This window comes from Cydia amplana, chromosome 2 (assembly GCF_948474715.1).
Source record: "Cydia amplana chromosome 2, ilCydAmpl1.1, whole genome shotgun sequence".
Lineage (NCBI taxonomy): Eukaryota > Metazoa > Arthropoda > Insecta > Lepidoptera > Tortricidae > Cydia > Cydia amplana.
The window spans coordinates 589,832-734,010 of NC_086070.1; the positions used below are offsets into that span (position 1 = coordinate 589,832).

The 144,179-nt window shown below is 38.3% G+C and overlaps 6 protein-coding genes and 3 non-coding genes across 12 annotated transcripts; 6 read left to right on the forward strand and 3 right to left on the reverse strand.

The window, feature by feature from the left end:
• Positions 1–3,682: 3,682 nt before the first annotated feature.
• On the reverse strand, positions 3,683–19,519 carry LOC134655707 (ras GTPase-activating protein-binding protein 2). The gene is made up of 10 exons (XM_063511171.1): positions 19,416–19,519; positions 9,842–9,983; positions 9,299–9,457; positions 9,118–9,234; positions 8,591–8,735; positions 7,898–8,044; positions 7,386–7,544; positions 6,735–6,982; positions 4,994–5,160; positions 3,683–3,801 (listed from the first exon to the last, which is right to left on the reverse strand). The coding sequence occupies exons 1-9, from the start codon at positions 19,517–19,519 to the stop codon at positions 4,996–4,998; spliced, it is 1,386 nt and encodes a 461-aa protein (XP_063367241.1). The 3' UTR covers positions 3,683–3,801; positions 4,994–4,995.
• Positions 19,520–28,182: 8,663 nt separating this feature from the next.
• On the forward strand, positions 28,183–33,463 carry LOC134656731 (RNA-binding protein squid). Of its 2 annotated transcripts, XM_063512247.1 has the most exons (8): positions 28,183–28,420; positions 29,443–29,483; positions 29,667–29,941; positions 30,176–30,307; positions 30,535–30,802; positions 31,902–31,964; positions 32,508–32,626; positions 32,887–33,463. In XM_063512247.1, exons 1-7 carry the CDS (start codon positions 28,293–28,295, stop codon positions 32,576–32,578), a joined length of 978 nt encoding a protein of 325 aa, XP_063368317.1. In that variant the 5' UTR covers positions 28,183–28,292; the 3' UTR covers positions 32,579–32,626; positions 32,887–33,463. The 2 variants fall into 2 exon arrangements, with proteins under 2 accessions (XP_063368317.1, XP_063368325.1); XM_063512255.1 differs by lacking the exon at positions 31,902–31,964.
• LOC134662257 (small nucleolar RNA snR61/Z1/Z11) lies at positions 29,524–29,596 on the forward strand. The gene has a single exon (XR_010098059.1). It is a non-coding gene; the product is annotated as a small nucleolar RNA snR61/Z1/Z11 (small nucleolar RNA).
• On the forward strand, positions 30,393–30,465 carry LOC134662258 (small nucleolar RNA snR61/Z1/Z11). The gene has a single exon (XR_010098060.1). It is a non-coding gene; the product is annotated as a small nucleolar RNA snR61/Z1/Z11 (small nucleolar RNA).
• A 420-nt stretch (positions 33,464–33,883) lies between the features above and the next one.
• On the forward strand, positions 33,884–37,330 carry LOC134662061 (peritrophin-1-like). Its single transcript, XM_063518335.1, has 2 exons — positions 33,884–33,993; positions 37,082–37,330. Exons 1-2 carry the CDS (start codon positions 33,932–33,934, stop codon positions 37,299–37,301), a joined length of 282 nt encoding a protein of 93 aa, XP_063374405.1. The 5' UTR covers positions 33,884–33,931; the 3' UTR covers positions 37,302–37,330.
• A 587-nt stretch (positions 37,331–37,917) lies between these two features.
• LOC134656746 (uncharacterized) lies at positions 37,918–52,188 on the reverse strand. Its single transcript, XM_063512265.1, has 13 exons — positions 52,011–52,188; positions 50,913–51,036; positions 50,395–50,541; positions 47,067–47,242; positions 45,084–45,278; positions 44,540–44,755; positions 43,531–43,711; positions 43,185–43,398; positions 42,584–42,857; positions 42,190–42,338; positions 39,216–39,456; positions 38,695–38,841; positions 37,918–38,031 (listed from the first exon to the last, which is right to left on the reverse strand). The coding sequence occupies exons 1-13, from the start codon at positions 52,020–52,022 to the stop codon at positions 37,963–37,965; spliced, it is 2,145 nt and encodes a 714-aa protein (XP_063368335.1). The 5' UTR covers positions 52,023–52,188; the 3' UTR covers positions 37,918–37,962.
• Positions 52,189–52,928: 740 nt separating this feature from the next.
• Positions 52,929–94,671, forward strand: LOC134662002 (high-affinity choline transporter 1). The gene is made up of 10 exons (XM_063518239.1): positions 52,929–53,616; positions 54,177–54,362; positions 60,995–61,102; positions 61,717–61,872; positions 72,814–73,112; positions 73,474–73,603; positions 74,616–74,814; positions 75,048–75,182; positions 89,116–89,388; positions 94,296–94,671. The coding sequence occupies exons 2-10, from the start codon at positions 54,197–54,199 to the stop codon at positions 94,609–94,611; spliced, it is 1,782 nt and encodes a 593-aa protein (XP_063374309.1). The 5' UTR covers positions 52,929–53,616; positions 54,177–54,196; the 3' UTR covers positions 94,612–94,671.
• A 4,934-nt stretch (positions 94,672–99,605) lies between these two features.
• LOC134656754 (pro-resilin) lies at positions 99,606–135,026 on the reverse strand. 3 transcript variants are annotated; one of them, XM_063512284.1, is made up of 4 exons: positions 134,939–135,026; positions 129,664–129,703; positions 102,053–102,116; positions 99,606–100,907 (listed from the first exon to the last, which is right to left on the reverse strand). In XM_063512284.1, exons 2-4 carry the CDS (start codon positions 129,682–129,684, stop codon positions 99,727–99,729), a joined length of 1,266 nt encoding a protein of 421 aa, XP_063368354.1. In that variant the 5' UTR covers positions 129,685–129,703; positions 134,939–135,026; the 3' UTR covers positions 99,606–99,726. The 3 variants fall into 3 exon arrangements, with proteins under 3 accessions (XP_063368354.1, XP_063368345.1, XP_063368361.1); XM_063512275.1 differs by having other exon boundaries at positions 99,606–100,928; XM_063512291.1 differs by lacking the exons at positions 129,664–129,703; positions 134,939–135,026 and adding an exon at positions 132,680–132,683 and having other exon boundaries at positions 102,053–102,115.
• On the forward strand, positions 121,676–121,742 carry Trnaa-ggc (transfer RNA alanine (anticodon GGC)). Its single transcript has one exon. It is a non-coding gene; the product is annotated as a tRNA-Ala (tRNA).
• Positions 135,027–144,179: the final 9,153 nt, after the last annotated feature.

The window sequence follows — 144,179 nt, forward strand, 5'->3', positions numbered from 1 at the left end:
CGACGGGGTTAAAAACTGACAATTTCTCACCGTAGAGGGCGCTTTAAAACTTCCATCGATAGTTTGATATTTGTAGTCAATGGTTTTTGTGTTCCGCCAAAGAGAATTGATTGTAAATACATATTGTAATGTAATAGAGAGGTAGTCTAAGAAAAAAAAGTTCCACTTAGTTTGACATCCAAAACAGACAGCGCCATATGTTTTGCGGTCACTGAATTGTCAAACGTCAACTTTTGACAGTCGGAGTTACAGCAAAATGTATGGAGCTGTACAGCGCCATCTCTTTTACCTGTCAAATTCGAGCCACGAAACTGTCTTAGATTTTACGCATCTTACATAATCAATGTATCTTTGGTACCGCTATCGGGAGACCTACAGTGAATTTTTAAAAATCTAAATTAGGTTAGTGTATTTACCAACGTGTAGCATTTGAACTCACAAAATCTTATTGGAACCGTTAGACTGTAGCGCCCTCTGCGTTGAGCATTTTTAACCCCACAGTAACGATAAAGCGCGACAGTATGACCGTGCTAAATTAAAACACTACACGTTTTAAGAATCTTTTTAATTTAGCACGTTTATGAAAGTGGAACATTGGTAAAAGCGTCACAAGGCCGGATATAGGCGATATAGCCCGTTTGGAGCCCTCGCTTCGCTCTAGATTCGGCCGATGAGACGCACAAGGAATACAGACATTCTCCGTGACATACATGCTGCGCTGGCCCGGACTTGCCCCTATGCCGACAAGACTACTTCCATTCAGTTTGCTTGACACATCTTAGAATCTTCAAACGTGTATTTAAATTTGTATTGACGAGTACACATTTTGGGCTAACGTAGGCCAATCTAAAGGACGCAGCTATACGGTGGAATGAGAGCAATATCGCTTGCTCCCTCTAACGCACAACTGCGTCCCTTAGATTGGCCTATGTTAACCTAATATGTCCAGACCTGGCGAATACGCCATTCGCACAGTATAGTATGTAATGCACGCAAGACGCACGTAAACAGGCCCATTTTCCAGGTAAGTATGTACTCATCTTTAGAATCTATGCTGTTATTTGAATTTTTTCATCATACGTTTACTAATATGCAGCTTTTGACTAATATGCAAAATATAACTGAGGTGGGGTTTCGTCACAGTACAAGAACAGTAGTGAATCTTCATAGAAATGTGCCGCTGCCGGCTTGAATGTGTGCGTGCGCGCCGGGCGCCGTGTACGCACGCGCTGTCACGCACACATTCGCATAAAATACGGGGGAATACGGTGGCGGCAGTGTGGGCCGTACAGCGACTGTGATCGCGCGCATTCGAATACGCTCGCATTTGCCTGCTCTTACCGGCCTTAATTTATACCTCATTTATGAATTGATAGAACATTTCATTATATTATATAAATAGAAACCTTGTGCTACTCATAATACGCAAATAATATTTAACTAAAAATAAAAGTGACAACCCTAAGCGCCAACGCAAGAGTAGGTAAATAACTTGCCGAGCGGCCTTAGATTCACTACTGTTCTTAGTGTACTGTGGTTTCGTCAACTAAGCACATTGTGGAATACACAAGCTAGATTAACAATGCAGCTGATAAAATGTCGTGGGTATCCTTAAAAAACTGTCCCGCAGTGAACTTCGTTCTAAATGTAGTCCGAGGAACGTTAGGGGCCGGGCCGAGCGAGCGCCTCAATCAAATCGAGCATAAATATGCATTTTACGACAAATCCGGTGATTAAAGTTAACGCGGGCGAGCCCGCCGAAATTATTATTAATTTACTATCTAACTACTTAAAGAAAATAATAAGAGAAGCGATATGCGAAGCGTGTTAATGTTGCCCGCGCGGGGACCGTCACCTTACACCCACCGTCACTTCTAATGCTATAAACTAAAATGTGCAATTGAATTTGACTGTGAGAGAAATTGAATTGCATTTACGGACTTTATCCTGTTGAACGCCATCTGACTAAGGGCTCATTTAGACGGCGCGCGAACTCGTATACGATTTTAGTTACATTGCGGACCATTGAGGTTACATAAATTCAGCCGACCAATCAAATGACTCAATGTAATGAAACTCGCATGCGAGTTTTCGCAGTCTAAATTACCCCTAACCCAAGAACGTCATGCACACGCCAACATCTCTGGCATACGCTAGCAAATACATACAAATCGTATTGGAAATGTTGAAGGTTACTTTGACAACGTACGCCACAGCTTCTTAGGGCCACTAGCACTTCTCACGACGCCTTAATGGTTCTTGGCGTTCAAAGGATTCATATTATAATGACATAAATGCGCATACAAATAATGCTACAGCACTTAACTCAGATGGTTGGTGATATAGAGCGCGTTCGTTTTTATGGCTTAATTTGGAAGAAAATCTAGTTAAAGTATTATTTTTTAATGAGATGATCTTACTAAAAATAAATCTCACAACGTTAAACACACATTAAACCATAGCAACTCACTAACCGTCTGAGTTAATAACACCTATAGAAGCTTTGTGCTCCTTTATTTAGCGTTGTTAGTCTTTATATTTATCGTTTTTATAAACGCGTAAGATATTAGCAGTTCACATATTACAAGGGCAGTTTTATCGTAAGGCTATGGTATAAGTTCATTTTAAATCACCATATGTATTTCCACTTTATATTTAGAAGGGGAAATTATATCTCGAAAATAATTTTATTTTACAAGGTTGATATTTTCTTCACACATAACTTATTACTATTATTGCTAATAAGAGTTTAAAGTGGGAATATACATGGTAATATTAATTAGATTTGAATTTACAGCGAATTAACTAATCACTAAGTACATATATGCTCTCAAATATGAACCGTACGCAACTGACATAACGTCTACTTTCGCCCGTAAACTCTGCATAGTGCCGTATTGTACTCAAATTAAATTTGAAGTATGGTCAAATGTTTGAGAACAGCTGAGTACTGTATATACAGTTTGGGTAGCTTCATGCCTTCCGACTTAACTTAGACGGCTCGTGTCTTTCTCAGTGGTTTTATAACCTTGTTGATTTTTTTATTATGGTGCTATTTCACTGGCGATTATATACCTAACATCGGGTGAGGCTGTCCAACATGATAGTATTGTTAAGATCGGTTTTCCTAGGATAGCGGTGCCGTCATATAGCGGCCGTCTCCATACTAAATAATACGGCTAAATATGGATATCGCAGTATTTGTATGGAGACGGCCGCTATATGACGGCACCGCTATCGGAGGAAACCAAAGCTTTAGTGTTTTATTATGTTATCCCTATCACACAATTATAACGTTATGTAACACCCAGTCTGATTTTTAATAATCAAAGATCCATTGATTGAAGACCTGTCTAAGATAAATTCGTACTTCGAATTTGACAGCAGATGTAGATTGTGCTATTATTATTATATTAGAGAAATGTCAGCCTCTAGAGCCCTTGCCAGTCAGTTAGAGGAAGATAATATCTACAAAATAAATTATATTAGCTAGAATAAACGATGTACTCCCCACCAAAAGATGATGATAAGGATTCTGGTTGTCAAGTTGACGTTTGACATTTTAGTGACAACAGAACATGACTACAACACCATCTGTTTCAGCTGTCAAACTAGGAGACACGAATAGTTCTAAAACTTTACGCAACAATCAATAAGCCAATAGTTAATGAAACTTAAGCATATAGTTGTCACGGACCGTCCGAGTTAAGTGTGGAGTGATACGGTTAGCAGGTGACAGGAGTGTGTGGGGCCTCGTGGGTCCCGCCGCGGTCACATGGAGGAAGGAGCGCCGAGGTGCGTCTGTAAAACGAATATTAGCTTAGATACGTAACTAACACAATGTATGTATTTTGAGGTGAAATTCGAAGTTTAGGTACAGTCACTTAATAATATCTTACTCTTCGAAGGCCGCAAACATATGTGACACGCTCTACAAATAAAATCGTGTCAGATATTTTTGCAGCCTTTATTGTGTAATATATTATTGCAGATGACTACTCAAGTTGAAGAAATGCATTCAAATGTAGCGGCATATGTGTGCCGCTTATTAAAGGTAATTAAAAGTGCCCTCTGGGGCATGAAAGAACTGATTTTTAGGGTTACCCAGGAAGCACTGTGCGACACAAGCGGGAGGAAGGCCGCCGCAACGCGACTGCTGCGCGCTGCCACATACGGGCTCATGTTAGCGACACCACACATGCGTCATTACCCTCACGCCTCGCATCCGTGACGCCGTGTGTATGCACATTGCGGCCGTGTAATGTTCGCATTATGCGTTGTTTAGCAAGTTGTCAGGAATTAAGTGGGTGCGTGATGCTAGAGGCGTGCGTTTTGGGGCCGCGTATGACCACGTCCCGTACGAATAACTTCCGAGACGTCTCGCAGCCGTGTCAAGCCTTATTCGAGAGCTACAGACCCACAATACTTGTTTTGACACGTCGGAGTCGACTGTGTGCGCGCTCGAAGCGTGCTTGTGACTCGACCATGCCACAAAATAGATACAGTACAGAAGTCAATCACATGTATGTACTTCACTTTTCATACCTACGCTCGGCGGTCGCTTTAGGGTTGTCAACTATGATTTATGCACAAAAAACTATCGTGATAGTGGCACTCGTATCTAGTAGTGGCCGGGGCGGGGTGCATAGCTACCTACCTAACTGTTCTGTTTAACGTTAAAACGAACCATCGAAATACAAGCAGATACCTACTTACCTCTCTGAAACCACTGGTAGCTTAAAAAACGACAATTCACCGTTTAATGTTGAATTTAAACAACCGTCCACTGAACAGTTATAATAACTTTTTTTTGTTTCTCCATTATTGCACACAAAAGTTCACAGAAGCGTGTCTCAAGCGGATGGCACTCGCGCTCGCACTGGTCCCAACCGGTCCGAGATATCGTGTCCGTGAGCAGTGTCTATGTGTGCGTTGCTCGAGCGCACTTTGTATGTAGATTGATTTCTGTACTGTATTTATTTTGTGACCATACCGTTAGCGGCGGTAGGGCTGGCGCGGCGGGGCGGGGAAGGCGCGGTGCGAGGAGGAGGGGCGGCGGCGCGGGGGGTCGCGGCCGTCGCGCGGCGCCGAGCCGCGCGCCTTCTTCTCCTCCACGTTCAGCTTCACGCCGTCCGGGCTGTCCGCCGGGAAGTACAGCGGCTAAGGGGATAACATACTGTTATAGTTTGTAGCTTTCTAATAGAGCCCGAAGGCTAATCCTATTGTCTATTGTTAAGTAAAACCGCTCGTGCCACGTGCCACGACCGCCTGCATAAAAAATCGGTACTTCGGTTACTGAGTGCCGGCGAGTCGAACGCTACAGAACCAGTCTAAAATGTGTCATCGAGATGCGTAACGAAGGCGCTTTATCGGAGAGCGCACCTACACTGGTTTTTTGAGCGTTGGACTAGCCCGCGCTCAGGTGCCAAATAGAATAATTAGGACCCTTTTTTGCAGGTAAGTAGCACGTGCGGTTTTACTGAACAATAGACAATAGGATAAGCCTTCGGGCTCTACTAGAAAGCTACAAACTATAATACCATTTCACACACAAAAAAAAAACTATAGAACCGTAACCAGGCGTGGCTCACTCCGCGATTTCGTCGCGTCGCAACGAGTACCTAAAAGTACATCCGTCCCACACCAATTTTGGTGGCTGGCCATAAGCCGCGCGTGGCGCTTGCGCCACCTAGCGGTCATATCTGTCCTAATCATTACAGACGCGTTTTGTTAGAGAGTGAATCTTCTGTACCTAGTACTATTATTTATTCTGTGCCGTAACGTACGTGTGGAGCGTGTGCCAACATTAAGATTAGCTCGCTCACTTGTCAGTTCGCTCCGCGTGTATGTCGTGTAACTAACCCATTTAAAATTACAAACTAGAGTTTTGCTTGGTGCGTGGGGCCTATGTTGTTGTTGTGTAGTTGTTTGTGCTATAGTTGTTAAAGCTGTTGTTTTTGTTCAGAGGTATGTTTTCCCAAAGGGAAAAGTAATGCAGTTTATGCAGTTGTACTCTTGCAAAAAATGATCCGCATGCGAGCACTAACCTCCCGCAGCTCGGCCTTCGGGCTCGCATGTTTGGGAACACCTATAGCCCTATAGGACGCACTTTAGGCCTTCGTTAAATTTCAAACTTAGACACTTTTACTATTGTTCTGTGTGGGAGCACTGCACACCCACAGCTCGGCTTTCGGCCTCGCGTGCTTGGGCGAACCTGTAGCATGCTCCGAGCTTTCGGGTCTACACGGAGACCGGCCTTCAGCCTTCACAATGTAGTTACTTTGGGGGTCTGAGGGAAGTTGAATCTTCCCCGCCAGCGACCAGCGAGCCTCTCTGGTGACGATTAGGGCCTTCGGTCCTACGCGGAGCTCGGGCTTCACAAGCCTTGACGGTTCACTTATCAAAACAGTTAATTTGCTGGAACGCCTGGAAGTGCTGCACTTCCGCAACTCTGCCTTCGGCCTCGCGTGTACTGCACTCCCGCAACTCTGCCTTCGGCCTCGCGTGCTCGGGTCAACCTCCGGGCCTTCGGCCCCACGCGGAGCTCGACCTTCGGCCTTCGCTAGGTTTCTAAACTTATAAACACTTACTATTATTTTTATTTTTGTTAGTATAAAGAATATTGGATCTCTAAAGGGTAAAGATATTGCGGTCGTACTTCAGCTTAGCATCGCACTCTCTCGCACGTCGGGGCCCGGGGGCGCTCGTTCGCTAGGGTCACTCGGGGCTCGTACCTGCGCGCCGAGGCAGTCCTGCGCGTGCTTGGCGCTCTCGTAGGTGAGGAAGCCGTAGTGCGGGTGCGGCGCGCGGCCCAGCACGCGCAGCTCGGCGACGGGCCCGAAGCGCGAGAACAGCGCGCGCAGCTCCTCCTCGGTGGCGGAGGGCGGCACGTTGCCGAGGAACAGCTGCTGCGAGTCCGAGTAGCGGCGCGAGTCGCCGCCGCGGTCGCCGTCGCGAGGCCCGCGCTCGGCCCGCCCGCCTTCTGGAATTATTACTCGAGATTAGTAAGATCAAACGGTAACCTCCGATCGTTTCATGTCCCTGTAAAATTCACACCGAGTGACCGGAATTAGGGTAGGCGTAAATTAGGGCGTTTTCGCTCCGCGTATCCATACAAATGGAGTCATCTCGTGTGGGTATTTATGGCGGAAAAAAGTTCATTACGTGGAGACGTACCTAACCTGACCATTTGTCGGAAGATGCGTTTAGCCGGCTCCCATTTCTTAATCTACCAAAGTAGTACCAACACGGCGACAGCTGACCTTCGCAAGGTTTCATTACACTTACATTTCCCCCGACCATATGTAAAATTAGTTTAGGGGCGTTGCACGTATACGGCCACTAGGGGGGCGGTTGGCCGGGCTGGGCCTCGTGGTGCAGGTTACCGTTGGGCGGCAGGTCGCGGGGCGGGCGCGGCACTCGGGGGCGGGGCTCGAGCGGCGCGGGGGCGGGGCCGGCGGCGGGGGCGGGGGCGGGGCCGGGCGCAGACACCGGCGCAGACGACTTCAGCAGGTTGGCGTACGTCTTCGGCTCCGGGGGGACTACTGCGGAAATACATATATACATTAGAAACACTCGAAGTCTTGTTTCCTTTTCCGATTGTACTGTCCCGTATCTCTGCATAAACTCCGGGCGGGCCGAGGGGCACGCCCGACCTAGCAAACGTACAAACTCATAGTAAACCCTGATCAATATATAAACGGGCCCAAGACAAATATATACTCTCGTCGGAGAGTTAGTAAACAAAAATAAATTACTGATTATCTTCAAAATGGAGTTAATTAGAATACCGGGGTCTGAGAAAGCGACTTAATTTAAGCTCAGAAATGCATCCATGAAATTGCCGAAGTTCAAAAAACCACGGTGTATAATTAGTAGTGTTATAAGGTAAAGTTACCGGGCTGGGGCTGGTGCGCGGGCGGCGGCGTGGGCTCGCGCGGCTCGGGCTCCGGCGCGGGCGCGGGCTCGGGCGAGGGCGCCGCCACCGCCGCCGGGGGCGCCACCGGCTCGGGCTCCGGCTCAGCAGGCGCTGCGGGAGCCGCCGCTGGAATAATACACTTGATTTTATTACGGTTACAAAATCTGAACCTAGAGTCGGCTAGATTAGTTCACGCTACGCCACTACCTAGAGTTCCAATCCCTAGAAAAAAACCGGCCAAGTGCGAGTCGGACTCGCGCACGGAGGGTTCCGCACCATCAACAAAAAATAGAGCAAAACAAGCAAAAAAACGGTCACCCATCCAAGTACTGACCCCGCCCGACGTTGCTTAACTTCGGTCAAAAATCACGTTTGTTGTATGGGAGCCCCACTTAAATCTTTATTTTATTCTGTTTTTAGTATTTGTTGTTATAGCGGCAACAGAAATACATCATTGTCATCAACAACCCTAAAAACAAATGAAAACCTCTCCGTCATACAGCACCCCTCGGGCGTCGTGTATAGGTGAACCAGGATCTATTGAGGGTGCGCCATGTTGCGGAATTTCACTGGAACTAATTTTTTCATACTACACTGAATTGTCACCCTATACATGAGAATAACAGCGCCCTCTTGACAATTATCATATATTACTGGTCAGGCTGTACTGACCGTGGAGCCGCTCGGGCTGGTGGCCGTTGAGCTGCGGCTCGTCCAGCGCGGGCGGCGCGGGGAAGGCGGGCGGGAAGGGCGGCGGGGGGAAGTAGCCGGCCGGCTCCGCGGGCGAGCCCGGCTCCTCGTCCTCGGCCACCAGGTCCTGCGCACACACAGACAAGTTAGTCACTCCTACACACGCGACAGACTGCGACGTCCAAGTTTACTATTGTCCAGGAAAACAAGTGTGGGAATGCCGCCGGGACAGTAACCTGCAGCTCCAACTCCAGGGAACAGGGCTGAATGAAGGCGACACGCGATCGACAGCCTGCCTTCTTCCGGCCGGGCGTCCCTACACTACATCTACAAGTTTACTATTACACACATCCATATTATCGTTCTTTGTAATGCCATAAAAAGGCTATGCTTAAAAATTCTTCGCAACGATTGGGGCGCCACCGTTGGCCAGCTCGCCCATTACCTGCACCACCACGCCGCATGGGGGCGCCGCCCTCTGTCTACAACTTGCATCACTACAGACTCGCCTGGTAGCGGAAGATGTCGTTGTGCACGTAGTACTTCTTGGGCGACTGGGCCGCGAGCACGAAGGTCTGCGTGAACCGCCGCATGGGGGCGCCTCCGTTGGACAGCTCGCCCGTCACCTGCACCACCACGCCGCATGGGGGCGCCGCCCTCTATCTACAACTTGCGTCACTACAGACTCGCCTGGTAGCGGAAGATGTCGTTGTGCACGTAGTACTTCTTGGGCGACTGGGCCGCGAGCACGAAGGTCTGCGTGAACCGCCGCATGGGGGCGCCACCGTTGGACAGCTCGCCCGTCACCTGCACCACCACGCCGTTGCCGAGCGTCGCCTGCGAGTCCACCTGCCGATTACAAAACTTATATTAGACCAACTTCTTTCTTAATTCTTCGGGATCATTTTATTTTTTGTGATTTCGTGAAGGCAGGACCGCTTCAAATAGAATTTTACTTCACAGTTAATTGTAATCACATCAGGATCTTATTATGATGGGATCCTACAGCAATCCAGCGAACTCTGCAAATATTAAAGGCACACCTACGCCTACACATATTGATTTGCCCATTATTTAGTAACTCAAGCATTTCCTTTCGAAAAGTGAATTTTTGACGAACCGCTGATGAAGGCTGTAAAATAACGGCACGTTGGATTCTTTTGTAAATTCGTTTTTTTAGAGTCTCTAATGCCCCTGTACTGCTAGGGAGGATTGTAATCTGTACATTATTACCTGACTGATCTTGGCATGGCAGTCGCGGAAGTTGAGCTGCTGGATGCGGTTGTGGATCTGCTTCTGTCCGACCACGGGAAGGGTCTCCCGGTGCGGCGCGTCCAGACCGCCGTGCACGAATGACGAGTAGTTGTTATAGAACCTGCGGAAACGATAACATTCTATAATAGGAACGTGAAAAAATATTAGGTCTCATATGTTTGACATTTGGTTTTGATGTAAGTGGTCCAAAATAGTTAAAATAGAAGCAGCGCTGTCATCGACCAATGACAAGCAAGATCATGCTATGTAAGAAAGATCACTGAGCTTCATTCAGGTTTATAAGACGGCCTTAGTTTTATATGAGCCTGTGTAAGTTCAAGACGTGAACTGTTGATGGTGTATAATGAGTAACAGTCATGTTTGATGAGTAACAACCATATCCCCAAGGATTAAAAACAAATACTAATAATAATAAACTCTAACTTTTCTATTGAATTTCCTGTTTAATGTCGGTGGTTAAAATGGTCTGTATCACCATAGAACGACACATCATTTATCAAGATTTCAGAAGTTCCTAAACTAGTATGCCATTTAGTAATAATAAGAATAACAAGAAACATATTATACACGGTTGAAATCATAACCCTTTTTAAACATCATAGTCGGGTAAAAAACTAAATTTTATATTGATTGCTGATACTAGAGATAAACAGGTCTTCGTCATAAAAACTGGTCTAAAACGCGGAACTTGTAGACGATGTTTTTTCCGTTTCGTTTTCACTGGGTAGGTAAATTTTTTGCTGTATAAACTTAGGATGAAATCCGGGTCAATGATCCCTTTAGTTCACTTTGCTATCAATAGTGCAAAGAACTATACATAGGCATATTGATCACCAAGTCAAAACAGCGATATTGCATGTTGTCAATTAGATTAGATAAATATTAGGGCAACATTAATTACACAATAAGTTTTTGTCAAAAATTTCATTTTTGGTACAAGCTTTTATCGCTGACTGTACTTTTCTTACGACAGACAACTAATACTCATCGAGACAATTCTAAAAACCCCTAACACAATTAGGTTGCGTTATTTCATCACAGAGTTCCTATGGTCACCTCCTGTCTCCATCATCAGATCAGCTCGATGGTACCATAATATTGCATTGTCACCCGACTTACATGTGTGAGCGTCAGGATGACAGGACCATGATGGCTATTTATAACGAGTGTTACTCCAAGATTTAGTACCTATTTAGTACTATTTGGTACCTGACATCATATATTTAGTACCTCAATATAAATCGAGAAATATTGAAAATAAAGTGGCCAGCCATTCTGACGTCAGGTTGACAGGACCAAGTCGAATTCCCCTATTTGTAGGCGTTATATCGAATCCATCTTTTGACAAAGATTTAGTACCTAATTAGTACTTTTCATAATTATTCTTCTTATTTAATTTCGACTTACCGTAAAAAAGTTACAGCTAGAATAAACTTTGTATGTGCACAGTGGTGCAGCCAGTCAATGTGAACCGGGCCTAAAAGTTTGTTTAAAAGTTATTATTTTTGACTACAACATTTACTTTACGTTGTTTGGCCAATCCAAAATGAACCACGAGCGTAGTGAGTGGTTTGAAAGTAGAATCTTGAGCATTGCAAGGATAAGGCATGAGGTTTAAATAATTTTTCTACCGAGGGACACACAACCTTTTTGACCACACCAACTTGAGGGAAATACTCACTTAAAATTGAAAATCATCACTTAAAGTCAATTTGTAACGTTCCACGGGAAAAGGTACCTTATGAGGGTTTCTAGTTTCGGAGATATTAAATGTTTTGTAAAAAGTTGAAGTAATGCTATTTTTTTATTATTATGTGATCTAAAACCTTAATGCTTAACGTTGGTTTACATATTTTTATTTTTGTTGTAAGTAAGTTATAAGCCTACTAAGCCTAGTAATGTCTTCTCGAAGTTTAGTAGAAAAGGTAGCTTATGGAGGAGTGACTGAAAATTCCAAAAATACCTAGGCAATACGCGAAAAGAAGTTTAGTAAAGAACTGTATTAGCATTCTGAAAAACTAATTTGATAATTTCAGTTCTGGTCGGGGGGCCTAGCCAATATTATAACCGTACATCGACCTACATTACAAATCCAAGTAGCCTGCTATTATACCAAAGTTACTCTCGTCAAGTCTTTCTTGACTAGAATAATCTTCATTTGGTGCAATAAATCTGCCATTGCTTTGCTGAAAAATGCCAACATCCGACGCATTGCTATAGGTCATCCAACCTCAAAGCCGCTTGTCTTCAATGGCAACCAAAATATATTATTGATAAGAAATAGACGATATATACATACTATCTTAACCCCAAAATAAGATTAGTTTATCTTAACTGTTCCATCATCATCATGCCTCATCATGTAACTTAACCACAAAGTACCTTTTCTTTACATATAAATTATTGGTACTTTTAAGATTATTATGACGAGGAACTAATTAAATTTGAAGCAGTTTAGTGTAAATTAATATTTTAAATTCATAAAAAATAAACTTCAATGTAATTGATGTTTTGTAGTGATGTATTATTAAATTTATTTTCATAAGGTACCTTTTCTTAAATGTATGTGTTCCTTTTCGCAAATACCGTTATTATTATGTAAGTTTAAAGTGGCATAAGAGGTTTTTTAAATATAGTATTTAGTTGCGGTTTTAGGATTTATTTCATTTGTATGACATAATTTCTTTCATATGTGCTCAGAAAAATTTATTGTGGGTAAAATTTTAGTAAAACATATTCAATTTTGTGATTTTTCATGAAAGTGAGTGAGAGAGTGCACAGCACCGCGACCGTTTAATGGAAATCCGTGGTCTCTGCCCACCCCTCCGGGAAATAGGCGTGATTATATGTAATAAATTCTGTAATAAATTCGAGTTATTTCCTCTTTTAAGCGCTGGTGGCCTAGCGGTAAGAGCGTGTGACTTGCAATCCGGAGGTTGCGGGTTCGAACCCCGGCTCGTACCAATGAGTTTTTCGGAACTTATGTACGAAATATCATTTGATATTTACCAGTCGCTTTTCGGTGAAGGAAAACATCGTGAGGAAACCGGACTAATCCCAATACTGGCCAAGTTTAAACTGGTTGGAAGGTCAGATGGCAGTCGCTTTCGTAAAAACTAGTGCCCACGCCAATAATTAGTTGCCAAGTAATATATATAATCCCAGTAATTAGTTGCCAAGCGGACCCCAGCGGAGCCTTGGCAAAATGCCGGGACAACGCGAGGAAGATGATTATTTCCTCATGTTGGCTGGTAAAATTGACTAAGTGATGATTTTCAATTTTAAGTGAGTATTTTCCTCAAGCTGGTGTGGTCAAAAATGTTGTGTCACTCGGTAGAAAAATTGTTTAAACCGCAATGGCTTGAAACCCTCGCAATGCTCAAGATTCCACTTTCAAACCACTCACTACGCTCGTGCTTCATTTTGGATTGGCCAAACAACGTAAAGTAAATGTTGTAATCAAAAATAATAACTTTTGAACAAACTTTTAGGCCCGGTTCACATTGACTGGCTGCACCACTGTGCACATACAAAGTTTATTCTAGCTGTAACTTTTTTACGGTAAGTCGAAATTAAATAAGAAGAATAATTATGAAAAGTACTAATTAGGTACTAAATCTTTGTCAAAAGATGGATTCGATATAACGCCTACAAATAGGGGAATTCGACTTGGTCCTGTCAACCTGACGTCAGAATGGCTGGCCACTTTATTTTCAATATTTCTCGATTTCTATTGAGGTACTAAATATTTGATGTCAGGTACCAAATAGTACTAAATAGGTACTAAATCTTGGAGTAACACTCGTTATAAATAGCCATCATGGTCCTGTCATCCTGACGCTCACCTTACATGTGTATGCAAAATTTCAGCTCAATCGGAAACCGGGAAGTGGATCAAATTTAACTTGCAAGATTCCATTACATAGTTACATACAGGTCGACCTAATAAAAGCTTGTTAAAAACAGGAGCAATAACTTTGAGTCACCTCACCACTAAGAGATAGCGACTGACGCGGGCAATGAGTAATAGGCGGATTAGACTCTCGCGCGAGCCACGAGACGAGCCGCGAGCCGCGCCACGAGACGCGAGTGTAAGCGGTGGGCTCGCGGCTCGTCTCGTGGCTCGCAAGCTCGTCGAACTAATATAATTTAAACACTAACGGCACGGCATAAGGTTTATAACCGAATGACAAGCCGAACGCGAGTGTAAGCGGTGGACTCTCGTGGCGCGGCTCGCGGCTCGTCTCGTGGCTCGCGCGAGAGTCTAATCCGCCTATTACTCATTGCCCGCGAGAGTCTAATCCGCGTATTACGCGAAACGCCGAAGTTCGGTGCTGATAACATCTTCGGGGATTCCCGAAAATTACCACGCGGTTTTACACTGCATAACTTTACTATAGTTCGTTTTTTTTATCATTAGAAATAAGGTAAACAATCTCCAGTGGCGTGCACAGAGATTTGAGACTGGGTAGGCAAAAAAAAACCGGCCAAGTGCGAGTTGGACTCGCGCACGAAGCGTTCCGCACCATTACGCAAACAACTGCAAAAAAATCACGTTTGTTGTATGTGAACACCACTTAAATATTTATTATATTCTATTTTTAGTATTTGTTGTTATAGCGGCAACAGAAATACATCATCTGTGAAAATTTCAACTGCCTAGCTATCACGGTTCATGAGATAAAGCCTAGTGACAGACAGATGGACGGACGGACAGCGGAGTCTTAGTAATAGGGTCCCGTTTTTACCCTTTGGGTACGGAACCCTTAAAGTAAGAGCTACTAACAGTCTTACTAGCTTACCAACAAAAATCCGTGATGGTTTCACATCCTTGTCAAGTCGGTTAATAATGACGTACGTAATTAAGTATGTAATTAACCACGGCAAATATACGAAAACTGATTGATTTTACTTTACCACTTGTTTGTGTTAACTGCAATTCCGATGTTCACCGGCCCTTTTCAATCACTTTTTTTTGCTAAAAGAAAGCTTTGAGTATGCATAATTTTTAATAGTCGGTACACACACACACACACACACCGTAGCACCGTACAACGTTCACAATTTAAAATATCCATATTTTCACTAATCACAATTATTCTAATTGCCGGTAACTGTTATCGTTATCTCACCAAAACAAAATAAAAAAAATGTAAATAAATAAGTAAACTAAACGAATAAAAAAGTAGTCTCGTCTTTATACTAAGTTACCATAACAAATGCTACTTTTTAAAATAGTCACGTAATCATGCATCGCATCGGAACTATTCGGAAACCTTCGGCCTTCATCGTTAAGGATTCGAACGATAGGCGCTGCTTATCAGCGTCTAAATGTGTGCATTACTTGTATCATTGTGTGCTCGTATTTATAGGAAGGCCCACTACACTGTTACCGCGTAACTACGACTCACGGACATGCACACATAGAAAGGTTTAGGCCGAAATGTTTTCTGTCTTTGCCGTGCAAGGCGGCAGGCGCGCAGCGGCGCTAGTGCCGCGTGGCCCGCGTGGTGTAAACTTCGTTGCGTAGAATTATAGATGACGACCACGGACACCGGTAGATGAAGCGCTTATTAATTTTTTAGAATGTTTTATAGATTACAGATACGATCAAGTATAAATTAAAGTAGTTTAAAAGGATAGATATCGGAATTATAGTAGGGTAGGCAGCGCCTTTTTGCCTTTATGAAGTGCACGCCACTGACAATCTTGATGTGTCTTTTAATTGAAAAACACATTTTAAAAATAGGTTACGGTAAATATGTAACAATTATGAATCTAATACGATCTTTTATAGTCTTCTGCTTTCATAAGTAATAGTGTAGTAAAAAGTGTTTTTCAATTAAAAGACATGTCAAAATCGCTTACCTTCTTTAAAGTTCTTTCTAATGCTAAAAAAAGCGGCCAAGTGCGAGTCGGACTCGCCCATGAAGGGTTCCGTATTTAGGCGATTTAAGACGTATAAAAAAAAACTACTTACTAGATCTCGTTCAAACTAATTTTCGGTGGAAGTTTACATGGTAATGTACATCATATATTTTTTTTAGTTTTATCATTCTCTTATTTTAGAAGTTACAGGGGGGGGGGGGGGGGGACACACATTTTACCACTTTGGAAGTGTCTCTCGCGCAAACTATTCAGTTTAGAAAAAAATTATATTAGAAACCTCAATATCATTTTTGAAGACCTATCCATAGATACCCCACACGTATGGGTTTGATGAAAAAAAAATTTTTGAGTTTCAGTTCGAAGTATGGGGAACCCCAAAAATTATTTGTTTTTTTTCTATTTTTGTGTGAAAATCTTAATGCGGTTCACAGAATACATCTACTTACCAAGTTTCAACAGTATAGTTCTTATAGTTTCGGAGAAAAGTGGCTGTGACATACGGACGGACAGACAGACGGACAGACGGACAGACAGACAGACATGACGAATCTATAAGGGTTCCGTTTTTTGCCATTTGGCTACGGAACCCTAAAAAACGAACTATAAATAACACCTACGTAATTTGATAAATATTAGGGACTGTCGCGGTTAGTGTCTTATTCTGGAGCGTCGAATATTCGGTTGAATAGTTGGAGTCAGTTCTACATGCATCGCGACCTCTCATAACGAAATAATTGAATGGCCAAATTATAACGCCACTCTATAACAGGAAAATAACATACATACATACATATATAAGGATTAAGATTAAACTTTAATCAAAAATCAGTAAAAAATTACAATGTATCATAATAATGAAAACAAATTAGTTATTTAACCATAGGAAAAGTACACAGGTACCTACATAGTATGATAATGATAATTAACTAAGTAAGATTTAACTATTACAACGTTAATCAAAATCTGTCAAATTTTACAAATGTATCATTAGAATAAAAACAAATTAGTTGATTATAATCACCGTGTGGATTTAAATATGACTGATGATAGTAATGATTTAGGGATAAACTTGGTTCTCAGTAATGAAAACAATAGAATGAATTTCACAAAGACAAGGGGTTTTAGACTTCGAATAAAACAAAGAATTAACCGTTATAGCATAGAGAAATATAGTAAGACAAGAGTGCTCACTCCATACATCAGTTCAGACTATTAATTTCAGTGTCTACATCTAGCATCGAGTAGCGGAACTATCAGTACTGCTACTTGACAATAGATGTCGCACCGACCGGAAAGTCTTATCTCAACAGCATAAGACTTTCCGGTCGGTGCTACATCTATTGTCAAGTAGCAGTACTGATAGTTCCGCTACTCGATGCTAGATGCTAATAGTCTTTTTGATGTCTTGTCTTTGCCGTGCAAGGCGGCAGGCGCGCAGCGGCGCTAGTGCCGCGTGGCCCGCGTGGTGTAAACTTCGTTGCGTAGAATTATAGATGACGACCACGGACACCGGTAGATGAAGCGCTTATTAATTTTTTAGAATGTTTTATAGATTACAGATACGATCAAGTATAAATTAAAGTAGTTTAAAAGGATAGATATCGGAATTATAGTAGGGTAGGCAGCGCCTTTTTGCCTTTATGAAGTGCACGCCACTGACAATCTTGATGTGTCTTTTAATTGAAAAACACATTTTAAAAATAGGTTACGGTAAATATGTAACAATTATGAATCTAATACGATCTTTTATAGTCTTCTGCTTTCATAAGTAATAGTGTAGTAAAAAGTGTTTTTCAATTAAAAGACATGTCAAAATCGCTTACCTTCTTTAAAGTTCTTTCTAATGCTAAAAAAAGCGGCCAAGTGCGAGTCGGACTCGCCCATGAAGGGTTCCGTATTTAGGCGATTTAAGACGTATAAAAAAAAACTACTTACTAGATCTCGTTCAAACTAATTTTCGGTGGAAGTTTACATGGTAATGTACATCATATATTTTTTTTAGTTTTATCATTCTCTTATTTTAGAAGTTACAGGGGGGGGGGGACACACATTTTACCACTTTGGAAGTGTCTCTCGCGCAAACTATTCAGTTTAGAAAAAAATGATATTAGAAACCTCAATATCATTTTTGAAGACCTATCCATAGATACCCCACACGTATGGGTTTGATGAAAAAAAAATTTTTGAGTTTCAGTTCGAAGTATGGGGAACCCCAAAAATTATTTGTTTTTTTTCTATTTTTGTGTGAAAATCTTAATGCGGTTCACAGAATACATCTACTTACCAAGTTTCAACAGTATAGTTCTTATAGTTTCGGAGAAAAGTGGCTGTGACATACGGACGGACAGACAGACGGACAGACGGACAGACAGACAGACATGACGAATCTATAAGGGTTCCGTTTTTTGCCATTTGGCTACGGAACCCTAAAAAACGAACTATAAATAACACCTACGTAATTTGATAAATATTAGGGACTGTCGCGGTTAGTGTCTTATTCTGGAGCGTCGAATATTCGGTTGAATAGTTGGAGTCAGTTCTACATGCATCGCGACCTCTCATAACGAAATAATTGAATGGCCAAATTATAACGCCACTCTATAACAGGAAAATAACATACATACATACATATATAAGGATTAAGATTAAACTTTAATCAAAAATCAGTAAAAAATTACAATGTATCATAATAATGAAAACAAATTAGTTATTTAACCATAGGAAAAGTACACAGGTACCTACATAGTATGATAATGATAATTAACTAAGTAAGATTTAACTATTACAACGTTAATCAAAATCTGTCAAATTTTACAAATGTATCATTAGAATAAAAACAAATTAGTTGATTATAATCACCGTGTGGATTTAAATATGACTGATGATAGTAATGATTTAGGGATAAACTTGGTTCTCAGTAATGAAAACAATAGAATGAATTTCACAAAGACAAGGGGTTTTAGACTTCGAATAAAACAAAGAATTAACCGTTATAGCATAGAGAAATATAGTAAGACAAGAGTGCTCACTCCATACATCAGTTCAGACTATTAATTTCAGTGTCTACATCTAGCATCGAGTAGCGGAACTATCAGTACTGCTACTTGACAATAGATGTCGCACCGACCGGAAAGTCTTATCTCAACAGCATAAGACTTTCCGGTCGGTGCTACATCTATTGTCAAGTAGCAGTACTGATAGTTCCGCTACTCGATGCTAGATGCTAATAGTCTTTTTGATACTAAAACTGATGTATGGAGTGAGCACTCTATGTATTTTTTTCTCTATGGTTATAGTCATAAAAGATCTTCCAGGTAGATCTATTGAAAGGAACAGGTCATTTAAAACAAAACCGTAGCTCATGGTGTTTTTACAAGCATTTATTTAACTTGTAAATGTAATGTTTCTACGGGTTAAATCTTGCAGGCTAAATTAGACCTATTTCCCATTATTCGATTGAGTTGAAATTTCACATAAATAATATGTAAGTTGGGTGACAGTGCAATGCATATAATGGTACCATCGAACTGATCTGCTTATGGACACAAGAGGTTGCGATAGGAACTCTGTGTGTCAAGTGCTACGTCTCTGCGGGGAGGGGGACGGGGTCGGCTCCATCACCATCGCTGTAGACCCTAGTTACCTGTGGAGGTGTGTGGGCGCCTTGTTTAGCAGCGTGTAGTACTGTCGGACGAACTCGCGGCCGACGCTCTGCGGGGAGGGGGACGGGGTGGCCTCCATCACCATCGCTGTAGACCCTAGTTACCTGTGGAGGTGTGTGGGCGCCTTGTTCAGCAGCGTGTAGTACTGTCGGACGAACTCGCGGCCGACGCTCTGCGGGGAGGGAGACGGGGTCGCCTCCATCACCATCGCTGTAGACCCTAGTTACCTGTGGAGGTGTGTGGGCGCCTTGTTCAGCAGCGTGTAGTACTGTCGGACGAACTCGCGGCCGACGCTCTGCGGGGAGGGGGACGGGGTCGCCTCCATCACCATCGCTGTAGACCCTAGTTACCTGTGGAGGTGTGTGGGCGCCTTGTTCAGCAGCGTGTAGTACTGTCGGACGAACTCGCGGCCGACGCTCTGCGGGGAGGGGGACGGGGACGCCTCCATTACCATCGCTCTTGTTCACGAGACCCGACACTGCCCTCTGCTGTAAGCCTGAAAAGGACAACATGTATGGAGCATATAAGACAAGTTGAGATTACTAGATTACCACGGATTTGCACTCCCAGTCAGCAAAATAGCTAAGCGGATGAGGTGTTCAAATTGCAGTCACACGCTCTTATTCTTTATTAATAAAGCGTCTTATTAGTTTTGAACACCAAAACTGTTTTATTTTTAAAAAAGTAATATATTTTTTTATTTATTTAAACTTTATTGCACAAACATAACAGAGACATGTAAAAATGGCGCAAGGAGAACAAACTACAATTTATTTTTGTGTATAGTACTTAAAAAAATAAAATGTTGTTGTTGATATTTCTTTTAAGTAGTACTGAATTTGTATGACTCTTCATGGTTCTCTAACCATTAATTAATTAGAATTCGGAAACCTGTTAATTTAAAATTCGAATCATAACTTCAAAGCCTGTTGCATGTTGGTTCACTTGGTCCTATAGGGCTAAGATGGCCGGCTCTTTATCATTTGTCACCATGGCTGTTCTAACAAATATGTAAGTGCGAAAGTGACGCCATGATAGCTGGTCTGAAAGATTAACTGGGCATCATTTTCTGCAAAAACATGTCATTTAACTTGGCATATCTCCACAAATATTCAGCTTATTCAACCAGTTTTTAAAATGATATGCAAACTGAATAACTTTAACACTGAAGACTGTTTAAGTGTTACTAGGTACATGCTGCCATCTTCAAACTAAAAGGTGCTAGTCTTCCAGCTAGTAGACTTGGATGGCAGCATGATGTCACTACGAGAGATGAAGGTTTAATGTTAGTGAATCCATCATATTCGTAAAATATTATTAAAGTATATTAAACACAAAAAAGTGTTTTATTTAAAAACTTTATTGAACATAAAAAAAGTGCGAGTCGGACTCGCCCATGAAGGGTTCCGTATTTAGGCGATTTATGACGTATTAAAAAAAAAACTACTTGCTAGATCTCGTTCAAACCAATTTTCGGTGGAAGTTTACATGGTAATGTACATCATATATTTTTTTTAGTTTTATCATTCTCTTATTTTAGAAGTTAGGGGGGGGGGGGGGACACATTTTACCACTTTGGAAGTGTCTCTCGCGCAAACTATTCAGTTTAGAAAAAAATGATATTAGAAACCTCAATATCATTTTTGAAGACCTATCCATAGATACCCCACACGTATGGGTTTGATTAAAAAAAAAATTTGAGTTTCAGTTCGAAGTATGGGGAACCCCAAAAATTTATTGTTTTTTTTTCTATTTTTGTGTGAAAATCTTAATGCGGTTCACAGAATACATCTACTTACCAAGTTTCAACAGTATAGTTCTTATAGTTTCGGAGAAAAGTGGCTGTGACATACGGACGGACAGACAGACAGACATGACGAATCTATAAGGGTTCCGTTTTTTGCCATTTGGCTACGGAACCCTAAAAAGGTAGTAAGGGTGGATTCATTTCCTCATAATAGTTGCAACAACTGTTGTTCAATATTCCACGTTAGTAAAACTTTGCCAACCTTTGAGTGTGTCTAACAATTAATTTATTTATTTATTTAAACTTTATTGCATAAGATAAGATAAGAATAGCCTTTATTGACCAAAAAAATAAATTCATTACATATTACATTTAAATTGATACACATTTCATTTATTATTTTTCTTAATTAATTTTAATAAATATATTTTTAATGTCACTGTTTTTTATTAATTATTTAGTCTGCCTTCTTCGCATAGGCCTCCTCCAGCTCTCTCCATAGCTCTCTATTCTGTGCTGTCTCAATCCAGTTTACTCCCGCATGCTTCTTGATGTCATCCGACCACCTATTTATTGGTCTCCCTCTTCTCCTCTTTCCATCTCTAGGATACCATTCCACTACCTCTCTGTCCCACTTATTTTTATCTTCTCTTGCCATATGTCCAGCCCATTTCCATTTTAACATTTTTACAGTCGCTGATATATCCTTAATTTTAGTTTTCTTTCTAATATCTGTGAGTCTTACTTTGTCTTTCCTTTTTACAGATAAGATTGATCTTTCCATGTTGTGTTGGCAAACTTTTAACTTTTGGAGATCTTTCTTAGTTACTGCCCAGGTTTGGCATCCGTATGTCATACATGGTAGAACACACGTATCAAATACCTTTGATTTGCAAGACAATGGTAAATCTTGGTTTTTTAGAATGTCTCTCAATGACAGTAGGCTTTCCATCCGTTGACAGTTCTTTTTTCAATTTCTTTACTCGTCATGTTTGAACCTGTTATAATTTGTCATAGATATGGGTATTCTTTGACATATTCAATCTCTTTTCCATGGACGATTATAAGATTTTTGGTGTGGTTTGACATAACCTTGGTCTTCTCTGTGTTCATTGTTAGTCCTACGAGGGGTATTCAAAATATTCTCGGTATGAGAATGAAAACAAACAAGTACGAAAAGTTTGATATTTTTATTTTTCAATATACTCCCCCCCTATGTTCATACACTTAAAAGATCGATCAATTATTTTTTTTAATCCCTCGTAAAAATATTTTTTATCTTTCGTGTAAAAATGCTCCTCCACTGCCGCCTTCAATGCTTCATCGTCAGAAAATTTATTTCCACGCAGATCCTTTTTAAGATTGGGGAGCAAAAAGAAGTCGCTGGGGGCTAAGTCCGGACTATACGGTGGGTGAGTAACAGTTTTAAACCCACGTTCAACAATAGCTGCCTTGGCAATATGAGCAGTATGGACGGGGGCGTTGTCATGCAGAAGCAGAATACCTTTGGTTAACTTTCCTCGCCTCTTTTCTTTAATTACATCCTTTAATTGACGTAGAATGTTAGCGTAGTACTGTCCTGTGATATTTACACCTTTTTCTTTATAATCGATTAGTAATACTCCTTCACAATCCCAAAATATCGTGGCCATGACCTTGCCAGCTGAAGGGATGACCTTCAACTTCTTGGGATGAGCTGAACCCTTAATGTGCCACTGCATGGACTCTTGTTTACTCTCTGGGTCATAATGATGAACCCAGGTTTCATCTCCAGTAACTATTCTTTGCAGCACCTCATCAGGATTTTCACCGCACAGGTCAATAAAATCGGAACAACAAGCTACACGCATGTCTTTTTGAAGCCGAGTCAGCATTCGCGGAACCCATCTTGCACTTACTTTTGACATATTAAGATGGTCATGTATAATATCATGTACGGTACCAATAGAGAGATTGGTTACTTGTGCTATAGATTTTACCTTCACTCGACCATCTTCCAATATAAGTTTTTCCACTTTATCAATATTTTCTTGTGAAGTAGCTACTACAGGCCGGCCAGGTCTAGGGTCATCTTCAATACTCTCCCTTCCGCGTTTAAACTCGCTTGACCACTTTTGAATGGTAGATAAAGAAGGAGCAGACTCACGGTAAACACAATCCATTTCCTCTTTTATGGTTTTTTGATTTTTACCCTGTTTTGTCAAGAATTTTATCACGCATCGATGTTCTAATTTAGTTAACATTGTCAATTCGCACAGGATGTTCATGTTTGTTCAGCAATTGCAGAAAAACAAAAGACTATCTCGGTTCGAATTATACTTTTTTTTAATGTCAATGAATAAACCTTAGCGGCCAGTAACGAAAGAAATTTTAGAAGAGGTCGTAAGATATCAATACCGAGAATATTTTGAACGCCCCTCGTACTTCGGCGCTTTGCTCAGCGAGTTGCTCTAGCATTTCTTGTAATGATTGGGCACTTTCCGCAAATAGCACTAGATCGTCCGCAAATCTCAGGTGGCTAAGTTTTTTACCATTTATGTTTATGCCTTGATAATCCCAGTTAAGGTTCCGAAATAGGTGCTCTACCAGGGCTGAGAATAATTTTGGTGAGAGTGGGTCGCCCTGTCACACCCCTTTACTGATAGAAAATTCTGTTCCCATGGCTTCTAGTTGGATTGCCGAAGTACTAAGTATTGCATAAACAAAAAAAAAATGTACAAATGGCAGACTTAATGCCAAAAGGCATTCTCGACCAGTTTAGTAATTTCAACCCCTTTTTAATACATTTTTACCCTAAACACATTCATAATATACTGCAAATATGATTGTCCTGGCTTTTTGCTCTCTCTCTCTCTCTCTCTTTAGCCCTTTTCTACCCTTCGGGTGTAGGCCTCCTTCATTCTTTTCCATTCGTCACGGTTCTGTGCAACAAATGTCGTCTTCCCAACGCATATTGGGTCTACTTGGAGGACGTTCTTCCCCCCATGGTCGCCACTCGAGTATTCTTTTACTCCATGAGTCGGTCTTTCGTGCCATATGACCAGCCCATTCCCACTTCAAACTGGCTACGCGTTTTACAACATCCGTGACCTTGCTCTGCTGTCTCAGCCACTCATTAGTTTTACGGTCTCTCAATGTGAGCCCCACCAGTTTTCTCTCTAGTGCCCGCTGGACAACGCTTAGTTTACGTAATATGCCTTTGGTGAAAACCCATGTTTCAGCTCCATAAGTGAGAACAGGCAGGATACATTGATCAAATATGCGTGCTTTTTGTTCGGCCTTAAGTTTCATTTTGAAGGCAAACTCGATATTGGAATAGGCTGCCCAGGCTAGCCGTACGTAGGCTTTTTGCTATGGTTCACTAAGTCTAGAATATGAAATATAACCAATTTAACCCGTGGAGCGCCCCAGAATTACCGTAGTATGGAACTCCTATACTAGTTATACTAGCACACGTGTGATAGTAGGGCGCTCCACGGGTTAATTAATAAGCTCTCTCTCTCTCTCTCTTAAAGAAGCATGTTAAAGTGTTTATTTGTCATTATTCAATAAACAAACCAAATCCTTATTGTTTCTAATTCTAATTTCTAAGTAATCAAGATTTTTAAAACAGACAACCAACAAAAACTTCCAAGAGTCAGCTTTTAATGTTGCATATTTGATTATTTCTCATGTATACGAGTCCAATTGTCAGTTTTCGCTTCGTTTGAAATATTCATAAACTATAATTGGTAACTTGATGAGAACAAACTACAACTGTCACAGTTAGGCCTGTTGAAACCACCTGCAAATCTGCAAGTGCAGCAATTAAGTCATAAACATAATGTAACAGACCTAAACCTGACATCTGTTACATTATCAGTAAAATTGCATTACATTTGTAAACAAATCGTCAGAATCCTTGACTTATAGCACAATGACATATGTTGTGCAGACAAAAAGGTTGCAAGTGTCAGGGACACAAATATACAAGAAAATCGGAGCAGTGGGCGAGCGCAGCGGTCAGGTCTGCGGGCGCTCGCAGCGCTCCCGGCCTGCTGCCATGCCAATGCCAACTGACTGCTCCATGTATTGTCAAGCACGCATGGCGACCACTAACACTGCTCAACGTTCGCAATAGCCCCAATTTCCTTTGAAGTTTGTACTAACCAGGAAAAAAAGGCAAGAATACAACCTTAGAAAGCTTTTTCTTCGGCAGGAGCTGATGAATCGCTCAAATACCATGAAAGATTAACCTTCATGGATCTGCCGACAATCAAAATATCCCTTTCATATGCGCCATGCCTGGACTTATCATATACAAAAACTTACCTCAGCAAATTTTAGGCATTAAACTGTTGTGTACTGCGGCGGAATATCACGAAATTCGAGTAATTTTCACGATAAATAAGGACTGAAAACAGAAAAAGAGCCTACCTCACCGTTCGGTGTCAATTTAACCGATGTTGCTATAGTAAAAATGTTTTTTATTTTGTTACTATAGCTGGTCCACCAAATCCTGTCAGTAAAAAAAGGCGCGAAATTCAAATTTTCTATGGGACGATATCCCTTCGCGCCTACATTTTTCAAATTTGCCGCCTTTTTCTACTGTCAAGATCTGGTTGACCAAGATATAAAATACTATAGCTGGTCAACCAAATCTTGGCAGTAGAAAAAGGCGGCAAATTTGAACTATGTAGGCGCGAAGGGATATCGTCCCATAGAAAATTTGAATATCGCGCCTTTTTTTACTGACAAGATTTGGTTGACCAGCTATAGCTTGATTTTCAGAGGAGGTTTGATAAAATTTTTGTTCTTCATTTTTTGTTAAATTTTCATTACATTACACTTATCACACTTATTTATCTTCTTTCTAATTTTTAATTTGATTTTAGTAGTTTATTTGGATAAAAAATTGCGGCCATTGCGGCAAATTTAAACCTTGTTTCATATCCAAGAAAATAAAATTGTTTTATTTTAGTTTAGTTAGGTAGTATTATTTTATTGATTAGGTAGTAACATGTCCAATCGAGCTGTTATTCTAGTATTTGAGACAAACTGGAATATAAAGACAACTTCGCCCCTATTCGCACGGCAGCTTTTTCAACGCGCGTTAAAAAAGCGCTTGAATCTGTCCGCTCTAAATTCGATTTAACGACCAAGGCTTCAAGTCGAAAATCCAACAACGCTTGATAAAAAGCGCCACCGCTGTCGTGTGAATACAGCTTGGAGGATATAATCAAACGGAGACGCCATGTCTGTAATTTTCTGTACAAAACAGTCTGCCGATTTTTGCGGGGGAGGGGAACGTCAAATGTATGCGTAACGTAAAAATAGCCATGTCAGATAAACGTCAGTCCATACATTGTGTATGACCGTTGGCCGCCTATTTTCGACAGAGGGGAAAGCCTGTTAATGGCTACTCCGTTTAGTTGTATCCTCCAAGGAATACAGTGTCATTCAAACGCTTTTTTAACGCGCGTTGAAAAAGCTGCCATGCGAATGGGGGCTTAGGATATAATTTTATTAGATTTTACTGTCATGTACGTTGTAGGTCTGTGCGGAAAAAGAAGAGTCGTAAAATGTATTGGATCCCATACATTTCATGACTCTTCTCTTTCCGCACAGTCTCTACGTGTAATTACACCTAGGTGATGGTGATGCGGTCCGTAAATCCTAAATTTCGACCTAGGGCTGTAGGTAATGTATTTGTTCATCACATTTGCTTGGCGATGCGGGCCGTAAATCCTAAATATCGACTTAACGTTGTAATGTACGGCTGAAACTAGGCAGAAGTTGTATTTTCGCATTACACGTGTTAATTAAGCCCTTGCCTTCAGCTTCAGGCTTCAATTCACACTCGTTCATAAATTCTTATTCACCACCCAATGTACTATGGAAAACGACTGCAATAGTAAATTAGGTCCCCCGTGATGGGGTACAACGATACGTAGACATCGTTCATAGACATGTAGAATAAGAATACAAGAACGGAAATTTTCTTTAGAAGTCAGACCGAGAAAAGTCTGCAGCGATTTTGATAGCCCACGCAGTGCAAGTGTCATTTTAAACGTCAAACTTCTATGAATTTATGACGTGTAAATAACACTTGCACTGCGGGGGCTATCAAAATCACTGCAGACTTTTCTTGGTCTAACTTCTAAATAAGTTTACTGTTATGCTGTACACACCTTACTTATAACTTGGTCAACCAGATCTTGACAGTAGAAAAAGGCGGCAAATTTGAAAAATGTAGGCGCGAAGGGATACCGTTTCTATGGGACGATATCCCTTTGCGCTTACATTTTTCAAATTTGCCGCCATTTTCTACTGACAAGATCTGCTTGACCATCTATAATTCAGTGACTGACGACGGACGCAGCAATACGAAGAAGTGTTCAACGTATAGCTGCGTCCCTGTCGCCAGGGACGCCAGGTATAAGTACAAAAGCAATATAGCACTAGTGTAATGCTCGCTTAATATAAATTTAATTGTATTTGTCTGTAGTAAATTATCAATTTTATAAAACAGGTCATTTTACACTGAAATTAGTTATGTCTTACCGAGAACAAGTATGTTTATACTTACTTTTAATTTTATAAAACTTGTTAAATTAGAAATACGATAGATGTAATCATTTTCTGAACAGAGGGCCTACCGCGAACCACGTTCGACGTGTTGCCTCCCTGTCATACTTACGTACGAATTCACAAGTGCGACAGAGAGGCAACACGTCGAACGTGGTTCGCGGTAGGCCCTCTGAACTTCCGCACAAACGCGGTAAATATTTTGTTATGTTGGTAAGATTATTGATCGCACAGCGCTTGCTTGTATCTCTTTTGTACATGCATAATTTATTATTCTATCTCTGTCTTTAGTGGCCAAGATGCCATTGACCTGCCAACAACAGTTATTTATTCTCGCCTCTGATTGGTTGTTCAAGTGGTAGGGATGAATCATTGCAAAAAAAAGCGCGTCTCTTTGGTCATTACCAACATAACAAACCGTTTCGCGCCGACTCATCACGCATTTCCCTTCTTCCTTCTGCATTTAGCATTCAGTGTTGAAGGTCGTGTACGGACCTTAGTTTTTAGTTTATCATTAATTTAGCAATTAGCTAAAACTTAAGTCATGGCAAATAACGACAATTTTGCACAAGACGTGACCGATAATCAATTAAACGGAAATGCAGAGAACGGTGGAGGTGATAATGGACAACAAGATAATGGTAGCGAAGCCCCGGGACGCGATGACGACAGGTATATTGATTTTTACTTTACACCGGCTTAATTTGTAATTTTACTGTGTTTTTTTTGTACATTACTATATATTTTTAGTAGCAGCGGTTTAAAGTATAAATTAGCTTTATAATATTCCTTTCAGTATACGATCTTTGCCCGCCGCAATGGCGGCGATCCCGGCTTCATTCGAATCCATTGTAATCCTCTTTACGTTTTCAAAATTTTGCGTTTTTATCCTTACAGTTCGATCTTCGCAATGTAAATTTATTCCTAGATGTCATAGTTTTCATTGGAAGTAAGTTTCAGACTACTTTTGTCAGAATGTCCATTATCTCGGAAGGCGCGTGAGTAAAATGGCGTCGCATTTGCGCGTCGCTTGCACCCGGCACCGGTTTCTTGTTATCGATTTGTCCGTCGGCTATGAAAATGGTAATTGTATTTGCGGTTGGTCGTGTAATTGTGTCGAGCTATTGTGTTACTAATAGTCGCGGAACGGTCGGGTACTTGCAAGATTTTAAATCGGTGCTAGGTCGGGCGTCGCCGGCGGACAGGCCCGGGCCGGCGGCGCCCGCGGTCAGTTTGGGGCGCGACTAACGCTCTGTCTCTCTGCAGGTGTGAGCCTGCGTCGCCGCCGCAGCTGTCGCCGAGGAAACGATGGTATTTACATTGCTGCTGGGCTCACACTAAAGTAAAACACGACCAAACTGACTAGATTGATCTGGCCACTTAACTTTGGGCCTCGTTCTCTCTTGCCAATTTCAAATCTTGCGATATCACTGTAACATCTTGTTTCATTTTTTTGTTGTCATAATGTTAAATTTCCAGATTCCTAATTTTAACTTACAGGTTCACAATTTGTTTTGCTGCAGTGCTTGGAGTTTGTTTTTTGAACAAAAATAGTAGCTGTAAAGTACTGTAAACAAGTACTGCAATAGTTTTAATTGTAAACTTTAATGTTTAATAATAAGTCAGTTTCTGAATCGAGACAACATCTCTTGATGTCAGTTTCGTGTTTTTAATGCTCATAATAATGTTCACAGAAAACTGTTTGTCGGAGGATTGAGCTGGGAAACCACAGACAGTAAGCATCTTTCTTTTTCATTCATATGATTATTCTAAATTTAAAATGATGATCTCATTCAGTTCTGCTTCTGATATGTCATTGAAGAAAACTTTTACCCACATTCCTGAGTTATATAAATACTCCAGCTTCCCAGCTACTGAAGTTTGAATGAATGATTTATATTTTATTTTATCTTTTCAGAGGAATTACGTGATCACTTCAGTGCGTATGGTGAGATCGATAGCATCAATGTCAAGACAGACCCCAACACCGGCCGATCACGAGGCTTTGCCTTCATCGTTTTCAAGGCACCTGACTCCATCGACAAGGTTATGGCTGCCGGAGACCACACAATCAACAACAAGAAAGTAGACCCAAAGAAGGCCAAAGCGAGACACGGAAAGATCTTTGTGGGAGGTCTCAGCAGTGAAATCTCAGATGATGAAATCAAGAACTTCTTCAGCAACTTCGGAACCGTAAGTTCATTGCTAATTTGTTTAATTTCAACACCAGCCACTCTGAGCGTAAATATGGTAGCTGATATTTAAAGACTGATCCTACTTTACTATGATGAAAACTCCGGAATTGGTGAGATTGAAATTTTTCTAGACAACTACTGAAGATAAAACCGGGCCACTGAGTATAACAACAAAACATATATTGGGGAAACTGATAAATATGCAGATGTAAAATGTGATTTTCTTTTTCAGATCATTGAAGTTGAAATGCCTTTTGACAAGACAAAGAACCAAAGAAAAGGATTCTGTTTCATCACCTTCGAGTCGGAGCAGGTTGTCAATGAACTTCTCAAGACTCCCAAACAGACCATCGCCGGAAAGGAGGTAAGAACGGAACACTTTTTTGTTTAGAACATTCAGTTTCAGCTCGTCTCGATGGTTGTTTTTAAATATACATACGTAATTTATATTCAAATGATGATTTTATTCAGTTCTGCTTCTGAAATTTCATTGAAGCAAGCTTTTACCCACGTTCCTGAGTCGCTACCCAACAAGTGTTTATTGATGTGTGCCAGTGAGCGTTTTCCTTATCTAAATGTTGTTGTTCTCAGGTGGATGTGAAGAGGGCGACGCCCAAGCCCGACGGCCCCGGGGGCATGACCGGGCGCGGCGGGCGCGGAGGCCGGGGCTCGCGCGGCGGCCGCGGCGGCCGCGGCGGCTACGGCGGCCAGGGCGCCTGGGGCAACCAGGGCTACGGCGGCTATGGCTACGGCCAGGGCGGCTATGGCGGCGGATACGACGGCTACGGCTACGGAGGTTACGGCTACGACGGCTACGGGGGCTACGGCGGTTACGATTACTCCGGATACCCCAATTACGGTAAACGCGGCAAGCAGAACTAGATTATTAGCGACCCACCGCTAGCCTGCTCACCGACACATTACCTCGACTGATGTTACCTGATCCTTAGGATGTAAATGTAGAGTAAGGCTGCCTCCGGGCGCGCTAGGTTAACGTTGCACGCGGGGCGACTCCGTCCTTGAGATGCCTATTTACCTTGTAATGTATATCTTACATTTGATTCGAAGCGATCGACATCACGTGAACTTTAGCTATATTATGTTAGTGTGTAGAAAATATTTATTTTTCTATTATAACTATTTACTTTTAATATTCTATCGAGATAATGTGTAGTTGAATGTGTTGGGGTGACAGTATATATCTGAATATAACCATGGGTTGATCTAATCTTTTTGAGTATTTAGGAATTCATCATTTCATATAACTTGTTTGCGATTCATTTTAATTTTGCATATCTGTTTAGTTGGAGGATAATATTAGCATCACTGTTGGCACACTGTCTCGGCGCCGTGTATACTGTCCGCGTGCTTGAGGTGTATGTGAGGTGTAGGCTTGTAGCGAACCCGAGGACCATTGTCATCGTCTCGTTCACCGGGTTACAATCTGTACATATGTTACCCGCCTTATGTTTTATAAGTTTTATTTGTAATACCACATTTGACATATGTAGCAATGTCGCTCGAGTTTTTATTTTCTTTTGGTATTTAGTTTTTACCTAACACTCTCGCCACATGCTACATCTGGGAATTGGGGTAATATATGGAGAGACATTGTGAAAGTGATAAAGATATGATGAAGCTTTTAATAAAGCACTGTTACGAAAATTCTCAATGTGTTTCCATATATCACCCCCGTCCCTCCCGCACCCCCCGCGGCGCCACCAACACCACTCATCGGCTAACTTCATTACTAACAGCACACTGGACTAGCAACTAGGAGCACTAACTAGACACCGCAGCAGGGATAGGTCAGACTAAGCTACTAGCTAGCTAGACTATAGATTTGAGTATTAGACAAGTGGAGTGGAAGGAATCGGTGCGAATAGAGCGAGTGTGAGTATGGTAGGGTCGAGCGGCACCTAGTGAGGCACTAGCACTAATGGCATTGTGTTGGGCAGACTACGGCGGGTACGGAGGGTACGAGGGCGGCTACGGCGCGCGCACGGCTCCGCGCGGGAAAGGTATCCACCGATCCCATAGTTCATGCACCGACCGTTTTGTTGCCTACTAGTTCATATACTATCTATACCACCGGCTTGTACGCTACTAATTCGTTTACTGATCTCCCACTCTTCACTAGTCTTGAAGGCATCCAGTAGAACCGTGTTTTGTGTTGTAGTCTTATCTGTCCGGCTTCCACATAACGTACCGTAGCATAGTCTCATTATTTAAAACACCGTTTTCTAACCCGTAGTCTATTTTGACACATTCATATGACTATTAGTTCGCTTTTTGCATGGCCTCGATCACTAGTATCACCACACGGACTAGTGACGGCACACGAAACTTTTCCTTTGTTTCTTCGGTGTTTCTTAGCGTTAGTCACAGTGCACGTTAGATATACAGTATAGCAATAGAGTAGACAGAAAGAGCTCGAACAGATGCGTCGTCAGATGTCTAGTGTTTAACTAGTGCGCCAACAGTGGTGCGTGCGACATGTGCGCGAGCTTTTGATCGGGCGTGTGTAGCGTGTAGCGGGAGCTATATCGTGGGTGGTGTTACAGCCGGCTACCAGGGCGGCAAGCAGCGCGGCGGCGGCGGCGGCCGCGCCAACCAGAGGCACCAGCCCTACTGAACCCGACACTCGCGTACCTGCCAATAGTCATCTCAGTCCAATAGTAAGGTGAGAATCCCTCCGTATCTCTATACTTATTAACTTGTAGCTTTTCTCACCTGTTAACTTTGAATTTTTATAATGATGAAGCTTGCACAAGTCTGAGAGCTCTGACGCGAGCCTCGGCGCTAGCGATAGCAGAACCCCCCGGGGTGTCGGTGCTCGTAGAACGACAACAGTGCGGTGTGCACGGTCTGACCGAGTGACAGAACGCTCGGTCAGACCGACCGTTAGTGGACGATGAGTGACTTGGTTGTTGGTTGTTGCAGGTTAAGTGCCCGGTCATGAGTGCCCCCCGTGCCCCACTGCCGCGCCGGGGGCACTTCATTCCATTCCACATTATTATTATAAGAAATTAATCTTTTTTAAGAAGATTTTTTAAGGATAAATGTCTCTTGTAACAGTGCCGTGCTTGAGCGGCGTTACATACTTATTATAATATAGAATGGATTATAGATTCACTGAGTATTATTGCAGATTGATTAGATTCAATTTTGTTTATTTAAATTGTTTCCTTTGGAGTCCAGTAACGTACAGTTAGGGCCGCGGGCTGCCGCCGTTCGCTGCGTGCGTGTTTGTGTGAATGCGCGAGGTCGCGAGAGCGCCTCCACTGACAGTTATTTGATTGGGATCTCATTGCAGAAATGTTGTACTTTTGTATGTTTAATTTTGGTAATCTTACAAGGAATCAGAATCATGTATTTTATACAAACCTAGATGTTTCTTCCATTGAGTAGGAATGAAATTTAATTCTTAGATTAAGTCTCGGACATGAACAAACTTCTGGAGATATACGATTGTGTATGTCGAAATAAAACGAATGTGTAAATAAACAATTGACTTTTAGTCCTGTCTTTGTATCTAAGGAATTTAAGGAACCAGACTTCGTGGGATAATTTATGTGCTCTAAGATAGCTTGTCCATATAATAAAAATAAAAATTTGAGGATTTTGCTGGCACTCGAAAAATCAGCAATTCATTGTCATATAATTTTGTTATACTGTGCGCCATACCTTACCTATGCAATATCAAAGGCCTTATCGAGTTGTATATGTCTCCTTATGAAGCAAATCAAATCATTTACCGTACTGCCGTAATGAGCCCTAATTGCTTTGATGCTCATTAGTTAATGCTCCAGATAATTTGATAAATAGTGCCCACTCGTGATTTCTGTCATTAGCTAAAACCTTTTCCTTGTCATTTATAAGAGGCACTTGAAGTTTATCTGATGTAAATATCTAAGAATTTCGTATATAAAATGGCACTGGCACCTTCCTTTGGTTATCATTGTAAAATATTCGTCAACCCACCATAATGTTCTGCAAACTTCTTCTGGTCCTGCTGGTAGCTGCAAGCTATGCTGAGGAATTCGAGAAGTAAGTACCCATTTCCTAATATACTATGTACTACACTCATGGTCGAATTTAAGAGGACCGCGAAAAAAGGTTTAACCTTTTGGACGCCAATGACCGATATATACGCACCGCAGGTCCAACGCCAAAGACGTATTAATCGGTCATAGACCACAGAGCAACATAGACCTAGGTGCATATGCATAAAGTTCAATTTCAGTTTTGACACTTCGGTGACGTGGCGTCTGAGAGACAGCTTTTGTGTTTGACGCGGCGTTGAAATGGTTAAAGTAATTTCAAAATTAGGGTATCATCTTGGGTCGTCCCATTCGTTTTTCGTCAAGTTCTTAAATTAGTCCTATTCTGCTTTCGTCACTCATTCTACATTGAAAGCCACCGACGATTGTGACGAATGTAGAATGAGTGACGAAAGCAGAATAGGACTAATTTAAGAACTTGACGAAAAACGAATGGGACGACCCAAGATGATACCAAAATTAGTAATGGAACTTTCAGTTCCTCTGGAGTGTTACTAAACAATGAAATCAGCTAATGAAATAAAGCTATCCGAAAGCGTGAACCATAGGATAATAGGCCATAAGAGTAACAATTAGTACATTACGATACAAGTGCGAAAAGTAGGAAATTCGCAACGAGTGGCGATAAATTGAAACACGACCGAAGGGAGTGTTTTGAATCGACCCGAGTTGCGAATTACCTTTTCGAACGTGTGTATTGTACGTTTTACAGTAGGTAGGTACATATGGCCCTTTAAATTTTCGACAAAGGCATGTATTATGTTAGGTACCGCCACACCGCACTAGGCGGTAAATATGTACTGTATAAAAATACATTATATAGGTATATAGAATGTAACAAAAATTAGTGGGGATCCCTTTAAGCTAGGGCATATTCGGTATTGTGTTCTGATTAGGAGTAAACAAGAAATAGCTATTTTCGATACAAGTGCGAAAAAGAGGAAATTCGAAACGAGTGGCGATAAATTAAAACACGACCGAAGGGAGTGTTTTAAATCGACACGAGTTGCGAATTACCTATTCGCACGTGTATCGAACAACGTTTTACAGTACATATGGCACTTTAAAGTTTCGACATACGCACGAAAAGTGCTATTTTACGCACTAGTGCGGAAAAGTGTAATGTAAAAATATTTTGGCGTATTTTTTTTGCCTTTATACCAAATACATAGTCTGTGCGGAAAGAGACGAGTCGTGAAATGTATGGGATCCAATACATTCTACAACTCTTCTCTTCCCGCACAGACCCTATGAGGGTATAGGACGACCTGTCCCATAGAAAAAAAAAATCGCGTCAAAACAGATGGTAGCATCAAAATAATTTTCCTTCTAAAGTAAATTTTTTTATTCGGTAGACTAAAATGACATTTCATAGTATGAAATGACACATGATCTTCATACTATGGAATGTCATTTTAGTCTACCGAATAAATAAATAGACTAGTATTTCCTGTTCAACACGATACCGACCATAGAAGGTAGCATAGCATCCTATAGAAGTGGTCTACGCGTGCCTCCGTGAAGGACAAAACATACGCAATGCGACGCTATGATTGGTCGAATTTATTTGTTATGGTGGGCAACAAATAAATTCGACCAATCATACTAATTTACGGTGGGGAATAAAAAAAAAGTGAGACTGACAAGGACAAACAATAATAGCGCTTTCGCTGCTACTCCTACTGAAAGGTGCATAAGTCTATCCCGTTCTGTCAGTTATCCCCACCACTCATGTCCCATCCAGTTTAATACTAGATTCATGATACCGTCGGATCCCCAGTATTTTTGCTATATTCTGTATTAAGGCTTCGTCACACAGGCGCATTATCCGCGCGGCGTGAGCGGGGCGCGCCGCTTTTACATACAAAACGCTCACGCCCGCCCGGAAAACGCGCCTGTGTGCCGAAGCCTTTGCTGTGCCATGGTGCCTGCCAAGTTTTCACATGGCTCCTCTACAGGATGGGCCAACGCCGGCCACTCCAAGGGACGCATTTATTCGTTAGAGGGAGCAAGTGATATTGCTATCTCATTCTACCGCATGGCTGCGTCCCTTGGAGTGGCCGGCGTTGGCCCATCGTGTAGAGGAGCCAACAGATTGTTAAGGCCCCAGTACACAATGGGCCATGTGTACTGGGGCCTTAAAAATCTGTTAAGGCCTTAAGAAAAGTACTCTGGTTGTTGCACGAGGCCCCGGGCGACTGCCCTCGCGCCGCCGGCCTGCCGCTGTATATAATTTTGCGCAGATTTAACTTATAGGCGCTAAAGTTTTTCTGCGGACTGCACCGACCGTTCAGTGGCTTTATCAACTAAATGGCAAATGGTGGCCACATTTTTCCGTTCCATGATATAGGTGACACAGCTCAGGAAAGCACATCAAATATTATATGTTGGTAATTAATAATAATCAATCAGATTTATATAATATGTTTTCCCATTTCTTTTAATAACTTTATTTTCTTTTCCTTTTGTAAGAATTTGATATGTTTTCTGAAAGAGCTACGATTTTGTATGATTCCATGTACATATGTATATTTTCTAAATCAAATTTCTATTACACCTTATGTGTATAATTGCATGAATTCTATAGTAATTTAAATTGTATTTTTTCCCTTATTTTCTCGTAATGCATGTTAATTATAAGATGTAATTATTTTTGAAAAGATGTGTCCCGCCGAGTTTGTTGCCGGTCCCATATTGGGATACCCTCCTCCAATTGAGGGGGGATTTAAATCTTCTCGGGGCAGAGGTGTAGGGTTGGAGCCGGTCTACCTAGCTTTATTTGACGTTCATAAGCGCATTGTAATTATGCCTACTTGAATAAACTATCTTTTATCTTTATCTTTACCTAAAGCAAAATAAAGCTGAACAAGAACAAAAGTTGGGGAATCAGTAGGACAACAATAGTTAAATACTGATTTCTACATTTTCTACATACATTAATTTGGCTTATTAGAAAACACAATTCCCCCAACGAGGGCGCCACTGGACGATGTAGTCTTAATATTCAGTAACTGAGAAAAGGGACGCAGGTATACGTTGACACTTCGAAACCGTTTATATATATTATGTTATAGCGATATACCCGAGAAATGCAAGGCGGTGTCCGTCACCCCCGTAGGCTGCCCGTTCCCGTCGAGCGACGGCCTGCGTCCGCACCCGGACGCCTGCGACCTGTTCTACTACTGCCCGCCGGGCCACGTGGCGCCCATCTGCCGGCAGTGTCCGGCCGGGCTGCACTTCAACCCGGACACGCATGTCTGTGATCACCCGGACCGCTCTGGATGCCATAAATAGTTTGTCAACCTAGTACTGGATACCTAATAGTAATAAATACACTGGATTCCTGAGAAAGAAAATTTACCTACAACTTACGATCAACGTTGTTTTTTTTGTTCAAACCTTCTGCAGTTTTAGTTTAGTTTACGAATCTGTCACTAGATGGCAGTATTCTAAATACCTAGCAAAGAATTATAACATTTATAAATTGTAACAGAGTTGTAAACTCTAAGAAAATTTCATGCTACAACGCCATCTACTTCAGTTGTTAAACTCGAGTGTAAACTACAACTCTTTTAATTCTCTTTTAACTTCAGTTAAGTACCTTATATTAAACCCTGACCTGAGAGAAGAGAGGGATGTCATTAGCGCACAAAGAAAAAGTAATGCAATGCATGTACAATAATACGTTTACTAAATTTTGATACAAATCACAGTACGAAACAATAAGTAATCGCTTTATTTTAGACGACTTAGAAACCTCGTCCAAATATTAGACGACTCAGAAAACTGATCCACCATTAGGGACAGTCATCATCAAATAAATTTTTAATCGGCCAAGGAGCTCAAAACTCCATAATCCCTGACGCCTTGACAAAAATGGGTGGGTGTAGATATTTGCGAGCACCATGTCTGATGGTGACTGGACTCCATTCGGTGGAAGTACGGAGGGCAAGGGTCAGCAAGGTGGGGCGCTCGCCGTGGCAAATATGATGTCTAGGGCACTGCACAACGCTCGGTAGTTCACCTGAAACGTGACAACATACCTAGTGTTAGACCGTTTTCACACTGCTCGATCCGATAACGGATATCTGATGGAAGTAAAATATATAGAAATAGAAATACAAAATATTTATTTGGCCTTAAAAAACACACATTAGGTACAACAGAAAATTAAATAAACAAACGGTACACCAAATAGGATGCCGCTCAGCATATAAGCAGTGTCTAAGACACTGCGCAGGTTTTCGGGGCACCCAAAATTAAAAGCTAAAACTTAAAACTAATACATACACAGAACAAGACAGATTAGACACAACATATAACATACTAGCTTTTGCCCGCGACTTCGTCTGCGTGGAGTTAGTTAAGCTTGGGTAGCTTATTTTTTTTACCCAATCTGCTTTAAATTTTATCGATTCCCCGTACAAACTTCCACCCCCCTTTTCACCCCCTTAAAGCCTGACTTCTAAGATAAAAACTACCCTATGTCCTTCCCCGGGACTCAAACTATCTCTATACCAAATTTCATCAAAATCGGTTCAGCGGTTTAAGCGTGAAGAGGTGACAGACAGACAGACAAGGGCATTTTCTAACAACAGTTCTCATAGAGGCCATCCGACATTCGATATGGGATTGGCACTTCCAATAAACTCAGACATGTCGGACCGTTAATTTTTGTTTGAAATACCTCATCGCCGCAGCCGCGCTGGTAGCCGAACGCCTTGTAAACTAGGTCTCGTTCCCGAGCTGAGAGCAGGGAGAGAAGGCCGCGTGTACACAACGCCCGGTCCGCGGACACGCGCGGGATCGTGCCGCAACGCTCCTTGTCCATATCCTGTTCAAAGAGTTCATCAATGTTAAAACAGACGGTGCACAGTCGGCTATATTAGGGTTTGATATTTAATTGTATCCTAAGGTTTAAGTAGCTAGAGAATGTTGGACAGGACTTAGCTAACTTGGCGAGAGCAAGGGACACGGTGTTCCTCTCCTCAAAGTTGAGGTGGTTGAGCGGCGAGTCAATAGTTGGGAGACCAAAGAGAACTAAATTCGTTGGGACATGAGGTATGGGTGCATTCTCATATAACATCGTTGATACAGGTACGATTTTTCAACCTTATTGCAAATGATCAAGATGAGCGTGTCAGGTCAAAACACCGTTCATTTATTTTAGCGAATTGTAACAAGAAGCCGGGAAAAATTATGACGTACCTTAAACACCTCGAGAATGTTCGACATCTGGTCAGGGAACTTAGCCAGCTTGGCGAGAGCGAGAGACACGATATGCCTCTCCTCAAAGTTGAGGTGGTTGAACGGCGAGTCGATGGTTGGGATATGAGGTATGGGTTCAAGGAGCGGTGCTCGTTCGAGGCTGCCCTGCGTGAGGCATTCTCCCACGGTCTCCGCGAACCGGCGGTACTCCACGTAGCGACGGCGCGCGGGTGCGCAGAACCTGCCAACAGAATATAGGTGCGAATATAGCGAGATGCTAAAGTGAATATCTACAGGGTGGATTTTCTTTTTGGGTCAGTGAGGGCAGCTACCAGATCCCGTGCTGCTACGAGAAAACGGTCTTAGAAGACCTTCCCTCGATTTCAAATTAATGAATATTGGCTTTTACAGATTTTGGAAAAAACATACAGGATGCGAGAAAAAGGTAATTTTTGACAAACTTTTTTTTTGATGCTAATCGATCCCATTCCTATTGGGAACAAAATCATTTGCAATAATTTGAAATCGAGGGAAGGTCTTCTAACTTTCTAAGACCGTTTTCTCGTAGCAGCACGGGATCTGGTAGCTGCCCTCACTGACCCAAAAAGAAAATCCACCCTGTATAGGTGTCATCGTTTGTACTTGGTTCACTATACAGCGTGATGCTAAAGTGAATATCTATATCCACTTTATGAATGAATTCCATTCATAAAGTGAGTATGCACCAGTGAACGCATATAAACCATGGAAGTATTCTGTCCGCTCAATTATGACCCAACGTAAAGTATTCGATTGTAGGCGGTGCTTACAGACTGTTCGATTGGCAACTTCAGTTCGGCCGAGATGACATTCAGTGACGGATGGCTAAGTTGGTTTATAAAAACTACGTTTTTTTGTAATTAAAAATGTCTTCATGTGTCGTAAAGTGGTGCAGAAGTTGTTTTAGTTCATATCAAGGACAGTGGAATCACTTTTCACTTGTAGTAAACAGATAACTTTAGTAAAATTTGGAATAAACATGACGACATTTTTTCAATACTACCGTGCTAAGCTAAAACGTAACAACTGCATACGACTTTCATAACAACATACGACTTTTTAAATTGCGAGGATAATAGGGATGGTTTTATGCCAAATGAAGTAGACTATTTTACTATTCGCAGAACTATGGAAAAAAGCTGTCCAATTAGAGAGACATGAAATTGAGCGGATGCCTGGCAATATATCTAATGTTCTATGTGAGTGAATCCCCCGTGAGATAATCATACCCGGTCTCCTATATGTAGATACATTTTTTTCTATCACGCTTTCACTGAATTAATTTAACAAATACACACATTATCTCAAAATGTTGATCATTTTAATCCACCCTCTACAGTCACATATATGTAGGTTATCTCTCAAGCCATTTCCGTCAGTAGAAAAGAGCGGCGAATTTAGAAAATGTAAGCGCGCGAACGGTTATGGTCCCATACAAAATTGTAATTATGCGCCTTTTTCTACTGACAAACTTGCTTGACCCGCTATATACATATAAAATATTTCCATTGGAACTGAAAGTGGGGATTTATTGTGACTCCGCCTGTTCAAATGTTTTGACCCGATTCGAGTACCCATGTAAATTTTGCAGGCTGTATAGGCTGTCCGATTTCTAAAATCAAGTTCGCTATACATTTACTATGGCGTACTTGATCTTAGAAAAACAGACAGACTATACCAGTACGGCTACCATCAGTTTGGCACTGACATAAACGCCGTCGAGAACGTAATTTACTTTCTATACATCTCGCTCGTACTCGCATATTAGTGCAAACGAGATGTATAGAAAGTAAATTACGTTCTCGATAGCGTAAATGTAAGTTTTGACACTGTCAGTGACTCATGGTACGGCCTCTGAACGTGACTTCGCACTGCCATACAGATTGATAATAAAATATACAACAATGAATATTTAATTATGTTGAGTTAGTCTGTCATTTAATTTCATAACAACATTTTAACTAGTTATCTTTTAATCTGCATTAAATTATTATACGTGAATTATTTGACTGGTTCTTTAATGTATGGCTTAAACCTATCCCTGTCCAAGTCATATTCTAATCAAATATGAACCGCGAAGTCACAGCGGCCAGTACGTACAGCAAGAAGGTTATTAGCGGATTAATTTCGCTGATTGGTAGTTATTGACATTATATGCATTTCATCTACACTTAGCTGTGTACGTTAGTGTAATAGAGACAGACTCTGTAAACGTATCGTCTTATTTAAATGTAGGCGTAATTGTGTATGTGTGCTAATTTGGCCCGAGAATTTGAACGGTAATGTTCCCAAAGGCGGTTTCCAGTTATATGCTTTCACTGGTATGCACTGTTGCAGCTGTTTGTACTTTTAGAATCCCGCTGTGAAGTCTGCATTTGAATAACATATGACATTTCCTTAAATTATGAATTCCGATTATATTATAGTTTAAGTAGTTGAACAAATGTCAGTCCTGGGAGATTTTTTTTATTACCGACTAACCATTGATAAGTAATCCTAGTCGAACCTGATGGATATATATCTTTATACAGAGCCTATTAAAGCTCACTGTTTCAGTAATATTTATTAAAAATATCTTGGTTAAAACTTTTAAGTTAATAAAAGAGACCTAGGTCATATTTGTGAGATCGTAGTATGAGCTTCATAGAGGCATGTAATGTAAATGTCGGAGGCGGTAGATGTCGCTCGGGTCCCCTTGACCCATATGGTGGAAAGATTTGCTTGCTATGGATGAGGTCTTGGTGGCTCAGCAGATGGCCTGTAGATGGCAGAGCGCTGGAGTATCGATCCAGAGTTCAAGTCTCACCCAAGACAGTATTTTTTCCACGTTTTAAATTTATTCTAAGCTTAATGTAATAGACGTCGCAGAAGATGACCATTATGTTGTGGCAGCAGAAAAGCGACCTTTCGAGTCGGTAGGTAGGTAGGTACTCACACTTCCATAAGCGTATCCATCTCCAAGGGAGTGAGCGCAAGCCCCGCAGACGCAAGCCCGCGGTAGAAGTCGGCGCGCGGGATCACCAGCTCGTTGTGCTTGTCATACTGCTGCAGGAAGTCCAAGGGCCGTATGCCTTCACGGACCATCTGCGCATGAAATGTATCTGTTATGTTCTATGGTCTGGCTAAAAAATGTGCCAAATCAATCCACGACTTTACGTTCTCAGAATATATAAATCAAAAGTGTATGTTCTGTTGTTAAGGCACCGGTCTGGGTTTCTGATTCACGCAGCACTCGCGTATCTACGCGCGATATCACGTTGCAATGCTAATTATACCATGATAATCATATTCACTTTTAGACAAAAATTTCCCGGGTTCCTTTTACGCACCTTCCCCTTAATCTTCGCCAGTATTTGCACTATATCCGTCTCCAGCGGGTTCGCCGTCCTGCTCTTCTGTCCTCGCGGCACGACCGGCGGCCCCGAGATGACCGCGCTCTCCACCGGTCTCTCTTCCAAGTCATCCAGCAGCTTCACGTAGCTGAAGCCGCAGTCGTCCAGGTAGCGGACCTCTAGGGCTCGGACTTGCTCGGGTGTGGGCAGCACGCCGAGGCGGGCGAGGACGCGCCGGAGCTGCCCGCGGGACACGTGGCCGTTGTTGTGTCTGAGAACACGTATTTTAATTTATAATAATAAAAAAAAGTTGTCAGGTCTGAATATTTTCTCATAAAAATGCCTGAGTGTGATCTGCGATCTGACTGTTTGTAACCGGGGCTCCTTATCCTTATTGGGGCGATCAAAACCTGCAAGCTGCGATGTAATAAAGTGTATATGGAAATCCCTAAACCCGAAGGTTATTGTTAAGTCTGCTCTCTGATCGAAGGTATGTCTTTGTCACTCCAAAGTAGGAGCTGAAGCTGACGACGCCTCCGCTTCCGCGCCAGCATAGACAGGTGCTTCTCTAGTAAGCTAGCAACTCAACGCCACTCACTCGTCATGCTCTCCAAAGGACGGTCTGAGATCTATGCTCCTCTCTTTGACCGCGGCTCGCACGCGCAGTAACGCCGCCTGCGCCGCGTCTAGCTCGAGGTCCCCTAGCCCGCCGCGATCGCTCGCGGACCCGGTCGCTGGCAGCGCCGCTACCGCCTCCGCTACCGCGCCCGGGTACACGTCCGGGTGCTTCTCCAGCTCTTTTATGGTGAAAACTGCACATGAAAGAAACAGATAAGAATGAGCAGTCTTTTGTTACATTTAGGTGATACTCGGATACTTCGTGAATTTAACACTGATCAGAGCATTGATCCTGACACTAGGGCCTGTAAAAGTCCTGGATATACCTTGATCGCAGTCATCCTCAAACGTCCGCCAGCAGATTCGGTTGTTGTCGTTAGGGTCCACGTAGTGTCGAAGCACGCAAACTGCCTCCTGCGGCGATAGAACTGTCCCCAGCCCCATTGCGTCCATCGCGCGACGGAAGTCCGCCGGCGCGATTCGACCACTGTTCAGGGGATCGAAGTCCTGAAAAATCAGATACATAGAAGTGTCTAATAAATGGGAAATTATTTTTGTGAATTATCTTTCTACTCTAATTTTGTAATTGATTTGACTAATGCATGCATGAAGCATGAATACCTTAGAATTGTGCATGTTTCATTTAGTTTATAAATATATAATATAATATAGGTAAACAAATTCGTACGCCTAGCGGCAAAACATAGCGTTCGCAATTATACTTTAACTATAAGACCAATACAATGTACCTATGTTATAACGAATAAATGCATTCTGATTCTGAATCTGATTCTGGGATCACTCGCTGCTGAGCCTTGAAAAATGCTGATAAAACCACACCATTGTTTAATGATTTATAGCAATACTAGCTTCGCACGGGTTAACAAATTAAAAATTATACATAAACCTTTCTCTTGAATCACTCTATATATCTATTAAAAAAAACGCATCAAAATCCGATGCGTAGTTTTGAAGATCTAAACATAGGTACATACAGACAGACAGACAGCGGGAAGCGACTTTGTTTTATACTATGTAGTGATATTTTCTGTGTACAGAATAAAATAGCATGGGATATATTATATGTCTATGACTTATATATGTTTAATTTAAATGGCTTGGCCTGTGCCAACTGAAAATTAAGCTCTCCCCATCTCATAGCGGCTACAAAGATCCGGTGTATGGTGTATCCTATGGCCAGCGAGTCAACCATATTAACCCGTGGAGCGCCCTAACTCCATATATACTATTCTTGGTTCTGGGCGCTCCACGGGTTAACAACGGTAATACTACCATTCTACTTCATCACTACTAAATATATCCAGCAGAACTGACTCTAAAGTACTCCGAAACCCGTATCTTCCGCTGCAACACGAACTCCTGGACGCGCAGCATCAGCTCGATGAGTTGGCGCGTCGGCTTGGGCTGCTGGAGCACCGGGTGGAAACATTCGTTGGCGCCGAGGGGCGCTGTGGAGCGCCCGGCGTCGATCTCGGGACGGACCAGCTTGGGCAGCGTCGTGTCGATCACCGCCACAGGGTTGTTGTACTCCTGTTAAAGTTAAGAGTTTGATAAGTGTTAGCAGAAATCAGGAATGACACAATCCGACACTGTATCAAAGTGCAAGTCATGTGAAGTAATTAAATTACTAAGCTTAATTGGGCAGGATATGATGAAAGACAAAGTGCCGATAGGTGGACCTAAATTTAGTGTTGGTGGGCGCTTTCAAGGCGGGTTTAGAAAATTACGATTCAATTCTGGATAAGATTAGCTCAGGATAACATGGAGGCTGAACATGATGATGATAATGAGCAGAAATTGACCACCACACAGACAAATGAAAACAAGTAGCAAACATTAGTACTGAATTATAATGTACCACGCCAAGCCCTCTAATGCCCTCCTTCTTAACCGCCTCAACAGCCTTAAGGAACTCGACGTAGTCCAGCGTGTAGGAGTCCTTGATGAACCGGCGCACCAGCAAATTGAAGTCCTCAGGGGACACCAGCACGCCGATGTAGTTGAGGATGCGGGCGAAGTGAGCGAATGTGATACGGCCGTCATTTTTTGCTACCTTGAGAACAAAAAAATACAAAATCAAGGGTACCTATCCTAAATCTAATTTACATATCTAAGGAACTTTGGTCTATAAGGGATAACACATTAACCATCACCAACAACAGGCAACTAAATAGATAATAGGCAACAGTGGCGGATTTGCAGTCTTTGCCGCCCTAGGCTCAGACCCTGTAGCCGCCCCTTCAGCATCAGCACCATTGACTACATTTAGGTCAGGCAACGAAAAGGTATAGAGGGAAATGCTTGGGACACATTTTTAACTTAGTAACTTTGTTTGGACTCGTTAGGAGGTGAAAATATCAAAAGTCTCCGGCCGTAGCCCTTGAGCGGGGGTAGAGGGGTTTGATTTGAAGGTTCCATTTTTCGGTTTTTCGTTTATAATATCTTAGAAACTATGCGTCGTTGTGACATGATCATTATACAAAATGAAAGCTGATTAAATTTGCTACAAGTTTTATACAGTCGAGTTTTTCGATAGGTATCTTGTTTAGTTTTTGAGATAGCCGCTCTTGAATGTCTATAATTTTGCATTAAATTTCCATCAATAATATTCACGGTGCTCACGAGGAAAGGAACCCGAAAAATTTTAACAGTGTAGCAGATCTGCGAAATCGACTCCACACTCGCGTTCGCAGCTTCACGCCGCGATTCGCGCACGAGTGTGGAGGGCCCTATACAAGCCCCCCTCCAGACTATTGTGCGTGAATCGCGGCGCGACTTCGCCGAGCGAACATATCGCGACGTTGACGTATGACCCACACTCGCAAACTTCTCGGTGATTTCGCAGTTTAGTTCGGGCCAAGATGGCTGAAAAGCATCAGCTGATCGAGTTTAACTGTCATTTATCTAAGGCATCATACTTGCTGTAGCTATTTTTCCATTTTGTTTTGTTGTAAAACCGTAAAATATAGCCGCTATATATAATACAATTATTATTATTTTGCAACTGATGAGCCAAAATATATAGTGTGTATTGTGGAGTCTTGCAAGTTCGCGCTTCGCGCCTCCTTTGACGCTGGCCGAAAAACCGACAAAAAACGGGGAACAAGGCGCGAAGGCGTGAACAATCTGTGAAATCGACGCCACACTCGCGTTCGCGGCTTCACGCCGCGATTCGCGCACAACTGTGGAGGGCCCTCAAGATATCGAAAAACTGTACTAAATAAAACTTGTAGCAAATTTAATCAGCTTTCATTTTGTACAATGATCAGTCGTTAGAACGCATAGTGTCCGAGATATAAGCGAAAGACCGAAAAATAGGACCTTCAAACCTCCCTCTTCCCCCGGCTCAAGGGCTACGGCCGGGGACTTTTGATATGTTCACCTCCTAACTAGTTCAAACAAAGTTACGAAGTCCAAACCTTTTGTTCCAAGCATTTCCCTCTATACCTTTTTTTTGAGAATTCGTTGCCTGGCCTAATTTTAAGTTATTTCTTGTTATCATCAGCGATTTTTTTGTCACAATTTGCCGCCCCTAATATCTCGCCGCCCTAGGCTCGTGCCTACTGTGTGTGTGTGTGATGGGAAATCCGCCACTGATAGGCAACAAGCACGAAGCTATGTTCACTAACCCAGTGGCAAGTCCTAAATTTGGTGTCGGTGAAGTGGTAGGGTATACTCGTATTTTCGAGGCTCGTTGTTAAAAACTCCCTTTCCCCAGGTATTTTCTCATCTAGTAAAAAAATTCGCGGAGTGAGGCCGTAGCTCGTCACGCACATTGCTACGCCTCTACTGCAACATTAGGTGTAGGTTAGGTAACCGAGATGACTTTAAGCTTCTTTACCAGTTCATAATCCTGGAAGTAAGGTTTCAAAGGCAGTTCTCGCGCCGCGATGGTGGCCAGCAAGCAGCAGAGACGCCTCATCTGCCACTGGTCGAGGCGGTGGCATTCTGGCTCCGGCGGCGGAGGGCAGGCCTCCAGCAGACAGTCGGCGGATATCTTGTCGCGCCCGCCCGCATCTGCAACATACCATCTAGGGATTGAAGAAGAATCTTGTGATAAACATCCCAAGATTCTTCTTCAATCCCAGACAAACGTCTCGAAAATATCGAAAGTACCAGGATTTAAATTTTTAAATAGCAGTTCTTGTCTTGGCTCTAAATACCGGTAAATTCCGGTACTTTCGGTGCCGTCCTGGGAGCAAACCCTAATATATACCATCCTATCGTTGACTGTTCCTTATCCATATTGCATCAAAAATCAGACTAATGACGCTTGCGCGTTTGCTGGAAAATCTGGGTTTAGCTTTAAATTAACAATGGCTTTGTTACCACGAAAACTGGATTAAACTGGCGCTGATTTCACGTTATGTGAAGTGGCAAGAATCTTATGTCCTCGACGCGAGTGCCCTCGCCGCGGGGCAAATGTCACGAGCGACGTGTCATTTCGACGTCACAGATTCAGGGTTTCGAGGGCAATCTTATCGCAGCAACACACTAGAACTGCTACTAGTGGACTTTTTCTCGTGACAATAAGGCTTGCGAATGGTAAATACTAGGCTCTGTCAACTTATTCACAGCTAAGCTCCTTTGTTAGTCTGTAACATAGACATCCGAGAATTTAGCAAAATTCACCCTCGCCAAGTTTGCACTAACTTGGCAATGACAACGTGTAGGTACATAGGTATATCCCAAAGGAGCGCCGTACTTGACGTAGTACTTGGCATAAAAACTTAGCGTGTGGTCAGATACTAGAGTCGGACCAAGCTAACACTGCATGGCATTTGGAATGACAGAGTGTGGGAATGTCATCATTATTGTCAAATATCTATCAAAATATTACGTTTATAATGACACGCCCTCAATTTATTCTATATTCTAGTGGTAACAAAGTCAGCATAGACGGACTCTTGTATAATTGAGGTAGGGTTAGCCCTATTTAGAAATTAAATGTCGAGTAAGGGATGTCAGTAAACCAAACAGCCGTGACAAGTTGACAGCAAATAAATTGCAAAACGTCGAAGCTACCGCGACGTACCGGCTCCATTACCTATATATTACGTACAAGTAAATGGAAAAGTAAACACTGCCTATGTTTTACTTCAAACTTCAAAGAATTTTCACTGAGTAGGTACCTACATAAAAAATAATCATAAAATACCTAATTTGATTTGTTCCCTAGTTGGAATTTCACTAAGTTTCGTATATTAAAAAAAACATATTGAGTTATTTTTGGGATCATATCCAATACTCTACCGGGTACCGTAAGTAATAACTTTACAATTTTAATTTAATAATTAGATCTTGACTTATAAATGAAAAATAATTCAATTTCTTTACAAGAAAGTTTATTAATATTTTATAATTTACTGAAAATTTACTATCATACCTGAGTTCACATTTCTCAAGCACCCTTCAGCCTTTGACTTAATTGACAAGATTTACATGATATAAACACTGTACATTTGATTAAAGATGGCATTATTTTATACAGAATTAACCGGTATTAATGCAAACTCATTACAATACTTTTGTTCAAGGCTCGACAAATTGGTAGGTAGGTATCTAAGCTGTTAATATTTAACGCATGTGCCAGAGCAGCTCAGTACGCCGTCTGGAAGGGAAACTGTTATTTAAATATTTACCTACATACGTATCTTAATCTTTTATATAATACATTCACATCAGCTATCATGCATGCATTCTGCTATCTAGCAGATGAGCTGCCTGATGGGAAGCGGTCATCGTCGAACATGGATATGAGCAACATCAGGGGAGTCACTTATGCGTTGCCGACACTAAATACTCTTCTTGAAGAAAACCATGTGATATGACGCAAAGGAAACACCTACATTCAACATGTTTTAGGGAGAAACGATCTAGGTGCCCGCTAGTTTTGGTGTGCGCCATCCATGTATCTAACAAGATGAGCTTTGCTCCTTTGCCGGGAGGTGTGGTAGTAAAAACAAGACTATGGCAACCATTATTTAAATTATTGTTTAAAATATACCATTTTACCAAAAAAATAAAGTTAAATTCCAAGCTTAGGAAGGTAGGTGCTCGAGTTCAGATGATTTACTTAGGCATTGTTTGCAAAGTTCAGGTTTTAAGTGTAGGCTGTAGCGTAATGTTTAGCTCGCGTGCTTAATGTTAGTCATCGTTTTACGGATATTTGCTGTTACGGCAAACTATTCACGGAAAAAGTTTTTGATTAATTAAATTGGAATCTTTTTGATTACCCTGTAGATTTGTCGAACACGAATTTCATTCGTTAGGGAATGTGACAACAAGTGTTTAATTAATGTTTAACCCACGACATAAAAAGAGGGGTGTTACACGTTCCACACCAATAAACTGTCTGTCTCATGCAAACTGTCTGTCTCATAAAACGGATGGACCTATTTCGCTTGCGATTGCAGTTATTAAATCAAAGCGAGTAGTTCTTAGCTATGTTTGATAAAAATCGACCCACAGCAGCAGCAGGTCGAAAAGTATCAGCTCGCTGATCAACACTTTTCCAAAATGATGTAATGGTATATGTAAGTACTTTTATTTGACATTGTATTTTATTATGCTAATTTTAATTAACTTAATTGTTAATTCTTATTTTATTTTTTATTTTTAATGTAATTATGAAAAACGACATGTAATATGAATTATTATGAATATACGAATATGAATATGAATATGTAAGCCATTTTTGACATAATGCGTATGGGGTTTTTAAAATGTTTAATTTAACAGTTTTATACATATATGGTGTTGTTTATTATGTTTCATGACTTTCATGTGACAATGTTCCAAATGGTCGCCACGGTATCTAGGGTACTTAGATGTCGTAAATAAGGACCGGGACAGACGGGTTTCATTAGTAGGACGTGGCACAACAGTTTTTCTAACAAACTTATTACTCCTATGGTCTCCTAGCTGACGAGACAGAATAACAATAAGAAACAGTTATATTACCACCTAGTAGTGGGGACAAAGAAGTCATAAATGCAATTACCATTTCCATCGTCAAGCCCGAGCCCGAGTCAAGGGGCAAAACGATGGCGAAACTTCATTGCTCCTTTCATTTATTCTTTTGCTTTATGTCCGACCACGGAGCACCGACACGAACTTGGACTCTGAATTAATTGTTTAATATACATATTCTTAGCACAGTGACTGACCTTCGCCATGGATAAGCTGACACAGCTGGTGGTAGAGGACGCGTCCGTCTTGCGCGCGGAAGTAGTCGGCGAGTTGCGAGATCTCGGCATCGGACAGGCCGACCACGGGGCGCAGCGGCCCGGCTAGCACAGACACGAACTTCGATTCTGCGACACCGACACGACATACAATACATGTAGTTTTCAGTTAACATTTGCAAGGCAAGAAAGATCCTTTCGCAGAAGTTTTAAAATATGTCCTCTTCAAAGTAGTAGGTAAGGGGACGGCACCAGTAATGGACAAGAACCAATTATGGATGATTTTTTTCCGTAAACTCAATTTTTAAGAAACAGACTTTTTTTTAAACTGGCAAACTATGTTCAGGTAACTGATGGCCATAATAATTAGTAAAGCATACATGGTGGGCTATAAGGCATTACGCCTTTGCTGTCCATTACTGTGTTCTATTGTGCTTAACATGTCCATGATTGGTGCCGTCACCCTAGGTATAAGTGAGTGTATGAAGCAATGATTTTACCAGAGATGAGCGAGTTGCCCTCTGGGTCCAGCGGACGGTACCAGTCCCATAAGTTGAGGCCCACGCGGAAAGCGGCGGCGCGAATCTTGTTGCACGTCTTCCACACATCAGCAAGGCGCAATATCTGGGACAAAAAGGGATTTTTCACTCATTCGACAACGGGTGGTCGACTTAATTTAACAATTTGTTATGGTTTTAAACAAGTTTTGATACGACCTTTACCCTCTCCAATAAGGATTAACAGAGTTTTTTAACTCCACCAATATACCTACCTCAGATTTCGCCGGGCAAACTTTCACTCAAGTTCGTTTATGACCTAACTTTGAGATCCAACCTTTGACTAACATTCAAGGAGGTCATATCGGTGTCACGGGGTCGCATATCGGGCGAGGCGGCCATCAGAACGAACTTTACCGTTCAGCAACCTCTTTATCAGCTTCTGAAGCATAGTTTGTCTCAAGTTGGATTTTACAAAAGTACTTGATGTAAACTTGTAGTATAGAATGTTATAGAAGGTACCTGAGGGCGCTGCCACATTGGTGATTTGCGAGCGAGTTGAAAGCGAGGCGAGTGTACAGCGAGACAGTACGCTGCGTACTGTCATACTGGGATGGTATGGTATATCGTTGCGCGCTCGCGGCGAGTTCGTTGCGCGCGCGCTACGAACCCGTTGCGCGCCCTCGGCGAACTCGCTGCGCGCTCGCCTCGCGAAACGCTCGCACATCGTCAGTGTGCCAGCGCCCTAAGATTTATTTTAAGCGTTCTTGGCATTATGGGCACAAATGGCACAATACATTGAATACATGGGTTCTTGCCGTTTAAAGTGGTAAATGAGGAAACGTAAAGCAAAGAAAGCTTTTTTAATACTCTTTCAATAGGGGGTTGACCGAGCACTTTGCTATGTGATCAAATAACCAACCAAGTGACCAAGTGAAAGAGCGGCAGGATGTGGAGTACGTTAATGAAAACAAGGAAAAGACATCACCATTTCCATTTTAACCAATAGCACTTATAAAGTAAGACGTAGAGTTCAAAGTTGTGCAAAATTCTGCTGTTTAGAACAAAAAGAACACTGTCGAATGAAAATAAAACCGTTACCGTATCATGCATCTTGATTCTCGAGGCTTCAGTTTCGTCAAAGTAATGAAAATAACCTAATTATGGTTGATGACACTTAATTTATCGGCATGGGGGAGAAGTTTGGTATTACGCTTGGGATTTTCGGTAAATAAACATTTTTTAAACAAATTGTGAGACGTGAATTGATTTTGACAACGTCAAAAGGTGATTATATTGAAAAAGGAACCTGAAATGTCGTAACAAAGAAGCTTTCATGTAAAATCTATGGTAACTATGATGATATGAAACCTTTTAAATTTTATATAACTTTAACTTGAAGTTTTTATTACAAGCTTGCATAGACAAGCTTGTAACTTTGGCAAGGAAAATCCTTTGATGTGTGACGTCAAACAAATGTAAACAGTATTCGTATTTCTTGCTATTTATAAAAAAAGCTCTTCATTTTCATTAAAATAAAGCTTAGGTCTTTCATTGTTTACTATGCTAAGAGAGTATATAAATATGAAAGAAAAATTAGACAAAAAAGGATTTTTTTCAAAAAACATCTACGCATGTTTCTATTTACAACTTCGACGGCCTATGGGCCTATGCCTGAAAGAGTGGGAGTGGCCTAGCAAGACAAGTTATCGGCCAAGGCCAGTAAAGTTTCCCCCAGGGTCATAATAGTAATACGTGTACATGGTAATGATTGCCATCAATTATATGAGTAGTAGTAAATACTCAACACATAAATATACGAAAAGCCTAGCCCACAATATTCCTACGGTAACAAAGAGTAAAATAGATACCTACATAGAGCATAATTATAAAACGTAAGCTATTGTTTCATTCATAGAAAATATGGGTTTGACCATTAATAACCTTAAGTAACTAAATGTAATTAAGTTTAGTTTTAGTAGTTTTATAAATTACTATTATTAGTCCATATGGTCAATTATCTGTTCATAAAAGTATAATGTGTTCCCCAGTACAGGCATCGGACTCCAAGGCAGCCATTACGACCGCTCATCAATCAATTTGTCAATGAGAGACTTTGCCAGCTCCACTGGTTCCATTCCGACCAATGCTGACTCTTCGCATGACATTCAAGCCGATGACCAACGCTCCGCGCTCGCTGCGCATCCAACGATGGGCTGTAAAGAGCTGGGAAGGTTAGTATTGTCTCAAAAGAGGCAATGGATAGAGTAGGAAGTGTAAAAAGCGGGATTTACATGTAGTGGTGCGGTCAGAAGGAGGCGCGAGACATGCGCGGCGGCGCGCCGGGAACCAATGACGTCAAGCGGATCGATCCGCGCGGTCCTCTGCGCAGTCCGCCATTAGGCCCGCTGTCACCTGTGCACGTGCACGATGAGCCTTACGTAAGCCTCCTCGATGAACATCCTGCCCAGGGCTCATGTGCGGGCTAAGCTTTAGGACCAGGAACAGCCCTTCGCAGAAAACCTCCCTCCGATGGGGCGACAGCTGCGCGCCTAGCATGCCGCTAGCTTTAGTGAACATTCGTTAAACGTGCACGGTGATAGTGTTATTTAGACGATTATATTTTGGATTCGTGTTTATATCCTAAATATGGGAGTGGAGTGTGTGTGAGGGAGGCTGCGACGATCTCGCGAGACTTTAGTGACAAGTAAGTTACATTATCAGTAGCTATCACGACACGGACGCGAATACAATTATAGCTTGTACGGTCAATCAAGAGGTTCTAACTATTGATGAATTCACTACGCCGAATTACCGAAATACGAGTAAATTAGCGAAAAAATAAAAACTACATACTCTATATTTTTCATGAGTGTACGTTTTTTAATCAAAATCAAAGCCTGAACAAATCTTAAAGTTTAACATAATTGTATTAAAACATAATTTCTTTTGTTTAATACCAAAGACAAAGTGTTTAATGTGACAAAAATTGGGTCGTGCCTGTAAGATATCTTACCTAAAAACCTCTTATTGATCAGTCTTTATAACTTAGGTATCGGTACCGAATATACCAGTAAATCATTTTATTAGTTAAAATTCAAAAGTAATTTTATTAGTACTTTTTCCACTTATTTCTTATTCATACGGAATAATTAGTATCCTAATTCGGAAACTAAAGTTACTAATCTAAGTTTTATAAGTTATAAGACTGCTAAAGTCTTATCGAAAGCATCGAACAGAAACCTTACCAGCCAAATTTGTCGGCAGTCGGTTAACCAACATCCAAGATGATCAACATAGCGGGCGTGATCTCCATCATCCTGTTCTACGTGCTGATTCTGGCCGTGGGCATCTGGGCGGGCCGCAAGAAACCGGCAGGCAATGACTCGGAGGAGGAGGTTATGTTGGCTGGCCGGTCCATTGGGCTGTTCGTCGGCATCTTTACTATGACTGGTGAGTCCTGCTGTAGGCAGAAGTTCTGGCCGTGGGCATCTGGGCGAGCCGCAAGAAACATGCGGGCAATGATTCGGAGGAGGGGGTGATTGTCGACATATTTACTATGACTGGTGAGTCTTGGTGCAGGCTTCTAGGTCGTAAGATGACTGGCAATGATTTTGAAGAGGAAATTATGCTGACTGCCCGCTCCATCGGCATCTTTACTGGTGATTTCTGCTGTAGTTCCTTAGGCTGCAAGTAGCCTGGCAATGTATCTGAGTTGGAGGTGATGCTAGCTGGGCGTTCCATCGGTCTCTTTATCGGCATATTAACAGAACTACTGGGGAGTTCTGGCATTGGGCATCTGGGCGGGTCGCAAGATACCGCCTCGTCGCCATCTTTATTATCTCATCGGCCTCTTGACTGGTGAGGTCTGACGTGGGTGGGTCTCTAGATTACGAGTAGTCGGGCGGCTTCCCTATTAAATACAACGTTAGTCACGAATGTAAAAAAAAGGTTTAAGTAGGGTCCACCATTCATTATGTTAGTGAGTCGTAAACAGAGGTTTGATGGATACATTAGCGTCATTAGACGTTTACAAGTAGGTAACAAGTTGTGCTAAACGAGTCTAGCTGTAACATTTGAATTAAATTACTGTTAATGGACTTTTTGAAGCATAGGGCGAAATAAGTTTATCAAATGACCTTAACCCACGTGGAATAATGAAAAAAGGAATCGTTAGTCCATGGATATTTGGGGGCATTTTGTCAAATACATTGAGGAATGTACCTGAGTAAACCTTAGTGATATCAAGTGAAGTACGAAGGTGAAATTGGTCGTGGATAAATGACTCACCTTTTTTTAAAATTTTGAGATCAAGGTTAAATAAAACCGATTCTAACCGATCTTAACGTATTACTTAAACATTTTACCACGATAAAGTATCTTTGATCCCCCACTTTGATCAAAGTCAAGTATAACAGGAGTAACCGGCGCCACGCAGTCTCCAAGCCGGTCTTAGTACCTATTATAGTTACCTATAGCCATTATAGTAAAGGAGTAGATTATTTTTTAAAGTAACCATTACTTAAGTCAAATGGAAGAAGATTCATATTAGTAGTAGTAGTAGTAGTAATCACTTTATTGTACACAACACAGGTTTACATAATATTGACAGAAATAAAGGTACAAAGGCGAACCCTATAAGGGATTCCTATTCCCTGTAAGGGATCTCTTCCAGCTAACCTTCGAGTCGAGGCATATTCGAGGGGCTAGCCAATTATGTCGTTGTAGGTACTCGGAAGAAACTCGGTCAGCTGATAACGATTTTGTTCCACCCTTCGTGTTACGAAACGATCGTAATAGTTACGATTATAACGTATGGTAGGAGTGTGTTTCCGGCTTTATCATAGTTAGTTAAAATAAAGGTAGTGATAGGTAGTTGTTTTGATGCTGATTGATTAATTATAACATATAAGACAATTAAAACGGTTTTTTTTATGTAATATTCATATCAAATATGTGTATTTGAATTTATTTTCTGATTTAACTTTTATTGGTAGGTATTTATGATGTAGTAAAAATAAAACCTCTGGTTATTTAACACCAAACTTGCAAAACTACAAACTACTCGGAAAACACAGACGGGCGGTGGTCTACTAATTAATGTATTTAAATTGATCAAAGCCCGCCACCCCATTTGTAAACAAAAAACAGTACTTAAGTGCAAAAACACAAAAATCCTTTCGGGTGACACACTTCTTATTTTAAATTTGCACTGCTCAGTAGTAGTTAGTAATTTCTATCCCCAAAATTACCTCCAAATTTAGAAAAGTATTAACTGTTTTGCGAAGTAATTTTTCTCTGTTATTTAGATTATTATGACAATCGTCTCTGTTTACACAAAAACGGAGGCTCTGTGATAACGAATGTCGAGTTGTTATCTTACAAAGAGGTCAGGAACCAAAGGTCGGATGGAAATGAGGGTGAAATTTGAGTATCTATTCCGCGGTTATATCCATTACTTGACAACCATTTGTCTCAAGAGAAACAGCTTTAAGAATTGGTTATTATCGGATAGTGTTAATTTAGGCAGTCAAATCAGCTTCTCTTTATGAAACGTTAGAACCAGTTGTTACTATGATTTTGTATCAGAACGTATTATGTAATGGCACAATGATTCCTATTTCTAATGAGTTTTTGTAGATTTGAAAATAATTGAAATCGTAAAAACATGTTTGACCTCTTAATTTTATTTATCTACTTATAGGAAATAGCGCCAATGTGAGGGGTTCTCCAGGTCACACTTATCCTGGTTAGAATGAGGCAATAACTCAGTAAGCTGAGGGAATGGCTGTGGTGCCAAGGGGATGGCAGGGTACTTTTGTCTCGTTTTGCATATTGTATGTCTTTGTTAGGAGTCTGCTGAACAAATCATTAAGATATAGGGGGTCACCTTCAGAGGTCAATGGAGATTTGATATTTCAATGTTAGAAAATTTACGGAATGTGTAGGCATTGACTAATTTTGGGCTCGATATTTCAACAGGCCGGAATATAATCTTATTATTATGTCATTAAACTCCCACCCCCATTAAAACACAAATAACACAAATTAAGGATAAATTTGGAGTCGGGTGGATCATTTTTCAATCATTTTAGTAAAAAATATTTAATTTTCTTTATTAACGAAGTTAACACATACAGAAATTCCTACTAATATTGTGTCCATTCACGCTTAAACCGTTGAACCTAATAAGTAAAGATGAAATTAGACATGAATACAATCATTCTATAAGTAGGCCTCAAGAGCTCGTTCACAAGATAATAGTTTGAGTCTTGTAAAAGGACATAGTATAGTTTTTATTACGAAAAGCTAAGGGGCTGAAAAGGGGGTTAGAGCTATAGTTCGTTTTTAGGGTTCCGTAGCCAAATGGCAAAAAACGGAACCCTTATAGATTCGTCATGTCTGTCTGTCTGTCCGTCCGTATGTCACAGCCACTTTTCTCCGAAACTATAAGAACTATACTGTTGAAACTTGGTAAGTAGATGTATTCTGTGAACCGCATTAAGATTTTCACACAAAAATAGAAAAAAAACAATAAATTTTTGGGGTTCCCCATACTTCGAACTGAAACTCAAAAATTTTTTTTTTCATCAAACCCATACGTGTGGGGTATCTATGGATAGGTCTTCAAAAATGATATTGAGGTTTCTAATATCATTTTTTTCTAAACTGAATAGTTTGCGCGAGAGACACTTCCAAAGTGGTAAAATGTGTGTTCCCCCCCCTGTAACTTCTAAAATAAGAGAATGATAAAATTAAAAAAAATATATGATGTACATTACCATGTAAACTTCCACCGAAAATTGGTTTGAACGAGATCTAGTAAGTAGTTTTTTTTTTATACGTCTTAAATCGCCTAAATACGGAACCCTTCATGGGCGAGTCCGACTCGCACTTGGCCGCTTTTTATTATTGTCTTTTTATTGAAAAACACGTTGTTAAAATAAAGAATGGCAAATATGCAACAATTATGAATCTAATACGATCATTTATATTCTTCTGCTTTCATAAGTAATAGTTAGTGATTTTTAAAAAGCATTTTTCAATTAAAAGACATGTCAAGATCCAAGATTACCTTCTTTCTAATGCTAAAAAAACGAACTATAAGCTATGGAAGTATCCCACTAATTGTACGCAGACGAAGTTGCGGGCAGAAGATAGTTGGTAGGTACATGTTTATTAAAAGTATGTTTTGATCAGGGTAGAGGCTCGACATTATATGTGGGCGAGCAAAATCGTTCCCTTGGTGGATATTGGGTATTGACAATCCCTGGGGCTCAATATTCGCGGTCGCCTCCCTGAAATAGGATAAGTATTCCCCGTTTTCCTTCCTCATTTAAATGATTTATGGCAGCCAAGCGATCCATGAATCTTGATTCTCACAACATGTTCGAAGGTTCGTGACATGCCACTTAAAATATAATAAAACGTCCCTCTTTTGGTTGAGTTAAAATATTGCTGTCCCGCTGGAATGTTTTTTTAATTAATTGCGAAACTTTCCACGTCCTAAAATTTGTGAACTTCCCACGTTTTTGTATGGGCAATGAAATTTCCCAGTTCTAAAATGAAATGAAAATGCAATTTGAAATCTTTTAAATTAAAAGTTTTAATTCTTAATAAAATCTGCTACAAGTCGGACCAATCTGCATCAGCAGTTCAACTTTACGAATACATCGTGCTTTCCAAAAGCAAAATGCACTAGTCTTAAAAACAATGCCAAAATGACTAGGTAAAGGTTTGTCTAATATGCTCGTTGCCATAATGTTTAATTAAGCATGATGCTAACGCAGGTATACAAAAATAACTACATACATATTTGCATACGAGTAGACAAGCACAGCAACCGGGACATTGAACAACACGAGGATAGTAAACAACAATCAATTAATAACAATCTCTTTTCCTCACTAGGGTGGCATCGTATTAATGAAACACTTTCATTAACTACGTGAACATTAATAATTAATATGGTTCACCTTGTAATTGTCACGGCACGCCGCTGTGTCGTTTATCATGCTGTTTACCAAATAAACGTCAGCCGTGGACACATTTGGTGGATAATGTTTTAACGTTGTTTACTTTCATACCCAAATATCTGAATAGTATACCGTTTAAAACAAAAACAAATTGGTCCATCCATTTTCTAAAATTCTGGCAAATATGTACGAGTACATAAATAAAAATAAAATAAAAAAAACCCCGAGAGACTGAGTTTTTTTTATCTCCTTCGAAAAAAAATATAAAAGGTATGGTGTCGGGTAATTCCGAATGTCGAAAATCGTCAGATAATTCGGAAAATGGACTCTTATTATGCTGGATTTTTGGGTGACTTTTATCTGATTCTGGTAATTTCCGACACCCGAAATTGCCCGAATACATTACCTAGTTTTCATGTGATGCAGATATGTGATGTGAGGGCTACTCACGTCACCTAATACTATATAATACCTACATAAGATGATATCGTTAGAACATGCCATGTTTTACGTGACTGAATTACCTAGTAGGTAAATACAGCGAAGTTCCGTAGGCTCCTTTGTATGTCATAAATATCGGTGAATATCAATATTCGTAGATGGGTGCGCTACGTTCATGTTAGTTTCCTGTTATCTACATAATTCAGATTTCTTAGAACCAAACTGGTACTTCTATTTTCAAATGACAAAAATCAAAATCTAATTACAATTTTAATCTTTGATTAATCAAAAAATCACCTTGATTGCCTGGCAGCCCATTCAGCAACCGCATTAGGTAAATGACAAATGTAAATCCGCCCTTATATAGCTTTGCTACGAAGTGCTACGCCGAGCCGTAGCCCGTAGCAAATACATCCCATATTATAAACACGTTGTGGTCACCATTAGTTGGTGATTGACAGAGTATGGATTATTTTCACCAATCATCCTTAGAATGTTGTAATGTATTCAGTTCAACAGTAGTAAAAATAATCTTGAAAAAAAAAAAAAAACTTTTTCGCCACACTAGCTCGGAAAGGCTTAGTTTGCATTTCAAAAACTGATAGCAAAGTTGCATTTTATTCACATGTGAGGCAAAGTAGTCAAGTACAAATTTTGAGTTGTTTTCTTATGTTTGCTGGTAGGATTGACTTTTAAATGATGATTTTGGAAGTTAAATATTTAATAACATTCATTTGGATTTAATTTGCTTTGATTTTGTTTGATATTTTACATTTGCCTCGGGTTGGTGTGGTGAAAAATTTTGTGTTTCACTCAGGGGCAAATTTTGTTTAACCTTCGTGCTTTGAAACCCTCTCAACGATCAAGATTCCATTTTTCGAACCGCTCGCTATGCTCGTGGTTCAATTTTGGAATCTTTCGCTTGCACGGGTATCAATATTAGCACGAGCGGTAAAAACAAATAACTATCTTTAGCATCTTTCTCTCGTTAGCTTGATATTGATATATACAAAATATTATTAAGTTGGTGACACGGTTAAAACTTTAGATGTAAAAGATAACTTCGGGGCGGGTCCGTCCGTCCTCGAACTAGTGTAACAGGGATAAAGCCGCCTCGTGACCGCACACTAATGTACCCTGATAGTGTTCCAATGAGTTTGTGTGTCAAGAGATTCGTTGTGATATTGTGTACAGTCAGGAGCTGGGTATCTGTGCCACTTCGTACCCTGTATCCAGTCGAAGGGTAATTTTATAATGTCTGGGATAACACATGTGCAGTTCAAAAAGATCTCGAATATTTTAGGAAAAATACACAGGAAAGCAAGGAAATTTTTATTTTTGGAAATGGATAATTTCGATTCCCATGCAAAAGTATTCAACATTTTACCATGTGGTAAATTGGAAATTTTGGCAATTAGAAAAGTTTCCAACGGCACCTAGTGAAAAAATATAAAACATAGTTTAAACGGTTCATAATGATCTACCTTTAAGGTTGAAGTTAAAGGTTACTGCAGCAGTATTTCTGATGCAGTATTACAAGAAATAAGGGATATTATATTACTGTTAAACTCTATGAACTCAATTTTTTATAGGAAATTGACAATGACATCAATCAATGAGTCAATTGAGCTAATCATGAGATTAGACTAACGTGAGGTTATGTTTCAGCGACATGGGTGGGCGGAGGCTACATCAATGGGACAGCGGAGGCGATCTACACATCCGGACTTGTATGGTGCCAGGCGCCTTTCGGATATGCCCTCTCACTGGTCTTCGGTAAGCACCTTGATTTATCTTGATTTATACATATGAGTAACTTTACCTTTTTTTTTAAAGGCACTTTGTACTTAAGAAAAGCTCGGTTGCCCGCCTGTACGTACTTGCCCTGACTGACTTACGTACTATCAAAGTAGGCAATCATTGTTTTAATTAAGACTTGGAATACGCCACTAGCTTCTAGTTAAATCTGTCTAAAAATAACAAAAATCGAATAGGTACATTCAATATAATTGAATAAATGCATTTAAAACCAGCACCGACTAGCAATGCTCGGGCTTTTGGTAGCGAGTTGTACTCGCGAGCAAGTCGGGATGATATTGGTATTGGCAGCGTGCCATCATCCACTCTTAAGAATCCACAGACGACATTGTGTCGAGTTCGCTTAAATTTTTGTTGCTATTTTCCAAAAGCTAAGAAGAACTTTTGCATACGCTTTATGCACATAACATAGCATAGATTTTCTGCACAGAAAATCTTTTTAATTTTGTTTGAATCTCTCATAGTTTCTGATTTCCCTTCGCGACCTAATTTGGATTTAACACCTCTTTTTTGTAACCCCCTAGGAAAACAGAAATTATGGATTATCGTACTGATTGACGTGTTTATTGCAGGCGGCATATTTTTCGCAAACCCCATGAGGAAGCAGGGCTACGTGACCATGTTGGACCCGCTGCAGGACTCCTTCGGCAGCCGTATGGGCGGCCTGCTGTTCCTACCAGCTCTGTGTGGAGAGGTGTTCTGGGCTGCTGGCATCCTGGCTGCACTGGGTGAGACAGACTGTTATTTCAATATTTTTTTCAAGACTAAGTGTCCCGGTGGTCGGCACAGGCGTCCCTCTTTTTCTGCCACGTATCCTGTGAAGTCGCCCACCAGTCTTTGCCAAAGGCGTCAAGATCACCCCACCATTTCCAACGAGTACTACCGTGACGCTATATTTTGTGGGACCGAACGGGTTGCTGTTTTGACCTAATTTCTATACATAGACGAAAGGATTTTTACAAAGCCATAGAATGTTGAGTGCTGACAGTGATAAATGTGGCTGATGCGCCTCTTAATGTTAACAATGGAAAGATTTACCGGGGTCGAGCAACTTTTGGTAGCTTAGTTGATTGGAGCGACTACAGCGACTAATAAGGTGTTTGACTACAAGGTTGCGAGTACAAATCTCACTCAAAGGTTTTTATTAATATGTCCTATACTTGACCAACTTGGCATGGATAAAGTTTCATCACGATTTTAATTGTTTCATAGCGAGTTGAACGGGTATCTTAATTTGTCCCCTAAGCGTGGAGCGAGGTATGTTGGCAGGGTGCCTAATTTTCTGTTTGTCTAAATGACACTGCTGCTTCGGGGTTAATGCGAGGACCGGTTGCAATGAACCGTCTGTTAATGTCTTCGTAGTTCGTTTGTTCATCGTTCTTTCGGTAAAATTTTGCTTGTACAGCAAGCTGCAAAACAGCATGGACACATTATGAATGAATTCATTCCTAAATTGGCCATGCAATTTTGCGGTCGGTGTCCGAAATGTTTGACAGTTTATGGAATTACAGCTGTCGTCGCCATATTTAACATTAGTTCACTGCGTGAGAAAAACGAATTATTTTTCATTGAAACGTGTACGTACCTAAGTTCTTTTCACTTTTTTATATCAAAATTTCTTAATCAAAGTTAATTTTCTATATTTATTGCTTTAAATATTAATTCTTTTCAATCAACTCCAGAGCGGCTTCTGTCGCTGTCTGAAATCAAATTAGATCACAGCTTTAAATAGCCAATTCGTAAGTCACAGGTTACTTACATTTGACACAAAACGGTATAATGTGATTTATTTCAGTAATTATGCACCATCATTCACACGTTTAAAATACATACTTTGTAAGCCATATTGCAAATGCATAAGGCTCACCAATGATCAGTGAAAATGGTTTTAGTACGCGACAGTATCTACGTTCATCCCGATCTAGATCCATTAGCCTAACGTGCAGGTGGACGGATGGAAGCAATCAGTTTTTGCTACCAGTACTGGCGCGACGAAAATACGTACCAATCGTTCGCTCTATAAGGTATTATACACACTAGGTAGGTATAACACTAGGTGGGTTATACTCATACACAAAGAGCACATAAATACATCCATGTTTATTTCATTATCTATGAATGAATTTGTTTTTGTTGTTGATTAATTTTCGTATACAATTCATGTTTGTTACACTGGTTGAAATATAAGCTTTTTTGTCTCTTTCTTTGTAATTTAAAAGCGTTTCAATTATAAAACGCCTATAACGTATCCGGAGTTATAATGTTATCTGAAAATTCGTAAACATTATTGCTATGTGGCAGTTCGTGGTGGCATTTAACGGTTTACGAACACACCTATCCGTAGGTTTTTATTAAATATAATCAAAGGGCCCCAATCCTTTGTAATGAGAGCACCACTCGTGACGAGGGCTCTTTGCTTTGTACTTTGAGTGGATACGCGAAAACATATATTTACATACCTACTAGATACAGACCATACCATACCAAAGTGAGAAACGGACGATTCGTACATTTCGGTACTACGACAGATATGTTATTTGGTCAGCCGCGATTAGAAGCTGCGTCAAAACAGCCGGAGTATGACTTAATGACAGTACCGTATCACTAGCAAAAAAGCTTGAATGAAACTAAAAGAACTAACATTATTTTAAGAGTTACCGTAAAACTTTGCCCACCGCGTCACAGTTCAGTAAAAGCTAAATAACATAAACAGGGGCGTATTTTGAAATTTGGCGCCCCGGGCCAATACGTTTCGCGGCCCCAGAAGTCAAGGAAGAAAAACAAAATGAAATCCGCTAGGGGCGGCATATGCCGCCCCATGCCGCCCCTGAGGGTTGGCGCCCCGGGCCATGGCCCGGATGGCCCTAGGGTAAATACGCCCCTGAACATAAAAGTAGTAGAAACTGTAGGTATCTGTAACTGTGACGCGGAGGGCAAAGTTATGTTAAAGGGCAAAGTTTTATACTTTCACGGTAATTCAAATGTACTAGAAATTTCAATAATTTCTCAAAATTACAAAACTATTAATTACCATTATCCTTTATCTAAAAAGCAATATTTCTAATACCCTAAAGGTCGCTGTACCGTACCAACCAATTCGCCGTAGGCAAACAAAAAACTCATATTCTCAGGTACACTATATTTGCTTTTCATCAATAACAGAGTTCACAGAATGCATTTTGTTGGGGGCGCTAGAGGGTAAGCCTGGGACGAGGGGTGGGGAGGGAGGATGTTAAAGATTCAGGGCACTTCTGGCGGCGTGGTAGTTACTTGTACTCGTACTTACAGGAGTTTATGGCTCGAGTCTAACGGGTGTATTAAAGGTACTATTTAGGTTAGATTTTAGGGCTATGAGCGAGCTACCTAAGAAAACTGTTTTGTAGTACCTCGTTATTATAATTATTAGAAATGCTGGTAGCTGGGATGTGCGGCTTCGGAAGCTTAATTTTCACGCCCGCGGTATTTTCGGACTGATTCGACATTTAACCTTAAAAAAAAGGGTACTCCCATCTTAAAGGCTAGAAACGCACTTGCAACCCCTTGATTTTTGCAGGTGTTCATGGGCGAGGATAATTGCTTACCATCAGGCGACTCGACTGCTCGTTTTCTATACTATAAACCAGCCAAGTGCGAGTCGGACTCGCGTTCCAAGGGTTCCGTACATTACACAATTTTTAACGATATGTTTTTTTTAATGAAAAGTGAGTAAAATGTCTTTAAAAAACCCATCAAAAACTGCACATTTCTAATAGGTTTTCCTGTCATCTTTAGATAAAGAACTATTTAGTGTATTTTTTTCAAAATTTTAGACTCGGTAGTTTTAGAGATAAAAGGGGGGATGGTTATTTTTTTGCTTATTTTCTTGAATAACTGCTAAACTATTTATCTTAAAATTATAAAAAAAATATATTTGAGATTCTCAAGGTGAGCTCGTTCATTTGATATGTAACACGATATAGTTTGAAATGCTAATGTTAATTTGCTCTTTTACCCCCCAAAAGTGGCCTCGATATTTAAAATTATTTTTTTTTCCGTTACATGTATTTTTAACAATATGTTTTTTTTTTTATAAAAAGTGTGTAAAATGTCTTTAAAAAACCCATAGAAGTCGGATCAAAAGTTTTTGATCCGACACAAGTACTTAGTTAAGTACTTAAGTCCGATTCACGCTTGACTGCACATTTCTAATAGGTTTTCCTGTCATCTATAGGTAAAGAACTATTTGAAGGGTGCACGGAAAGAACATGCTTGTCACTTCAGTAACATTTTGAGTAATCGCGCTTTTCAAATTTAGAACAATGTCAAAACGTAGGTATGGTAATTCGGTGACCAGGTATTATTTAACTAAAAAAAAGTTGTGTCACATTTATTATACAGTGGTAGCGAAAGATATAACTAATAGTTCATTAAGAGCTTTTCATTTATAGATAATAATCTCGTTTTCCAAACAAAGTGACTAGACATGTTCTTTCCGTGTACCCTTCATTTAGTGTATTTTTTCAAAATTGTAGACCCAGTATGGTTTCAGAGATAAAGGGGGGAATGGTAATTTTTTGCCTATATTCTTGAATAACTGCTAAACTATTTATCATAAAATTATAAATAAAATATATTTGAGATTCTCAAAATGAGTTCTTTCATTTGATATGTAACACGATATAGGTAGTTTGAACAACTTTATTTTTTAATTTGCTCTCTTACCCATAAGTGGCCTCCATATTTAAAACTAAATTTTTTACGTTACATGTATTTTTAACAATATGTTTTTTTTAATGAAAAGTGAGTAAAATGTCTTTAAAAACCCGTAGGGGTCGGATCAAAAACTAAGTACTTAAGTCCGACTCACGCTTGACTGCACATTTCTAATAGATTTTCCTGTCATCTATAGGTAAAGAACTATTTAGTGTATTTTTTTCAAAATTTTAGACCCAGTAGTTTCAGAGATAAAGGGGGGGGGGGGAATGGTAAATTTTTGCCTATTTTCTGGAATAACTGCTAAACTATTTATCTTAAAATTATAAATAAAATATATTTGAGATTCTCAAAATGAGCTCTTTCATTTGATATGTAACACCACTGACTTAATATAAAAGAAATAGACACACAAAGCAGAACAAAAACGTCAAGAAATGTGGATCCCAATGACGTTTCGCACCATTTGCATTGATGATAAAAACGCTTACGTAAATTTTGAGTCAAGATAAATGTTTCGTACAGAAAAGAGCTTAATGTCGTAAGCATTAAGTGTCAAATTTGCATACATAAGTACCAACACTGTTAAAAAATTTAGTCCGTTGGCACTAAACGTAACGTATTTACGTCAAGCAACGTCAAACGAGAATAATGAACGAATGGAGTCACTTTGGTACACTTTAATATGTATTACTGTACAGGAAAACCAATTGAAGTAATAAATAAAACAAATTTAATTTAATCGGGAGCTCAAATAAAATTAATTCGTGGTTCAAATTCAAACAAATCAAATTTTTAATTCGTAAGTATACGTCTTTAAATACTAATTTCCTTGAAATAAATTCTACTTATTAAATAACTGTGTATTTAAGATCTACATTTACTCATAGCGTGGGTGCACGGGGACATTTAGATACTGATTGGATTTTTTTTTATAAAGTCTACCTATACTTTATAAAAAAAATCCTGTGGTTGTCACTGTGTTCCGACAGGTTTAGCATTTACAGTTAGTCGATATAAGCCCTTATTGGTGGTGTATATGTCGGAAACAGGGAAATGGGCCGAACACACAAGTGCCGTTTTGCCTTGTTTAAAACTGCATCACCCCTATCTCTTGCTATAATTAAATAGCAGTCCACTTTGCACGTCGCATAGGTTTTCTTGGAAATCTTGAATTTAAACATAATATTATTTCTTATGAATTCCATATAAAAATATAAAAAAATATTGACCTCACATCGACTCATTAGATTTTTGTTCCTTAACATCCCTTCTTTGGTACTAACAAATTAATTTATTCAAAACCATAAAATTACCACCAGATTACATAAATTATGTAATGCTATCCAAAGAACTAACCGAAAGAAATACATTTCATCCTTTTTCCTTGTTTTATCATTGTTATTTTTACATATTTTAACGGCACATTTCGTAATTGTTGACAACTTCACATTTGAGCGTTTCAAACAAGACTAAACGAAAAAGTAATGCATGATCTGTTTTGACATCACTTTTGTGGGGCCATTTTTGGCGGCTGATTGGGTATCCAGTTCTTTATACTATATCAATGTGTAACACGATATAGTTTGAAAAACTTTATTTTTTAATTTGCTCGTTTACCCCCCAAAAGTGGCCTCCATATTTAAAATTCATTTATTTTCGTTACATATCCGCCTTTGGGTCACAAACTTACATATGTGGGCCAAATTTCAACTTAATTGGTCCAGTAGTTTCGGAGGAAATAGGCTGTGACGGACGGACGGACGGACAGACAGACAGACAGACGCACGAGTGATCCTATAAGGGTTCCGTTTTTTCCTTTTGAGGTACGGAACCCTAAAAAACTGGAGGGTAAAGCCGGGGTCATACAATGTTTGAACTGTCAGAAGATTCGGAAGTCCATCCATACTATGTACTTAAACATTTTGACATTATATTTTTACCTTCTTATTTTTCTTTAAAAAACTTTCCGTTTGAATAAGCACCACGATAAATAATCTAAACTGAAAACGAATTTTTACCAAAGCCGTTTTAAGTGAAAAACGGCTCTTCCAAAACTTCTCCAAGTGCCGTCTAAAACTCCTCGGAGACATTTTCTCGCGTATCACCATTTCGCGGATCTTCATAGCAATCATTATCGCACTCAGCACATCTTTTAGACGCCAAATTGAGGAAAACCAGCAAAATGCCACGAGAAAGCTAGAGATATACCGAAAGCTAGGTATTTGAATTCCGTCACAATGAATCATCATTTTGGTTCCATTTTCGTTTTCAAACAGGATAAGTAACGAGTGAAAACTTAGTTAATGTGAAAACTAGCATTTCATTTTACGGATGATGCACTTATCCTCTGAACGCCCAGAGGCCTATTAAGAGGCTTTCCATTTCCTTTTGAATCTTTATTTTAACAAACCGAAATTGCATTAGTTCTGGCTAGTTTTGTCTTGTGGCCGATTTTGAGTTGATATGCGTGCGTGACATACTTAACTTAAATTATTGCAAACGTTAATTAAAAAATGTTTCTACAAATTATTTTGTGTCAAGATATCATAGCGGTCCTATTCTCGTTACCATCTTGTTAGTATAGTAAATAGTTACCTTCCTTCTAGACGAAAAATCAAGTTGTTTCGATTTATCTTTCGCTTACCAAAGGTACTGTACTAAATGCATTGTTCTCGTAGCGCGGGTGGATTTGAAAGGCCCCCGATTTATTCAAATGCTAGCCGCGAGGGATGGGACAGGACCGTTGTCGCACAGAGTAATGTGACACGGAACGGACAGCGCAGGATTAGATACTGCCTTAAAATAAGTTTGACGGCTCCGATATTCATTTCATCTGCTTAACTGCGGATTGCGTGTAACAAACCCAGCGGAGAGCAAAGTAGGATAATTTTACGGTACCTATAATTCATAAATAATAATTTGGAGCTGTCTGAATTCTCAACCACCGCGCATGGCGCAATACCTATATCAAAATTTTACACGCAATTTTTGATTCCGTTAAAGTTTTGTCTGTCGTCAAAAGAGTTACCTCAAAAGGCAATTATCGCACTGATGGGGTTGAAAATTGGTTGATATATTATGCACCCTAATGTAGCCTGTGAAGAGTTTCGGAAACACGCTTGAGGGCGGATATCGATCGAGGCCAAGTTTAGCGCAGACCAATCGTGATGTTATGAATATGAATTAATGAATGATGACTGAATGAGAAACATTCAGGTAGTACTCGTATTCTACGAACAATCACCAGTATCACCACCCTCATATTTAAATCTGCTGCCGCCCTAGTTCAAATTCAATGTAATATTTCATGGTAAGCCAAGGCAACATTCAAAAGGTTAAACCACAAATAGTAAAATATTATACATACAGCCTCGAACGCAAGTGTCGTTACCAGGATGCTTAAACACATCTGACACAAATGAAATGCCTATGTCTGTTATTTATTTAAATCTATCGTCATCGTAACACCATTAGCCAGTAGTGGGAGGCTGGACGGAACATTATTTTATGGTAGCGTTGGCCTGCGGCGGGTCTCACAAAGGCCTTTGACACGACGCTTCACTGCCAGAAACAATATGGAATTTGTTTCAAGTTTTTTACCGACTTCTAAAAGTAGGTGGAAGGTGTTTAATTATTCGGGATCTAAATTTCTTTTTTTTCGTTTACAGAATATCGTTTATAGAAAATGTCAATCCTGTATTAGTTGACTATGTGATCGATTCAAAAACATTTTTATATTTCGATTAGTGTTTGTTAATACAAAAAGAAATAAAGAAATATTCCATAAAGCACACATAAAGAAATACATATCAGCAACTAGAAAAACGAACACAAAATATAACCGATACAAAAATAAAAAAAATAAACGATTGTCATCTTGGCGACGGCACAGCACAACAACAACAGTACCTGTTTAAAACACGCTGAGTAAATTAAGTTGTACAATTTTTGTGTGTCATGTAGGCTAGTCAAATTACTGGAAACTGCAATTAAATAGTTGCGAGCTAGAATCTTCTACATATAATCCAACAGGTTGGGGAGGTTTCGTTGAAATGTCGTGTATAATATAAGTTCTAATGTGACCGTGAAGGTTGCCAAGCGGGGTGCGTACAACGCTATGTGAAACGGGGGATGTAAAATTCTCCATCCTGTATATTTATGATTGAGGGCTGCTATTCGAAGATGAAGTACCTGGTTTGACTCACTGCGGGTTCTGAAGAATTTCCTCCCTCCTGAGACCGATTCTGATTTAACTGTGTGTTATGAATATTTACTTTGTTGGCTAATGCAAAATTATCCAATAAATATTTGTACATCATGGTGTTTAAAATGAAAATTGAATGAGTTCTGTTGCAGTATTTCTATTGTTAATGCTCACCAAATCTTTTTAATTAAAAATTGGTGGGAATTGTGGGCAACGTGGAATAATCATTTCATGAAAAAGACAAAAGAAAATAATGTAGCCTTCGCCATTCCTATTAGAAGTTATTCAACCTTAACGTTTTCTTTTGTGGGTATTATTTACAATGAACGAGTGCTTTAACATTAGTAAGTTATTTTACCAGGATTTTTTTAAATATAAAAGCGTTAAACAATTGTAAAACAATGACGCATAGGTACATCCTATCAGCTTTGAATGTAAAAGGTCAAATAGTAACCTACTAAAAGGTGGGTGCAAACACTTAGCTTGCACGCTGCGCTGGCGGACATTTTCCGGTGTCACCTTTGAGTATATAGCCTAAGGAGATGTGATACACGGGCGACCCCCTCCGGCAAAGTACATTGGTCAACTGTTCAAACACGTTATATAAAACTACTTGAAGTCGCTTCACCGCCATTTTGCATCGTTCCGTGTCGCGAGACGTTTCTCTTAAAAAATGGTGACTTGTTCAGTATTATCGTGTAAAAGGTGATCTGATAGCTCAAATTCGCAACAAGATTGCGTTTCCTATCATAAATAAGTATTTATACTAACTATTAAATGTATATTGAAGTACAATCTCCATTTAAAGAACAAACCGTTGCGATACATAAACGACAGAAAAATGTAAACATGAATACAGTGGTACGGGGACGAATCGGTCTTAAGGGATGTGACAAAGTCAAAAAAGCGACTCAACATTTGAATGATGGAATGAATCATTCATTCATTCAATCACTGCAGTTTGTTTAATATAGCTGATCAAGCAAATAATGTCAGTAAAAAAAAGGCGCGAAATTCAAATCTATATATATAAACGTGAAAGACCTGACTGACTGACTTAAATCAACGCCCAGCCCAAACCGCTGGGACTAGAAAGTCCAAATTTGGCAAGTAGGTTCCTTATAAGGTCTAGGGGTCCACTAAGAAAGGATTTTTCAAAATTCATCCCCTAAAGGGGTGAAATGGGGGTCCAAAATTAAAAAAAAACTCTCCTGCGCGTGCGAAGCCGCGGGCAAAAGCTAGTTTTCTATAAACCCGGAAAACCCGCGGGCGACAGTTCATTCCACAGTTTAGCTGTGCGTGCGGGCTAAGACACAAAGACACATAAATACAGACAACCATACATACAAACAATCATTTTATTGGCTACCTAATATCTTCAATGTACAGAATTTTCACTTTTACAATTTTATAATAAATAGTATAAGACAATTCAGTTCATTCATCAAACTGATTTGACTCATTCTTCAGATGTGACCCATCACTATTATATTCGTATGTACCTATGCTGCATAGTTATGTGAAAACTCTGTCTGTGTGCGTGTAATTTTTGATGTGTTGAATTTTATTGTAGTGTGCGTTTGTCGCAACAGCAAAATCTGTGTCTGTTGAGTTACTTATCTTTTGGTGGTGTGCTGTAGGTGTTTACCTTGCCCCCCGCTAAAAGTGGTGAAAAAATTTGTTCGAAGAGTTTACGTTATCACATCTCCTTAGGCTATATACTCAAAGGGTGTCACAAATTGTAATACATTTAAGAGCCACCGCTACGGACGTGAACTGTGTGTAGGCGGTGACCTTTACAGCTTTTTCGTGGTTGCAATTTATTAGAATAGTGAAACACCAGGAAAGTTTCGTGGGATTCCTTTTATTTAATGTCGAGCTCGGTGATATTTGAATGTTTTTAGACTGAGACAGATAAATAGGACTTTTAGGCTTAGAAAAAAAAAGGCTGGTAAACACTTATTTTTCTATACATCGCGCGCTTCGCGTAATACTTCTTCCTAAGTGTATGTTATTTTGAATACGTATTTTTGTACAATAAAGAGTTTTTACTACTTACTCGTACCTTATACCTTACCTATACATATAACAATATTGTCTTTTGATTTTTAATTATTTTATTCTGCTCTTAAATGGTCCCAATTTTGTCAGAACTAAAATTAGGTTTCAAGTGAAATTCTAAAATATGGTATATACGTGTGTTGTGTTCCTATATTAACTATAGATTCATAAAAACGTATCGTATTTATGAGTAATGTAATACAAAAATGAAATTACGTGCTTATGTGGGATTAATTTACTTACTACAATAATAGTATTATACGATACGTACATACATAGTATTTAGGTATGCAATGAGAATAAGTCCCAAGCGTGCGACGTTCCTTTGTGTTTCATAAATTAGGTTTATATAGGACCGCAAATTGTTAATCTAGTACAGTAATTTCTATAGAAGGTACCTACTGTACCTAGTTCTTCTATAGCTCTGAGCAACCTGACTACCGAAAATATCGAAGCTTGTTAGATCTCGCGGCTAATCTTTCCATGGTATCTCTTTCTTTGTTTACCTAAGGCGGAGGCGCGTATCATTAGCAGACTCTGTTAATTACGTACACAATTAATCATCTACCTTTTTGCTAATATATGTATAAAACCTTATTGTACAAAACCATATTCAAAAAATTATCTGCGAGTCATCCAAAGGCACAGAATGTTGAGGGATTTTCTAATGTAAACAGAAGTATTGCTAATATACTTTTATCTCCCTTAGGCGCCACCCTCGCCGTAATCATCGACATGGACCACCGCACGTCCGTCATCTTCAGCGCGTGTGTTGCCGTCTTCTACACGCTCTTCGGCGGCCTCTACTCCGTCGCCTACACCGACGTCATCCAGCTGTTCTGCATCTTCATCGGCCTGTGGATGTGCATCCCCTTCGCCTGGGCCAACGACTACGTCAAACCGCTGGGAAGCATGGACGTGGACTGGATAGGGCATATCGACAAGAAATACTACTGGTTTTATATAGATTACGGGCTGTTGCTGATATTTGGAGGGATTCCGTGGCAGGTGAGATGTTCTGTTTGTTCCATTTCCTTTTATTCGTCATCATAAAATAAGAATGCTGCAGATGTCGTTTGTAGGTTTGTGGACCAAATTATGGCATTGAATACAACTCGTAAATCTACTGACGCTGGTAACCTTATTTACATTTTGCGTCACATCTTTTGGACATCATTTGGGTTTAGACTTTGTGGGATGGACTCATCATGCTGAAATTGCTGAGTGACTTGATTGATAAGTTAGTCATGTGAGATGTTGGGTAACATATGTATTTCTTGTTGGGTCGATTATTATTTTATTAACCTAAAATTGGTCGCTTCATAATTTTGTTTTTTGAATATACATTAACGAAAATGTTTTGTGTCAGGTATATTTCCAACGCGTGCTGAGCAGTAAGACTGCGGGGCGAGCGCAGATCCTCTCCTACGTGGCGGCCATCGGTTGTATCTTCATGGCCATCCCACCCGTGCTTATTGGAGCCATCGCCAAAGCTACAGGTTAGTCTTGTTGAGAACTAACATTGACCAAAGCACTGATCCACCTTTCTGAGAATATCCTAAGGGGAAGCTGAAGGTTGTATCTTCATGGCCATCCCACCCGATCTCATTGGAGCCATCGCCAAAGCTACAGGCTAGTTGTTGAGCAGGAGATTGCCCAAGCAACTGATTGCTTCTCCTGGTCCAGCGAGGAGCAGTTGATCTCCTACTTGGAAACTAAACATTGCATCTTTATGGCCTCCGTCTTTTTTGGAGCTAGCGCTAAAGTCGCAGGTCTATTTTCTTGGGCAGAACATAATCCTTGTTGGGCAATAATATGTCAAACGCATCCTGTGGTCGCAGCTTCCTCCAAAGTCTTCACGAAATTATTTTGCTTTTAGTAAATAATAAAATATTTAACAACGAATTTGTGCGGAAGCCGAATATTTAGGTGCTCTAGATATACGATGTAAAAATGTTTTCTGTTATTACATTCCGTTTTTTCAACATGCCTGGATATGATAGGCCTTCATTAATGTACCTAGGTAAAAGGGTTTAAAATTCTACGTAAAAATTCAGTTTATTTCATTGAACGCCGCCGCGTAGCCGCGAGGCAGGCGGTGTTATCTTTCTAACGAAGCCTGGTTACTAGTCCATTATTATAATGAGTCCACTGTAAAATTTAACCTATGTGAGCTTTAACATGTAGTGGTATGTAAGTATATTGTTATGGTGATAAGATAACATTCTCTTGTTTCAAAAAACTTGTTTGTATTTTTGCTTGCACTAAGTATTTGCTCTTTTTCAGCTCATCATAAAATTAAGTCCATCATAAATATTCACAAAACAATGATTTCTCGAGATATAAATGATTGTGCTTAAAATGCATTATTTTTCTTTGACACTTCTGAGATGATTAGATCATGCTTGTTTGTCATCAGTGCAACCTGCACTCTGTCTTTACCACATATATACAAAAGTTGCAATTTTTTTTGTATATTGACAGTTTGTTCAACAAAAACTTTTCTTTCAGCATGGAACGAGACCGGCTTCAAGGGGGACCTGACAGCCGACGGCGAGCTGACGTCAGACCAGACGTCCATGATCTTACCTCTTGTCCTGCAGTACCTGACGCCGGACATCGTGTCCTTCTTCGGACTGGGAGCCGTGTCGGCTGCTGTTATGTCCTCGGCTGACTCTAGTGTGCTGAGTGCTTCTAGTATGTTTGCCAGGTGAGTCATAGGATTTTGATGATATTCCTAAATCTCTGTCAACTATAACACTCATTTCCCGTGATCATGTCGGGCGCAAACGTAGCCGATGATTGCATTAAGGTTATGTACAGTACAGTATGTATATTCTTGGTGTCCAAAGATTTAAGGTTTTTTTTTTCGTGCTTTTCTCTATATTTTGTCGTTTCTATAATTTCTAATGTACTTATTCTAAAAGTGTAATTTGTTGTCAGGAACGTGTACAAGCTGATCTTCCGCCAAAGAGCATCCGAAATGGAGATCATCTGGGTGATGCGCGTGAGCATCCTGGTGGTCGGCTTCCTTTCCACGCTGATGGCTCTGACCATCCCCTCCATCTACGGCTTGTGGTAAGTGACATCATCAGTGCTAGCTGGTCTTCCATTAGGTAGTATCCTCCTGGTAGGCTCCTCTCTAAATTCATGAGGACCATTCCATCTATCTCGAGGTGAGTCATCAGTCCAGGCTGGTCTTCTAGCAGCATCCTGGGCTTCCTCTCGACGCTCAACTCGGGGCATGTTCTAGGGATTTGATTTTGATCATTCTAAAGCCTCTGCTAGGTACCTACTATAAAGAGTTTTGTTTTTAGGGTTTCGTACCCAAAGGGTAAAAAACGGGACCCTATTACTAAGACTCCGCTGTCCGTCCGTCCGTCCGTCCGTCTGTCACCAGGCTGTATCTCACGAACCGTGATAGCTAGACAGTTGAAATTTTCACAGATGATGTATTTCTGTTGCCGATATAACAACAAATACTAAAAACAGAATAAAATAAAGATTTAAGTGGGGCTCCCATACAACAAACGTGATTTTTGACCGAAGTTAAGCAACGTCGGGCGGGGTCAGTACTTGGATGGGTGACCGTTTTTTTGCTTGTTTTGCTCTATTTTTTGTTGATGGTGCGGAACCCTCCGTCCGCGAGTCCGACTCGCACTTGGCCGGTTTTTTTAAATACCTATGTCTGACAAAGATATATTTTTTTGTCCTAAAATACTTATCTTCATCCCTTTAGTATTCTTTCCTTGAGTTAGCACACGTATCGTTTATGTAAATTAAATTACATATGGATCCTGTGACTGGTCGTATGCCTATTACATACCTAGTATTAACCTAATTTGTTCATTACAAAACACACAAACTAGAAAGAAATACCTTGAATACTAAAATCCCTTTCAGTCGCGTATTTCATGCATGATTCCAATGAATAATGTCACAATTACAACTTGAAGTGCACGTTTCGTATTTCACCACTTGTGGTTTCATTAAATATATAACCCACTATAAATTTTTTGCTATTTAGATTAATAACTTGCGTAAAATAACTATCACAAGTTGAAACTAACCCAAATATGTGAACTTTTGGCATTAGAATGACAGTGACATTGACAGCGTGACGTTCGGTCGTATTGAAGTCTGAACTCCTAGTACAGAGTTAATACAAACAGTCCAAAACGCCTAAGATTTTAAACTTCCCGCTATGTTTTGAGTATGTTTGCTACTGGTGAACGTAAAATACTTCCACACAGGAGTGTTTTTCGGAAAGAGACTAAAAATATCCCAAAGTAAAATAATGCTTGCAGGTTCGTGCGTGTAGAGGGGCCATAAAGCGTTCCTTTTTATTATAATTTAGTCTACTCAAACTGACTACCCGATTATTGCCTGTGAATGTGTGCGTAGACGTCATTGAGAATATCTCCGTCTTTCTCTAAGACGCAAGCGTGAAAGGGATAGATCTTGGTAGCATCGAACTTTACGACTTTTGACCTCTTCCTCGGTTATGGTAGCCTGGTACTTTTGGTAAACATTTGTCTTGATAAATCACTGGTCGTCGGTTGCATATCGCTAATAGGTACGGGGCAAATGACCTCTTCCTCAGTCATGGTATCCTGGTACTTTCTGATTAATGTTTGTCTCATTATGTCGCCGTTATGTCGCCGTTATGACGCCATTATGTCGCCATTATGTCGCCGTTGTGTCGCCAATATGTCGCCAGTATGTCGCCATTATGTCGCCATTATGTCGCCGTTATGTCGCCATTATGTCGCCGTTATGTCGCCAGTATGTCGCCAGTATGTCGCCAGTATGTCGCCATTATGTCGCCATTAAGTCGCCATTATGTCGCCTGTCGCCAATATGTCGCCATTACGTCGCCTGACGCCAATAGGTCGCCAATATGTCGCCTGTCGCCAATATGTCGCCGTTACGTTGCCTGTCGCCAATATGTCGCCGTTACGTCGCCTGTCGCCAATATGTCGCCGTTACGTCGCCTGTCGCCGTTACGTCGCCTGTCGCCAATATGTCGCCAATACGTCGCCTGTCGCTAATATGTCGCCGTTACGTCGCCTGTCGCCAATATGTCGCCAATACGTCGCCTGTCGCTAATATGTCGCCGTTACGTCGCCTGTCGCCAATATGTCGCCAATACGTCGCCTGTCGCTAATATGTCGCCGTTACGTCGCCTGTTGCCAATATGTCGCCTGTCGCCAATATGTCGCCTGTCGCCAATATGTCGCCTGTCGCCAATAGGTCGCCAATACGTCGCCTGTCGCCAATAGGTCGCCAGTGTGTCATAAGGTCACCAGTAAGTCACATGTCGCCGTTATGTCGCCAATATGTCGCCGTTATGTCGCCGTTATGTCGCCGTTATGTCGCCGATATGTCGCCGATATGTCGCCGTTATGTCGCCAATATGTCGCCGTTATGTCGCCGATATGTCGCCGATATGTCGCCGATATGTCGCCGATATGTCGCCGATATGTCGCCAATACGTCACTGTTATGACCCTAGCCATAGGTCCCTAATATGTCGCCAGTACGTCGCCTGTCGCCAATATGTCGCCAGTACGTCGCCTGTCGCCTGTCGCCAATGGGTCGCCGTTGAGTCGCCTGTCGTCAATAGGTCGCCAGTACGTCGCCTGTCGCCAATAGGTCGACGTTGAGTCGCCTGTCGCTAATAGGTCGCCAATATGCCGCCTGTCGTCAATAGGTCGCCAGTACGTCGCCTGTCGCCAGTACGTCGCCTGTCGCCAATAGGTCGCCGTTGCGTCGCCAATAGGTCGCCAGTAAGGGGTATAAAAGGCAGGTGCGCGCCGCGAGCGATTCATTCATTCTTCAACCATCGGCTAGCAGTGACTCTGGTTCTCGGGCGTTTAATATTCGGTAAGCAAAGTTCCTCTACTACTGTTGCTATGTTTGTTTTCGCTTGGAATTATCCTGGTGAATTTAAGCGTGGAAATGGTGTCTGTGTTTGGTTTTGCGGGGACAATATCGTCGTAAAACTGATCTTAGACTTTTGTGGAGATTCTTTGTTACCGAGTACGGGATTTAAATATAGTGAAGTTTCCTACGCAGTGTTTTTCTAAGTGCCGCCACGTTATGCAGGGACAATATCGTTGCATAACAGGGGCTTGGAAAGCGTGATTGTGTTTGGTTTTACGGGGACAATATCGTCGTAAAACTGAACTCAGGCTATTGCGGGGATTCTTTGCTGCTTTGTGTAGTTATAGTGAAGTTTTCTACACTGTGGTTTTCTGAGTGCCGTCACGTTATGCAGGGACAATATCGTTGCATAACAGGGACTTGGAAAGCGTGTCTGTGTTTGATTTTATGGGGACAATATCGTCATAAAACTGAACTTAGATAATGGTGTCTAAGGGAATTTCACTTCTGTGTTTAGTTAGTTTGATTTTGTGAGTAGTTTGGTTCGTAAAATTGAACCTAGTTATTTTAGTGTTTTACTATGGGGTCTTTTGCTATATAGTTTAAAACCAGATCATTGTTTGGACTGACTGTTTGTCCGGCTGGACCGCTCACCCCTTGCGGTGTTAAATGTGAGCTGTCTAGGAGTCTTTTTGTTCCAAGATGAGGGTTATCTTGGCACCTTCTCTTTACCAACATAGAAGGTGAAAAACGTCTCCCTCCTTAGCTCTCCAATGTCCAGCTGTTAGATGAATAGTGGGGGTGTCACATGCGCACCATCCGGAGTAATCTGGGCCCATTTGAAATCTACAGTATTTGGAGGCTTCGTATATTAAATATATTTATTTATACCACTTATATACATAATAGGGACCTGTCTTACCCATGTTGCCACCCTGCCTCTGTGCAACCCGCCATGGGGGGAGACAAGCCCACGAGCTGTTAGGTTGCATTCTCGGAATCGCTCGCCGAACTCTTACAGCTTCTTAGTAGGGATACACTTGCGTATATTCCAAAGTACCAGGTCGATGGTAAGTACGAACTGTGCTTTGGTTATACTAGAGTAGGGACAAAGGGTAGGTTTAGGGTAAATTCACACACAATTATTCGGAATTTAGGGTTCATTTTAGTCTTGGTCTGTAAAATTGATATATTTCTCCTTTTAAAGAACTTCAACTACGGTCTCGCTATACTAAAATTGTGCGTAAATGGGTATAGGGTTTCAGTTGCTTAAATCTTCCAATATTTTAATTTATTTGGGGAAAATAATTAATGTAAAATCTTATCTCTATTTTTATTTATGAAATTCTGGTTTTCTGGTGTAAAGACGAGGTACTGAGTATTACAATCATGTTTCTAAGGTATTTACACAATTAAATCTTAAATATCAAGTTGGGATTAGGAACACAGTCTATTCGGAGATAGAAAATCGACGTCTAGCTGTTTTAGGGAACCTTTGGCAGGCAAGAGTAATCCAAAGGATATTTTGAGTGAAATAATGCTCATCTTGATATTTCAGTCTCATAAAATATAGTATATTTTTAACAAATAAACTTAGTACTTCGTTTATACTTCTAAAAGACTAGAAATACAGTTTATATTTTAGTTCTGGGGAATGGAAATGGGATTCGCATCCCTAGCTTTTGAAATAAAAAAGAATAGTAATTTTGATGACTGATGGATACTTTGACACTTCTTTCCATAGCCATCTAGGTACGCATAGGTTCCGAAGTGTTGGTCATAGCCCGTCTGGCTAAAGAGGTAGGGTAGGAGTTCCAATTGACCTTGCTGATTGGACTAGGAGCCCCCAATCCTGCATCGAGCGTATGGGTAGCATATTTCGTATAGAAGCTGGTAGTTAATAATATTAACTTGAAATGCTAGGTGTAAATGGGCTTACCCCAGGAGTGCTACTCATATGTTATCCCGGAGGCTTAATAGATTGTGGCAGGCTTTTACCAACCCCATTTTTAAACTCATTTTATCAAATATATTTCTTTTATATTGGTATTATCATGTATGCTGCATTTATCTAAATAATATTGTTTGAAGTAAAATATAGCATCATTTACATTACACTAATAAATTCTGGTAATTTTTGGTACTATTTCTATAATTTATCAAGTTATTCGTTAACATCATAATAAGCATGCTTCCAATATTATAATATATTTTTCCCTAAAGTCCAGGTAATTGTAAATAAGTCGGAGTCCAAAATTTAGCTGATACTCATTAAAGAACTTAGGGTACCGCGGTTCACATCGAGGGGTCCTAACGCTAGACTAGACGATCACGACTAAATCACATGGCCATATTCTAAGGGTAAATCTAAAGAGGGTGTTTATATTATGGTTAGTTAAGTAAGTAAGTAAGTAGTTAGGTAGAGGGAGGTGACAATCCCGATTTAGATTTATTTACTTGTTACGAATTTAATCTTAGTTTGATACGACCTTGATCGCTCACGCTGATTTGTGCATACGGAGTCAAGGTCGTATCAAAACCGTAGCAAATTGCTAAATCTGAATCTGGCTCCTGAAATTTTCTTGTAAGTAAATCGAAGTTTTAAAGTATATGCAAAAGCTTCGTTCAGTATTTGAAGAAGAAACTCCGCAGAAGCACTTCAGACTCCCAAGTCAATAAGCACAATCGGATTTGCGGTTGGCTTTCTCTCAGTGTAAAGTGACGTCAGGAAGATGTCGGGATTATTCTGATTTCTGAGAGCTTCGATCTGTTCGAACGTGCGGGGAATATTAAAAACGGCCGACTGTGCAGGGAAAACTAAATACCATGTAAAGATCCGAATGTCATACCGATATTTGAAAGCTTGTTGATAAATACGAATTAATAAATTAGATTTTTTTGAAACACTAACATAACAGAGCCAATATTTTGAACTTGATTATTAGAACAACTGTGTACACACAATATATTATTTAAAATTTGTATGATAAGTGCTTAAATATGATGTCGATGGAGATGGATTGATCTCAGAATGATAAATGAATATAAAAATTTGAAAAAACGTATGATCAAATAACTCAGTTTCTAGTTTTTGGTAACACTACACATTCATAATCCAGCCTTGCTTACAACCACTAACACTAATTTAGTGTCATATTAGCTGAAGTTGATCGTGCGTCCCCGGCGGTCGCCATTACCTCGGATTTCGCAAACTTAATGGGTCCGTGATGGCACGTGCTCTATGAGCGGTCTTCGAATCCTGAAGTTTAGGCTTGATTCGATGTTACTTTTATACGTATTCTAATACTAGATTTTGCCCGCGACTTCGTCTGCGTGGAGTTAGTAATTTGGGTAGCTTATTTTTACCTAATCTGCTTTTTAACGATTCCCCATACAAACTTCCACCACCCTTTTCACCCCCTTAAAGGGAGATTTTTGGGATAAAAACTACCCTATGTGCTTCCCCGGGACTCAAACTATCTCCATACCAAATTTCAACTAAATCGGTTTAGCGGTTATTGATTGCCCATACAAATTTCCACCCCCCTTTTCACCACCTAAAGGGGTGAGTTCTCAGATAAAAAATATCCTATGTCCTTCCCCGGGACTCAAACTATCTTCATACCAAATTTCAACTAAATCGGTTCAGCGGTTTAAGCGTGAAGAGGTAACAGACAGACAGACAGACACACGTACTTTCGCATTTATAATATTAGTATGGATATAGACTTCGAGCTAAGCATGAAATTTGTTAGTCAGTACTTTCCGGGCGATAACGTTCTCTTAAATGATTGTAATTACTAATTAACTACCTATCTAATCTAACATCTTAGAATCAGCAGATATTAATTTATTCTTTTAAATATTGAATCATATTAGCAACCATTTTATAAATTATGAATTAGGAGGAAACAACTAAAGTTATTTTTATTTCCTACGTATTTTGGTGGCTACTGTCAATCCACCAATGTGGCGACAGCTGACATTTTCGAGGCTCTTTGATACTCAATTAACTAATTGAAGGGTCATAGCCTGAGAGGTTTGTTCAACATCTGTGGCTTCAATTTAATATTAGTACTAATGAGACTGCGAGTACTCGTAATGTCAAATCAATATCAAATCAAGTTCCGATTTTCAAAGTTCTAATGCCACTCCTATGATGATTGACCTGATTGGGTCGGTGACAGGACCAAACTCGAGGACGACTCGGATTCCTAGTTAATTATTAAAGTTAGACCTCAATACATTTAAATAACTTCGTTATTATATAGCTTGGTAAAGGGCAGGATAAAATACCTTAGCAGGCAGTTTAACTTTATTTACGCGGACAAAATCACTTATTAGATAAATATTCAAACATCCTTTCGAAGGTATTCACCTATTAATCTAGCGTAGTGGCTATACGAGTAGTAACATATGATATGAAATAAAATGAAATGTATTATTCATAACATATAGGTCATTACATAATGGGATTGTTTTACATTTGGTATATTTAATAAATACTTAATTAGTTAAATTACATTAGATTATATTATTATACTGATACGCCATATATAATTATATTCTAGAATTCATTTCCCGCGTATCCACTTGCTCCATTTGTCCCAACTGGCTGCTTGAAACAGGGCTGCCAATACATAATTTTTGATTATATGATCTAGTACCTGGAATTATACGAAATTCGATTGCATTATACGAGAACACAATTTAAAAAAAAAACGATTAATAAAAAATATGGATATTGTAAAAACTGGGGTCTTACCGCGAAGACCGAAATTCGAAAATTGCGGGGGTCTTTCTCTTTTACTCCAAAGGCGTAATAAGAGTGACAGAGAGGGACGCCCGCAATTTGCGATCTTTGATTTTTGCAATTATAGCCCCGACGTAGATGTACGGTTCCATTAAATTGTATAACAGTATTGACACACTGTTTTTTGAAGTATTGTCAGTAGTTTGACATCGGTGTTTTTTTTCGTATCCAATTATACCGATTGACCACCTATACGTAATAGATACAAAAAAATTCCATTATACGCATTTCGTATCCAATTCTACGATCTGGCAGCCCTGGCTTGAAAAGCTATCTCTGTCCTAATTTATCTGACAAGCACAATATCGACGGATATAATCTGACTTGATTCGGATTAGGTATCTCCCAAATTGGAGCTGCTAAATTAAGAATATTAAGCCTAGAAACCTAAATTCATAAAGCCGACCTCCTCTCGTAAAGTAAACAAGTAAGAGAATCGAGTAAAGGGCGATAGAGTGAGAACAAGAAAAGTCTGCAACGATTTTGATAGCCCACGCATTAAAAGTGTTCTTTTAAACGTCAAACTTCTATGAAATTATAATAAATATGACGTATAAATATTATTTGCACTGCGTGTTCTATCAAAATCGTTGCAGACTTATCTTAGTCTAACTCCGGTAGAGCTCTTTGTATGGCGGCTAAAGAATTTCCATTTGGTTCGTATGGTATGAGTGAATCTCAGTTTCATGAGATTTTACTGACTGTAATATTATATTTCGTTGCTCTGTAAATTGTATAACTTTTTCCGGGGCTAGCTCTCAAACCCTCACAGATAACATACTCGTACCGATCTTACCACTTAGCATTGACAAGGGTCGATATTCAAATTTCTCTGGGTCTATTCTAGGCTGCCCTCACTGGCGTCGATTTGGATGGAAAAGGGTTACTTATTCGTGCTAATTCTATACCTACAATCATAAGTTTGCGAACTTATTGTACTTTTATAAATTACACATGCGTGACGGGGCAAAAAAATGTGGTTCATTAACTACTGACATTGCTATGTGTTAGCTCAAGTCATGTTTTCATTTACACGAACTAGGGTAACGGCACCAGTGGCCAGCCAGGTACCAGTGGTCAGCCTTTTGAGTCGTTTATTGGTCATAAATATCTGGTATATTCGTTTAAACAAATCACGAGTACTCAAATAGGAGCTTTGATTCCTTATTGGTTAATACGTCACACGACAGGTGCGGTGAGGGAACGGGGGGAAGAGATATACTCGTTCATACAGGTGCTGTTTGTCGACGAGTGCAATAGTGTCATGTCCGCCATATTTTTTACTGCACGTGGTGTTCTCTTAACAGGCAAGATAAACTATGTTTTAATGTTAAAAGTTATTGTTTTTGTTAATGATTGGTTTATTTATTAGTTTATCTATTAAATTGCATTATATTTGAATGAAAATATTAATATTTCACTTATAAATTGAGGGGGCTGGCCACTGGATAACACTTTTTTCCAAAGAATCCAGTGCCCAGCCCCCCACGGCTGACCTTTGGGTTATTCGTTTATTTTATTATTTTCGAGCCAATGCGACCGTTAGGATCGTTAAATTTACATTTTCAAATTTAGTTAGGCATGCCCTAGTCAATTTAAAGTAAAACCCAGTAGTCAGCCGCATTTGAAATAACGTTTTAATGCGGCTGAGCACTGGGTTTCGCGGATCCAGTACTCAGCCATTGACCTTGCTTGGTACGTCGCCGCCAAAAATATGTCCACATTTTTAAACCCTATCTCATTGAAATAAGGTTCAAAAGTGTATACATATTTTTGACGTTAACTATACATAACTATCATTTTGCTTTTTCCTGGTCGGTATATGACTTTGTTTATTAATGATAATTAGATCTGCATAGACTCCATTAATTATTTTTTACCGAATACCTACTAGGAACATAATTATATATTACCTGATTTACCTCATTAATTTTTGACGGATTAATTATTAGAAAATAAATATTGCGATTCTTAGTTTGCAAGAATAGTGTTAGTTAATTAACTACCTATGGCCAACAAATTTCGTGTTTTAAGAATTGTATGTACCTATAAGCTTTTTTTTTTATTAAATAAGTAAACAAGTAGGTAATTAATACATATGTATATGCAAAAAAATTATAAACTAAAATTAAAAACTACAACTAACTACAATAACAATAACTAAAATAGTAATAAAAAATAGATATTTGTATAACATCGTTGATTTTGATATATGCAAAAAATTATAAACTAAAATTAAAAACTACAACTAACTACAATAACGATAAAAAAAATTATAAAGAAAAAATAAATATTATAATATCGTTGATTTTGATATAAATATTAGTGATTTTGATCTAATTATTATGAATAGTTTATATAGGCTGAGTACTGGGTACACAGAGGCTGCTTACTGGATTTTGGAGGCTGACTACTGGAGAAAAGTGCCACTTTTTGTTTAAACTTAATTAGAGATATTATAAAGAGGATTGTTATTTTTTTAAATAGTTTGTTTTAAAACTATGATAAACAATTGATCTAACCATATCATTTGTTTAATTATCCGACTAATCATGTAGAAATGCCGGACGTTCAAACTTAAAAAAGTCGTTATAAGGCTGACTACTGGTGCCTTTACCCTATCTAGAGTTAACTTTATTCAACGTTCTGTACCTACAGTTGATTTCGCTTGAGGTGAAATTCCTATTTACGTATTTCTTTTAATCATAAATTTAACATACATTATGTATGTAACATAATAGCCACGCCTATTTCTCGGAGGGGTAGGCAGAGACCACAGATTTCCACTTGCTACGATCTTGAAATACCTCTTTCACTTTCATTAATCATCATCTTAAAGTATTTTTATTATAATAAACTTGAAACGTCGTAAAAGTGTCTAAGTGAAAATTCCTCTAAAAAGCAGCTAAAGAGCTTAATAGCAATGTTAGCTTAAAAAGAGAATAAGCTCTAGCAATTTCAAAGTGTAATGGAATGTTAAGCTCGGAAGCACGAAGCACGACTTCGCAAATCGCAAACAAGATTTTCAGCTAAAATTAAAGTAGAGTAGCAGCGGATTATTTCAGTCGTTATGTAATCGTACCTAGATTCCATGGTAATAAAACGAAAAATGCCTTTACATTTTTGAGTAAATGTGCAATTTTACTATTTAATCTTTGTGCAAATAATAGACAATCCCCGTGTATGCAAAACCGGATGTAGTCTGCGGGGCTCGATAATTGAAATTCGATCTCCCCTCCACCCCCTCGCCCCCTGATTTCACCCCTTGTCATCTCGTATTCCGGAAGCTGCTATAAAAAGATCTCTAATTGGATGTTCAGGTTTGTGCTGCTCGGTTTTCCTATTGTGATTAAAGAAGATTTATTGGAAAAATATAACTTTTTTTTAAGTCCCGACGGAGAAAGAGGGGGTTATAAATTATAACTTTAACGTGTGTATACCAGCCCTAGTAGCACGGTCGCATTTTTATCGTTTATCACCATGCCTGTCACGTTCTAACAAGTATGTAAGTGCGAAAGTGACGGGCATAGTGATAGTCGATAAAAATGGAACCGTGCTGAGCCCGCTGGTGTATACAGACACACATGGTACAGATACAGGTGTGCCTGTGGCGTCATAGATCCACTTATGAACCGATTTGAGTGCGGTTCTTAACCCTTAAAGACACGTTTTAATTCACTAGTGGCGCTGTTTTTTATGTTTGTTACCTCAAAATTACACTTCTTACGCTATTGGGAAACTGATTCTTTTATTTGAAAGTACTTATATAATTATAACAGATACAATTTAAATATTTTAATACAAAACTATTATTGTATGTATGATAGTATGTCTATGGGCTGAAAGTAAATGAAGATAAAAACAAGGGTTTATCTACCCTGTCGCCGACTGTACACTGCACTGGACGTGTCAAAGTCCATTAGTGTAATAGGCAGTGTCAATTAGCACCTTTTACGGCGTATGATCAAAAAAGCCGCCGCCGTTTTTGGTTCAGGTAAGTTGCGACAGTGCGAAAACTATTACAGAAGCGCGCTTTAAACAGTGTCGGCATTTTTGTTGTCTATTAAATTAATTAACGGAAACGGTTATGTAATTCAACGGAAAGAAAATAATTTCGGTGCGCTATATTACATTGGAATTTTTTTCCCAAAATGTTACAACGTAGAGAAATTACGGGCTGGCATAGGCATCTGAGTATTAAAAGGTATATATATTAGTAGGTGTCACGCACATATAAAGAATTTCAGCACCACTCAAAGTTCTTATTTCCATATTTTTACTACCAATTTGTCTGTGTATTTAACCATTTGTTTAAAATGATCTGATAAGCGGCTAAGCTTGCGTTGTGAGTTTTTAAGCGTTTATTCCTTGACTTAAATTGAAATGATGACAGTTAGTAGTACTTAGTTTGTTAGACGAATATAATAAAAGTTTAATGCACAAGCCAATAATTGTTAGCTATTATATTAGTGACACTCACACCAGTCACACCAGACCTTGGTTGCGACACAATAATTGCGATAGTAGGTACGCATTAGACTAAACACTAACCCCGATATGATCCCATTTTCAAACCGCACTTCATTAAAATTGAGCAACCGGTGACCATCTACACCATAAAATATTACATCTATATTTCTAAAACATTTACTAACCTTAAATATTCCAACACGCTTACTACGTTTTAGAACCACCGTAGTAAGTGATCATCTTCCACTTAAAAGCACAGTCTAATAGACGTACAGCCATATGTAAATCATTGAGACATAAGACCTTTTCGCACATCGCGCGTAAGCAAGGCTTAGGGCCGTCTGTAGGTTTCGTATTGACATAGGATTCCCGAAGGTTAATTTAGTGTTTATAGTTATAGTGCACGCATGAGCGGATTCATTTATCGTTGTGACATCGTATCGTATTTTAGGATACATATTAGGTATATCGATTTCCCAACGGCGACGAGTTGAGTTTATTTCTCTGAATGTCTTGGACGCGTATGAAGATTCTTAAAATATGATAACGATTTTATTTCATTTCACTATGGTATTTAATCATATTTTTACAGAAAGGTGTTCTTTTTTATATTACTTATTGCGCAATTCAAGTAAGAAAACCGTTTACAAAAGATACACCGATTCAATGTAGAAGCAGAATAGATGCAGTTTTTATGGAAAAATATCACTACATAGTATAAAACAAAGTCGCTTCCCTGTCTGTCTGATTTTGATGCAGTTTTTTTAAATAGATATATAGAGTGATTCAAGAGGAAGGTTTAAAATGTATAATTTGTTAACCCGTGCGGAGCCGGGGCGAGTCGCTAGTTTATTATAAAATACTTTTCGAAAAGAATAACTTTTTGAAACTCATAAACACGTATTAATTGCTCATTATGGTCTTGACTGTATATTCGTAGGTATATTGAAAACTTTGAACTTATTTTTTAAACAATATTCATATTGTTTAAAAAATTTAGAGCATCATCGCTCAATCAAACGACGTATGAGAAACAAAGTTCCGCTTTCCTCACTCTCTTTATATCGCGGCAGTCCATTATCATTAGCGCCTACTTTTCGTCCCGTGTTGCTGCTAAATGAGCATTTGTTAGAAAAAAATGTAAGACGTTGTAAGTCTGGCGTACGCGGCTTAGTTTACTATAATAATGGGAAGCTGAAATCTTTTTATGCTTTTTCGGGACATGTTAGACCGTGGCGTAAGTACTTGCTGTAAGTATAAAATTGTAATTTTTGTTATGTTTGACTTTGATGCCTCTGTGTATTAATTAATTCTATGTCGTGGCCAGATCTTAAAATTGATAATTTCATGATACTAATGATGTGGCAATCATTTCATGAAATGATCTTTTGGCCAACCCATGAAAAAGTCAACCCTAACCTAACCATATCATGAAGTGATCAATCCTAAAATGGAATTTCATGAAATTTTGATATTCTATAATCTGGCCACTGCTATACGTAGCAGTGGTGGCGTGCCGTCAGAATTAGATTCCCACTGAATTGCCAAATTTTTTGCCAGTTGACTTTTTACTACGGCTCACGAAGACACGGAATGACAAGAATAGCTCCGGATTTCCTAATTATAATTTTGGCGCGCCGCCACCGCTATATCATATGCTAAAATATGTAAAGTACCTATTTTTAGATTTTAAACAGACGAAACTTGTGGCTTTTACACCGAAACGGAAACAATACTTTATCGAGATAGTGCCCTCCCCTCGAATCACCCGGCCAAAATAACAGAGAGCGACTTTAAACTACCTAATTGAAATCGGCCATTCACACCGCCCCTTCTTCCCCAGGTCGATGTGCTCGGACTTGGTGTACGTGATCCTCTTCCCGCAACTGCTCATGGTGGTCCACTTCAAGAAGTACTGCAACACGTACGGCTCGCTGTCCGCGTACATAGTGGCCCTCCTCGTGCGGCTGACGGGAGGCGAGAAGATGCTGGGGCTGGCCCCGTTGATTCACTACCCTGGCTGGGATCCGGAGACTGAACAGCAGCTGTTCCCCTTCAGGACTATGGCGATGGTGATGTCGCTGTTCACGTTGGCGTTCATATCCTGGCTGTCCGTGTAAGTACATCTTATAGAAGAAGTATTTTCTTTTACCTGTATTCTTTTTCGTTACATGGAACCGTTTATATTATTTTGGAGGATATAATATGTAAGTAGGTTTGTATGTTCCAGGGTTCCAAAGTTTTTTGTTTCATTCGTTGAATTACGGTGCTTGTTAGCATGTTTTATGAATAAATAATAAAATGTCCCTTACAGATTTACTTTGGTTGATTGACGAATTAGCATGCTCACTTTGAAGTTGTATGTAAATCCATTAAAAGAGGACAAACAATTCAGAGGGCTGTAACTTAATTATTCAGGATGTAAATATCGCTAATTTATTCCCTTCACATTTCAATGCGATATAGAGTAATTAATTATTATTCAGGGCACAAATGGGTGAAATTATGAGTATAAATATTGACCAACATTATTACTGTATGTTGTCCAAGAAAGGGCGTATTTTTTAGGATCGTATGGATATTTTAGGGCGTATTTTTTAAGGAGAGTTGCAAGCGTCCATGGATATACAGTAACAGATAAAAAAGAATAACCTAAAATGTTAATCTGTCAATTTTTATAAGCCTAATAATTGTCCCAAAATAACAATATTTGATGACAATCCTCTCGTATATTTTCCCCAGCATTTTGACTAATTATTTACTAAAGCAGATATTTAAAATTCAGACAGATAGACACAAATTACCTAGCAAAAGGGAACTTGAAAAGACAAGGACTAACAATTTCCGAGGATTCCTATTCAACGAATCGAATGATTATATTATTTCGATAATTTCATTCACATAATTATTTCGAATTCAGGAAGCCATTTGGGATATTTATTTTATCGTCCCTTATTCATATTCATCTTGTAACGGACGTAAATTTTGTTAACGCTTAATGAGGCATTCGATATTAGTTAAATTGTGTATTTAAATTTAAATGTTTATACATCACTGGCAATCACGGGTATTTGTGTATTTTTTTACAAATTCGTATTTTAGGAAAATTTTGCAATTCGGTGTAGGAGGAAAATGGGGATTACGTTTGGAATTCTTATCACCATCTTTATTTGTGTGTGATTCCGATCATTCATTAGTCAAATAATGCCACTTACTTCTCTAAATCAAGACCTACCTTGTTGGTTAGACTTCATCAAATAAATAATCCCAAACGAGACGATCGTCTTTGCACAATTCACAGAGCGACGTATCCGATGCCTTTTATAGAAGCAGTATATAACCTGTCATTATGCAGTGGAACCTCGATAACTCGTCGGCGAACGGTTAATTGATAAGGCGAAATCCTCATTAGCACTTATTTAAATGTCGATTGAAATTAAAGCCTAAAACCTTTGTAATTTTGATTTGTCCTCGTATTTCGATAATATCTTGAAGCTCGATACTCCCCGTAAGACGAAATCTTTTATCTTTTACCTTACAATTCGTGTTATATAGGTTCTACAGTCATTAAAATTGCGCCACACGGGTCTAGAATTATTCCGTTCATCTTCACATTGTTACGTTTCATAATGCCTAGAATGCTTTCTGTCCGTTGTTATGTCCGTTTTATAAAAGATACTTTCCTTTTCCTTTGTAGAAAATTATTGTTAAATTGGTAATGTTCCTTCCTTTCATAATTTATATAACGTCTCACGACGGTTGATCGCTTGATAATTTTGATTAAACATTAGAGCGATACACGATTCCCTTCTAATATTATGGGTAATAAATTGCGGGATTAGTCCTAAATAATCGTGTAGTTTATCTTCAAGGTTTTGTGTGATTTGTTTGTGTGCTTTTATCTTCTTGTGCCGAGTGCAGTCTAATTTCATCGCCATGGCATTCAAGTTTTCAAAGATGGTGGACTTGCGTGGCCATTCGTTTACAAACACTTCCTAATTCAGAAAAGGTCAAATAAAATTATCATTTAAATGCCCAAATGCCTAAATATAAAGTGCGGTGCAATAATAGCTAAGTAATGAATACACACGTCTCTTTCGGATTGTTTTTAAAGTAGGTACTCACAAAGTACTACTTGACGTATAGTAAACAAGTATGTAACTGCTTCGCTAAATATTAATGTAATCTATACTTAACTTACCTGACAAAAGTATAAACGTAATTGGGTATATTCCGGGATACGTCTTTCCAGAGGTTTCTGTCTACGCTTTTTGATTGAAGGGCCGAAACAATAAAATATTTATGTCTCTCGTATATTTATTTCAAATTTTTGGACCAATGTTTATGGATGAAAAGTATGATTGATTTATTAATTTATTAATATATACCTATTGGTTCCACTTGAAGGTAATTAAGAGATGCCACGAATATTCGGAAACTATTCGGTATTCAGCCTATTCGGCCACTTTGCCGAATATTCGGTATTCGGCCTAATGTTGCCTACTATTCGGCCGAATACCGAATATCTGTTGCACCTACTTAAAAAGAAAAATTGCACAATAAAAATAACCAAATACTATGTAGGTATATTTAGAATGTGTTCTTGGAAAGTTGTTAAATACGAAGACCCTTTTTTGAGCATTTGTTGATTAAAAAACATTTTATTTTTATCATGAGTCTGATTTGTTTGACTCTATTCTTTAATTCTGTTCAACAAAAATATACCTTAGCTAACGTCATCTAACGTTGAGCTTTGATGGCGATCAGTTTTCATAATAATTGTGACCCAAAATGATCGCATGTCATGCCGAATATTCGGTATTCGGCCGAGAGAGGGGCCGAATATTCGGTATTCGGCCAAAACCACTTTTCGGGGCATCTCTAGTAATTATGAATATTTTCGAAAAAATAACGTCGAAGCGTCAGCAGGCGTCGACCGAGCCGATTCGAGCCGAACGACGACGCCTTTGTACCTCTTATTCACGCAATAAGCCATAAAGCTTTTTTTTCTATCAGCTTTTGCCAATTCCGCGTTAATAGATGTGGGACCCTACAGGGTCAGTTGCATCACTTGCATCAACCACTACTCAGAGTATTACTTATTGCAAAAACAGTAATTGAATGAATTAATGAGTGAATGTGACTTAAGCGCACGATATTACGGTAAAAATAATTTAAAAAAAACAACGGGTTGCACTCCGGGAGTGCCGACAGAAGTGAAAACTCAATGACTAGTCCAAAATGTCTGCAGCACTATGTATAATTGACCCATCCTCCTTTCTATTGAAAAACTTTAGTTCCGAAATTGCTGGTCAGTGAGCTTGTTTAAAATTCGAAATTCAAATTTGTAGCGTTAATTGTTTAAAATTCAAATAGAAATTGTAAAGTTACCTTGCAGACCTCGCATCTAAATATTCTAATTTTATTCACCAGTATAGTATGGCTCTTCTGAGGTGAACTTTTCGCTTCGAACCATAATCTTTCAAACAAAGGCCATTGTCTCTATTATCGCAAACGCGCTAGCTCGAGCGTTAGCACGTGCCAGTACAACATTCATATTGAAAAACAACCGGTATCGTCATAGTATTAAGGTTCAAATTTAATGTCACTGATATTCTAGATATTACGTTTTGGTAGTGTAGGACCATAGACCGCCCCGAAGCGATACGGCACTCATATTATTTTGATACTTAGTGTGGTGTTCAAAATGAAACGTGGTTATCTAATCTATCTATGTAATAACTTTAAACGAGCAATTCTTGTTTATTTATTTATTTATTTATATATATATATATATATTTCGGGGATCTCGGAAACGGCTCTAACGATTTCGATGAAATATGCTATATGGGGGTTTTCGGGGGCGAAAAATCGATCTAGCTAGGTCTTATCTCTGGGAAAACGCGCGTTTTCGAGTTTTTATATGTTTTCCGAGCGAAGCTCGGTCACCCAGGTATTTTATCATTTTACGGTCACGTAATCGCCTTACGCTGTCTCAAGTTTATCATTTTTTCCCCACCTCAAAAAGTGCCCAGCGCCGCTAAAGAAGTTTTCACTTCAAAAATCTTGAAGAGACTTTTTGGTCCACAGGGATGCTGACAAGCAATAATGTGTCAACCCACATTAATTTTGCAATAATGCCAACTCAAAAAAATGACGAAAAAAATTTGACATATTATTGCAAAATTAATGTGGGTTGACACATTTTTGCTAAACAGCATCCAGTTGGCGGTTCAACTTGCTATCGGTACCTACGAAAAAAGAAAACAATAATTTTTCAAAATATCGCTGGTCTTATACTTGTATAACACGATTTTGTTGTGTGCTTGAATTCAACTCTAGTACTATAAAATTTATCGAACGCTTTAACGGTGACAGACGGTTTGGTGCAACCGATCCATAGTGTCGTGACGACATTGTCGTGACGTGCGTCGCGTGACGCCGTGACGTAAGTGGCGCTTCACGACCAGCAGCTTGAACCATTATCCGTCGCTAATATCCGAGATGACAACTAAATGGGCCCTGAGATTATAGACGGTTAGATTTGACTTTGATGTTTGATGGTGGATTGCAAAATTATCCCTGTTAAACGAGTATTATTAGTTTGTATGGACTGTAATTGTATATATTATTTATTTTATTTATTTATTACACGCCTACCAATATATGCCGACGTAAATATGTATGACCAAAACGGAACGCATATGACACGTTGCAGTAGGTAGGCACTCACTGCGTTAAGTTCTGGCATGGTGGTCGTTTTATTGGACCCTGCTAGAATCATCATTAATCGTTGAAATGGTTAATTTTGGTAAAAGGAAACTTTTATATTTTGATAATATGTGCATCCAAATCGTAGATCGTGGTTTGAAAATACGTGGAAGATTGTTCTTTACCACTATTTTTTTGGACGTAGGTTCTGCTGTACGTCCCAGTATAATACTGCTGCAAAAAAAAACAACTCTTGGTGGAAGGCACAGTTAACTTCCATCCCCATTTTTCAACCTCATCTCTCTCCCGCAGGTACCTCTTCAACTCCGGCTACCTCAGCCCCGAATCCGACTACTTCAACTGCGTAGTCAACATCCCCGAGGACATGGGCCGTGTGGACGAGCCGTCCGAGGCCGGCGAGCAGATGTCCGTGCTCGGCGGCGTGCCGGGCCGGCTGTACGGGGCCGCGTCCACACTGGTCGGGCCAGACGAGCGTGCTGGACGCATCAACCCCGCCTTGGAGCCTGATGATGACTTAGATGACCCCAACGATGGACCCACACCCCTGTTTGGTTCGAGCTCTGCCCCCCCGCCCGTTCAGCCGCTTGGCAAACAGACAGCTTTCTGAGACGATACATACTTCTACTAAAGAAGCACGGATGGGCTGGCTAAATGTGACTCTGCAACGGCATTTTTTAATTACTGAGTGATCAATTGTCGACTTTTGAATAAACATAAACATAATTTATTTAAAAACACGTATTTCATGGTTACATTCGAATGAATAGTGTTTATTTGATTGCGCATTTTCAATTTCTTGCGTGAAAAATCATCTGTCTTTATATGTCATTTCAATATTTGTGTTTGTTACAAAGAAAAAAAAAATTACAGGAGTTTGCGAAATTTTATAGAAAAGTGGGCTAAATTTGTTGTATTTCTCAGTGCATAGTTGCAGAGTGTCGTGAAGCACCCTATATTGACTGGAATGATGCTCAAATCAAGGACGTGTCTTCTTCCGATTCTTTTGTAACCAACGACGTTTTTCACATAGTTGTAAGTGCCAGCACTTAGACGATGTAGATCGGCCTGGTCCACCCTAGGCTGAAAATTTTCGGGGAAATCATGGCCTGAAATTTTTAAACCGAAGAAATTTTGATACAGAGAATGTAGCATATTTCTATGCTATAGGATTTATTTTGGACAAAGAGTAAAAGCCGAAGATATATCAGCCTAGGGACAAAGAGACCAGGCCACCCATGGTAATACGATCGCAGTCTATAGAGTATGTTTGTATGTACTTATTATACTTAAAGCTAGTAGCGCGAAATCGCGTATAATGCAACTCATACATATCAGAATGAACTTTAATTGTTAGAGAGATATTGTATACATTATTTATATTAAAGAAGATTCCTTATTTAAGTCAATTAATGTAGAGATGGGAGCACATGTGTTGCGTGCTTATAGAGCGATCGCGAATAGTGACGGGTAGCTATATTAGGTATCGCAATGTAGGTTGGGGCTGCTCAGAGGCCTGCGTTACGTCCGGGTTTTCTTGGATTTGTCCTAGAGCCCGTTTGAGAAGCGTATTTCTATCAATTAAATCTCTTTTTCAGGAAGGAATTATCTCATATTTTTGTTTGAGCATTTTTCTAGCAGTGCTATTTTGGTGCTAGTAGTAGCCAGTATAGTTCTGTTTATTTCACGAGGTTCTCTATCATATAATTGGTAGGTAATGCCATTAAAATATACAGTATTTTTTTTTATATGTCCTTGCGAGGTCATCTGATATCGAATCGAACTTTTAACATTTCTGTGTGTGGTAGTGGTCAAAAATCGTGTGTTTAAACCTCGGTTGTGCTGTATAGAGCAGAAAAAAATGTTTCTTAAAAAATACTAAAATTTCGATCAGAATCTCTTTGTCATACAAACAAGAGTGTGCAATTGTAGTAGCCTCAACTTAAATTGTGTTACGTATAACCCGCGCTGTTGTGGAGCAAGTAATGTGAGCGCGTGGGAGATGAATTGATTCAAGCAGTATTCATGAAATTGTATCAATTTCAAATACCCACATAGATAATTATCAACAAAAATCGCTGTATAGAAAAATGTACGATGCAATATTATTTTTATTACAAATTGGCGCAATATAGACGTTGTTTTTATATGTTTAGCTTAGTAGAAAATTTATTTGTAAATATTTGTTTTGTATCGCTTAGATCTCGATTGCTTATCACGAAATAAGCGTTAGTTTTTATGAAAATTATGAATATACATATATTAAAAGCATTTATCGAAGCAAAGATGGAAAATTTTTAAATATTTATTTAGCTCGGATACATAATGTAAACTAAACGAAACTTAGGAATATTGAATTTTATTGAAAGGTATATAGTGTAGGCTTTAAGCCTAAGTTAAATATGTGCAGATATATTTGTTTCAAGTCAGCACATTGATATATTTGTATGTGTGCACGGTATATAGCTGCGCACTAAGGCCATGTGGCTACTGATGTGCAAGTTGCGGAAAGTTTCTCGGAAATTTTCCAAAAATTAAAAAAAAAATGGAAATTTAGGAAAATATTTTTTCCATAGAAAATTATGAAAAATATCAGAAATATTTCATGTGAAAATTTCACAGTTTTGTAAACTTCCCGACGGCACATGAGTACATGTGACTGAACACAGGACTCTCATGTGTGACCCTGTAGGATACGTTTTAACTCTGTGTGTATCGGTGTTCAATATAATATAGGCTTGGTCCGCTCCCCACCCGACCAAATGTCCAAATTAATATACTCGTTCACGCTTTGCACTAAAGTCTATCCTATATATCTGTTTTAAATTGTTATTACTAAATTATATGACGCTGTAAAGCTATAACATAGTATATGGAAGTTTAGGATCTGCGTTGCAATATATCAAAGTATATTTTTAATGTGATATACAAGTCACCTGCCTATATGTAGGTATAAAAAATAGAGTTTGCTAAGACTTCGACACGAAACATATCAAATAAATGTGACTTAATGTTAAATTATTGAACATATCTTAACTTTTAGTATAGAGACGGATACATATCAGTAATTGTAAGTATATTAGTCATAGGATCGTTGTTGTTCTTCGGCCGCGCTTTCTAACTAGAGTAGTCGATTATGTTCCAATTTATACCATACGTATCATATATTAAATGTTTATTAAGATATTTTATTTCAAATTATATCCTGTTTAGAAAATATGTTTATAATTTTAAGTCAAATATTTATTTTTAAGCCAGAATATACAAAAAAAATTACCTTATAACTTAAATGTTTTGAAATTTTTGCCTTAAGTGATGACCTGATGACTTAATATATAATTGCCAAGAATATTTGAGGACATAATTACTGAGTATTTTATGTCCCTGACCATTTCTTAGCCTTTCGATTTAGGGTATATACAATTATAATAAAAAACAATATCCCAAGAAGCAATAAATCGTTACAAATATTATCTGCATCTTAAGTCCTTGAAGGGTTAAATTTTCTTGTAATGGTTATTCGACCTGATTTAACCATAACTAGGTTTTTGTAATATTACTTAGCCTTTGACGGTGATTAGCCTTTTGTGGTCAAAAGTCGCTTACTTTTACAAGGTTCTTATCTGATAAATACCTAATCCAGCAGATGCGAGAAATAAAGCGCTCTAGAAAATAATTGGATAAATAATTGACGTTAAATGTAACGAATGCAAAACTTTGTAATCAAACCTTATAGTTCGATATTTTTTATTCGCCTATTTTCATTGGTTGAATTGACCGACATAGCAGTCTAAAAAATCTTGTGTTATTTTTTACCAAGCGTATTGTTTTTATTATATATTTGTGAATACCTTTATATGTAAATTCCTGAATTATGTGAAAAAAATGTGTAACAGAAATCAATATCTATATCGTTCTCTATAAATATTTAATTAATTAGTTATATGACTGACCTCTACATATCAGGAAGTTGAATTTATTGAAAAATATAAATATGTAAATTAAGTTGGCGTGTTTAGGTTAGGAAGCGACCGGTCCACTGTTAGATTGTAGATATACTATTGACTTATTCCTAGTTCTTGTTGAATATTGAAACTGTGAAATGTGTACCGTTGTGGATCGCCGACAGGCGCAATAAACTTAGTATGTCGAGATTTTGTCTACTTATTACATCTCCTACTGATCATACCCAATGTGAAGTACCAAAGACGGAACGCCCGTAGAATTCGATTGGAAGATTTACATATTGTTAGTTGTGAATGTGGACGATGGTAAGTGCTTTTTTAAATTTTTGTATGTGCCCCCTTAATTTATTTTCTCCTCATAATCTTGTCACTGTGTCAAGGTACGATGGTACAGAATTTAAATTCCTTGTCCGCACTGGGGTTAAATAGGCATTCTCAACTATTTTATACATACATACCTACAGTCCACATCAAATGGTGACGGCCAAAGTAGCCATATATTAAGTTGGTACACATCTTTATTTCTACAATAACAATAAAGGTGTGTATTTGACCACTTTCGCCATCACTATCTATTTAACGCTGTCTGTACACGGCCTACTTTTTGTATGTCTTTTATCCTCGGCTCCGTCAATGGTTATATGCTCTATTGAATGCCGATTAGTGGTAGGCAGGGTTTGCCATACTGACTTTTTTTGCTAGCCAATTCTGGTGTCCCACTGCTGGGCAAGGGCCTCTCTCCTTGATATCCACGACTCCCGATCTAGTGCCTTTTCCGGCTAGTGTTCAGGAAGGTGTCTAGGTCATCCCGCCTTCTCCGCCTGTACCTATTACCTACCGCGTCCGCGCCCATCTTCTGATTCACCTACCATACTGACTTAACTAGGTAGTATAAAATCGTCTGTACAGTTTTGGACCAGATTAGTAATCACACTAGAGATTCGAGGCATCTTCGCTTGAAGAAAGTACATTTTGGAATTCATGGTAAAAAAGGTTTGCAATAAAGATGGAAAAATAAACAGTTAGGTATTTACAAAACTTTATTTTTACAAAATATTTTGTACTTAAACTAAATTTTGTACAATTGCTTATTAAAATTAAATAATTAATACTTTTCGTTGCTACGATACATAGACAGTGAGTATAACGAGACAGGACCGACACGACACTGCCACGGAACGGCGGTGGAAGGGCCTGAACCTTCGGCCTGGTCACGACATTGCGCGACTGGCTTCGGCTAAGGCGAAAACCATAGGCGGGAACGAACCTATGGTTATCGCTGCCGCCGTCGCAAGTCACTCAATGTCGTGGCCGAGCCGTAAGTTCGAAATCTTGACTAAAAGAAAGTTTATTAAATAGACAATTTAAATCGAGTGGAAGATTTCTGAATTCTCTGATGGACTTTAGGCTTAGGCATTCAATTCTTACATATTGCGTGTACTTTGTCATATAAAACAACGACATATACCTACACAAATCTCCGATTTTTTTACAAATGCCCTCGTTTACAAATGAATAAGTTGAAAAATATTTTCGTAATTTTGCTTGTCATTATTCAGGGAATTTTTTTCAGATACCTTTATTAGCTATCTATGGTCGAGTTAAGTAATTTATATATTTAGGTAAGTAAATAATCTGCTGAACGTACTCGTACTACATACCTAGCAAATTATCTCAAGTTTGCCGCTACTTTAAAGTATCAGGTAACAATTGACTGCCTAGCGTCACACACAGCACTGATTGATGCACATTCACGCCGCCTAATAAGAGTAACCGCCGTTAGAGTCGTAGCTTTGTTGGATGGTGTCAGGTATGCTGGCGGGGCCTGAGGAATACCCACCAGACCCACCGCCGAAACCACCGGAGCCTCCTGAGCTGTGGCCTCCAGAAGAACCACCGAATCCTCCGGAACCTCCTGAGGAATAGCCGCTGCCGCTAGATGAGAAGCCGCTTGAGCCGCTAGATGAGAAACCACCGCTAGAATGTCCTCCAGAGAATCCCCCAGAGCTTGGAGCTCCATAGCTGCTAGACGGGGCCTGAGCTGGGGCACCGTAGCTGGACGACGGTGCTGACGGTGCGCCATAGCTTGAAGAAGGTCCGCTGCTTCCAAAACCGCTGCCACCTCCGAAGCCGCTGCCGCCGAAAGCGCTTCCTCCACTGCTGCCATGTCCACCGAAACTGCCGCTGCTGCCGCCGAAGCTACTGCTTCCACCGAAGCTACCGCTGCTGCCGCCGGGAGCTCCGTACGTCGATGACGGGGCAGGAGCGCCGTAAGAGCTTGAAGGCGCGCCGTAGGAGCTGGACGGCACTGGGGCGGGCTGGGACGGAACGCCGTAAGAGCTTGAGGGAGGAGATGGAGCTCCATAGGAGCTAGAAGGGGCAGGAGCACCATAGCTGCTGGAAGGTTTAGGTGCAGGAGCTCCATAGCTGCTGGAAGGTCTAGGAGCTGGAGCGTTGTAGGTCGTAGAAGGACCGGTGGGCACGCCATAGCTGGTTGCTGGAGGACGCGCGGGCGCACCGTAGCTTGAAGATGGTCGTGGGGCGGGAGCGCCATAGCTGGAAGACGGGGCGGGTGCTCCGTAGCTGCTAGAGGGCTTTGGGGCGGGAGCACCATAGCTGGACGACGGAGGCGGGGCACCGTAACTGCTCGAGGGCCTGCTTGGCGCGGGCGCACCATAACTGGATGACGGTCTAGGTGCTGGGGCACCATAGCTGCTAGACGGCCTTGGGGCAGGAGCGCCATAGCTAGACGATGGTCTAGGTGCTGGGGCTCCATAGCTGCTTGAGGGTCTTGGCGCCGGGGCACCGTAACTGGATGATGGCGGGGCGCCATAGCTGGACGAGGGTGGAGGGGCCCCATAACTGGAAGAAGGCGCAGGGGCTCCGTAGCTACTCGAAGGTCGGCCGCTCGATGGTGGCAGGTAGGATGAGCTCAGCGGCGCTATATGGAGAGGGATAGGGGCTTTATTTAAAATATTGTAAATTGTTTATATTTACTTAGATTTAATGTTAGAGCCTGCGTTTTGAGTCGGTAGTCCATGCACAATTGCACATTATCTCGTACCTGCGTAAAACTGAAACAGTACCTAGTTAGAACCTTTACGAGTTGGAAAAGAAAATTAACTGAAAAACTGCCATATATTAATTATTTTACAGGAAACCTTGTACAGTTTAAAGGTTTTTATAACCCAATTTAACTACTCTATTTTTTTAAGGTACTTATCGTTTGTGACAAGCAATCATTGTATATGTAACAAATTGGTTACGTACAAGTTATTTTAATGTACTTAAAGGTTCCCTTTTGGCTGATACCTGATTTCTAAAACCATCATTAAGTTTTTACGAAAAAGGTACATTTTTGAACTGCCATTAGAAGAATACACGTTTTATAAACTCATGCTATTTCATGTCCCATCATCAAATTTTGCGTCATGTTCGCTAGTTACCTACCATAGAAATAGAAATAATAATAACGATGTGTCTAGTTTGGCGCAGGTACCTTATATCGTAGAATTCGTAGAACATGGTATCCATATCAAGATTGGCAAATCCTAAAGCTAACACTCAAACATGAAATGCTCCTATAATGTTAACAGCGCTTGCACACAAACTAAGTTTGTCTGATTTAGCAAATAATTTGTTCATCTTTGAGGTAATATTGCAAACGCAGTATAGAAGCGATTTCTTATGTAGGCACACTTATCCTTGAGTACGCACTTGAGAGATTACAGAAATTGAGTAAGAGAAATTACGTAAATTCACTTGACTAATAAGCCAATAGTGAATCCTATTCATGTTAAGATTATAGCGGAAAGTAAACAGCTGTCGTAAAGTTTAATAGTCAATAGACAAAATGTGTGTATGGTGAAATAGCTTGTCCTAATAGTTTATTTTTTAACAATTGTTCGAGTACTTTTTGGTGTGAACATTAGAACCTTGATTTAAATTTTAATTTCTTGGCCAGAAATGTTACTGTTGAGCGCTTATTCGTACAGATCAAATCCATAAAATCTAGCCATATGCTATTCATAGCTATATCTGAACATCGAATCTTACGCAGGCTCTAGTATTGCAAACCGACGTTACCTTCCCGCTTGTAGTGGTTCCGCCTGGGCTTGGCTGCCGCGGCCACCAGCAGCGCCGCGAACACCTGGAAACAAACAAAATGAGGCGTTAGATATTTAGATAAACAAACAAAAAGCGGCCTATAAATATACGGTTACACGTCGTGCGTGGGATAGAAGATCAGAAGCGGTTGTTAAATTTTACAATTGGACTCGCAGTTCATCTCGCCAGCACCAATTAAGTGCCATCGAAATACCTTATGATTATAACACAACCTGCGCGCAAATTAAAACATCTAAACCATATCAGATTATATATATTCTGAATACCGTTCGGTTGTAGCAAAGGTAGATCATCTAGGTACTCGATGCACAGGAAATTGGAAGATAATGTATTGTTTGGATGATTTTGCAGTGTGGAATGGATTTAAGCGTCTTTTTTGGAAGTTTTAGCATGTTTTTCAATAATAGCTATAAATTTAAGATAACGATCAAGTGTCTTCCTCGAAAGTGACCCCCAAATGCGCATGCGGTTTACAAAACAGTAGATAATAAAGTAAACAAAGTGAAATTGGCACGTGCGCCGCATGCAAACGCAAGTGCCAAAACACTATTTCGGTTTTTACGTCGATCTTGCATATGGAAAGTTTTTATTAACATATTTAAATCGCAGGCTTTGAAAATTTAAAGCGATTATGTAAAATTGTCTGATGGTTAGCCGAAGAGTTCGAAGTAGGATTTTTGAGTCGGTTGAATAATATCACACGCCGTTATTTTTAGTTGTCTCGACAAGAAAGTTGCCACTGTATAGCACAATCATTTTTTTGACAAAACATTTATTTGCAAAGCCAAACACGATTCGATTGCATTGTTTTATCTCAGAGTTCTTAAGGCCTCCTGTGTTCACTGTTCATCCAGGTCAGCTCGGTGGTACCATAATAATATTGATTTGTCACCGAACTTACGCAAGTATGTGAAGTTTCAGCTCAATCAAATAATGGGAAGGGGGTATATTTAAGCTCTTAATATATTTGAAGCATGTAAAAGAACCTCTATGATCTACATACAGGATAAAGTATCTATTTCAATGAAAGTATCCATTGCCATCGTAAAGTACGCGCGACCTAGCTTTTATCGTCCATCTGCCATTACTCCTGCGCGGCGGCAATATTCATGCTCTTGCGCAACACACGCAGCATGAAGCACGTACGCTGCTTTAATTGGGTTCCAGTACGCTGGTAGTTTACTGGGAGGTACGAGTAGTAGTAGTTAGAAGAAGAGTATGTCGGCAAGTAGCTAGTATTATGGATTATATTGATAAGATAACAAAAGCCAATGTGACTTATGGAAAGAGCAGGAAAACTTACTGCCGACCTCACAACAGAAATAAACAGGCCATATATTATACCATCAAGACCATCATGTATCGCTATATGATAATCTTTAATATTTTTGTTTTATATAAATACATTTCTATATCAGGAATCTTTGCGGCTAAAATTCAAACCGAACCTCTCAACATTCATTTTGATATAAACCTTCAAGGCGCTGTAATTTAAAGTAACTTTGTATCTTACTGTTGTTTTATTATAATAAGCACTTAGCTGACCCAATTAGATACCTGAATCTAACTTGACCACAACAGGGCTAATGGCACTTAAGTCCCAAGTGTCATTATTAAAACCTAGATTCTAAGGTCACTGAGTCATCTTGATAGTCTTGGTGACTTGTTAAACAAAACTAACAGAAGATTTTCGTCATTGCGTGGGTGCGGGTAATGAGTATGACCTTGGGTGACCTTGGGCTGATTTTGGAAGCATCATGGAACAGATTTGTGAGGACAAAGGGAGTCATGGCAGATTTTATCGCAAATGGCCTTAGTAGTAATAAGTGCACTTAACTTACCAAAAACGTTTAACGGGCTATTATAGTTTTGGTGAACGTTGCACGTTGTGACTCTACTTGCTTACTAAATATATTTAAGACAGAAATGCCGACCTTTATTTATAGTTGGTCAAACCAAATTGTCAGTAAATAAGAACAAAGAAAACTATACCTACTCATCCTTTTATTTTGGGTGCTAGTACTAGTGTAAGACAAAGACAGTGTAATTCTCTCTGTCTATGTTTGAAATAAGACACTCCTTTGACAAACTTTACATTAAAATAAACCACTCTAGTTTTTCACCTACTAGTTTATACTTAGAGGTAAAGTTGTGCAAGTTTCGGAAAATTTACAAAAAGGTGGAAATGTACTCGGATTCCAGTAAAAACAAAGGTAACTTTCATTTTGTAGGTACTTAAATGGGAAATTTATATTACTGTAAAAAAAAGATAAGTTTCTGAAACTTTTCCAAGTGGAAATTTCGGAAACTTTCTAATTAAACAGAGATTAAGAAAATGTATATTTTTTTTTATATTATAAATGGGCTTACTCATGGCCATAGACTAGCCGAGGCGAAGACGTGACCTACGATGGAGCGAGCCTGCCCAAAAGCCTGTTCACCCTTGATTTGAAGGATGACGGAAAAAAGACATTGGATGTTTGTGTCTAAATCAAGTTTAAACATTTAAATAATTTAACGTACCTATTTAAACTTTTTGAACGTATGGAACCATTCGAAATCAGTCGCACGCAGCTAAATCATCAACGAGAGCATAATAAACTATAATAGCTAACCTTCTAAGCGCTAGGTCTACGAGTAGGTATAATAGCGGTGAATACTTTAACACCTCACGCACCTAACGTCCCCTGTGTTTCAATGTTTGTCTAGTCTTGTACTCTGCTCTTGCTCAAGCACTTAATGATTCCACAAAAACGCACAGATAAAGACGCTAGTTGCGCAGTGAGCGAAACAATGACGACCATTAAAACATGCAAATTTATTTAAATTCGGATTCCCAGAGTTCTTACGGCTCGTTCACAGAGGTCCCATCTCGGGACGAAAGTAAAGTTTCGTAAAAGGAATTTACCAACAGACTCAGAGGTAGTGGGCCATTTTATCTGAGTAACTACACTTTTGGGAATTTGTATGTTAATTCTACACAGGATGTCGAGCTCTTTCGATCGTGATAGGAGAAAAAAAGGGTCCCAACATATCCATACAGTTTTCGTTCTTTCTATTCCGTTATCATCATCAAAAGTATAAAAGTAAATATGAAAAAACCGGCCAAGTGCGAGTCGGACTCGTGCACGGAGGGTTCCGCACCATCAACAAAAAATACAGCAAAAAAAACGTATTTGTTGTATGGGAGCCCCCCTTAAATATATATTTTATTTTATTTTTAGTATTTGTTGTTATAGCGGCAACATAGTTACATCATTTGTGAAAATTTCAACTGTCTAGCTATCGCGGTTCATGAGATACAGCCTGGTGACAGACGGACGGACGGACGGACGGACAGCGAAGTCTTAGTAATATTAGTGTCCCATTTTTTACCCTTTGGGTACGGAACCCTAAAAACCACATGAATTTTACTTTAAAGATAAGATAAGATAAGATTTCCTCGTATTCGAAATAAAAAGTAGAGTACGTGTTAACACTCGGGTGAACGGCATAATTTCAGCCTCGGGCTATTGGCACTCTCACTGCGTTCGAGCGCCAATCCACCTCGGCATACCTATGAGTGCCTTTAATCTCTTAATTAACAATCTACTATTTGTAATCAAAAGCAATGTTTTTTCAGAGGAATATTTCGTCCTAGTGCGTGAATTTGTGAAGCAATATGGCGACCGGTTCGTGTTCAAAGTGTTCAACACGCGGGTCCTCAACATCTGCGGCGCTAAGGATACAGAAGTAAGCATAGTTTATAACAAATTAATATATTTCAATATTGTAGAGTACTTAGCATTAATTAGGGTTCCGTACCTCAAATGGAAAATACGGTGCCCTAGGATCACTCGTGCGTCTGTCAGTATGTTCGACCATTCCCCCCTTTATCTTGCAAGAATATTCCTTATTCCCTTGCAAGAATATTCGGGTAGAGTAGCAAAATTAAAATAACAAACTTGGCTCAAAGCCCTTTATTACGAGGATATTGAGAGGTTACTGAGTGTAATTCAATTAAAAAAAACACACAACAACGCCCACACACATATATACCTACTCTTATATACACCCGGACCCCGGACACACGGACCTTCACTTTGCTTACCTTGTATTATGATTAGTGTTAGATTGTTAAATAAGTGTTGTGGAATTCCTTGCCGGCGTCTATATTTCCGAGCACATATAACCCGGCAACTTTCAAACCAAGGGTGAACAGGCACCTTCTGGGCAGGCTCGCTCCATCGTAGGCCACGTCTTCGCCTCGGCTAGTCTGTGGCCATGAGTAAGCCCATTAATTATATAAAAAAAAAGCGGCCAAGTGCGAGTCGGACTCGCCCATGAAGGGTTCCGTATTTAGGCGATTTATGACGTATAAAAAAAACTACTTACTAGATCTCGTTCAAACCAATTTTCGGTGGAAGTTTACATGGTAATGTACATCATATATTTTTTTAGTTTTATCATTCTCTTATTTTAGAAGTTACAGGGGGGGGGGGACACATTTTACCACTTTGGAAGTGTCTCTCGCGCAAACTATTCAGTTTAGAAAAAAATGAAATTAGAAACCTCAATATCATTTTTGAAGACCTATCCATAGATACCCCGTATGGGTTTGATGAAAAAAAAAATTTTGAGTTTCAGTTCGAAGTATGGGGAACCCCAAAAATTTATTGTTTTTTTTTTCTATTTTTGTGTGAAAATCGTAATGCGGTTCACAGAATACATCTACTTACCAAGTTTCAACAGTATAGTTCTTATAGTTTCGGAGAAAAGTGGCTGTGACATGACGGACAGACAGACGGACAGATGGACAGACGGACAGACGGACAGACAGACAGACAGACATGACGAATCTATAAGGGTTCCGTTTTTTGCCATTTGGCTACGGAACCCTAAAAATGGTAACGGAATGAAATAAAATGGTCCAATGACAGGTTGTACAAATATTTGGGCCAATGCCAAAAGGATTGGTGCTTGGGTTTACCAATGTTTGTTCTAATGATGCTAGTAGTGAATGCCAATGACCAGTAATTGGAGAAACAGTGTCAACACAGGTGTAGAATGTTGAAAAGTGAGATGAGTAAAGTCTGGGTCATTGCGTTGTTTGAAAATGTTGCGGAAACGTGACCAACATTATGACAATAGGAACAACAACTTTAGATAAAGAGGACCCTATGGATTAAAATACGGAAAACGTTTCTAGCTGGTTAATTAATAATTATTTATCCCAATCGCAAAATACTTGAACAATCTGTATTTACAAATACACTTCACACAAATAAGAGAGATAATCTAAAGCGTTTTTTATATTGTAAAAATTATATTCTCATTCTCACTTCTCACCGAAAGAAGATTGATATGATATGATCGTTTAAGAAAAAGCTTTATCTATTGTGTCGTTTAGACTCATAGAAAGTATAAAATGGATGAATGTTTCACGGCTGATTAGTTTAGTTGCTCATAATGCTCATAAACTAACAATGTTAATTTCTAATTATCGTGACACTAATTTATTACTTCGTTACGTTTTACTTTTAATTTTAAACTGTTTTATCTTCACGAACTTACAAGTAGTATTTGCGGCCTTAACACTTACTTGTAGAGTCTAAAATGTTTATTAGTTAAATGTTTGTTATTGTTTATGAAACGTTTTGTTATAAGGATTACCCTCACACTTTCTCTGGTTATGTTTATGCGATAATTTATATCGAGTTGCGTGGATTTGTTGGCATTGTTCGGTTTGTTACGCGTATCTTCGTATTATTGTTTCAATCAATGATTCTGATACAGATATAAATAATGAGCTGAACTATTTATTGTCAGTGAAAATTATGTGTTTATCTATAGCGGTTAAATGTCTATGCATTTTGCTGAATGGATGTGACGCGTTAGTCATTAGGAATTCAACAACGTAATAATTATACCATAAGTGTTTATGATAGTAATGTTTATTACGACTGTTTACCATAATCGCATATTTTGCAGTGTAAATTGGTCATGCAGTACGTGATTAATTAATTAATATGTATACCTAATAGTTACTTATGTAAACTTAGGTATATTGCCGAAAAATATATAAAAATGTAGATTTTTGGAGTGCCATCTCACAGAACGACCACGATAAGTCACTCACTAAGTTTTACATGATGTTCTATCGGTCATACATTTCACTGCACGGGGGGCCTACTGCGAAACACGAAAATCAAAACTTCGTTTTATCTGCCTATCTATCACTTGTATATTTAAGCTATAGAGAGGCAAATAAGGAAAATTTCGCGGAAGAAAAAAAAAGTCCCTTTATGCACTGTAGCGTGGTCAGACTCGATATCTTTTAGCGTGTCTGCTATCATGTGTAGGTAATTATGCTAAACAAGTAGTATTTGTGTTACGGATGCCTAATAGAATAAACATTAGGGATATAATAACCGTTGTCTGGTTATAAAACGCGGTTTTAAGCCGCGCCGCGTATGATGCAACTCTTCCTTGTTGATGCTGCGGTCGGCTTGTGTCTCGAAGGTGATAAACTTTACGTTTGATCGACGTTTGTGTCGTTCATGAATGAGTAGATAGATATGAGAGAGTCTTGTTATGTGGCAATCTAACGTGGCAATGAAAGGCATGTTACTTTAGTTAACTAGATCCTTTCCGATAAGTTATAATTACAAGTATGTTACCTATTTACTAAAAACAAAAGTACAAAAGGTAGACCAAGACGAATTCTCTAAAGAAAAGCGGAGATAGTGCTACTAAGATAAGATAAAGATAAAAGATAGTTTATTCAAGTAGGCATAATTACAATACGCTTATGAACGTCAAATAAAGCTAGGTAGACCGGCTCCAACCCTACACCTCTGCCCCGAGAAGATTTAAGTCCCCCCTCAATTGGAGGAGGGTATCCCAATATGGGACCGGCAACAAACTAGGCGGGACACATCTTTAAAAAAAAAAACATCTTATAACTAACATGCATTACGAGAAAATAAGTAATAAAAAAAACAATTTAAATTACTATAGAATTCATGCAATTATACACATAAGGTGTAATACAATTTGTATGGAATCATACAAATACGTAGCTCTTTCAGAAAACATATCAAATTCTTACAAAAGGAAAAGAAAATAAAGTTATTAAAATAAATGGGAAAACAATAAATCTGGTTGATTGTTATGAATTAAGGCGAAAGAAACTGTTAGGTAAATCGTAAATCTGTATTATTTTACCTTATTCATACACTGACTTCATATAAAAGAAATAGACACACAAAGCTGAACAAAAACGTCAACAAATGTGGATCCCAATGACGTATTCGCACCATTTGCATTGATGATAAAAACTCTTACGTAAATTTTGAGTCAAGATAAATGTTTCGTACAGAAAAGAGCTTAATGTCGTAAGCATTAAGTGTCAAATTTGCAAACATAAGTACCAACACTGTTAAAAAAATTAGTCCGATGGCACTAAACGTAACGTAACGTGTCAAACAACGTCAAACGAGATTAATGAACGAATGGAGTCACTTTGGTACACTTTAATAGGTATTACTGTACAGAAAAACCAATTGAAGTAATAAATAAAACAAATTTAATTTAATCGGGATCTCAAATAAAATTAATTCGTGGTTCAAATTCAAACAAATTTAATTTTTAATAAGTAAGTATACCTACGTCTTTAAATACTAATTTCCTTGAAATAAATTCAACTTATTAAATAAAATAACTGTGTATTTTAGATCTACATTTACTCATCGCACGGGTGCACGGGGACATTTAGGTACTGATTGGATTTTTTTATAAAGTCCATACTTTATAAAAAAAATCCTGTGGTTGTCACTGTGTTCAGACAGGTTTAGCATTTACAGTTAGTAGCCCTTAATGGTGGTGTATATGTCGGAAACAGGGAAATGCGCCGAACACACAAGTGCCGTTTTGCCTTGTTTAAAACTGCAACCCCTATCTCTTGCTATAAGTAATTAAATAGCAGTCCACTTTACACGTCGCATAGGTTTTCTTGGAAATCTTGAATTTAAATATAATATTATTCCTTACGAATTCCATATAAAAATATAAAAAAATATTGACCTCACATCGACTCATTAGATTTTTGTTCATTGACATCCCTTCTTTGGTACTAACAAATTAATTTATCCAAAACCATAAAATTACCACCAGATTACATAAATTATATACTTAATGCTATCCAAAGAACTAACCGAAAGAAATACATTCCATCTTTTTTCCTTGTTTTATCATTGTTATTTTTACATATTTTAACGGCACATTTCGTAATTGTTGACAACTTCACATTTGAGCGTTTCAAACAAGACTAAACGAAAAAGTAACGCGTGATCTGTTTTAACGTTACTTTTGTGGGGCCATTTTTTGCGGCTGATTGTGTATCTAGTTCTTTATTCTATATCAATGTATTCATATGGCGCCCATTATGTATGCATGTACTTAATATAACAGTTAAATTGACAGATTGCGCAAGAGATGACAATCTATATAAAATCTAGCTTTTCGCGCGTCTCACGGGAACCCATGTCATGGGAACCGTCTGCGTCTGCGCAACCATCCGGTATTGTTCATTCAGGATTGACCATTACGATCATCTGGTCATCACGCGAAAACTATCTTTATACCAAGGAAGTTAGAGGTTTATTCGAGCGAGGTTTTTGATGGTGGATACGCGAATGATTTAATGTACATAGTTCCCAGGTTACGCAAAAATAAAAAGAATTTGTTAAGATAAAGATATGTTGGAGCATTCGAACTTAATTTTAATAATATGTATGATTCCAAACACGTGAGAACAAAAGTACTTACAATGCTATAAAAATGAAAATACTTTACCTTCAGCGTTACTGCGCATTTACAATGCCTTTTGAGTTTTATCAACATGTAATTATAAAAACTACGCAAGCTTATTCAAACTCAACTTGTAATCATGATAACTGTTTGGAAACACGGCTTAATGGAACAATTTATACTCTTGTGAAAGAAGATAATATTATTCTACAGTTATCGACATCTACTAAATTGGCAATTTTAATGTTGAAAACTACAGGGTTTTTTTCCTTAAAGGTTTATATTTTTAAACATTTGCACCAGGACTTATTTCTGACCTGCCAGAGTAACTTTGTTTATGAGGAAATTACTCACATGGTAGACATACAAGTGAGTAGGGCCCGAAAATATTTAAAATACTTGAAGTATTCTGACTGATGAGTAATTTCGTAATAATAGGTACTTATTGCAATTCATAAGTTTAATGATTTCCTCTCGGAAGTTAACAGAGAACGCATTCAGAGCGACGCCATTACACTTTCCATTACGAAATTATTTTCCCGCCATTTTCACTTCATCGCAACTAAGCGAACAAAGCCTTCTACATCTACAATTATATTATGTTATTGTGTGAAGGGTTTGCTTCTTGCAATTGAATTTGTCGCGTCTTTGTACTATAATAGACCAAAAGATTTAACTCACTACAAAGAGACCAACTTCTTATAATCTCTTAATGAATCTCAAGTCAGTGTTTGTGTTAGTTTCTTCGTTACTTTGGCTTTGTATTTTGATTTCGTAAAACGTTGTGGCGTGTTGAATAGAAAACAAATATGAAATCACAGAATACGTTAACAAACTTTTTGTTTTTTTTTTATCTCTACAGGATGAACCTACATCAAAGTTGGTATTGGCAGAATTAATTCGAAATAAATGGTCAAAATACTTAAACTTTAAAATAATATACTACTTTACAAATTATTTATTTACAAACAAGATATATTTATATACTACTAAAAATATATGTATTACTAAAAGAAATTAAAAACTAGCTTAAATGTAAAATAGGCCCTTAAGGCATTGTACCAAGGATGCTGGTGACATTTCCTTTACAAATTTACTTGTACATTCTATTTATTTATATATTTATTTACAACGTGTATCCACTGTCAATTGACTCTTGAACAAAGTTAAACACTTAGTTTATCTACAAATTGTTTTAATTTAGGTACCTACTTGAATTACACAGATTTGCCAATTTTAATTATTGTTTCGTTCGTGTCAAAATTATTACGTTGTGTAACCATAATTTAAAAACCTTTAAGCAAGTTTGCGGTCAATGTCATGTGGAGAAAGTCCTTGCTGATGATAACTATTGGCCACATTCTGGCCTTGGACGAAACTTAAAAAATTGCGTTGCTTTTGTTTTTTTTTATCAGATGGTGTAGGCACTTAAAACATTTTGATAAAATACGTAAAAAGGAACTCGAAGATCTAATTTTATACTATAAATAAGAAATTTGAGTGACTCAGAAAATAACTTATATGACTAAGTTTTACCACGCGGTTGGTTATATTTTATTTCTGATCTACTTAGTCTAGAAATCTAATAAATTCTAGAACACCTAAGCCCATTGAAGAAGTTGCAATAAAATTAGAATAATAAGTGACATAACACCACGTGACCGCCATTTCCCACGGCGAAAGTAAAAGCACCACTTACTTTCAACGCGATGAAGGCGTGCCGAGCGCTATGTCCATTACTAATTCTTTAAGCAAGCTCAAGTGTTTGACCAAGTAAAGCAGCAAAGCACGTGATACATTGCGATATGATTGCGGTTACGTAAAAGTTGTAATCAGAGTGCAAATGAAGTGACGTGAACTATGACCCAGAGGTGGCCTGGATACCGACGGTATTCTGTAGCTTTTACTAGAATAAAAGAGTAAGACGTAATGGATAGGATAGGTCAAGTTCTGAATAATTCTATTGTAATGTCGATATTTATTGATTAGGGAGTTCGATTGTTAAAAGGTCAATTCGATTAGTGTTGAAGAGGTTAGAAGAGGTCTAGGAATGGTTTTATAGAAAGTTATTTAATACTTAGACCAATGAGTCCACGGGGTTACGGCGGCGCGGCGTGTAGCATTATAGTTTGTTTTTTTAGCATTAGAAAGAAGGTAAGCGATCTATACATGTTTATTTTTATTAAAAATCACCATTGAAAAATAAGTCGCAGCAAATATGTTAGAATTAGGAATTATGATTGTTACGATCTTTAAATTCTTTTGCTTTCATAAGTAATATAAACAAATTTTTAAAGTGTTTTTTCAATATTTTTTTGAAATGTGGTCTTACGAAATGTGGTTATACGACAAACTAGCACAAATACATATAACAACTAACTACGTTGGTGTAAAATTAACCGTCGGCATCGTTGCTAGTTTACATACATTTGCCTGTCAATTAATAATGCCAGAGTTTTTACCCGCCATGATAATTGTAATCAGCTTCATACCAGCTTGATTATGATTACCTACAAACAAAAGTCGGGAACAACGCGTTAAGACAGTAAATGATTACTCGTCTTATGTACAAGAAAGTAGAAATGTTCATTAATAGACGAGACTACAAAGAGTCGCACGGGTTTTCTGTACTTTCGCGGAGTTTTTCGGTAGAAAAGCGGAAATTGGAAGGCTGTTTGTGTGAAGTGCAGGAAATAATCTGTTTGAAAGAGCTTATAGGAACGTAATTGGTGTATTGAACGACGATCTTGTTAGCAGGAAATTTGAAAAGTATTGATAAAAGCTTAGTACAGTCAAATCCAGAATTATAAAGAGCAGACTTACAATGACATGACATGCGCGTGTATTTTAATGTAATTACTGCAGTTTCAAACATTAAACCATTTTCATTTTTTCTGAGAATGTAATTTTATACCTATACTGTAAACATTATAATTTCGAGATTTGAAATTAGCCGAGATCGAAATAAACTCGGAGTTTAAATTTTAAATATATTAGTAGTAAAGAAATATTAAATTCAATAAATATTGAATTTTCTTAGACCTTTTACCAAAATTGAATCGTTTATATAAGTTATTTTGAAGGAATTTAATTTTCAAGTTTCCAGATTATTATTCGAAGTCCTATTTCAGCTGTAGTAGTTACTCAGGTAGGTACCAACACAATTATTGAATTGAGAAAATGGGAGCAACATTATTAAATTTAATAATCTGACACTAAAAATGTTTTAGAACATTTATTACTGAACCGGAGATTTATGTTTTGCGTTTTGCCAATTTAACCACAATAATGCTTTTAAATCATACTTTTAACTTCGTTTAAGAAACTCGAAATATGACTTAAGTGTCAAGTGTCAACACTGTTAGCTTAAGCTAGAGTGTAAGTGTTTAGCTTAAGCTGTAAGTGTTCAGTTACTATAACCATTAGCAGACATTACGGCGTTTGGAACCGACGTAACCGTGGAATGACCTTCCTCGGTCGAAAAACGTACTAAAAACCTTAAGAGTTTGTTCATTTTTAAACATTTTCGGTTTAAAAGTCGCAGAGTAAGTCTGTTTAGCGCTCTACTTAAGATTTGGGTAAATTGCCTACACATTTACATGTCGCGGCTGAATTTGTTAAACTTTCTAATGTTTTAAGGGATTAGCGAGCATGTGTAACTCGAGTTAGGTACGTTAGAACGAGTGTTATATTGTGAGTGGCTTGTATAGTTACGTTTGCTAGGTTTGGAATTTCTGTTGAAGTTAAAGCTTAAAGGTAAATTAATCAGGGAGGAAGAATGTGCAGGCCAAACTGCAGGACAGTTTGTTGGCAAAGAGACATATTGTGCCGCATATGTGTGTCTACTACCGGATGATGTTCTACATAACACTAATAAAATGCATATGAACACAAAGTGACAAACGATGTATAACCAAAAAAGTGAATTATCACAAGACTAACTATTGAGATTCTCACGGCGTGTCACCCAATTGTGCAATGAGAGCACTTCTTCGTCAGATTTCTGCGTACAGAGATAAATGTAAGTGATGATCTCGCTGAGAGTGACATTAGTTTGATCATAATATTTATCTTTATAAGTAACTCGCTCCCAGCTGAAATTTTAGATTCAAGCCATACAACATTTATAAAAAACTTAAAATACCTGCATTTGAACTGTTAAATATAACGTAGACGACTTTGTCGGTAGGAGTAGTTAACCCACAAAAAAAATGAAATGAAAAAAAAATCAATCAAGAAATAATGAATTAATTAGTGATACCATGTTGTTAGAAATATAAGATAATTTATATCATTATTATTGGCAAAACACTTTTAGCCATCAAACTATTTATATTTTGATACCAGTTGTTAATATTAAATAAAAAAATACGGTCATTGATTAGCTTTTTACCACAGTATTGCATTGCGGCATCCGGTGTAATATATCCTGTGTTTTTGTGATACTAATTAACCTAATAAATAACGTATGTAAGATAAACATATATCATAACTAATTAAATAATAAGAAAAGAATTTACAACTGTTTAAAAGTGGTAATAAATGTGATCTTTGTTTAAATAGTTGTAACACCACGAATGGATTGACTTCCGCGGTCAATATGGCGTCATCTGTGTAAAATTACGGCTGTGTTGTTTTGGTTAAAATATATTATTGTACTAAGCAGTGAATAGTGGTTTAATTTTATTATCTCAGAAGTGGGATGGAACATCTACGTCCAATATAAAGGTGTAGTATTTGCAATTTAACCGTGTTTTGACCGGTAAGTGCCAATTGCATTGTTTATGTTTACATTTCTATGAACCGGCTGGATGCCGGCTAGTGCAACCGAAAACGACCAACCTTTTTCCCTTCTTCCAATGGTTTACATTTGTTTTGAATGAATATGCTGATTAAAGATACTATTTTATTTCATTATCTAAAACATACTTGTTAAGATTTGTATGTTTCTCTTGTTTATTTCGGAAGACGTTGGTCGAGGTTCTTATTGATATCAAAATAAAGTCTAAATTTGGTCTAATCGTTTTTTTTGTAAACAAAGTGTTCATGAAAAATGGTGGATCAAATTGAAGTTAAGTACATAGTGATTTGCATAATTTAATTATCAAACTGCAACGTATTGATAGTTTCAATTTTATGAACTATTTCCGAGTATAGCCGAGTTATAGCTAGATGCTGAAATTGCAACGTTATTGCTGGGAACGGAGAGTTCAAATTACAATGTCAAATAATTTTGATATCGCAGTTTTCACAATTTCGCATGACATTGTACTCGGTATGTTTTAAGTTTATTTACTTATTTTGCATTAATCTGTAATGTACAAGAAAAAATCATCGAGGAGGCGGATTTAAATAGGTATTTATTCTTATCCAGTAATCCGTTTTCGATCAAAATTGTTGTTCGAATTACAAATTTTGATACATTTAATTTTGCTTGCATAATGATAACCGCGGACAGTATCATAGTTAAGCGATTGAGACAGATCGCGTCACCTATTTTACCGCGGACTGCTAGTTTAGTAAGTATTGTTTGAAGTTTTATCACGCGTAGTAAATGGGTGAACTTATACATTACGGACAGCGGGGAAGTACGTGCATTGTTTCCGTCGGCAGTCATGTTAAAAGTTGTAAAAGCTTATGGTTACACAGTGTTCCCTTGCTGTGGAGTGGACCTTATGCGCAGTATATACATATACCTATAAATATTATATATACCTATATATGTAGAAGCGAAGTTTGGAATACAGAAATATATAGGTACAGATATATAATAATTCTGGTTATCATTGGAGTTGATGCTGAAAATATGCTAGTACCTTTCATAGAAACATTTTAGATAATGAGGTACCTACCTATACAAACTCATTTTAAATTTATGTCCTACCCATCACTAGAAATCTATAAGTTGTAAATATAGTAGCAAGAAGGTAGTTCGTCTTCATTGTGTTGATTATGTTGAAATCCTGTCGACTACTTAAAAACTTACTAGACTAGCCTATGGCCTAGCATTATGATTGTGCATAGAAAAATAGAGTCAGCAGTCGCATACAGTTTTACGATTTTCATTATCTTTACTTTTAAATCTATGGGTATTACTGATAAGTGATAACTGATAACCATCTTTAAATTGATTTGGTTGTTGAAATAATTATTCAGATTTATATTTATACCTATAGTTTTTATCAGCTATAGTTACTGTTTGTCAGTAGACAAAGTTCCAGTTGAAAGTATATTGCAGTAGCGCCATGTTGAATACAAGCATTAAATATATTTTCAGTAATAATCAAGCTTAAATGATTAGCGAATACCTATACATACGTATGACATGTTTTAAAATAAAAGTTGTACTTTAATAAATTAGAATAGTACTTTTATCTCTGAGCTGTTCTATACCTATAATTTGTATCTTCTAATTTAAGTTTCGACAATTTCCACAAACAGTCAAGAGCTCATTTAGTTACCATGATATACCTAAATTACAAAATGTTATGTCCAAGGCCCCAACGTTGTCTGTTCTCTTTGACGGCGCAGCAACTAGTATCATTTCTCTCTCCTCGCTCTTTAAAAAAAAAAATGCCGTTTGTCAAAAAAGGACACCCATACTGTTGACAAGATGGACTTCAAATCAAGAGGTGTTACCGTTTTAGGTGGTGTTAAGTTGTGTATGTGTGCGTAAAAACGTATGTGTGCTCTTTTAGGGATGTGAAAAGTCGAATTTAATCATGTTATATATCGATAAACGCTACACAGCGGAACGAAATAGCGATTAATTGAAGCTTCAATATCTTCGTTAAAAATAAACATAATTGAAATACTAATGGATAATGAATATATTATAATATCATAATATAATTCAATTATTGCGGAACACATATTTTAGTAGGTATTTGTGTATTGTAATTAAAAATTTGAACTTTCCCTTTGTTCCCTGATGCGCGACGATAAAATCGTGATCTGATAACCTCCATAAAGAATAGAAGTGTTTTTTGTTTATTTTAGTTGTCGTTAAACCTTTCAAGTAAAATTAAAATTGCAAGAAATATCGATAGTTTATCGATATGACTTTATCGACATGGCTACAGCAAGGTGGATTCACATTGTTAATCGTACACTAAACAAAAGTGGTAACAGTGACAGCTCGCTTAGACTTTATCTTTAAGTACCTATATTATATCTATGGTAATGTCTATTTGAGCACAAATTTATAGTGCCAATAGAGGCGCACTATACTAGCATTATTATGGTCAAAGAAATTGTTACAACTGGAAATATAAAAGGCGTGGTCATTTGTAGGCCAATTTTGAGACTCAATAATAATCTAATTACAACAATTTTGACAGCGAATATATCTGAATTTGTGTGGGGATATGCAAACAAACAACAAAGATTTATTTAAACCAGTACTTTGGAAGATTACATGAGTTTACTTGAAATCAAAGCTTTTTATTTGAGTCCTCGAGATCCTGACCTGCACGGCAGCTACAACAGGCAATTTTTACAGTACGACTATTTGGCAATTGTTCCATTACTACTAGTGCCTAGATCCAAATTGGATTTATAATATAAATTTTATACTTATAATGTTTTTTAGACTGAGGAATGGTTCTAGAGTTCTCGATCCGAAAATACATAATAATAATGTTAACTCAGCAGATAGATAAAACTGTGGATAAGACTAGCCTCTAATTTTGAGCCTGGTTCTGAAAATCAATTTCAGATTATGGTTTCGTAAAAATAGTTTATATACATGAAATTCATATTCATGAGTTTGCTGCACACGTGTTTCATTTTAATTTAAGTTATTGCTAACGCAATTCCTACCAAAGTCTAACCGATATATATCAATATATCTTTGTGTATGTTTCATAAGTAAAGTGTACTATGTTTAATGATTTACATGTCGGAATTGAGTGCATACGTCTGAGTGCTGAGACAATATGGTTGGAGGCCGCTGCATCCAGTGTGTGTACGCGGTACCTGGAAGATAACTCACCACCACTTCACTGCGCTTAGTTGAACTGAGTGCATACATCCGAGTGCTAAGATGACATGGTTGGAGGCCGCTGCATCCAATCTGTGTGCGCAGCAGCTGGAAGATAACTCACCACCACTTCACTGCGCTTAGTTTGGCTGAGGCTGCTACGTCCAGCGTGCGTACGCGGTAACAAGATCTATTTGAAACGCTTGCTTGAGGCCGATACCCCCTGTGCGGGTACGCGGTAACAAGCGTTAGGACCTCTGAGGCCGATAGCTCCCTGTGTGAGAACGCGGTAACAGGGGTCACCCAATAAGCTCGCTTGAGGCCGATAGCTCCCTGTGTGAGAACGCGGTAACAAGCAGCACCACTTACGCTTGCATGAGACGGATGCTCCCTGTGCGGGTACGCCGTAACAAGTGTGATAGATCGCCTGAGGCCGATAGCTTCCTGTGTGAGAACGCGGTAACAGGGATCACCAAATAAGCTTGCTTGAGGCCGATAGCTCCCTGTGCGAGACCGCGGTAACAGTAAGTCAAAAGCATTTATTTGTCCAACAGGTATATATACATAAATACGGGCCCCATATACATCATCATTGTATCACTATGTTGCACAATTTTTCATTTATGGACTGTGACTGCATGCTGTGCACAGTTACCATTAATTGTCAAAATCATTTAACAAAGTTCACTTACACTATAATATGTTTCTCAACATTTGTTACAATTACGCGCAAAGGGTCAATACTTGCCATATTGATGTGTGAATAAGTTATTTGTTTCAAAATGTCCATAAAAAGAGTTATTAATTTCTTTTGTGTAATTTTTGAAAAAAAATGGAAAGCAATGTCACAGATCTATAGCTGGCTAAATCTTGTCACCTTTTCTCTAAAAGCGGTTTTACGATACCTATTTTTAATCGTTCTGGGAATTCTCCCATTTCCCCTTCCTGTTTGGATTTACCAAGTTTGATTTGTAAAGTACTTGTTAAAAGCTTGCGCAATTTTCTTTCCTTTAAAATATATTTTATTCAATATAGAATATAGTATCCAATTTATTAAAAATATATCAAAAGTGACTATTGTTTCTCGGAACCCTATCTGAGGCCGATAGCTCCCTGTGTGAGAACGCGGTAACAGGGATCACCAAGTAAGCTTGCTTGAGCCTGATAGCTCCCTGTGTGAAAACGCGGTAACAAGCAGCACCACTTGCATAAAACGGATGCTCCCTGTGCGGGTACGCCGTAACAAGCTCACCATACAGCCTGTGTCTGTACACTTAATTTGCTACAACTTACCAAACACCCTTACGGCCTGTGTGGTTATTGTGGTATATAATGATAACAGTACAACTACAAAATACCCTGTGTGTGTACTTTGCCACCACTTACCAAACGCTCTTACACCCTGTGTGTGTATCGTGATATACGTAATGATAACTATACGCATGTTTTACACCCTGTGTGTGTACTTTGCCACGACTTAACGAATACTGTGACGTCCGGTCTGTATGACCTGTAATTGATAAATGACAACCTTTAAAATTACATCCTGTATGTATACTATGTGACAAAACAACCTTCGAGACACTGTTACATTCTGTGTGAGTCTGACACTGTTAATTTCTGTTTCTGAGGTCTACGTACTACGCGCCGAGGATGTTCCAGCTTCGATCGCGCCACTAGGCCACTACACTAATTTCAACTCTTTTGTGGCGAGCGTACCGCAACCGCTGCAGGGGACAATCGAGTGCGCCGATTTATGGTCAAAAGGTGTCGTGTTTCGGAGGTCCCGCGGAAAACTGCCGGATCCGACACAAGACTAGACGATTCAACGGAGCCACGCTGTTTTGTCCCCGAAATAGTGTTAACTTTTAAGTTTATAAAATGTTATGTATGTTAGTCTGTAAGGTATTTGTAATATAGCCTTGTTGCTTGTCTGATTTAAATTTTAAATTAATAAATAAATAACTGCCAAAGACTGTAAGGACAATCTAGTGTGTATGACTGGAGACAAGATGAAAAGTCACTAGATTCTACTTATGTTACGTTTACCCACATCAAGTTAACGACTAATTTGTGTTTAAGAATAAGTGTGTAAAAGTGAAGGATTTTTTTTTTACCATTTAAAAAAAATAGAGACTATGTTATCCCAGTAGTATTTTGTTAAAATAATACTGAATGTCATAATACATAGACCAAAATGTATTTTTTTTATTATAATTGTCAATATGTGTTTGTGTTAGCAATAAATAATGATATATAATTGAATGAGGACATCCAATCTGTTAAGGATGGCCGAAAAAGTAACAAGTAACTTAGTAAGATTTCTAATTTGCTTTGTTTTTGTTTTTTTTTTTTTGTTTTTTATGACATCAAAGAATGTAAAAATAAGTTTGTCGCTTAACAGATAAAGCTTTAACGCATGTTTAATTGTTCAAATTTGAACTTTAATAGCTGTCAATACAGTTGAATATTATAAGTAACATATTATACTTACGGTTTCATGTGCGGTAAAGTGGTTAATTTCTGTTCGTAATTGTTATCTACTTATACCTACCATACTTTATCATCTTCATGTTGTATGATAGATTGTTTGTTTTATGTGTATTTAGTAATAGATTTATTTCATCCTACTAACATTATGTACGTTTATCGATTTCTGCGAAAGGTAGTCTGGAAGAGATCGCTTTTTGGAGATAAGACCGCCTGCTGTTTACCTCTACTTCTTTTGCAGTTTTCTTTCTGTATTGTTTTATTGAAGTGTGTAATAAAGAGTATTTATATTGTATTGTATACAATACACAGTGCAATTGGGCAGCGGAATTGGTAACGCATTGGACCGGCAATCCAAGGATGTGGGTTCGAGTCCCACGTTGGCCAGAGTTGATCATCGTTAATATTTTTTTTCATTGTGATTGACATCTGTATTTACAATTTATAGAATACACAGTATTGTCTCATCCTCGTAATTGTAGGACACGTAAATTAATTGTATTTTGTAAGACAAAGATTTCGATTATTTTTCTTACCTACGAAGTCCGTGATAAGTAGCATATCATTGTCATGCTTTATTATTTATTATTATATTCTTAATTACTTATAATTAATTATTTAAAATTATTTATAATTTTATCAATAAATATCTCAATCTCAAATTCTTAGAAGATAAATAGCGTATATCTCTATTGCCTAGGGTCAGGCAAAAATTCAGGATGGCCGATTGTTAGAAATATAAGATAATTTATATCATTATTATTGGCAAAACACTTTTAGCCATCAAACTATTTATATTTTGATACCAGTTGTTAATATTAAATAAAAAAATACGGTCATTGATTAGCTTTTTACCACAGTATTGCATTGCGGCATCCGGTGTAATATATCCTGTGTTTTTGTGATACTAATTAACCTAATAAATAACGTATGTAAGATAAACATATATCATAACTAATTAAATAATAAGAAAAGAATTTACAACTGTTTAAAAGTGGTAATAAATGTGATCTTTGTTTAAATAGTTGTAACACCACGAATGGATTGACTTCCGCGGTCAATATGGCGTCATCTGTGTAAAATTACGGCTGTGTTGTTTTGGTTAAAATATATTATTGTACTAAGCAGTGAATAGTGGTTTAATTTTTTTTTTTTACATTATTTTATTTTTATTTTAGACAATACTGTAAAAATTATAAATATCTGAATCTGAACTGAATACAATATAATATCATGGCGTTAGGGCTGAATGGTAACATATAAACTGTAAAATATGACTAATATGCTAAATGCTAAAGGGTGACCAAGCCCTTGCCCGACTTACAATCGCTTACGCGGTTACCTTCAGCTTATGCGACTAACGCTAATAAAAAACTCCTTATAATATAATATTCAACAAAAAAATAGATGTTTTTTTAATATTTTTATTCATTTAATAAAATAATTTGTTTTTAGGGTTCCGTACCCAAAGGGTAAAAGCGGGACCCTATTACTAAGACTCCGCTGTCCGTCCGTCCGTCCGTCCGTGAAATTTTCACGATGATGTATTTCTGTTGCCGCTATAACAACAAATACTAAAAACAGAATAAAATAAAGATTTAAGTGGGGCTCCCATACAACAAACGTGATTTTTGGCCGAAGTTAAGCAACGTTGGGCGGGGTCAGTAGGGTAAAGGCACCAGTAGTCAGCCTTATAACGACTTTTTTAAGTTTGAACGTTCGGCATTTCTACAGGATTAGTCGGATAATTAAACAAATGACATGGTTAGATCAATTGTTTATCATAGTTTTAAAACAAAATATTTAAAAAAATAACAACCCTCTTTATAATATCTCTAATTAAGTTTAAACAAAAAGTGGCACTTTTCTCCAGTAGTCAGCCTCCAAAATCCAGTAAGCAGCCTCAGTGTACCCAGTACTCAGCCTGCATAAGCTATTCATAATAATTAGATCAAAATCACTAATATTTATATCAAAATCAACGATATTATAACATTTATTTTTTCTTTATAATTTTTGTTATCGTTATTGTAGTTAGTTGTAGTTTTTAATTTTAGTTTATAATTTTTTGCATATATCAAAATCAACGATGTTATACAAATATCTATTTTTTATTACTATTTTAGTTATTGTTATTGTAGTTTTTAATTTTAGTTTATAATTTTTTGCATATACATATGTATTACTTACCTACTTGTTTACTTATTTAATAAATAAAAAATCTTATAGGTACATACAATTCTTATGACACGAAATTTGTGGGCCATAGGTACTTAATTATTCTTGCAAACTAGGAATCGCAATATTTATTTTCTATTAATTAATCCATCAAAAATTAATGAGGTAAATCTGGTAATATATAATTACGTTCCTAGTAGGTATTCGGTAAAAAATAATTAATCGAGTCTATGCAGATCTAATTATCATTAATAAACAAAGTCAGATACCGACCAGGAAAAAGCAAAATGATAGTTATGTATAGTTAACGTCAAAAATATGTATACACTTTTGAACCTTATTTCAATGAGATAGGGTTTAAAATTTGTGGTCATATTTTTGGCGGCGACGTACCAAGCAAGGTCAATGGCTGAGTACTGGATCCGCGAAACCCAGTGCTCAGCCGCATTAAAACGTTATTTCAAATGCGGCTGACTACTGGGTTTTACTTTAAATTGACTAGGGCATGCCTAACTAAATTTGAAAATGTAAATTTAACGGTCCTAACGGTCGCATTGGCTCGAAAATAATAAAATAAACGAATAACCCAAAGGTCAGCCGTGGGGGGCTGGGCACTGGATTCTTTGGAAAAAAGTGTTATCCAGTGGCCAGCCCCGTCAATTTATAAGTGAAAAATTGATATTTTCATTCATATATAATGCAATTTAATAGATACACTAATAAATAAACCAATCATTAACAAAAACATTAACTTTTAACATTAAAACATAGTTTTTCTTGCCTGTTAAGAGAACACCACGTGCAGTAAAAAATATGGCGGACATGACACTATTGCACTCGTCGACAAACAGCACCTGTATGAACGAGTATATTTCTTCCCCCCGTTCCCTCACCGCACCTGTCGTGTGACGTATTAACCAATAAGGAATCAAAGCTCCTATTTGAGTACTCGCGATTTGTTTAAACGAATATACCAGATATTTATGACCAATAAACGGCTCAAAAGGCTGACCACTGGTACCCGGCTGGCCACTGGTGCCGTTACCCTACTTGGATGGGTGACCGTTTTTTTTGCTTGTTTTTTTTTACTTGTTTTGCTCTATTTTTTGTTGATGGTGCCCTCCGTGCGCGAGTCCGACTCGCACTTGGCCGGTTTTTTTAAAGATAAGATAAGATAAGATAAGATAAAAGATAGTTTATTCAAGTAGGCATAATTACAATGCGCTTATGAACGTCAAATAAAGCTAGGTAGACCGGCTCCAACCCTACACCTCTGCCCCGAGAAGATTTAAGTCCCCCCTCGATTGGAGGAGGGTATCCCAATATGGGACCGGCAACAAACTCGGCGGGACACATCTTTTAAAAAAAAATTACATCTTATAATTAACATGCATTACGAGAAAATAAGTAAAAAAAACACAATTTAAATTACTATAGAATTCATGCAATTATACACATACCTAAGGTGTAATAGAAATTTGATTTAAAAAAAATATACATAATGTACATGGAATCATACAAATACGTAGGTATTTTACGCTCTTAAGGTATTCAAAGTACCTATTTCGTTTCTGTTTTGCCCTTATAAGCATGTATGTTACGCGAGTTTACGTCCAATACGCACGCTATTTATTTTATTGTCCGCGCATCACTACGCGCAGGCGCAGCCAATGGCGAAGAAAGCCGGTGCGCGTGCGCTTCGGGACCGGTTGGTTAGTTCCGCACGCGTGCGCGGTGACGTAAGCGGAAGGACCTTGACCTTTGGCAGGTTTTGGAAAAGTGGGACATGGAGTTGGGTGGATGCGGCGCCGTCCTGGCGGCATCGAGACATTAATTATTTGACAAGAGACATCTATTAAATAATATGAAAATGTAGGCCAATAAATGTGAGTAGGTATTTATTTTGTCTTATCAATTTATCCACCATGCATGTCGAACATATAGGAAAGGATTCGTACGCAAATTAATATTGCGACGTCAGCGACTATTCAAAGGAGCTAAAATTGACTGTAGAGGAAATATAAATTTATTTACTTTTATAAAAAAGCTGATTCTTAAATAAAACCTTGACTTTCTGCATACGTCTCACTGCAAAAATCTCAGGTTGTACTAATCAAATATCTTTATTGAATGCCAAAGCGAACTTAGAAGTTTAATGTCATCCTGAGGACAGTAAACTCATCCGAAATGCCAAAGTAAGTCTGTCTGTCTGTCAGTTACCTCTTCATCGCTTAAACCGCTGCACCAAATTAGATGAAATTTGGTATGGGGGTAGTTCCAGGCCCGAGAAAACACATAAGATAGTTTTTATCAATCATCATCCTCATTCCATGAATCCACGCAGACAAAGTGGCGGCAGAATAACTTTAAATGAACTTAACCTATGAGGCTATGAACTTAACCTATGTCCAAGACATATCGAAAAAAAAAACTTAACCTATTGTTATGACATTTATCCCTAGTTACAAAGTGTAAGAGTAACATCTTCGAATATCATTGTGACGCAACTCACGCAACCCGTTGACGTAACGCTTGTGACGCTTTTGTGACGCTCTTCGCAGCTTACGGAACTTTGCCGTAAGCCCTTTGTTGTGGACTTTCCCCGGTAACGTGTTCTAGTCACTTATGTTCGCCGACTTATGAAATAGTTAATAGTTTCCTTTATGTTAAAAGTAAATAATTTAAAAGACTTTATAGAAAAGAAAAGAAAAATCCTTGACCATCTTAATTATACAACTTTCAGAACAAATCAAATTATATTGCTCGCCCTTAGAGTTGGTCAAAGACGCAGTTCACGCAGTCTCTCTAAGATTGTATATATGTAGCCTAGAGGTCCAGCGTTAGCCGCGTATGCTGAAGACGTCGGTTCGAATCCGGCCTCTGCCACTGGAGGGCTAGATGGTTACTTTTTCATTAGTATATGAATGACCTCTATTTGTTAACTATTTCTAACTACCCCATTCTGTTTACCCCAATGGTTTAGTGGTAGAAATTGTCTTATGATATTAAGTACGTTGTCTAGGGGTACGGGAGAGTTTACCGAGACACAATTTACGAAGAACTTTTATGTGGCTATTGCTTAATAGAATACATTCTAAATTAATAGTTAGTGCGCCATATCTGAACAGTTAAAAACTAAGTTACAAGATTAGTTTTATTTTATTCTACAGTCTACTGAGAAAAGAGGTAAACTTTAAACTGGGTTTACAAACTTCGAACTAGTTTCTTCTTCTCTCCAGACAAGCACATTATGTCACAGGGAAAACTTCTTACTAAAGTTTAATTTTAAAATAAGTTTGTAAAACGCTGTAAAATGTTGACGCAATGTTGACGTTTGCTTTTACTGAATCAAAGAGTATTGTAAATTTTTCGTTTGACCTCTGCGGAGATTTTGCTCTTATTTATAAGTACTAAGTAAGTACCTTCTATAAAAATACATTGAAAAAATTCACTATGCCACTTACTTATCTTTTTGATAAGAAGACAAGGTTTTTGGGCGAAACGGACCGAGACAGACGGTCGAGTAACACACGGACATGATGAAACTACGGTTTTTGGCATTTACAAGCTACAAAATCCCGAAAAGACATAAGTAAAGCATTAACTCTGATATATTTAGTATTATTAAGGTAATGTCAAACAATGTCTAAAAGCACATCCCACTCACGCAATTAATGTAGAAAATACATGGTGTTACGATTTGCATATCCATCGAGAACCTCGCAGCTGAATGCATACACATTTTAGACCTAATATCTACGACATACGATACATAATTGTATAAACGCATTAAGTGAACGTAACATCATGCGATGGGAAGCTGTGAAAACATACTGATGGCAAAATTGATTAGTCGGTCAACTTCACACGTAGTAACAATATTGTCAATTTCGTATGGAACTAAAATTACAGATAAGGATAACATTGTTAGAAATAGTTAATACAGTAATTTTGACTGACCAAAAAGGGATATAGAATAAAATAGCTAATATAATTATTTGGTCCAGAAAGAAATGCCTTGGTTTAGCCAAGCAAAAAAAATCAAATACGCGATGGCAGCCCGGCCGATTTCGTGAAGTTTGGAACTTAATTATGATACGAAGGAGTCTTATTTCAACTCTTGTTAGTAGAATGATAATTCTTTTGAAAATTCGTTTTCAAATTATAGGATTTCGTGATACTAGTCCCTGGACGTTATGGAGAAAGATATAAGCAAGATTCGCGAAAGAGGACGATGATTCGAAATTGATGTCAATGTATGGTCTATTTGATGTTTTTTTGCTTTCTATCGCCTCCATTGTTAGTAATAACATTATAAATAACATATTTAGGTATAAAGTACAAATATCGCTCCAGGAACATGCTCAAAATGAAGACAAGAAAGAGAGGAAGTGCCTATTATATATTGAAATAAATAGTAGCATAGTACATAGTAGTTACGATGTACCAAACTAATCTCAAAATATCAGAAGATACAACCATCGTAACACACAAGAGTCTAATGTAATATCCATTATCACTTTATGTCGCGGTGTCACTCGATTTTATCACATCTCTTCCGAGAACACCGCAATATTACAAAATAAATGACAATACAGTAATAGTTTAGAATAAAGCTACAGTGCTTTATTAAACGGAGCGTTGAGCGGATTGTGTTTAAATTTTCAAAGGGCATAATTTAGTGCAGAGACATTAGGGCATAGTAGTAGATAGTAGGTAAAGCAGAAAAAAATATACATATTCCAGCAGTTTTCATCAGTTTTAGTAAAACTTATTCCACCACCACCAAAAACATTTTTATGTAAAATGTTGCCACGACGAGAATGGCTATATAGCACTGTCCAAAAGTTATCATATCCTATGTATACGAGTTGAGCCAAGCTTCTGACCCTACACGCGCTAACTTCACAAACTCTACACAGTAGTCAAAATATGTGGCTTGGACTTTGGCTCCTACTTACCTACTGAACTTTATCTTTGGAATCATCTTTGAGATGAGGGAGAGAAAATAACATAGACCGAATTCACGCTCACAAGACACTCGCAAAACGCTCTTACTGAAATGCCTTTCGGTATATCTGCATATTGCAAAAAATGGGGTCATATGCGCTATAATGTTGCCTCTATTTTGCATGTGAAAAGTGACAAGCTATGTCGAATTCTGACAATGAGAGAATTGGGAGCGGCTGAATCATCTTATAACTAGGTGTCGATATTAGGCACCACTTGTTACGTGAACGAGAAACCGCTAAACGGTTTTAAACAAGATGTTGCATCAAATGCCTAGGTATCATGGCAAGGTAGAAGACTTTATGGGATTCTGTGGTTTACTCGAAACTTACGTACGAAATATTGACTTAATATTTAACACTTTGAACGCCTCGCCTATCGTGCGTGGCGCGTCATTGTGAACCTTGTCGCACAGACATTAGTCTGATATTGGGCTGTAGCCGCTCGCGTCAGGTTGACATCGTTGGCGGTCAAGGGGTTAAGTACCCACTTTTCTATGAAAAGACGCATCGTGAAGAAACCGGACCTAATTTTCTATTAGTAAGGCTGTGTAAAAACTAGTGCCTGCGTCTATTATTGGCATTACCTTGCCGATCAGACCCCAAGCAACCACGGACCCACGCTAGGAAGATGACGTGAAGTGTTTTGGTTTCCCTGGTTAGTAATTCAGAAATTAAGATAAATTAAATTTTCTCTACCTTGCAAAAAGTTGATTAAATATACCTAAATACTAATTACAATATTAATGAGGATTAGATCGGTAAACGTACAATAAATGTATTTTTTTGAAAGTTTTGTACCAGGTATCTTTAATTTGTATCTATCAAATATTTTATTTTAAGATAAAGTTAAGTAAGTACCTACTGTATGGTTTTAACAGAAGCCTATTTCAGTATTACATATCAGAAGGATCGTCATAGTTTATACTACTTATACTGTTTGATATAATAATATTATTCTTATAAGTTTGACCGACAATGACAACTTGGACGCATTCTACCCCAAATGGTGGGAAAATGCCGATGACAGGGTCGAGTGGAGAAAACGAGAGGAGGCCTTTGCCCAGTAGTGGGACACCAAAGTAGGTAGGCTAATAAAAAAAATACATGTGTGTACTTACGATTGTCTTTATATGCACCATCTTGAAGAGCGGACGGCTTCTGCGAAATATAAATAAAATTCAAATTTAAACGTTTCATTTATATTTCCTAACATTTATAGTGAACACATTTTAATGATCGACTTTAATTGAGTCAAAACAAACGTAACATCAGAATTGGATCGAGTAAACAAAATATTGTCAGAGAATGACCGTGAAATTTAGATTTTCGCGGTAGACCCTCAGTTAGGCAAGGAATTAAAGATTTAGATTTAGATTTAGATTTATTTATTTCATAATATGAAATTACAATATAAATTATTTTACACTAATCTATACGAATTTATATTATGATCGTCAAGTAGAAAAATAACAGTTGATTATAATTATACAAATGTCAAGCAATACACAATTTAAAAACCATTATAAGCAATCGATTAATTAACTAAATTATTAACAATGTCAAATAATATAAAATAAAAAATATAAAAAAACAACAATGTCAATATGGCTAAGCTAAGCACGGATATCTCATAATGATCGTCAAATTAAAATAAAATAAAATGAAAAATGAAAAATGCTATATCAATAAAAACTTTGAGACATTGATAATGATATTGTTACAGCAATTAACTTTATAATTAACGAATATAATTGATTAAATTGATACATAGTTCAGTCAGCATAAATATAAACATGAAACAACACATCAAAATTATTTGCCATCCTGGATTTTTTTTCAAATAGTATCTCTTTTTGTTAGGCTACCAGAGAATGGTAAGTAGATACTTTTGACGCATAGTCTGATCCGCTGGAGCGCTACTTTAATATATTTTTAGGGATATTAAATATTTAACCATGATTTTAATTTTTTAAGTATGACTTTGAATTGTTCTGTGAAAATCATGCATCGGCGTTTTTGGTGCGGGAATGTTTTACACTAGCCAAAAAAAAGGTAAACACTTTAAAAACTGATACGATATGGTAATTATTTTACAATAAAGAAAAGTTATAATTTACACGAAATCATTCCCGCACCAAAAGCCCCGATGTAGGTATGGTGAACACATAAAACTTGGTAACTTGTAATTAATTTTAATTAAAACTTCTTAATCACATTAAACATGCCTAATATAATAAGGAAATTCGTTCCAAAATAACTGGTACGTGCATAAATTCCAATGTAATCTTTAGACAATTTCAATATATTTTGAAAAACACGAGTACATTTTTGCTGGGTAACAAATGCATTTAGTCGTAGATAATCTTTCTGCCTGAACTTTTGGTGGGATTTTTAAGACACAGTTTATTTTTGCGTTTTGATAACACTACCCAAACTCACATGCGTAATAAGTTAAAAAAAATCTTAATTTGACATAGATTTATTGAGCCCGTGAAAGTAAAATTTACAGAAAAGAATACCCCAAAAAGATTGATATTTTTTTTAAATATTGCTAAGTACGCCTTTCGTTATAGTTCATCTTTATGGTCATGATGAGAAAAGTGGTGATCAGTCTACAGTTGTCATGGCCTTTGCGAATAGAGACAAAATCTTTTTGAGTTGGATAGCTATGATGACGTCAGCATTATTACAACAATAATTTCCTCGCCGCAAATTATTTGCGAGGAATCCGAGGTTTCTCTGCACGACTTGCTTATTAACAAACAAACAAACATAGTTATTTATCTATAATAAGTTTACTTAATTAAGGGAAAATTTACATTGTATCAAGATTAAGATAACTTTTTATTATGTTATTGTTTTCCGGTTTTATGTTACAGATTTCTTTACTGAATTTAAGTCATGTATCATGTATCTATAATTATTTTACGAGTATAGTTCCTTAGCATAAGTTAAACCTATTTTATTTAAGTATCGGGTAAATACTTTTGATAAAATTCAATGAATATATCGTCGGTATACTTCTAAAACATGATAACTAACTGAAACATAGTTTCGAGAAAACGCGAGTTGAAACTTTGACCCTTAAATGTGTCAATTTAGGAACGCGTTTTTACTAATTTAACCCCGAAAATTGGCATTGTGCATCACCGTGTACGTTAGTTAATAAAAAATCCTGTCATAAATATATCGAATTTTCTAAGCTTTTATTATCAGAAACTGCTTAATAATGATGTTATGAATAGTACTAAAATATGTGATATGACAAAAAATTGAAATTAACGTCACTATCAAAGAATCTGATCAAAGCGGCGACGCTCGCCAGTACCTCACATAAGTTTGATTAAATTTTAACAACTTTTCTGTATGCAAGTTATGATTATTATGTTTTGTGTTTTATAAGAAAATAGTAAAGTATATGAATAATTGATCATTTTGTGTGCATAAGGCATAATAATAAAGATAATCACTGGTAAATAGGAATGTACACCACAGTTACCGTTGACAAGTTTGTAAAGATGTACTTACATTCAACCACGGTAACCACCGTGTACGTTGCCAACTACACGGTAAATAAACATAGGTAACCACAGTGTACATTACCAACTTATCTGTACTTAACTTTTGTTTTGAAACTAACGATTTTGCGTGTCCTTGTTTATTTAAAATATTTTAAGCAGTATGCTTTCCTTTCTTTGTCTGTAGTACTTAACACTGTGTAGATCACATAAGATTTTGGCTTTAATTCCCGTAAAAAATGTATGTTCTGATGATGAATCTGACTGATTCCGATGAGGAGCCTACACGCATTTACACAATTCTATTCTGATGATAGCGGGTCTCTATTGTTTCCCAAAAAAAATTAAGTCATAATGTATTGTTTGTCCGCATTTTCGTTAGTCATAATTTGTTTGGTTCAGACACGCGTTACTTTTCAGGATTGCTATAAAACAAACCTAACATAACCTATCTATAGGATAACCTTACGAAAGTCCTGAAAAATTACCGATTTAAGTTTTATGACTAAGTAATGAAAATATGACAAACAATACACTATGACTTAAAACTTTATTTGAAACAAAGGGACCCCCGATAAATAATATAATCAAGCACGGATTCATTCTGAAAGCACGTTGATTGTCTTTCGACCATATTAGAGGAACTTCTACATTCTCCATCTACAGTTATTTATGATGCCTTGCCCACATTAAACTCTGTACAATCCGTAGCCATGCCATCTACCAACACTTGAACACTCATCGCCATTAACTACTAGGGTAACAAGAGCTTCATATAAACACGTGAAATGTACCAGCCTGAAAAAAAAACAATTAGATACAGCTTTAGGTTACCTACTTTTAGAACTTCCGGTTTGAGCTATTCAAAGGACATTGAAAAGCGGCGAAGATTGGTAACCGATGAAATGAAAGTTGAGAAACTGTGCCATAACAAAAAAAATACAAAAGGTTGCGAAATAGAGTCCTACAGACAGTCTTTGGTTTAACAACTTGGGGCATTTTCCTGAGAGTGGACCGAAAAATGTATGCTGCAGATACTGCAAGGAGGGAAAGACGAAATTTTATTGCATCAAATGCAATATGCTCCATTGTTTCATCGTCGGAGAAACAAAAAAACTATATTGCTTTTGACAGATCCACACTAAATTATATTTTTTCATAATAATTTACGTTAATTTTTATATAATATTTTACTGGCTTCTTGGCAGCGGTAACCAGCGTGTACATACAAGAATGCTACTTTCCTTGTTATGAAGTTGGCAACGTGCATAGTGATGTACATAGATTTTCTGAAAAACTAATAATACTGGATTTTTTTAAACATTTTTCTGTAGACCCCCAGACGGTATTAAATAAAGGTATGATACTATATTACTTGTATTTACAAATTTTTACTCTTGCCAATTTAAGGGTTAATTCTAGACATGAGATTTTTGCGATGTTAAAATTGCCTTAAATTGGTAAAATTGATATTTTCAATTTGAAAACTGTAAAATATTAGCCGATAAAAAAATGGGATGTGTTAGTTATCATGTTTTGCCTGTAAACAAAATGGACTAACATTAATGTATCACGTAAAAATTATATAATTGAAAATAATGAGAAAGATAATAAATATCCTTTTACCCGACATTATAAGCAAATTATAAAAACTAACGTAGCAATAAAAAGTAGTAAATGACATGCAACGTGTTACTATTTACAGATAAACAGTTATAAGTGAATTATTCTTGCAATTTTAGACTTTTCCCTCCTTTAGTGAAGAAATATGGGTGACAGTACACTCCTTATTAATTAAATAACTGTAAAAAATGTATATTACTGTTTTTTTTGCAATTAATGAGCATATTTTAATCAGTTTTAAGTGAACTTAATATTATCTAGTTGTAAACTACACAATGATTTGAAAGAAATGTGTACAAGTAAATAGTGATAAATAATGTTATAGTGTTTTACCAGATGCTGTAACTAGGTTCTTAATTATTTACATTCAGGCAAAAAATGTAAAGGTTACTTTATATATTTTACGTGACCAGTTTTATGTAATATGTAGTTTTAAGTACCCTTATTATTTTTTACGTGCACATTATATTTTATTTCTTGTCTGTTATTACGTTTTTACACTCTATAACTTTCTAAATAATAACAATAAATTAATAAATGCCACATATATATTTAATACAACAACGTTTGAACAAAACTGTATATATAACTCATTTTTGACCATTTTGTCAGTTATCATGTTTTGGAAGTATACCGACGATATACGTATTAGTGCTTAAACAATTTTGAATACATAAATTGTTAAGTCCTTGATTTTAATATTTTTTTACTTTTTTCATCTTATTTGTTTGCAGACACGCACGAGCCCCTATTGTCTTCCAGATCACCGTTGAATGTTTTATGGGAAAATATTATCTACATAAATCACTTTCACTTTAGTTGGCTGTCATTGTGCACATTGATGAGTTTCCAATGTGTTGAAGTAAGTATGATGTTTATTGTATAAATGTTTAAAATTAGAAACATAATATTGTTTTAGTCGTAATTGTGTAATCGAGGCTCACATTAGTCACATTGTTATTTTATTGTGACATGATCAGTATTTTTTTTGTATTACCGCAGAGTTAGGTATTTTAGATTTTTAATAATTTTTATAATAATTACTTAGCCGGATTTGTTCTTTAAAATTGTCATCACTCAATTATTCGGTCGCGGTTATCACAATATTGCATCAGTTTAACCGTAGTTATTATAAATTAAGTTTTTTTTCTGATTTTAAGTTTATAAGTATATCCCTTGTAAAACCGATGAATATTTTACACAAATCTTAAGTGAACTCCGATCCACTTGTCCGATCCACCGCACTACTCACCGGCGTCACAGAGCGAAACCCGCTCACACTTGGCTGTCAATTCTGCGCGCACGCACGCACTGCGCGGGCCGCCGGCGCATCGCTCTATATACGTCGCCCCCTCTCGTCTTCACTGCACCGACAGGGCCAAGATGTTTTTGACAGATTGTCATATATTTTTTGAAGTTTAACATTGTGTTATTGTCATTTTCATGAAGAAAACAATGTTATTAGCGATCTGTCGAAAAAATTAAAAGTGAATTGTATGGCTTTTCTCTAAATTGACATGCGGATTTAACTCAACCGTTCTGTTACCATCTTAGTCAATTATGATTGCGATGGGTGATATTGATATTTGATTTAATTGAAATCAAAAGAATTGCTAATAGGTACCGTAAGAATATTCAGGATTCAAAGATATCGTTCTTACATTGCTTAATATGATTAGCACGTAGTTTAGAGATAGCTGCTCCATGTATTTTTCATGAAGTTGTCGACGTCGCTAACGTCTCTTGACGATGTCATGAAATGTCATTGACAAAGCTCATTAAGCTTTCTGCAAAATTAACTAACAGTCAGTGCCATATATTATTTGAAATATGAAGTTTTAGGCCCGCCCCGGCGGTCATTACTTTGATTTGCTGATGGTATAGTCAATAGTGTAACAATTCCTGAATTTAAAACAAAATCAAAAATAGCACACAAATTAACAATTGCATATTGAACAATAGACAGTCGTAATATAAAGATGATTCACTACGTCCTTGTGGAATGCGATTGGTCGGCTACCGGAGCTGGACCTTTCGCAATTTGCATCCAAGTGCGCAAAGTGCTAGCCTGCTAGCTAGGGTATGAATACAATCGCTTACAGAATCCTGATTGGAATAACAGCCCTAGTAGCACGGTCGCATTTTTATCATTTATCACCATGCCTGTCACGTTCTAACAAGTATGTAAGTGCGAAAGTGACGGGCTTAGTGATAGTCGATAAAAATGGAACCGTGCTGAGCCCGCAGGTTACGAATTTGATCTCGATCTCCTTTTTAGGGTTCCGTAGCCAAATGGCAAAAAACGGAACCCTTATAGATTCGTCATGTCTGTCTGTCTGTCTGTCTGTCCGTCTGTCCGTCTGTCCGTCTGTCCGTCTGTCTGTCCGTCCGTATGTCACAGCCACTTTTCTCCGAAACTATAAGAACTATACTGTTGAAACTTGGTAAGTAGATGTATTCTGTGAACCGCATTAAGATTTTCACACAAAAATAGAAAAAAAAACAATAAATTTTTGGGGTTCCCCATACTTCGAACTGAAACTCAAAAATTTTGTTTTCATCAAACCCATACGTGTGAGGTATCTATGGATAGGTCTTCAAAAATGATATTGAGGTTTCTAATATCATTTTTTTCTAAACTGAATAGTTTGCGCGAGAGACACTTCCAAAGTGGTAAAATGTGTGTCCCCCCCCTGTAACTTCTAAAATAAGAGAATGATAAAACTAAAAAAAATATATGATGTACATTACCATGTAAACTTCCACCGAAAATTGGTTTGAACGAGATCTAGTAAGTAGTTTTTTTTTATACGTCATAAATCGCCTAAATACGGAACCCTTCATGGGCGAGTCCGACTCGCACTTGGCCGCTTTTTTTATAGGACATTCTTACACAGGTTGTGGGTACTCAGACAACGATATATATTTGTTTTTGTAATGATCAAAAGTGACATTTCTGGTTGTAGAAATCATATCAATATCAGTGCGAGTTAAAAATTTAAAATTGAATTCTCTGTAGTGATGTCCATTTTTGGTTCCTTTTCTTTTAAAGAATAGACATTATACGATACAATTAAACCATTCACAATTTATTCAACCACTTTTCTTTCTTTGACTTTATTAAATTTAATCTAGTTCATTCTATGGCTTGTGATTGCTACGGAGGTCACTTTACTTTGGTTTTAAAGAGAACTGCTTCGTCCATTCTATGTAGTTGTTGGAATACAGTTATGGCCTATGGAGATCGAAGGCCTAGGAATGTGCAATGATTTTAATGACGAGTATTGTTTTATGGAGCCGCGAATTAGTGGCTGTGGCCTACATCTTAACCGACTTTAGAAAGGATGATCGCCATTCGACCCTTTGTACGGACAAGGTCTAAAATATGCATACGGGTAAATAGTAGGGCGGCGCGGCGGAATAGGTTATCTTATTGTTCAGTGTGTTGTCCTAGCTGAAGACAAATAAATAAATAAAATAAATAAATAAAAATAAAATAAAATCACTTTATTTCAGACAATAAGTTCATATAAAATTAAACTTGCTATAATATAAAAATATTAAACTTAAACTAAGAGTTGCTTCAGTCGCCATATGACTAGTCTTATATTTATTATGCACTATTTTTTTTTTTATTTTTTACTAATTTTTGTATATATGAGATCACAAGAGCGAAAATGGTGGGGGTAGTTACTGTGACGTCATAAAGTCGACAGTACAATGTGTGGTACCAAATGAAAGGGCTTACAAATATTTTCACTACTTGGTCTGACAAATGAATTAGAAAGCTTTCAAAAATTTCACAATCCAGAGTTGACTTTGAACTGCTCTAAATTGAAAATGGCTGATTGGGTTATTCCAAATTTTATACGACATAAGAATAAGAATAATTTATTTATAATAAAATAGGTACGCAATCACAAAGGTGTCCGGTAAGCCCCGAACTAGGCTGAGCCTGTATCTTGGGTCTTACACATGACTGTGAATATAAGAGACTGTGAGATATATCCAAAAATAAGATCATAACAACAAGTTGAATAACAGTATAATTTTCTGTTACAGTAGACTACTAAAATAATTTTTAGTAGTCTACAACATTCATGGGTACTCATGAAAAGAAAGGGGTTTGTCAATAGATCACAAATCTTTGTTAGTGTGCGTATATTTATATATGTGGGCATAATGTTTGCTGTCGTGTTATATCGCGCCAATACACACACGCGCGACTGACACATTTCAATATCATAATGTAAGTTTGAATTCGCCTCCTGCCCTATCAAGTGATTTAATTCTCTTTGCCCTGATCTTCACGGCACTGTGATCTTCCAAAGTCAATTTAACTTGTCAAATCAAAAGTGTCATCTATGACGAGATGTTAGCAAATTGAAGGTTGTACACACACAATTTGGACTTGTGTGTAACTAGGTATTCAGCACAGTGATGTATGGCCACGTAATAGTTTGTTAATTGCTTAGAAACGTGTTGATTGCCGTTGATCGCTACTTTTCATGGGACATTTAACGCGGAAAAGTAGCGTTATTGATGTTGTCGGTGGATAGATGGGGTAAGAGCTATTGTGAAAATTTATGCATTTCGGCTAATATATGTGGTTATTTTAGAGCTATTTTGATGTAATTAATGTACGGAATGGACGTAACCGTGTCTTAGAGATGTGTAGATAATCCTATAACATTACACATAAAAGTGGATTTCTTTACACTTGTTTAGAGTTTAGAGCACATTTACGCTAGGTAACAACACGGCGATGAGAGCGCTATATCGGTATGTGAATGGCCTTTTTATCATGACTACTATTAAATTTTTAACAGTAAACATTTTATCAATGATTATTGATTAACAAGTAGGCATTTTAAGGGCCAGCCAATTGAATCGATTGTCATAATCAGCAATTTCAAAATGTTATTGGTAAATATTTAGTTACGTAAGTATCGGAGTATAATAAAAATAATTGCCTTGTTAGTAAAAAATAGACCTATCATATATTGATATTTTAACATTGCACTCTTGAATGCAAATTAATTTTGAAGTGGCTGGTTATGACAATCGATTCAATTGACTGGCCCTTAAAATGTCTACTTGTAAATCAATAATCATTGATAAAATGTTTACTGTTAAAAATATGTTAAGTCATCGATAAAAAATGTATTCAAAAATCTGAGAATATAAAGTTAGTAACCTACAACATTCTACATATTCGCATATCAATAGAGCGTTGACCATTCACACACTTGTATGACATAATACAATGTAACCATACATCAGTTTCCCATTCAGCTTGTGGACACGTTGCAGAAAAGTTTATAAATGATTTCGACCCATGCCAATTGTCATGTCATGAAAAATTATGACAGAAGTGTAGGAGTGACACGATGTCATGTCAAAAACCTGTCAGTTCTTGTTAAAATGATGGAACTGGAGCATTGTGGCAAATATTATGATATGGTAACATAGAGACGGAATATATAGGCATGTATAGGTATAGTCTGTGCGGAAAGAGAAGAGTCGTGGAATGTATGGGGCCCGATACATTCCACGACTCTTCTCTTTCCAAACAGATTATATACACCGTGTTTTTTTTAAATTCCGTTAATTTAGGGGTAAGTATGTACATTTAAGGGAACGAAATGGAATAGATTATTTAAAAATAATTTTTTTTATTTTTCATTAAACATTATTTAACTCAACCAAACAATTGACAACTATGACATCAATTAATTTCGAACATCGATCGTCAGAGATGGTACTTTCGTTTAGTAATAAATGTGTAAACTCATACTAAACACTATATAATCAACACGTAAACAGGCTCTAACTAAGGCAAGGTGTTGTACATGCTGAATATAAATTATTGATTATCTCCAAAATGGAGTTAAGTGTAGTTAAGATAAATAATGTATTTTTGAGAAAGTTTCTTACCAAATTTAAGCTCAGGGATGCACCCTTGAAATTAACGGAGTGACAGATAACACTGAAAGCTATCCCTTATCCATAAATTCCCCGCCTGCAGCTTTGTATATCACCTGTTACACAATTTCTCGCTATTAAATATGATTATCGAATAAAAGTTTAAGTAGATTGGCTGCAATTAGGGTTTACAATCCGGATCCGAAATGTATGAAATTATCCGGATCTGGATCCGGATCCGCGGATATTCCCATACATTTCGAATCCGTCGTGCAAACTCTAGCTGCAATACAATCATATTTTATTACTTTTCTTTAAGTTATGTGATTGTAATAATCCAATATATAGTATTGTATATGTTGATGTTTGACTTCACTTTTAATGTAAATGTAACCAAAATTATTACTTATTAAGTATATGGGCGTTTCTTTTGTTTACCATATTATAACTTACATTCTAAAAATACACACCTAAGTTATGTTTAATTCATGTAAATTAAGTAAGTAGGTACTTTTACATAATTCAACTTTCAATTGAAGTATACGTCGAATGCGATTGTTTTAGTTATGTAACAACTACTAATTAAGCCGTTTTTTATATTATTTTACATACTAAATTCTACAGTAATTAGTAGATTTAAGATACGTACGAGTAATAGTCAAGATTTAAATTGTAATAGGTTTGCGTACAGAAACAAAAAAACGACCAAGAGCATGCCGGGCCATGCTCAGTGTAGAGTTCCATAGTTACCCGTTCCGGTCCATTATTAGTAGGTAAGTATCATGTACCTACAGTTAGCTGCAGAGATAAGCGACCACCTGAAGTTTGTATGCAACGTGCTAAGCGAATAATGTAGCGGACTGTACTTTTACTAGTAGGTTTCTTACCTTCGCTGCGCTTTGCATCTACGTAACGTCTTTTTACGAGTACTAAGATGGGGAGACTTATTGCGATAACTCAAAAATTGTTTAGCTAACCGGTCACGTTCGCTATAGTTAGTTTTCATTTAAAAATGTCTATTAAGCGTTATAAGCATGACTACTAAATATTCTAGTGCTTCTATTTTTAATTACGCATTTTTTTTTTGGACCCATGGTTCCAAAGCTGCGTGATATTTACTGCCATTTTGTATTGAAAAGGAGCGCATTGAAAGTGTTAATATTTATAAACAGTTCGGTCATTTAAGTGTGGCTAATGAGTACGAGGGACGTCTGAAAACTTCTAAGCCTAAGATACAAAAACACAATTTTCAAAGGTAAATCACTGTTTATTTTTCGATATAATCTCCTCCCAAATCAATGCACTTTTTACATTTTTTATATAGTGCTTTTAGCCCATTAAAAAAATATTCTTTATTTTGCCCTTCAAAATGCTCCTCTACGGCCGCCTTCATCTCTTCGTCACTAGTAAATCGCTTTCCCCTCAACTCTTTCTTCAAATTATTGAATAGAAAATAGTCGCTAGGGGCTAGGTCGGGGCTGTACGGTGGGTGGTCGATTTCGTCAAAGCCAACTTCCTTCAAAGCACGCCTCGCAACATGAGCGGTGTGGACGGGTGCGTTGTCTTGCAAAAACAAAATTCCTTTCCTTAGTTTACCTCTCCTTTTTTCAACTATTGCTTGTCTGCCTGTCTTACAAGATCTGCATAATAAAGTGCATTTATTGTGGAACCCTTTTCTAAATAATCGATTAAAAGAATACCATCACAGTCCCAAAACACCGTAGCCATTAACTTAGAGGCCGACTTTTGCACTTTAAATTTCTTCGGCGGCCGTTCCCCCTTCTCAATCCACTGCATTGATTCGGACTTACACTCCGGGTCATACTGTCTGATCCATGTTTCATCGACAGTTACTATTCGGGAACAAACTTCGTCTATATTATCTTCGCACAAGTCTAAAAACGCCTGGGAAGTTTCAACACGACGTTCTTTATCGAAGGCAGTAAGCATTTTCGGCACCCAACGAGCACTAACTTTACTCATGTGCAAATGTTCGTGTAAAATTTCTCCGACTCGTTCTTTACTTATACCTAGGACCTGAGCTATTTGCCAAACCTTAATTCTTCTATCTTCCAATACCAACTTTTTGACTTTGGCTACGTTTTCTTCGGTCACTACCGATATTGGCCGCCCTGAGCGGGGGTCGTCTTCGATGGATTCCCGCCCGAGTTTAAATAAGCGACTCCACTTTTTGACTGTGGCATAAGAAGGCCCAGAAGCACCGTAAATAATAGCCATTTCCTCAAAAATACACTGCGGTGATTTTTCACTTTTTGTAAGGAACTTAATTACAGCACGATGCTCAATTTTCGTAATATTCGCTGGTAATTCACACATTATGTAGTTTCTAGTTGAATATCTCGAAACAGAATAATAAAAATCTGACATATTGTTTTCTTAATAATTTATTTTTAAATGGCCTTTCTAGCGGCCAGTATCATAAACACATATACAACCTCGAAATACCTTAGGCTTAGAAGTTTTCAGACGTCCCTCGTACCTACAGTCTGCGCCATTTTCCGTTTGATATGTTTTTCAGTTTTTTCTGTGTATAATTTTGATTCTAGCCTTCACCTTCTTCGAGGCCCCGGATGAGAAAAGTCGGAAGTAATTTTAGAATTTAATATACTCGATTACGTCCCGTTTTTCCATTAATTTCAATACATAAGTTGATGAGGTGCCATTTAGAACGACGATAAAACGTAATAATGAGATGTAAAATAGAAATGTTACACTTTATGAATGCGGAAATGAAATAACATATGCGAGTCAAACATTCATAAAATGTAGGTAAACAGTTACCTATGATAACGAGTAGTTCGCTACGGAAATGTTCATAGCAAATGGTCCGCACATTAGTTAGTTTCTAATTTAGTTTCTTTTATTGCACTAAATAGAGTCTCAACAAGCTAAATGAGCAGACTTTGCTTTGACGAAGTGTGAATGTGTTGAAAATATGACGATTATAATTGCACACCACACTTTGTCACGTAAATTTCGGGCCGGGATTAGCTGACACGGATTCTATACTTTTTCCCTTGTTTTTGCATACCTAAGATAGATAGATAGATAGATAGATAAACCATTTATTAGCTTGCCACAATACACACATTGACAGAAAAAACAGAAACAATATAAGAATCGAATTTAAACTGGTGTGTGAACAATATATAACAATATCAAACTAAAACTAAAATCAGGAACAAGGTGTATCAATAAATGTGCTGTGTGCGTTGCAGCAAAACAAAAGGGTTCTGGCTCAGTAATATGCTCTACTCTTTCGGGTGAAGCACTGATAATTCTGCTAGAACCCAGGTCACGGACAGATTATCGAGTAAAAAATAATAATACAAAAATACAAAAATATTTAGAAACTTGCTATTAAATAAATTAAATAAATTAAATAAAAATTAGCTACGGATTGTGTAAAAGTGTGGTGCCTGTTAGTGTATATGTAGTATGATATCAGATGGGGGATAGAAAACGGCCTACAATAACATAAAGTATTGTACACATAGGTACAGACTAGATACGGTAATCTGCAACCAAATTCCCGTGCGGAATTCGTATATTAAAGTACCTCTTTAGTTAACAATTTAATGATGCTTTAGATGCCAAGAGTAGCATTACGTATTCACGAGGGAACGTGTTGGCTGCGAATAAAGTTGCTCTGGCAACTTTATGATGACTACAGCGTAGCAACGGATCATTTACCCTCTAATTTTGTTATAAATAAAATAATAAATAAATATTAATGGACATTTTTACACAAATTGACTAAGCCCCACGGTAAGCTCAAGAAGGCTTGTGTTGTGGGTACTCAGACAACGATAGATATAATATACAAATACTTAAATACATAGAAAACAACCATGACTCAGGAACAATTATCTGTGCTCATCACACAAATAAATGCCCTTACTGGAATTCGAACCCAGGACCGCGGCTTCACAGGCAGGGTCACTACCCACTAGGCCAGACCGGTCGTCATATTATAATTTGTCTGTGCATCATGCTTGTACTTATACGTAGGTAAATTGGTGGGAGCGAGATGCGCTGCGTGCAATAACATATCAAAACCTGATACCTATGTTCGAATGCCGCTGCAGGTTGAAGATGTATAGAGCATGACAGGGAGTAGCTAGCAGATAATGTATGTTGTTATATTACCTTCTTCACTGTGTTGCTTTCTTAAATGGTTAAGTATATTTCCACCACTTTATGTTTGACGCGCGCTGTAACTTGTAGTGTTGTACTTACTTATTCAATTACTTACATGAAAAATAATTCAAGATGTGAGTTGAATTACTTTGCCAATTTATATACTAATCCCTGAATTCAGCCGCTGACTAATGGATAGACAAATATATAGACAGGGCGAAACTATAAGAAACTATATAGCCTCTACCCGCGACTTTGTCAGCGTGGACGACGATGATGATGATGACTGCTATCCTAGGGACTACTCACAGACAAGACATCCTCTAGACTGAGCATAGTAGCGCTACCCCCTCTGCCACAAATATACGGTAGTTTTCTCCATCTTCGAGTCAAAGTGTCTTTGTGTG

Coding starts and splice junctions, on each gene's coding strand:
- LOC134655707 (XM_063511171.1), bottom strand. CDS start 19,519: ATGGTGATGGAGGCCACCCCGTCCCCCTCCCCGCAGAGCGTCGGCCGC. Junction 9,235..9,298: donor ACGACATCTTCCGCTACCAG/GCGAGTCTGTAG, acceptor GTGGTGGTGCAG/GTGACGGGCGAGCTGTCCAA. Junction 7,545..7,897: donor CGCGCACCAGCCCCAGCCCG/GTAACTTTACCT, acceptor GTATTTCCGCAG/TAGTCCCCCCGGAGCCGAAG.
- LOC134656731 (XM_063512247.1), top strand. CDS start 28,293: ATGGCAAATAACGACAATTTTGCACAAGACGTGACCGATAATCAATTA. Junction 29,942..30,175: donor TCTTCAGCAACTTCGGAACC/GTAAGTTCATTG, acceptor TTTCTTTTTCAG/ATCATTGAAGTTGAAATGCC. Junction 31,965..32,507: donor CACGGCTCCGCGCGGGAAAG/GTATCCACCGAT, acceptor GTGGTGTTACAG/CCGGCTACCAGGGCGGCAAG.
- LOC134662061 (XM_063518335.1), top strand. CDS start 33,932: ATGTTCTGCAAACTTCTTCTGGTCCTGCTGGTAGCTGCAAGCTATGCT. Junction 33,994..37,081: donor TATGCTGAGGAATTCGAGAA/GTAAGTACCCAT, acceptor ATTATGTTATAG/CGATATACCCGAGAAATGCA.
- LOC134656746 (XM_063512265.1), bottom strand. Junction 47,243..50,394: donor TCAGCTTATCCATGGCGAAG/GTCAGTCACTGT, acceptor GGTATGTTGCAG/ATGCGGGCGGGCGCGACAAG. Junction 43,399..43,530: donor TGAGGATGACTGCGATCAAG/GTATATCCAGGA, acceptor TTTCATGTGCAG/TTTTCACCATAAAAGAGCTG.
- LOC134662002 (XM_063518239.1), top strand. CDS start 54,197: ATGATCAACATAGCGGGCGTGATCTCCATCATCCTGTTCTACGTGCTG. Junction 75,183..89,115: donor CCCTCCATCTACGGCTTGTG/GTAAGTGACATC, acceptor CTTCTTCCCCAG/GTCGATGTGCTCGGACTTGG. Junction 89,389..94,295: donor TTCATATCCTGGCTGTCCGT/GTAAGTACATCT, acceptor TCTCTCCCGCAG/GTACCTCTTCAACTCCGGCT.
- LOC134656754 (XM_063512275.1), bottom strand. CDS start 129,684: ATGGTGCATATAAAGACAATC. Junction 102,117..129,663: donor TGGTGCATATAAAGACAATC/GTAAGTACACAC, acceptor GTTTGTTTCCAG/GTGTTCGCGGCGCTGCTGGT. Junction 100,929..102,052: donor GAACCACTACAAGCGGGAAG/GTAACGTCGGTT, acceptor TTTTAAATAAAG/CCCCTATCCCTCTCCATATA.